Source organism: Pecten maximus, chromosome 8 (genome assembly GCF_902652985.1).
Source record: "Pecten maximus chromosome 8, xPecMax1.1, whole genome shotgun sequence".
NCBI classification, from domain to species: Eukaryota; Metazoa; Mollusca; class Bivalvia; order Pectinida; family Pectinidae; genus Pecten; species Pecten maximus.
The window spans coordinates 1,719,960-1,829,924 of NC_047022.1; the positions used below are offsets into that span (position 1 = coordinate 1,719,960).

At 38.3% G+C, this 109,965-nt stretch overlaps 5 protein-coding genes across 7 annotated transcripts in view; 2 read left to right on the plus strand and 3 right to left on the minus strand.

Moving 5' to 3' along the window:
• Positions 1 to 16,312: 16,312 nt before the first annotated feature.
• On the minus strand, positions 16,313 to 65,368 carry LOC117333489 (clathrin heavy chain 1). 3 transcript variants are annotated; one of them, XM_033892801.1, is made up of 33 exons: positions 65,184 to 65,368; positions 55,561 to 55,768; positions 54,325 to 54,474; positions 54,037 to 54,155; positions 51,190 to 51,207; positions 47,185 to 47,202; positions 43,895 to 44,056; positions 43,102 to 43,215; positions 42,448 to 42,621; positions 41,676 to 41,873; positions 41,264 to 41,464; positions 40,285 to 40,377; positions 39,570 to 39,752; positions 38,970 to 39,107; positions 38,527 to 38,619; positions 38,010 to 38,081; positions 36,800 to 36,980; positions 36,373 to 36,536; positions 34,808 to 35,076; positions 32,167 to 32,289; positions 31,238 to 31,349; positions 30,357 to 30,479; positions 29,716 to 29,861; positions 28,763 to 28,946; positions 28,067 to 28,259; positions 25,587 to 25,744; positions 23,635 to 23,799; positions 23,266 to 23,422; positions 22,457 to 22,575; positions 21,216 to 21,779; positions 20,231 to 20,452; positions 18,894 to 18,969; positions 16,313 to 18,304 (listed from the first exon to the last, which is right to left on the minus strand). In XM_033892801.1, exons 1-33 carry the CDS (start codon positions 65,223 to 65,225, stop codon positions 18,141 to 18,143), a joined length of 5,103 nt encoding a protein of 1,700 aa, XP_033748692.1. In that variant the 5' UTR covers positions 65,226 to 65,368; the 3' UTR covers positions 16,313 to 18,140. The 3 variants fall into 3 exon arrangements, with proteins under 3 accessions (XP_033748692.1, XP_033748693.1, XP_033748694.1); XM_033892802.1 differs by lacking the exon at positions 47,185 to 47,202 and having other exon boundaries at positions 65,184 to 65,225; XM_033892803.1 differs by lacking the exons at positions 47,185 to 47,202; positions 51,190 to 51,207 and having other exon boundaries at positions 65,184 to 65,225.
• Positions 65,369 to 83,548: 18,180 nt separating this feature from the next.
• LOC117332776 (mediator of RNA polymerase II transcription subunit 21-like) lies at positions 83,549 to 89,410 on the minus strand. Its single transcript, XM_033891808.1, has 4 exons — positions 89,294 to 89,410; positions 86,495 to 86,606; positions 86,251 to 86,351; positions 83,549 to 84,857 (listed from the first exon to the last, which is right to left on the minus strand). Exons 1-4 carry the CDS (start codon positions 89,333 to 89,335, stop codon positions 84,696 to 84,698), a joined length of 417 nt encoding a protein of 138 aa, XP_033747699.1. The 5' UTR covers positions 89,336 to 89,410; the 3' UTR covers positions 83,549 to 84,695.
• Positions 89,411 to 89,542: 132 nt separating this feature from the next.
• On the plus strand, positions 89,543 to 93,294 carry LOC117332777 (60S acidic ribosomal protein P2-like). Its single transcript, XM_033891809.1, has 4 exons — positions 89,543 to 89,669; positions 91,377 to 91,549; positions 92,520 to 92,606; positions 93,171 to 93,294. Exons 2-4 carry the CDS (start codon positions 91,378 to 91,380, stop codon positions 93,239 to 93,241), a joined length of 330 nt encoding a protein of 109 aa, XP_033747700.1. The 5' UTR covers positions 89,543 to 89,669; position 91,377; the 3' UTR covers positions 93,242 to 93,294.
• Positions 93,295 to 100,324: 7,030 nt separating this feature from the next.
• Positions 100,325 to 106,539, minus strand: LOC117332780 (endoplasmic reticulum resident protein 29-like). Its single transcript, XM_033891811.1, has 4 exons — positions 106,376 to 106,539; positions 105,467 to 105,605; positions 102,584 to 102,751; positions 100,325 to 101,800 (listed from the first exon to the last, which is right to left on the minus strand). The coding sequence occupies exons 1-4, from the start codon at positions 106,493 to 106,495 to the stop codon at positions 101,469 to 101,471; spliced, it is 759 nt and encodes a 252-aa protein (XP_033747702.1). The 5' UTR covers positions 106,496 to 106,539; the 3' UTR covers positions 100,325 to 101,468.
• Positions 106,540 to 106,633: 94 nt separating this feature from the next.
• LOC117332778 (TBCC domain-containing protein 1-like) overlaps positions 106,634 to 109,965 on the plus strand; it is a gene marked incomplete in the record, with an annotated part of 26,734 nt that continues 23,402 nt past the window's right edge. Inside the window, 2 exon segments of the mRNA XM_033891810.1 lie at positions 106,634 to 106,736; positions 109,841 to 109,962. Coding sequence (XP_033747701.1) covers positions 109,904 to 109,962 — 59 coding nt within the window.

The window sequence follows — 109,965 nt, forward strand, 5'->3', positions numbered from 1 at the left end:
CTGAACGTACTATGTCCCCTTGCACAATGCTACGTTATCGCGACGTACAGAGGATACTCTCAACGTTCATCATAACTATAAAACTCATTCCCCCTTGAAATGCTACTTATGCGACGTGAAATTACCATTCATATCCCATTTAAACGTTACGAGTCATGCTGTTTGGTTTTAGTATGAATTAAATACTAGGAAGTAAGTAATATACTGGGTCTGTGGCTCTCGCTCCAACTCATTGAGAAAAAGATCGCGTTTTACTGTCTAAACCTTTCTGTATCTTTATTCCCGGAGTAAATGTATATAAGTAATATAAAACTTATCAAATGAATTTCACAAAGAACACACGAGATATTTAAGCATTTTCCGGCACATATTGAGAGTTTGGTACAGTGAAGCTAAAATGAAGTAAACTGCATCAAACAGATACCTGGGAGACGGAGAAAACTAAAATAGTTTATGGAAATTCATGTATAGATATACAGTGTAACCTCGTTAAGTCGAACTCGGAAAACTCGAATACCCCGCTTAACTCGAAGTACTTCGTCAGTCCCGGTCGAATTCTCTCTTTATCCTAGTAAAAAAAACTTGGAAAACTCGAAAAATTCGGATAATACGAAGTGAAAATTTGGTCCAAACAATAAAAATCCTACTTGAAATGATCGAATAAATCGAAGTGTCGTGTTTGATGTTGTTTGAAATCTCATTGGCGTAGCTAGCATGTATGCTTGTATGTCAAAGCATACACATTTTATTCCGAAAAAAAATGAGTAAAGAAAAATGACGTCTGTTCTAGAACTTCGTCATGTAGGTTTTTTATTTACTAGAGATCCCAGAGAGTTCTTGGCGCCCAACATTGAATGGCCTTTATTGGATCTCTGTAAGCCTGATATTTTCTCTACTTTTCTTCCTCTTAATCTTTTGAAAACAAGCTAAACCTACATACAAAATATGAGAAAGATCCATTGAGAACTCTCTATTATATAGGGTTAATATACTCAACTAATATAAGCTGAATCTAATCAAAATTCTAGGAAATATCCATGAATGACTTTCTGAGAATTTTAACTGAAAAAATTCAAAATGGCTGACTTTGGCCATCTAATTTACACAACTGGGGATAAAGGGGAGCCTATGTGTGAATTAGATAAAGATCCCTGAAGAACTCTCTGAATTAAAAAGATAACAAACTTAAACAATCAATATTTGAAATGGCTGCATGTCGACCATCTTGATTTCCAACAAAATGGAAGATGAACAAATACAGATCAAGGATATCTACAGGTGAAATTTGAGAAAGATCTGTGGAAAACATTCTCACAGATAGTACTTACATGGTTTAACTGTCAAAATTCAAAATGGTCACCTGTCGGACATCTTGTTTTCTGGTAAGTCTCAAATGGAACATGCACAACTAGTGACCAAGAGGAACCTACATATGGAATTTGAGAAAGACCCATGAGGAAGGAGCGATTTGATTCGCCCACCATCTAAATAAGTAGTCAAAAGTGAATTCAACTGCTGTACACAGCTGTTCGTCCTTGTAAGGCTCGCTGATGATGCTAGGGTCATCATACAGCTATTTCGTTCTTGTAGGACTTGCTGGTGATGTTAGGGACATCATACAGCTGTTTCGTCCTTCTAAGACTCGCTGGTGATGCTAGGGTCATCATACAACTGATTCGTCCTTCTAAGGCTCACCGGTGATGCTATGGACATCATACAACTGTTTCGTCCTTCTAGGACTCGCTGGTGATGCTAGGATCATCATACAGCTGTTTCGTCCTTGTAGGACTCGCTGGTGATGCTATGGACATCATACAACTGTTTCGTTCTTGTAGGACTCGCTGGTGATGTTAGGGACATCATACAGCTGATTCGTCCTTCTAAGGCTCGCCGGTGATGCTATGGACATCATACAACTGTTTCGTCCTTCTAGGACTCGCTGGTGATGCTAGGGTCATCATACAGCTGTTTCGTTCTTGTAGGACTCGCTGGTGATGTTAGGGACATCATACAGCTGATTCGTCCTTCTAAGACTCGCTGGTGATGTTAGGGACATCATACAGCTGATTCGTCCTTCTAAGACTCGCCGGCGATGCCAGGGACATCATACAGCTGTTTCGTCCTTGTGGGGCTCGCCGGTTATGCTAGGGACATCATGCAGCTGTTTCGTCCTTCTATTCTAAGGCTCGCCGATGATGCTATAGACATCATACAGCTGTTTCGTCCCTCTAGGGCTCACCGGCGATGCCAAGGACATCATAAATCTGTTCCGTCCTTCTAAGGGCTCACCGTCGATGTTAGGGACATCATACAGCTGTTTCGTCCTTGTGGGGCTCGCCGGTGATGCCAGGGACATCATACAGCTGTTTCGTCCCTCTAGGGCTCGCCGGCGATGCCAAGGACATCATACAGCTGTTTCGTCCCTCTAGGGCTCGCCGGCGATGCCAGGGACATCATACAGCTGTTTCGTCCTTGTGGGGCTCGCCAGTTATGCTAGGGACATCATGCAGCTGTTTCGTCCTTCTATTCTAAGGCTCGCCGATGATGCTATAGACATCATACAGCTGTTTCGTCCCTCTAGGGCTCACCGGCGATGCCAAGGACATCATAAATCTGTTCCGTCCTTCTAAGGGCTCACCGTCGATGTTAGGGACATCATACAGCTGTTTCGTCCTTGTGGGGCTCGCCGGTTATGCTAGGGACATCATGCAGCTGTTTCGTCCTTCTATTCTAAGGCTCGCCGATGATGCTATAGACATCATACAGCTGTTTCGTCCCTCTAGGGCTCACCGGCGATGCCAAGGACATCATAAATCTGTTCCGTCCTTCTAAGGGCTCACCGTCGATGTTAGGGACATCATACAGCTGTTTCGTCCTTGTGGGGCTCGCCGGTTATGCTAGGGACATCATGCAGCTGTTTCGTCCTTCTATTCTAAGGCTCGCCGATGATGCTATAGACATCATACAGCTGTTTCGTCCCTCTAGGGCTCACCGGCGATGCCAAGGACATCATAAATCTGTTCCGTCCTTCTAAGGGCTCACCGTCGATGTTAGGGACATCATACAGCTGTTTCGTCCTTGTGGGGCTCGCCGGTTATGCTAGGGACATCATGCAGCTGTTTCGTCCTTCTATTCTAAGGCTCGCCGATGATGCTATAGACATCATACAGCTGTTTCGTCCCTCTAGGGCTCGCCGGCGATGCCAGGGACATCATACAGCTGTTTCGTCCCTCTAGGGCTCGCCGGCGATGCCAAGGACATCATAAATCTGTTCCGTCCTTCTAAGGGCTCACAGTCGATGCCAGGGACATCATACAGCTGTTTCGTCCTTCTAAGACTCGCCGGTGATGCCAGGGACATCATACAGCTGTTTCGTCCTTGTAGGGATCGCCGGTGATGCTTGTGGTCTTACGTGTTGCTATTGATACCCAAGAGGCGATATTAAATATTTTACATACATAATAAAACCTCATCATTATCGGGATACCCGTAGTGCGGGCGTGACACGTGACCCTTTTCAAGATGGCGATGGATGTTTAAGTTACTATACACTGTTTCTGTTACGAGGTATTTGCACCTGGTGTTGATAATAACCCCAAAACAGTAGCGCTCAGAAAATATTATGTTTCAAAGTTGAAGTTCAATTACCCCCGTTCTTACGGTATGTCACTCTCAGCATACACAAAGCATGCAGTCTTGCCCGCACGTGTTGGATGGACAAGTTGTTGGGCGGGACATCGTATGTCCGAGTCGGGCCACTGACCACATCAATCTCTCGACAACAACTCAGTGTCTGTAACCCAATATACCTGGCACCCTAGGGCTGATTAAATCGGACTATTAGGGTGAATGTGAAATAAATAACACGGACACCATATCTTTCACCAAGTATCGTCAGATCACGCGAGATGAGAAATACACCTGGAGATAGGTTTGACTAATGGTTTATTTATAGGTACGAGATACACAGTCCTGTCAGTGCCGGACGATACAATCAGGTTTTCAATTACAAAATGTATAGCTCTCTCGTTTTGGTTTAGACAGGGTATTGAACAAGACGGCTCACATCTTTTGATATTGTTTAGGACACAAAACAAACACACGTAGCAATATTCTGATTGGACCATGACAGGATTTCGTTTTGGCTCCTTGTATATAATGGCCGGTTTGCCGTCGTTCAATATTCCCGATAGACTAGCGACTTCTGAGAGCCAAGAATTTCCAGAACTAAACATTTTCCACAGAAATTATTACAGAATTTAATGAAAGTTCCTTAATTAAGATCTGTTTCCCCCTTAAATTGAATAATGTAATTCAATAGAAAAGTTAAAGTTATGGAATGTCCTTAAAGCGACTAGATTTCGTACTCATTCAACGATAATTTCATCTTATAATTAGTGAAATGAGTTTAAGATATAGCAATACACGAGCCTACACCGAGAAGATTTTCCATAAATATTTCTGTTCACGGTTTTAAAACAATGCTTACCTCGTTTGATGAATGTAAACAATACCGAATGGAGTCACGTGGGTCCATGTGACATGTCCGTACAGCGCTTTTAATCTACCAAATGGTAATGTTACTATTTTCCCGCTAATTTAGGTGTTTAAAAAAAATGGTTGCGGCCACTTCTAATTTTCGTTGCTAAGGGAAAGTCGAAGTTTCATGGTATAATCAAAAAGAAATAGTACGCCTTATGAAATTTTTCCAACGATGATTGTTACTGGTAGGTCTATAGTCTCTTTAAGTGATGGAGCTGGGCAATGTTACTGGTAGGCCTACAGTCTCTTTAAGTGATGGAGCTGGGCAATGTTACTGGTAGGTCTATAGTCTCTTTAAGTGATGGAGCTGGGCAATGTTACTGGTAGGCCTAGTCTCTTTAAGTGATGGAGCTGGGCAATGTTACTGGTAGGTCTATAGTCCCTTTAAGTGATGGAGCTGGGCAATGTTACTGGTAGGTCTATAGTCTCTTTAAGTGATGGAGCTGGGCAATGTTACTGGTAGGTCTATAGTCCCTTTAAGTGATGGAGCTGGGCAATGTTACTGGTAGGTCTATAGTCTCTTTAAGTGATGGAGCTGGGCAATGTTACTGGTAGGTCTATAGTCCCTTTAAGTGATGGAGCTGGGCAATGTTACTGGTAGGTCTATAGTCTCTTTAAGTGATGGAGCTGGGCAATGTTACTGGTAGGTCTATAGTCTCTTTAAGTGATGGAGCTGGGCAATGTTACTGGTAGGTCTATAGTCCCTTTAAGTGATGGAGCTGGGCAATGTTACTGGTAGGCCTACAGTCTCTTTAAGTGATGGAGCTGGGCAATGTTACTGGTAGGTCTATAGTCTCTTTAAGTGATGGAGCTGGGCAATGTTACTGGTAGGTCTATAGTCCCTTTATGTGATGGAGCTGGGCAATGTTACTGGTAGGTCTATAGTCCCTTTAAGTGATGGAGCTGGGCAATGTTACTGGTAGGCCTACAGTCCCTTTAAGTGATGGAGCTGGGCAATGTTACTGGTAGGTCTATAGTCTCTTTAAGTGATGGAGCTGGGTAATGTTACTGGTAGGTCTATAGTCTCTTTAAGTGATGGAGCTGGGCAATGTTACTGGTAGGCCTATAGTCTCTTTAAGTGATGGAGCTGGGTAATGTTACTGGTAGGTCTATAGTCTCTTTAAGTGATGGAGCTGGGCAACACTGTTTTAACACGGTATAACCCGGTTCTATGGTGTTGCGTTAGGGCCAAATTTCCAATATCGCTCCTTCGCTCCTTCGACCTAAACGCGAAGAAGCGAAAACACGATGGCGAAGGAGCGAAGAAGCGAAAATACGATGGCAAAGGAGCGAAGAAGCGAAGGAGCGAGGAGGCGAAGAAGCGAAAATACGATGGCGAAGGAGCATTGTTGGAAATTTGGCCCTGACGGAACACCATACGATTCACTTTTATCAACACCAACCCAAAATAAACCGTGGAAATTCGGATGTCTTCAGACTGACGATTCCATCTTTTTATGTCCAGTCGGTTAATATTATCTTTCGGGGAGCAAACAGAAATAATAAACAAAACGTGTCTCTGTATCCTTGTTTATCAACAACCGCTATCTACGTCAGTGTGCCGTGGTACTGCTCTCTAAGTAGCTAGAGGTTGGTTCCCACACAGACGACTGTGGTGTATGTACAAATGTATGTGTGTCTGTGTGGAGACGAGTATATCATTGTACCAACATCCAAAGTCACTGGAGTATACATGTAGTTTTGTTGTCCCGACAGACAAGTTTTCATCACAGGGGCCGGACATCATATCAGGGTCCGTGTAATGTGTAATACTGAAACATATACGGGCCTTAAGAAGTGAAAATTTACAATACTAAGATGCGAAATACTGGTAACGATAACATTCGTTTGATTATCTCACAGAGTTAAACAACGATAACATTCGTTTGGTTATCTCACAGACTGAAACAACGATAACCTTCATTTGGTTATCTCACAGAGTAAAACAACGATAACATTCGTTTGGTTATCTCACAGAGTAAAACAACGATAACATTCGTTTGGTTATCTCACAGAGTAAAACAACGATAACCTTCGTTTGGTTATCTCACAGAGTAAAACAACGATAACATTCGTTTGGTTATCTCACAGAGTTAAACAACGATAACATTCGTTTGGTTATCTCACAGAGTAAAACAACGATAACATTCGTTTGATTATCTCACAGAGGTAAACAACAATAAGAAGTTCGTTTGGTTATACTTTGAGCGAAATCAAAGCTTTCGGTGATACAGCGAAGGGGAGGCAACTCTCGGTCTATCACACTACTGATCTGGTTAATATCCGTGGTGAACTCTACAGGCGTCTATGCCTGTCCCAGTATCGATCATAGCCTAGGTCTGTGTTCGGTGGCCATCTTGAATGTGTCTCCAGTCCTAATTTTAGTTTGGAATCTCAGTGAATAATCTCAAATCAACTGTCTCTTGTTACTATGTAGAGCGTCCCCATACTCCGGCGTGGGTCGGTGTACAGACGTAACTCCTGGAGTACCGAAGATGACCAAAGGGTAGCTACGAGATTTTCAAGATGGCCACGATGGCGAACACTTTGAATATCGATACCGGTCCAAATTTCGGTAAACTATGAACCCACCGTATCACCACCTACACTGACGTATTTTTTTTTTTTATTGTTGTTTGGGTTTAACGGGTCATCGTCGGCGGTGGTCATTGAGGGTAATGGCGGGCCATCGTCGGCTGTGGTCATTGAGGGTAATGGCGGGCCATCGTCGGCTGTGGTCATTGAGGGTAATGGCGGGCCATCGTCGGCTGTGGTCATTGAGGGTAATGGCGGGCCATCGTCGGCTGTGGTCATTGAGGGTAATGGCGGGCCATCGTCGGCTGTGGTCATTGAGGGTCATGGCGGGCCATCGTCGGCTGTGGTCATTGAGGGTCATGGAGATTCCTTTACTGCCTTCTTTATGAACAAACTTGTGGATGACTACGACAAAATCAGATCAAAATATTCATTTTTAAAGCACTGCTCTGACGTAATAATCACAGTGTACCTCTGACGTAATAAACACGCTGTACCTCTGACATAATAATCACGCTGTACATCTGACGTAATAATCACACTTTACCTCTGACGTAATAATCACGCTGTACCTGTGACGTAATAATCACTGTACCTGTGACGTAATAATCACGCTGTACCTCTGACGTAATAATCACGCTGTATCTCTGACGTAATAATCACGCTGTACCTCTGACGTAATAATCACGCTGTACCTCTGACGTAATAATCACGCTGTACCTCTGACGTAATAATCACGCTGTTCCTCTGACGTAATAATCACGCTGTTCCTCTGACGTAATAATCACGCTGTTCCTCTAACGTAATAATCACGCTGTACCTCTGACGTAATAATCACGCTGTTCCTCTAACGTAATAATCACGCTGTACCTCTGACGTAATAATCACGCTGTTCCTCTAACGTAATAATTACGCTGTACCTCTAACGTAATAATCACGCTGTTCCTCTAACGTAATAATCACGCTGTACCTCTAACGTAATAATCACGCTGTACCTCTGACGTAATAATCACGCTGTTCCTCTAACGTAATAATCACGCTGTACCTCTAACGTAATAATCACGCTGTACCTCTGACGTAATACTCACGCTGTACCTCTGACGTAATAATCACGCTGTCCATCAGTTTTGTAATGTTATGTCCGTTTGAGTAATATATAAAGCGGCTGAGAAATGAAAATCGTCACAACAAAAGTCAAGCAATTTTTCATAAATTAATGTATATTTCTGACGTTTTGACCGACAGTCAGACTTACTTAATTAATTTAAAATTCATAAGTGGTTTGAAGTGATATTACAAACAGAGAATAATCAACATTTCTTTGCCGAAACATATATTGTAAGTGAACAAAAAACGATAAAATACATATTGATATAATAACGAAAAATGTATTAAACATCAATATCATCAATTAAAACCGTTGAGTATCTAGCGGTCGAGAGTAAAGTATTTAGAAGTCGAGAGTAAAGTATTTAACGGTCGAGAGTAGAGTATTTAGCGGTCGAGAGTAAAGTATTTAGAAGTCGAGAGTAGAGTATTTAGAGGTCGAGAGTAGAGTATTTAGAGGTCGAGAGTAGAGTATTTAGCGGTCGAGAGTAAAGTATTTAGAAGTCGAGAGTAAAGTATTTAGAGGTCGAGAGTAGAGTATTTAGAGGTCGAGAGTAAAGTATTTAGAGGTCGAGAGTAGAGTATTTAGAGGTCGAGAGTAAAGTATTTAGAGGTCGAGAGTAAAGTATTTAGAGGTCGAGAGTAGAGTATTTAGAGGTCGAGAGTAAAGTATTTAGAGGTCGAGAGTAAAGTATTCTTGCGGTTTCATTTCAATTTTCGTTGTATTTTTCGATTGCTATGGATTCCAAAAGTCCATAAAGAATCAATAAAACAAATCTATTCTGTTGACTCTTGTTGTTTTATGATATGGAACATCTTCTTTCATATATCTGTATTTATGTATGTTTCCAAAGATATCGGTGCTACCACTAAAATAACAATATTCAGAAATAATAGAAGTTATATACCGATTTACGGCCCAAATATTACTTTGTGATAGATTTTTGTTACAATCAACACTTCATTGTGTGGTGATACCAAGATATCTCTACGTAATCGCTGACAGTGAAACAGAAAACGGGGAAAAGGGATATCTCTACAATGACGCTATACATGCTTGTACTTTTGTCTTTGTTTACTAACATACGAACAAACCGGGGGTAAATCTTGAGAAAATCCACTTGTGAACCTCTTTCTTGACGCAAATACTGAATGTTTAGATTTAAGATTATGCAGATACATAAATCGTATTCTAGAAAGTTGCTGTGACAAATTTCAAGGCAATACGACCTCGGAAACAAATGAAATTAACGTTTAACTCTTAATTCATGAGGATGCATGCAAACTTTTACTCCGTCAATTTATATGTTACTCAAACACGCATACATCACAGACGATAAGTGGACGAGTCGAATGTACTCCGTGGAGTATTGAAGTCAGTCCATGGCATCAGGTGGCGAGCATTTCCTGCAGAAAACAGACACGAGTTACAACCATGGGTATGTGTATATCATTGATATTACTTATACTAATGAGACGGAAGTCTCAAATATAACAAGAGTTATGAATGTCCTCTACCGGCTCCCGCTATAAATAGTAACAGTGACCTTGACCTTGACATTAAACCCCTGAAACTCGAACATGATCTGTAGCTACTCAAAGTGAAGTTTCATACCAACATTTCTTGAATGAAGCATGACTGAGAAAAGTGCGGAAACTGAGTGGACGTACAGACAGACAGAGACGGACGAAGAGAGACAGACAAACGGACGGACGGACGGACGGACGGACGGAAACCTGCAGTACCCCCGATTTCAGGGGACTACTAAAAAACTAAACACAGTGGTCAAGTTTCAAAGATCTTCTGTCAACAGAGTAGTCAAGGTTCTTAGATTTTGTGGCTAGAGTGGTCAAGGTTCTTAGATAGTATGGCCAGAGTGGTCAAGGTTCTTAGATGCTGTGTCTCTGTAGTGGTCAAGATTCTTAGATGCTGTGTCCATGTAATGACCAAGGTTCTTAGATGCTGTGTACATGTAGTGGTCAAGATTCTTAGATGCTGTGTCCGTGTAGTGGTCAATGTACTTAGATGCTGTGTCTATTTAGTGGTCAATGTTTTTAGATGCTATGTCCATGTAGTGGTCAAGATTCTTAGATGCTGTGTCCATGAAGTGGTCAATGCTCTTAGATGCTGTGTCTATTTAGTGGTCAATGTTTTTAGATGCTTCGTCAACGTAGTGGTCAATATTCTTAGATGCTGTGTCCATATAGTGGTCAAGGTTCTTAAATATATTATCCACTGCTGTAGCGAAAGATAGTGTTTAACACTTTGGAATGATTTCGGGCAGTACAATAAAAAAAATATGCTAAATGCCTTTTCCCTACAACAATAGCTAGGATACACACAATAAATAAAAATGAGAATTAAACGATTGTGATAAAACAATATAATGACAATATGACGTCACACGTCATATCCAAATCAACTGTACACTACAGTAATGTTTGTTACGGACACATGACTTCGACCGTCTTTTCTTTAGATGAATTTGTTTTGGACACATGACTTCGACCGTCTTTTCTTTAGATAAATTCGTTTCGGACACATGACTTCGACCGTCTTTTCTTTAGATGAATTTGTTTTGGACACATGACTTCGACCGTCTTTTCTTTAGATGAATTTGTTTTGGACACATGACTTCGACCGTCTTTTCTTTAGATGAATTTGTTTTGGACACATGACTTCGACCGTCTTTTCTTTAGATAAATTCGTTTCGGACACATGACTTCGACCGTCTTTTCTTTAGATGAATTTGTTTTGGACACATGACTTCGACCGTCTTTTCTTTAGATAAATTCGTTTCGGACACATGACTTCGACCGTCTTTTCTTTAGATGAATTTGTTTGGGACACATGACACTGACCCTCCTTTCTCTAGATAAATTCGTTTCGGGCACATGACTTTGGCCGTCTTTTTTTCAGATAAATATTTCGGACAAATGATTCGACAGTCTTTTCTTTAGATAAATTTTTTTTGGACACATGACTTTGACAGTCCTTTCTTTAGATAAATTTGTTTTGGACACATGACTTTGACAGTATTTTCTTATATCATAAAAAAACCCAACACCTGTTACTGTAGTACATTACCAATTTACCACTGTGACCTTAGAAGTGTCAAGATCATTCATTTGAGCAAACACAATAATCCTCTCTATCCTGGCGAGCTAATGGCTGACTTATATTAACCAGATCTAATAGGAAGTCATTCAGATTTTTCTTTTTGTCCCTTAAACCTTATTGGTGGTCGTTTCACCTAAGGAAATTATTTTTCACTTTTCATGAAATACAATGTATTATTTTTCTTCCCTATCCATGGTTGCTTCGGACAAAATTTGGTCATTATGCCCCTAGTAGTAAGGATTTATAAAGAAAGCTTTGGACCAGCTGGGTTAGACACCTCTCAGGAAACAGAGATGTCATCGAGATCACATTTATAGACACTTGAAAAGAATCGTGTTTGACACTTTAACACCTGGAACAATGCATCTTTTGACATCTGAAGACGACATGTGACGCCCCCTCTATACCTCTAATGACGACATGTGACGCCCCCTCTATACCTCCAATGACATGTGACGCCTCCTCTATACCTCCAATGACATGTGACGCCTCCTCTATACCTCCAATGACATGTGACGCCCCCTCTATACCTCTAATGACGACATGTGACGCCCCCTCTATACCTCTAATGACGACATGTGACGCCCCCTCTATACCTCCAATGACATGTGACGCCTCCTCTATACCTCCAATGACATGTGACGCCTCCTCTATACCTCCAATGACATGTGACGCCCCCTCTATACCTCTAATGACGACATGTGACGCCCCCTCTATACCTCTAATGACGACATGTGACGCCCCCTCTATACCTCCAATGACATGTGACGCCTCCTCTATACCTCCAATGACATGTGACGCCTCCTCTATACCTCCAATGACATGTGACGCCCCCCTCTATACCTCCAATGACATGTGACGCCCCCTCTATACCTCCAATGACATGTGACGCCCCCTCTATACCTCTAATGACGACATGTGACGCCTCCTCTATACCTCCAATGACATGTGACGCCCCCTCTATACCTCCAATGACATGTGACTCCCCCCTCTATACCTCCAATGACATGTGACTCCCCCCTCTATACCTCCAATGACATGTGACGCCCCCTCTATACCTCCAATGACATGTGACTCCCCCCTCTATACCTCCAATGACATGTGACTCCCCCCTCTATACCTCCAATGACATGTGACGCCCCCTCTATACCTCCAATGACATGTGACGCCTCCTCTATACCTCCAACGACATGTGACGCCTCCTCTATACCTCCAATGACATGTGACGCCCCCTCTATACCTCCAATGACATGTGACGCCTCCTCTATACCTCCAACGACATGTGACGCCTCCTCTATACCTCCAATGACATGTGACTCCCCCCTCTATACCTCCAATGACATGTGACTCCCCCCTCTATACCTCCAATGACATGTGACGCCCCCTCTATACCTCCAATGACATGTGACGCCTCCTCTATACCTCCAACGACATGTGACGCCTCCTCTATACCTCCAATGACATGTGACGCCCCCTCTATACCTCCAATGACATGTGACGCCCCCTCTATACCTCCAATGACATGTGACGCCTCCTCTATACCTCCAATGACATGTGACTCCCCCCTCTATACCTCCAATGACATGTGACTCCCCCCTCTATACCTCCAATGACATGTGACGCCCCCCTCTATACCTCCAATGACATGTGACGCCTCCTCTATACCTCCAATGACATGTGACGCCCCCTCTATACCTCCAATGACATGTGACGCCCCCTCTATACCTCCAATGACATGTGACGCCCCCTCTATACCTCCAATGACATGTGACGCCTCCCTCCTCTATACCTCCAATGACATGTGACGCCTCCCTCCTCTATACCTCCAATGACATGTGACGCCTCCCTCCTCTATACCTCCAATGACATGTGACGCCTCCCTCCTCTATACCTCCAATGACGTGTGACGCCTCCCTCCTCTATACCTCCAATGACATGTGACGCCCCCTCTATACCTCCAATGACATGTGACGCCTCCTCTATACCTCCAATGACATGTGACGCCCCCTCTATACCTCCAATGACATGTGACGCCTCCTCTATACCTCCAACGACATGTGACGCCCCCTCTATACCTCTAATGACATGTGACGCCTCCTCTATATCTCCAATGACATGTGACGCCCCGTCTAGATATCTCCAATGACATGTGACGCCTCCTCTATATCTCCAATGACATGTGACGCCCCCTCTATACCTCCAATGACATGTGACGCCCCCCTCTATACCTCCAATGACATGTGACGCCTCCTCTATACCTCCAATGACATGTGACGCCCCCTCTATATCTCCAATGACATGTGACACCTCCTCTATACCTCCAATGACATGTAACACCCCTCTATACCTCCAATGACATGTAACACCCCTCTATACCTCCAATGACATGTAACACCCCTCTATACCTCCAATGACATGTGACGCCCCCTCTATACCTCCAATGACATGTAACACCCCTCTATACCTCCAATGACATGTGACGCCCCCTCTATACCTCCAATGACATGTAACACCCCTCTATACCTCCAATGACATGTGACGCCTCCTCTATACCTCCAATGACATGTGACGCCCCCTCTATACCTCCAATGACATGTGACGCCTCCTCTATACCTCCAATGACATGTGACGCCTCCTCTATACCTCCAAGGACATGTGACGCCCCCCTCGATACCTCTAATGACATGTGACGCCTCCTCTGTACCTCCAATGACATGTGACGCCTCCTCTATCCCTCCAATGACATGTGACGCCTCCTCTGTACCTCCAATGACATGTGACGCCTCCTCTATCCCTCCAATGACATGTGACGCCTCCTCTATCCCTCCAATGACATGTGACGCCTCCTCTATACCTCCAATGACATGTGACGCCCCCTCTATATCTCCAATGACATGTGACGCCCCTCTATACCTCCAATGACATGTGACGCCTCCTCTATACCTCTCCAATGACATGTGACGCCTCCTCTATACCTCCAATGACATGTGACGCCTCCTCTGTACCTCCAATGACATGTGACGCCTCCTCTATACCTCCAATGACATGTGACGCCTCCTCTATACCTCCAATGACATGTGACGCCCCCCTCGATACCTCTAATGACATGTGACGCCTCCTCTGTACCTCCAATGACATGTGACGCCTCCTCTATCCCTCCAATGACATGTGACGCCTCCTCTATCCCTCCAATGACATGTGACGCCTCCTCTATCCCTCCAATGACATGTGACGCCTCCTCTATACCTCCAATGACATGTGACGCCCCCTCTATATCTCCAATGACATGTGACGCCCCTCTATACCTCCAATGACATGTGACGCCTCCTCTATACCTCTCCAATGACATGTGACGCCTCCTCTATACCTCCAATGACATGTGACGCCCCTCTATATCTCCAATGACATGTGACGCCTCCTCTATACCTCCAATGACATGTGACGCCTCCTCTATACCTCCAATGACATGTGGACGCCCCCTCTATACCTCTCCAATGACATGTGACGCCTCCTCTATACCTCTCTAATGACATGTGACGCCTCCTCTATACCTCTAATGACGACATGTGACGCCTCCTCTATACCTCCAACGACATGTGACGCCCCCTCTATACCTCTCCAATGACATGTGACGCCTCCTCTATACCTCTCCAATGACATGTGACGCCTCCTCTATACCTCTAATGACGACATGTGACGCCTCCTCTATACCTCCAATGACATCTGACGCCTCCTCTATACCTCCAATGACATGTGACGCCCCCTCTATACCTCTAATGACGACATGTGACGCCCCCTCTATATCTCTAATGACGACATGTGTCGCCCCCCTTTATACCTCCAATGACATGTGACGCCCCTCTATACCTCTAATGACGACATGTGACGCCCCCCTTTATACCTCCAATGACATGTGACGCCCCCTCTATATCTCCAATGACATGTGACGCCCCCTCTATACCTCCAATGACATGTGACGCCCCCTCTATACCTCCAATGACATGTGACGCCCCCTCTATACCTCTAATGACATGTGACGCCCCCTCTATACCTCTAATGACATGTAACGCCCCTCTATATCTCCAATGACGACATGTGACGCCCCCCTTTATACCTCCAATGACATGTGACGCCCCCCTCTATACCGCTAATGACATGTGACGCCCCTCTATATCTCCAATAACGACATGTGACGCCCCCCTTTATACCTACAATGACATGTGACGCCCCCTCTATACCTCCAATGACGACATATGACTTTACCTGGACATTTTCATAATCAATTTTCTGCAAGATATTCATCCCTTGGACCATAAATACATCTTTTACGGCGATTTAAAATTAGTAACGATGGAAATTTCAATATGGTTTCATTTTTCGCGGGCTTTACCTCGGTGTAACTGTGTGGAAATAGCAGGGTATCATGTCGTTATTAGGGCTTTGAGTTGAAATATTAAGTTTAGATGACGATGAACACTGCACAATGTAGCAGCCAACGAATGCTTGTGAGAGTGGTTCATTTCTTTACAGGAAGTTATCCATAGTGTTACGATACCAGTGGTTAAAGGGAGACAACCCTTACAGATTGCAAGGTCTCGCACAACTAATTATTTCACTATATGTTATTACCAAGGACTCGATCCCCTTCAATCGCTCATTTGAAGTTCATATGTTGTGAAATTATATCAAATTAAAGGTTGAAGATTTCCCTACCAGAAAAATGATGTAATTGGATAGGTTTAATAGCACATAAGAGCACACTAGTAGTCGGAAGACAGTAACCCTGATATCTACAGTGGACAGGTGAAACCCAAGAAACCCATTTTCTTCAGGGACTTGGTTCAGGTGAAACACCAGCTGATTGGCCGATTTAGTTGTGCGAGACCAGCAACCTTACACGTGTGTATAAGAGAGATGTCATAATAGTTTGTTTACACGCATTTATTGACAAGTGGTTGTTTACAACAAGTGTGTTAGAGAATTCCAGAAAACAATAAGTCAAACAAGTTTTACTGTGGTACATTCATTTTAATTGTTCCTCATGTATGTGTATATATACAATTACACATGACACTAATATTACCTAATATAATGTGTTTTCTTGGCATTTTCATACAACATCATTCTGTCCAATCAAGATGCACGATATATATATATAAAACTTGGGTAATTTGTAATGGGTTGTTTGATTGGCTATACAGCTCTTCCTTTATACACACATATTTCCTCTCATTTCCTCAACAAGAAATAGTTAAAATGGACACATCTGTGGGGTGGAACATTCTACTGATCCCTGGTGATAAGATATGCCCCTCACCACAGTAACATTTTAGTCCTGGTATTTCTAGCTGAACATGATTTACATACCCCGTTCCCCATCCCCTTATCATGCCCCTTTGACCATGGGCTGGTCCAGTTACAGGGGTGACCAGGTGATCAACACTTTCCTAGTTCTGTATTTGTACATTTAATAATGCCAACCTGTCCACCCCTGTAAAATGGACTGACCAGTCCAGTCCACTGGTCCGCGGGGGGAGCAGACTAATGACATATATATACCATACACAACACTTAGAATGTATTATAACCGCTAGTTGACGACAGTCTGACGTCATCTTACATCTTTACACATTAACACACAGAAACATTTAACAATGATTTTTCTCTAATGTTGACCAATGCTGCATCTGGCGTTAGTGCACAGTTGCCAATACACAAATAATACACCGAACTTTGTGTTTGAAGTCGGGCTTTTAACAGCCGCGCCGTGTGACTATAAGGTTGTTGTCGCTATGACAACACGATGTGATGCACAATAAATAGTCCTACTCTACACGCCACTGACGTTATAAATACAATTTGACATTTAAAAATCTCATCAAAACAAACGTGTCTCAAATCAAAATAACAAAAGTATACAATAAAAGAAAGAAAACGAGGATGAACCCCAAAGTCAACTTGCAGCACTTACATACCATTTGATCCCGAGCAAGCACTTGATGAACCTAAGACCTGGCCGAGTTTAACGTCAACACAGACGTACATGCACAGCAGGGTACAGTGACCGAAAAACAAAACAATCTATAAATATATCTCAAAAGACAATAGGAAAAGCTCTGCCATAGAAACTTCTCAAGAAATTCAAACATAATTTTTTGAAATCACATTTAGCTGCGTGGATAGGAGAACCATTTCTTCTGGTCAACTGTGAACACATTCACACAGGGATGGACAAGTCTGTCATCTCCTAGGCGAGGCTGAAGGACAAAACCACTGTCCTGACCATCTCCTAGGAGGAATCACTTGCACGCTTGGAGCAGAAATACCTTAAATGTGACTTGCCGGAGCAGCAATATTGATGATCCTATAAGCGCTTTAACAGTTTAACAGAGGACAACAATAATCATGTATGGGGCTCATACATTCACAGATAACTCCCTCAGGGTAAAACATGGCCGTCAAGACACCTCTATCACAATACGTAAATATCTACACTCACGCATCATCTCAATATTTTAACAAAAAAAATGTAAATCACAGGAGGACAAACACACAGTGCAGTACAGGTATACTAGTCACATGACCATTCAGCTAACCAATCAACAGGCTGGCCTACTAAATTTAACATGTCCCAACATGGATCACAACAGACATTTCTCTCCAGCCAATTGATTGGTCAAAAACAACAGGATGACCAGTAGACTAAAATTAAATGACCAATCGGGTTGACCATGACCTGGTCAGCCTGACCAGTCCCTATCTAGAGTTCTCGGGTCCCTATCAAGTCCAGTCGTGACACGACTCGTCAAGCACACAACAGATGAAGATGATGTTATCACATGCTGTATCCGTATGGAACGTTTCCGGGAGCCATTCCTGGGGCCATGCCCGGCACCATGCCAGGTGGATACTGGCCTCCGTAGCCAGGCTGGGGCGAGGGGGCTTGGGGAGGGGGTATCATAGTGCCTGGTCCAGCAGTCAGCATAAGTTGGTTCTCCGCTAAAACCCAGATATATCGTAATTAACACAAACAAGTTCTCAAATCTTATAGCCAACAAAATCTATTTCAGTTTGAAGATCTAGCATATTCGCAAAAATAAACTTTCTTGCTTCTAACATCAATAATGAAGTATAAGGATAAGTGACTTTGGGCATAAATTCTGAAATCAATTCCTCACATAAAATTTGGAAATAATTCCTCATAAAAATCTAAAAACAATTCCTTTCATGAAATCTGAAAACAATACCTAACACGAAATCTGAAAACAATACCTAACACGAAATCTGAAAACAATACCTAACACGAAATCTGAAATCAATACCTAACATGAAATCTGAAAATAATTCCTAACATGAAATCTGAAAACAATACCTAACACGAAATCTGAAATCAATTTCTAACATGAAATCTGAAAATAATTCCTCACATGAAATCTGACCGAACAGAAGTCCTAAGATGACTGTCCTGATTTTAATTTTTGTTCGTGAAGTTAAGAACTTCTTTTGATGTAATAGAGAGAGGATGTATGTAGAGTATGTTCTATACATGATTCTGATAATTTGGTCAATGAAGTGATGAAGTACCTACCGAATACAATGGGGCGGTCTTCTGCTTTCTGTTCCTCCTCTGACCGCACCGCTTCTGACTGCTCTAGTTTATCAACCTGTAAACATCAACACTTTCAGTAAATCACTGCAAACATGGCCGTCAAAACAAGGATTTCATAAGAATTATAATAAAAGTGTAAAGATTTGTTTCTGTTCCACAAATTTCCCAATAGACCCATTCCTTATATGTATTATATACAGTCACTAAAACCTTAGTTCCTTCAACCTCAAATACATCCCCTCTCTTAGTGTAAAAGTTGATTACCTTCAACCTCAAATACATCCCCTCTCTTAGTGTAAAAGTTGATTACCTTCAACCTCAAATACATCCCCTCTCTTAGTGTAAAAGTTGATTACCTTCAACCTCAAATACATCCCATCTCTTAGTGTAAAAGTTGATTACCTTCAACCTCAAATACATCCCCTCTCTTAGTGTAAAAGTTGATTACCTTCAACCTCAAATTAATCCCCTCTCTTAGTGTAAAAGTTGATTACCTTCAACCTCAAATACATCCCCTCTCTTAGTGTAAAAGTTGATTACCTTCAACCTCAAATACATCCCCTCTCTTAGTGTAAAAGTTGATTACCTTCAACCTCAAATACATCCCCTCTCTTAGTGTAAAAGTTGATTACCTTCAACCTCAAATACATCCCCTCTCTTAGTGTAAAAGTTGATTACCTTCAACCTCAAATTAATCCCCTCTCTTAGTGTAAAAGTTGATTACCTTCAACCTCAAATACATCCCCTCTCTTAGTGTAAAAGTTGATTACCTTCAACCTCAAATACATCCCATCTCTTAGTGTAAAAGTTGATTACCTTCAACCTCAAATACATCCCCTCTCTTAGTGTAAAAGTTTATTACCTTCAACCTCAAATTAATCCCCTCTCTTTGTTTTGGGAGGACTTAATTGTGAGCCATTGCTATCTTACAATTTTACAATTGATGATTCTACAAAAATACCATATTCATTTAAGCTTTCTTACAGAAGTTTGCCACCAAATTTTTTTCATATCACTATGAAGCTAAAAAATAATGCATATAATTAATTTTTGAAAATAATTTTTAATTCAAAACATGTTTTATGTGCAATTTTACTGGTTTTATATAGGATTCTTTCTCTCAAATCAATACGCAACGTCAATTGTCGTATTGTGACGTCCCAGTTTTCGTGCTGTTCTCAGATTTTGTTCATAGTGGTATGAAAAAAAATCTCAACCAATCAGAAAGCCGCATTCTGCATACAAACAATGGAAATTTAATTATTTCAGAATATTGATATCACCCTTATTCAAAAGAGAAAGGCTTGGCTACTGACCTTGGAAATGTACTCTCTCACAACCTGGATCATGTATGGCATGGCGAAATCCATGATGTTGTGTCGCCAGGCTAGCTCCAGGATCACATCCGGTCGTAACAAGTCGTAGCACTGGAACAGGCAGGCAGCGAAACATTCATGGTACTGGTTCTCGAGGAACCAAGCTATCAGGTCCTCCGCTATGTCGATGTTCCTCGACTCACCCGCGTAGCACATGGCATCCTGAAGTTAAAACATCAATTTTATTAGAGCCAGAAGCTTCAGACGAAGAGAATCAAGGACAAGAGGCCCACGGGCCTTAATGGTCACCTGCATTCCGATATATTTTGGTCAATTTGATCCACCTGTCGCCCCTGAGTACATACCATCAAACTGCCATCCCATACTGATAATTCTAACAAAGTTTGAATTATTTCCAATGGCAATCCAATAAATGATGCTCAAAATGGTAAATTACCGATATTAACTATAGAAGTTTACCCCCTCCCCAGGGGCAGACATGCGACTCCAGGGTCATGAAATTCATATTTTGGTAATCTTTGAGGTGTATCTGGGTCATTTGATTCTATCATATCTAGGGGTAGGGACCATATAATTCACAATCAATTTTCGCTTACTTTTGGCTATGGATAGTTTCTGCCAAAGTTTATTGAAATTTGTTCCTGAGAGTTGGAAATAGTTTACCGAAACACGACAGCAGACAAAAGGTGATTAGAAAGGTCACTTAAGACTTTGTCTCAGCGACCTCATCATGCCTACAGAATCCTTAATGAAAAATAATTCCGTGACACAGTTGTAAATCGCCATCCAGATGAAATTTGATATCTTCAATTTCCCCACTTATTAAACAGATTCCTGAACATGTTTTTTTCTGCCGTTTTTTATTGCTACCACTTGAAGGGATTAACAGGGTGCCAACAGAACCTTGATTGGGTTTGACCATACCTTGAAGAGCTTGTCCTTTTTACAGAGGGTTTGACCATACCTTGAAGAGCTTGTCCTTTTTACAGAGGTCCACCGATTGTTTCCAGCGGTTATTGCCTTTGTAGAGGTAAGCAGCAATACGTCTGAACTCAATCAGCTCGTGTTTCTCGAGGCGCTGGGCCAGGGTGATGTTGTCAAAATTATCGTAGGCATCGATGGATGTACGAAGGCCCTGGTAGTCCTCCTCCTCGATCAGAAGGTTGTTCAGTGCTTCATTGGTCGCTTTGTTGTTGTTCTTTTGCACTGCCCTTAGATATGGTTTCACCAGTGGGATTTCGTTGACCTTGGTGAAAAAGTTGACCGCACGTGTGTGGTCAAGGCGAGGAGTTAGAACTAAGAGCAGGTCGTTCAGTAGTAGTGGCTTGAAGTCCAGGTAGAACTGTATTGCTTTGTAGTATAGCTCAATGTTGGCCACCTTAGTTATAATGTCCTTGAATTGACTCTCGCGCCACGCTGCTGTTGGATGGCTCATCATTGTTATCACGGCGTTGTCATACTCTTCATACTTATCATACAAGAACACGAGCTCGGGCCACAAGTGAGCCTGCTCTGCTGCTCGTAAAACCTGCAAGATAATCAGTTACATTTATCGACTTGAACGAGGCAGATTGTAGATGCTTACTGCTAATTCATACCTTGATAGTGGCATCGTGTAGTGCCATAGTTAGTTATGGTAGAAGATCGGTATTGTGTAGTGACATAGTTAGTTATAATAGAAGATTGGCATCGTGTAGTCCCATAGTCACAGTTATGATAGAAGATTGGCATCGTGAAGTGCCAGTTATGATAGAAGATTGGCATCGTGTAGTGCCATAGTTACAGCTATAATAGAAGATTGACATCGTGTAGTGCCAAATTTAGTTATGATAAAAAATTGGCATCGTGTAGTGCCATAGTTACAATTATGGTAGAAGACTGTTTTTCATAGGTTTTCCATATTGATATCTAAATATGTAATCTAATTAAAATATGATTATGTATTCAATTATAAGCACACTGATGTAGGCATTATTTACAATGCGGAATAAACATGAAATTAAATTGGATCCTTTTTCTTACAAAATGACTTAACAGTAAATCAGCAACTTACCTTTGGAATGTTGGCTCTAGACCAGAATAGCAACTTACCTTTGGAATGTTGACTCTAGACCAGAATAGCAACTTACCTTTGGAATGTTGGCTCTAGACCAGAATAGCAACTTACCTTTGGAATGTTGACTCTAGACCAGAATAGCAACTTACCTTTGGAATGTTGACTCTAGACCAGAATAGCTCTAAGTGTTCCCTCATCTTCTCTGGCTTGTATTTAGAGTATAAGATTGCTAGTTCTGTAAACATGCCCATATGGGCTCTTTCTAAACCTGAAAAACAAACATTTAGGAAGATATTATTGCCAATCCAGTCTTTCAACTTCACAAAACAGTTTTTTTTCCCCACAAAATCACTTACAATGACAAAGTGTGAACTTGAATCAGCTGATCAGATGCTTCCACTGTGCCAGGAAACTCATAAAACTTACAAAATCAGTTTACAACAAGGGAAGAGGCCAATTGATACCAGGTTATCTCCCCTTACTCAAACACTATCCACCATTGTGGGGTTTATAACCAGTTATTCCAATCTTCAACTTGAAAGACTACATTAACTTTCAATCATTGCATTGACAGAATACTTAATTAGAAGGTCTTGAAATACTTTCTTTTTTTCTAAAATGTTATTCTTCAGATTCTCGCTGAGGAGTTTAACAAATTTACATCTACATTAAAGCTCACATCTAATATTTATGTATTCTGTTATGTTTGGTATTTACAGGTTTTTTTCTGACAGCTTTTTCAGGCTGTTAATGGGCCCATTCCCAATTGAAATATTTCATATTTAAGCCAAATTCCCAAAATTTGCAGTTTACTTGTGAAAAAATATTTCCAAATCCACCAATTTTTTTGATACAAAAATGCCCCATCCCAAACCAGTGATTAAAAGCTGTGATTTATTTAATATTAAAGTAACTCTAGTAAACTGAACATCCAGTCTGGACTAGAGGGAACACATACCTAATGCTGCCTCAAGTAATGATATGAGTTCCTCGAAGTAGCCGCGGTCCTGGTAATAATTTATTAAATCCTCTAGTTCGTCAGCGTGTACTACTATGTGGAGCCCACACATCTGGGCTAAACGGAACTCTTCATTGTTCACACAGGCAAAGCACACCTGAACACGAGATACAACAACGACATATTATCATATACAGGCCTTAACGGAATGCTAAAATCTGATTGGCAATGACATATTATCATATACAGGTATCTAACGGAATGCTAATATCTGATTGGCAAACGTAGACCAAAGCTTCTGCTTGAATTTTAAAATCAAACTTAGACAAAAGTAAATGTTCTTTTCCTCGGCTTGAATTTGAACTTTACCTCTTTCCATGTCTTTGTACTGTTGGCCTTGCGGGCCCCATCCACAGCCCCCTGGTATTCTCCTAAGTGGACCAGCGTGATGGCTAGGCGTGCATAGTTTGACACGTTGTTGTACAGCAACTTGGCTGCCTCATACATCTGGTCGTCAAAGCAACGGTCAGCCACCTATAGCAACACAGGAATAAACATTAATCATACAGCATGCATAGGATATGGTTGTTTTCTTGATATCACTGGGGGAATTCTATTATACCAAATCAAGTTTTACAAGAAATGTTGTTATACCAAAACACTAATTAAACAGCGGTTATAGGATGTGGTTGTCTCAATATCACTGGGGATTGTTTGTTTGTTTTTGTTTAACGTCCTATTAACAGCCAGGGTCATTTAAGGATGTGTCAGGTTTTGGAGGTTGAGGAAAGCCGGAGTACCCGGAGAAAAACCACCTGCCTACAGTCAGTACCTGGCAACTGCCCCACGTAGGTTTCGAACTCGCAACCCAGAGGTGGAGGGCTAGTGTTAAAGTGTCGGGACACCTTAACCACTCGGCCACCGAGGCCCATCACTGGGGAAAATTTATTATACTGTACAGTGCAACTTCCGAAAACCGAACCTTCTAAAAACCGAACACCTCTGAATACCGAACGAATTGACATTGTACGGAATTGGTCCTTCTTTATTATAGTATTAAAAAACTTCCAAATACTGATCCCTCTGAATTCCGAACACCGGACTGATTTTGTGTCTGGTTCCTGTTAAAATATACCAAAAATTACTTCTGAAAACCGGCCTTATCCTGAGCGATTATGACACGAGGTCAGGCCAGTCAACCGTGAAACAACAACTGTGACGGGTATTGTGTGAAGCCTTATTGTCTCGGGACTTACGTAGGTGATTTGTACAGGTATCCAATATATATCCCAAGGGGGCATTATGACGGATGGCCTAGTGTATAATCAACACGACAATTATGAAACAATGTCACACTTCATTGAAGCGCGTCGGTTCGTTTATCTTCTCAATGCAAGTAGAGCTAGAAGCCTGAGTTTTTCCCATTTAATTTAAATGAGACCCAAAGGGGGTTGTTTTCGTAAATGAAGCCTGTGATGTTTTTTTAGACAACAGCGATGTGGGAAATACGACCAGTATCATCTGATCAATTGTAATTGATATTGGAAAAAAACATCTTCATACCCTTTAATATTAGTCGATATGTAAAATATTCCGTATTGGACTATCGGCCCCATCCACATGACGGAAGCTTCACCGGATGTAACAAAATGTAGGTCGATCGTAAAGTGTAGTTGTACATGTGAAAATACTGTTTAAAACTATAGTTATAGTCATTTGCCTTTCTTATATATTCTGCAATATATACATTGATTAACTTTCATAATATGCATATTATTCAGACAAACCAAATATTGTCTACGTGTGTACGTGCCGGTTTGTAATCGGGTGCATTCTAATAAAACATCATCCGACCAATTATATCTGGAATTCGACCGGTCATTTTTCGATCAACTTCTCCAAACCGAACCCTCTGTAAACCGAACAAATAGTCATGTCCCATGCATGTTCGGTTTATAGAGGTTCCACTGCATATAAAATTTTAGTATGAAATGTTGTTAAACAAATGGTTTCTAAAATCTATCGTACAATATCAAGTTTTACTTGTTAAATGTTGTTATTTATAACTAAGAGTTTCATTGTCCCAACACTTGTTCTATTTTGAATAACACCACTTTGATTTTACCAGAACTGACATGGTCGTGTCGTGTCATCAATGAAGAAGAAAATTCTTACACTCTGGAACACCTGTTCTTATCAACATGTGCTTTTTCAATGCCCTCAAGAAAATCTATTTCATTCATAAATTACCCTGAATCTTTAGTTAGCTTTATCTACACATGCTCAATACTGAGTGAGAAAATAACTGCTAGACAGCTCACCTGTGTAATATTAGCGTGGTTAGGTCCCGAAATAAACTCCTCTAAATCTGCAAGTCTGTTTGTTTTTGCATAGGCATAAATAAGTTCTGTTTCAATAAATGTCTCTCTGGCTTTCTTCCTGGCCATTTGCAGGAATTTCACAAGGTCTTCCCAACTATCTGTAGGTACAAAGGATATCAACACATTAAGTCCCAATGTCAGATCTGTGTTGAGAAATTTCTCATCAATTTTTGTTAATACAACATATATTCAATTAAATTTCAACATAAGGTACACGGGAGACCAATCTATTTGTCTATTATGTTTACAATGCCTAACACTGCAATTTCAGTCTCTGGAAAACCCAAGTTTACTGTGAGAGAGTTGATGTACCGCTTACCATCAGTAGTATGTCTATAATGTCTATAAGTTTACTGTGAGAGAGTCGGTCTATAATGTCTATAAGTTTACTGTGAGAGAGTCGGTCTATAATGTCTATAAGTTTACAGTGAGAGAGTCGGTCTATAATGTCTATAAGTTTACTGTGAGAGAGTCGGTCTATAATGTCTATAAGTTTACAGTGAGAGAGTCGGTCTATAATGTCTATAAGTTTACTGTGAGAGAGTCGGTCTATAATGTCTATAAGTTTACAGTGAGAGAGTCGGTCTATAATGTCTATAAGTTTACTGTGAGAGAGTCGGTCTATAACGTCTATAAGTTTACAGTGAGAGTCGGTCTATAATGTCTATAAGTTTACTGTGAGAGAGTCGGTCTATAATGTCTATAAGTTTACCGAGAGAGTCGGTCTATAATGTCTATAAGTTTACAGTGAGAGAGTCGGTCTATAATGTATATAAGTTTACAGTGAGAGCGTCAGTCTATAATGTCTATAAGTTTACTGTGAGAGAGTCGGTCTATAACGTCTATAAGTTTACTGTGAGAGTCGGTCTATAACGTCTATAAGTTTACAGTGAGAGAGTCGGTCTATAATGTCTATAAGTTTACAGTGAGAGAGTCGGTCTATAATGTCTATAAGTTTACAGTGAGAGAGTCGGTCTATAATGTCTATAAGTTTACAGTGAGAGAGTCGGTCTATAATGTCTATAAGTTTACTTCGAGAGCGTCAGTCTATAATGTCTATAAGTTTACAGTGAGAGAGTCGGTCTATAATGTCTATAAGTTTACTGTGAGAGAGTCGGTCTATAATGTCTATAAGTTTACTGTGAGAGAGTCGGTCTATAACGTCTATAAGTTTACAGTGAGAGTCGGTCTATAATGTCTATAAGTTTACTGTGAGAGAGTCGGTCTATAATGTCTATAAGTTTACCGAGAGAGTCGGTCTATAATGTCTATAAGTTTACAGTGAGAGAGTCGGTCTATAATGTATATAAGTTTACAGTGAGAGCGTCAGTCTATAATGTCTATAAGTTTACTGTGAGAGAGTCGGTCTATAACGTCTATAAGTTTACTGTGAGAGAGTCGGTCTATAACGTCTATAAGTTTACAGTGAGAGAGTCGGTCTATAATGTCTATAAGTTTACAGTGAGAGAGTCGGTCTATAATGTCTATAAGTTTACAGTGATTGAGTCGGTCTATAATGTCTATAAGTTTACAGTGAGAGAGTCGGTCTATAATGTCTATAAATTTACTTCGAGAGCGTCAGTCTATAATGTCTATAAGTTTACAGTGAGAGAGTCGGTCTATAATGTCTATAAGTTTACTGTGAGAGAGTCGGTCTATAATGTCTATAAGTTTACTGTGAGAGAGTCGGTCTATAATGTCTATAAGTTTACTGTGAGAGAGTCGGTCTATAATGTCTATAAGTTTACAGTGAGAGAGTCGGTCTATAATGTCTATAAGTTTACTGTGAGAGAGTCGGTCTATAATGTCTATAAGTTTACTTTGAGAGCGTCGGTCTATAATGTCAATAAGTTTACAGTGAGAGAGTCGGTCTATAATGTCTATAAGTTTACTGTGAGAGAGTCGGTCTATAATGTCTATAAGTTTACTGTGAGAGAGTCGGTCTATAACGTCTATAAGTTTACAGTGAGAGTCGGTCTATAATGTCTATAAGTTTACAGTGAGAGAGTCGGTCTATAATGTCTATAAGTTTACTTCGAGAGCGTCAGTCTATAACGTCTATAAGTTTACTGTGAGAGAGTCGGTCTATAATGTCTATAAGTTTACAGTGAGAGAGTCAGTCTATAATGTCTATAAGTTTACAGTGAGAGAGTCAGTCTATAATGTTTATAAGTTAACAGTGAGAGAGTCGGTCTATAATGTCTATAAGTTTACAGTGAGAGAGTCGGTCTATAATGTCTATAAGTTAACTTCGAGAGCGTCAGTCTATAATGTCTATAAGTTTACTGTGAGAGAGTCGGTCTATAATGTCTATAAGTTTACAGTGAGAGAGTCGGTCTATAATGTCTATAAGTTTACTGTGAGAGAGTCGGTCTATAATGTCTATAAGTTTACCGTGAGAGCGTTGATGTAAAACTCACTGTTGTTACTAGCTACGTTGACTACTTCCATATACTCGGATGGATCATCAGCCTTGATGAAGGAATCGATGGCTTCTTTCACTAGACCCTGGTTCAGTTGTGCTCTACCAAGCTGACTCCACACAGCAGGGTCATTACACCGCTCGGCGAACTCGTACGCTCGGTCCAGGTTGTTAACATGGTCTATCAGCACCTGGAAACACCATCAACATTTACCTTCAAACACTTCCCCACCATCAACATTTACCTTCAAACATCTCCCCACCATCAACATTTACCTAAAAACATCTCCCCAACATCAACATTTACCTTCAAACATCTCCCTACCATCAACATTTACCTTCAAACATCTCCCCACCATCAACATTTACCTTCAAACATCTCCCTACCATCAACATTTACCTCCAAACATCTCCCCACCATCAACATTTACCTTCAAACATCTCCCTACCATCAACATTTACCTTCAAACATCTCCCCACCATCAACATTTACCTTCAAACATCTCCCCACCATCAACATTTACCTTCAAACGTCTCTCTTACCATCAACATTTACCTTCAAACGTCTCTCTTACCATCAACATTTACCTTCAAACGTCTCTCCTACCATCATTTTATCTCATTATTGGGGGTATGGAAGTTTATCTCATTAATTGGGGGTATGGAAGTTTAATCAAGGATTAGAAGTACACACCTGTATAGCTGATGTGTTGACCTCAAATTTCTTGAAGATTGCAAAGGCTTCCTCAAACAGCTCATTACTGATAGCAATGTTTGCAATGTCTGGGGCGTCGTAGTTGTCGAGGCGGTTAATATACTCCATCACTCGAGTGCGGTCAGCCTTTATTGCTGTTAGGATCAACAGGTTCTGTAGATTTCTGTAAATACAAAATCTCTCAATAAACAGGGTTCTTGTTTAACAGCAAAATCTCTCAATAAACAGTTCATTTTTAACTACAAAATCTCTCAATAAACGGTTCTTTTTTAATACAAAATCTCTCAATAAACAGGGTTCTTTTTTAACAACAAAATCTCTCAATAAACGGTTCTTTTTTAATACAAAATCTCTCAATAAACAGGGTTCTTTTTTAACAACAAAATCTCTCAATAAACAGGGTTCATTTTTAACTACAAAATCTCTCAATAAACGGTTCTTTTTTAATACAAAATCTCTCAATAAACAGGGTTCTTTTTTAACAACAAAATCTCTCAATAAATGGTTCTTTTTAACTACAAAATCTCTCAATAAACGGTTCTTTTTTAATACAAAATCTCTCAATAAACAGGGTTCTTTTTTAACAACAAAATCTCTCAATAAACAGGGCTCATTTTTAACTACAAAATCTCTCAATAAACAGGGTTCATTTTTAACAACAGCCTGAGTTATCAACATGGCGTGTTGTCATTAGTTCAATTCTCTACCGCTTGAAATGTCACCAGCCAATGGGATTGGTGACCTGAAATGTCACGGGCCACTAGGATTGGTGACCTGAAATGTCACGGGCCACTGGGATTGGTGACCTGAAATGTCACGGGCCACTGGGATTGGTGACCTGAAATGTCACGGGCCACTGGGATTAGTGACCTGAAATGTCACCGGCCACTGGGATAGGTGATCACCTGAGCATTTACAATATTACTAGTTACCTGTGGTCACTGAAAACGGAATTCTCCAGAACAATCTTCTCCAAAAGTTCAATCAGTTCATTTGGAAGGTCGGAGGTCATGAAAGCTTTGACTGTGACAGAAATGTCCTCTGGGTCCTGTGTCTCCGACAGTGCTGTCTGTACAACCTGTACCACACCAACAAAACACGATTAAGTTCCTGAAAAAACTTTTATCCCAACTGGTTACAGAAATATATCTTCAACAGAGATGATCAGTGTTAGTAATGATCTCTAAATGTTAACAATTATCAGTATAATGGTCTCGACAATTGTCGACTACGTCAGTTATCCTTTATATTATCAGTATAATGGTCTCGACAATTGTCGACTACGTCAGTTATCCTTTATATTATCAGTATAATGGTCTCAACAATTGTCGACTACGTCAGTTATCCCTAATATTCTCAGTATAATGGTCTCGACAATTGTCGACTACGTCAGTTATCCCTAATATTCTCAGTTTAATGGTCTAGACAATTGTCGACTACGTCAGTTATCCCTAATATTCTCAGTTTAATGGTCTCGACAACTGTCGACTACATCAGTTATCCTATTTGATGTGAGGACTATATCAATGTAACAAATTTCTTATCTTTGGTTTTGACTGGCGTCTCAACATACCTGGTCAATCAGCTGGCGTCTGTACTCATTGTCCTCCTGTAACACGACTGCCCACAGATCGGTGTCACGACGACGTACCAGATACCGGGCCTCACTCTTGAACAGCGAGTTCTCATTGCACACCTGGAAAAATAACATTCACAAAACTTTACAAATCGTATGTATTTCGAAACACCAGAACTGACAGACAAAATTTCTGATATAGCAAATACTGGAAATGATGAAGTCAGGATTGTGTCCAGCTAACCACATAGAACAATCGAAAAATTTTCTGAAACAGCCCGTTGATGAACTAGAGATACATATGCCTCCCCTTCTCCCTAACTACCTATTGAATTTTTTGCACTCCATTGATCTTTGACCTTGAGGTCAGGGTAGCAATTATTCAATGCTCGAACACAGTCAGTAGAGTAAATGAAAGTAAACAGCAAATGCCATTGAAGATATCTTTAAATGTTTAAAAACGTTTAAAGGTTATGGCCAGAGAAGCTTTATTGGAACTAGAAAATGTCTGTAAGACATAAATGCCCCCACTGCCACTTTACATCCTGAAACCCAGTTTGGTGAGGATCGCATCAGCGGTTCCTGACATTAGCTAGTTACGTTGCATCGGGACGGAATGGGACGGAATGGGACGGGACAGACATTGGTAACACTACATCCTCCTCCCCATTTCATGGCGGAGGCATAAAAATTTGCACTTTGACCTTGACTTCAGGGTCACAATGATCAAAAAGCAATTTTAGATGGTAAAAGTATGAAAGTATGAAGTCACTGCATGCTCGGTCAACATATCTTTAACATTATGTTAGAAGTAATGGCCCGTACAAGAAATTATAATTATTAACTTATACAATATGTCTCCCTTCGTAATGACTGACCTTAATCAGTTCCATGTCGTTTTGTCCTCTCTCGTAAGCTACACAAGCCAAATGAGGGTCGCGCTTCTCACAATATTTACCCACAACTAAACTGTCATAGAACTGGTTCTCTCTGTAAATACAACGTCAATAAAATTAGTGATACAATAAGTAATAACGAGTAGACCTTTATGATATTATTGATTTATTGATACGATTTATTGATTTTATTTGATTTGATTTTTTCGTTGGTTTGCTCTTGTACAAGAATTCAACTATTTAACATTAACTCCACAATTCTACTTGTCACACAGTTTTATTTCATTTTTCTAAATGTAACTTGTCCCGACGATGTTTTTTACTTGTCCCAGACAATCAGACAAGCAGGTTTGTTGAACCTTGTGGGGAGATCAGCCTCATCATTTGTACAATTTGGAATCCAGATGGATAACTTACCCGAGGAACCTCTCTGCCTTTACTGATATATAACTTACCCGAGGAACCTCTCTGCCTTTACTGATATATAACCTACCTGAGGAACCTCTCTGCCTTTACTGATATATAACTTACCCGAGGAACCTCTCTGCCTTTACTGATATATAACTTACCTGAGGAACCTCTCTGCCTTTACCGATATATAACTTACCTGAGGAACCTCTCTGCCTTTACTGATATATAACTTACCCGAGGAACCTCTCTGCCTTCACTGATATATAACTTACCCGAGGAACCTCTCTGCCTTTACTGATATATAACTTACCTGAGGAACCTCTCTGCCTTTACTGATATATAACTTACCTGAGGAACCTCTCTGCCTTTACCGATATATAACTTACCTGAGGAACCTCTCTGCCTTTACTGATATATAACTTACCTGAGGAACCTCTCTGCCTTCACTGATATATAACTTACCTGAGGAACCTCTCTGCCTTTACTGATATGTAACTTACCTGAGGAACCTCTCTGGGTTGTTGTTACTGTCTATGTTAATTTTAGCCAGAGCATTGTGAGTGGCTGGTTCCTGAACTCCCTCGTGAACACGCATCTCGAGCCACGGCAACAGCAACTTCATCCTGTATCGGCCAATTAAAACACAACAGTTAAGTCCACAATTCGCAGAATTCATCTCTTTTTTTTCTCCTTTTGTTTTTATAACGAAAAAAAAATCAGCAACATCATAAAATTTTTCAGTTACCACATACGAAAGTCAAGAGTCTGACCCTCATAACACAGCTACATATAGCTCCTATTAAAATCTTATCACAGTACTCATAACACAGCTACATATAGCTCCTATTAAAATCTTATCACAGTACTCATAACACAGCTACATATAGCTCCTATTAAAATCTTATCACAGTACTCATAACACAGCTACATATAGCTCCTATTAAAATCTTATCGTAGTACTCATAACACAGCTACATATAGCTCCTATTAAAATCTTATCACAGTACTCATAACACAGCTACATATAGCTCCTATTAAAATCTTATCACAGTACTCATAACACAGCTACATATAGCTCCTATTAAAATCTTATCACAGTACTCATAACACAGCTACATATAGCTCCTATTAAAATCTTATCACAGTACTCATAACACAGCTACATATAGCTCCTATTAAAATCTTATCGTAGTACTCATAACACAGCTACATATAGCTCCTATTAAAATCTTATCACAGTACTCATAACACAGCTACATATAGCTCCTATTAAAATCTTATCGTAGTACTCATAACACAGCTACATATAGCTCCTATTAAAATCTTATCATAGTACTCATAACACAGCTACATATAGCTCCTATTAAAATCTTATCACAGTACTCATAACACAGCTACATATAGCTCCTATTAAAATCTTATCACAGTACTCATAACACAGCTACATATAGCTCCTATTAAAATCTTATCATAGTACTCATAACACAGCTACATATAGCTCCTATTAAAATCTTATCGTAGTACTCATAACACAGCTACATATAGCTCCTATTAAAATCTTATCGTAGTACTCATAACACAGCTACATATAGCTCCTATTAAAATCTTATCGTAGTACTCATAACACAGCTACATATAGCTCCTATTAAAATCTTATCATAGTACTCATAACACAGCTACATATAGCTCCTATTAAAATCTTATCGTAGTACTCATAACACAGCTACATATAGCTCCTATTAAAATCTTATCATAGTACTCATAACACAGCTACATATAGCTCCTATTAAAATCTTATCATAGTACTCATAACACAGCTACATATAGCTCCTATTAAAATCTTATCATAGTACTCATAACACAGCTACATATAGCTCCTATTAAAATCTTATCGTAGTACTCATAACACAGCTACATATAGCTCCTATTAAAATCTTATCGTAGTACTCATAACACAGCTACATATAGCTCCTATTAAAATCTTATCATAGTACTCATAACACAGCTACATATAGCTCCTATTAAAATCTTATCGTAGTACTCATAACACAGCTACATATAGCTCCTATTAAAATCTTATCGTAGTACTCATAACACAGCTACATATAGCTCCTATTAAAATCTTATCACAGTACTCATAACACAGCTACATATAGCTCCTATTAAAATCTTATCATAGTACTCATAACACAGCTACATATAGCTCCTATCAAAATCTTATCGTAGTACTCATAACACAGCTACATATAGCTCCTATTAAAATCTTATCATAGTACTCATAACACAGCTACATATAGCTCCTATTAAAATCTTATCATAGTACTCATAACACAGCTACATATAGCTCCTATTAAAATCTTATCATAGTACTCATAACACAGCTACATATAGCTCCTATTAAAATCTTATCATAGTACTCATAACACAGCTACATATAGCTCCTATTAAAATCTTATCATAGTACTCATAACACAGCTACATATAGCTCCTATTAAAATCTTATCATAGTACTCATAACACAGCTACATATAGCTCCTATTAAAATCTTATCACAGTACTCATAACACAGCTACATATAGCTCCTATTAAAATCTTATCGTAGTACTCATAACACAGCTACATATAGCTCCTATTAAAATCTTATCGTAGTACTCATAACACAGCTACATATAGCTCCTATTAAAATCTTATCGTAGTACTCATAACACAGCTACATATAGCTCCTATTAAAATCCTTACTATTTCTAACAAATTCGTCAGTGGGTTTTTTCTGAACAAGGGCAAATCATTAGAGGCTTAAGACACAATTTCTCTCTAACAGATTATGGTACCAAGACCTCTATATGACACTTAGTTCTCTCGCAGCTCCAGATTAGATTGTCAAACTCCATTTATATCTATTTTCAGGGCTTTTTGGGGCCGTTAATGGGCCTCATTCCCAATTGGAATTATTTCATTTTAAAGCCAAATTCCCAAAATTTGCAGTTTACTCCTGAGAAACTCTTTCCCAATTCACCAATTTTTTTCCCAAAATGAGACAAAAAGGCCCCATCCCAAACCAGTGAGAAAAAGCCCTGATTTTAGTAACAAGACTATCCTTATCGTGCCGTGACCGACTAAGCGCTATCTTTGGGGTCCTACCTGTTGCGTTTCTCGACCTCCTCCACCAGCTCGTCAGTAGAGAACTGACCCTTCACAACAAGGATGAGTTGTTTGATGACATCCTCTCCACAGTCGACATCCAGCAACCCACCGACAACAACGGGAAGTCGGGCAGGATTCACCTTCTGTACGTAAATCTCGATGTACTTCTGTAGGCTGTTGCGGTACAGGTACAGCACCAAGTCGTGGACAAAGTCGAACCGATCGCACACAATTATCAACGGTAACTGGTCAGTAAGCTTGGCCTCCTAGTAATGCAAACATAAACACTGCATCAGAACTTTGTCATCAAAGGATATGAGAAAAATCATCAAAGGCTACGAGAATAATCATCACACAAGCAAACATAAACACTGCATCAGAACTTTATCGTCAAAGGATACGAGAATAATCCTCAAAGGATACGAGAATAATCCTCAAAGGCTATGAGAATAATCATTTAAGGCTATGAGAAAAAACATCCAAGGATATGACAATAATTATCAAAGGATATGAGAAAATTCATCAAAGGATATGAGAATAATAGGTACAAATTTGCAGGACATTCAGTCTATATCACTATAGGCTTCAATATTGGTGACAGTTCACCAACCAGTTACTGTGCTTGTTGTAGAACTATAAATGATAAAGCTTTCTGTAATTATCTCCCCTTGGTTAGATAACGATGTATACCAATAGCCAGCATATGAATGTATTGTAAGTTCTCATACGAAACGTCAGGCCAATGTAAGTCAGCATGAGTTTGTCTGTGGAACTGTTTTATCTAGGGTAACACTGATTTCTACTGACAACCGAGAGTAAATAGCGATTCAGTGTCCCCCGTTTTGTAACAACACTGATTTCTACGGACAATTGAGAGTAAATAGCAGCTAGGAATCATTCGTTCTACATCAACATCAATTTCTACCGACATTCGAGAGTAAATAGTGGATTGATATCATCCATTCTACATCAACATCAATTTCTACTGACAACCAGAGTAAACAGCAGTTTGGAGTCATTCATTCTACATCAACACCAATTTCTACTGACAACCAGAGTAAACAGCAGTTTGGAGTCATTCATTCTACATCAACATCAATTTCTACCGACAACTGAGAGTAAACAGCAGATTGATATCTTCCATTCTACATCAACTCTCGAATGTTTTAAGTTTCTAGGAAATTCTGTTTTCGTGTCACTATATGTTAACATATGATTATCTCCCCTTGATTATACACGGATGTATACGATAAGCCAGTACAGCAGTTCACCCAGTATCAGAACAAAGGAAAAATTATTGTAAGTTCTCATACGAAACGTCAGGCCAATGTTAGTCAGCATGAGTTTGTCTGTGGAACTGTTTTATCTCGGGTAACACTGATTTCTATTGACAACCCAGAGTAAATAGCGGTTCAGTGTCACCCGTGTTGCAACAACACTGATTTCTACTGACAATTGAGAGTAAATAGCGGTTCAGTAGTACCTCGTTTTACGTTAATAGTTCACCATGGTGCTTAACTTACTTTACAGAAGTTTTTCACCCTCTCTGGATCTTAACTTACCTTAAGGAAGTTTTTCACCCTCTCTGGATCGTAACAGTTGCTCTCCCTACAGATTCTCTCGACCTCTTTGATCTGTCCAGTCTTACAAGCAGCCTGAATGTACTTGAAGTGGACATCGGTGTCCTGACTGAAGTTCACGATGGATCCCAGGAAATAGAAGAGACCTGAGAGAACAAGAATTTGGATTTCATAATCTACTGAGAATTATTAATAAATTGTTTACCACATCATTTCCCACTAATCTTCTCCTTTTAATAACTATACAAACTCCTCAGCTTCTCCAATTAATTTGTGTCAGAAACAGCAGACAGCTTGTAGCTATGTTCCGACGCCAAGACTTTGAGAAATGAAGGATTTTCAGCTATTCTTATTCACATTCAAATTAGTTCAAACATCAAACACCTGATGTATAATCATCAAAACTCACCTTCAAAACTTTTGAAGGACTCAAATATTTCGATAAGTGACTGTGTGCCGAGTTGTTCATGGTATTTGGTAGCAATCTGCACACAGACTTGCAGGTTCTGGCGGATGTTTGCCTGCAGCATGGCTTTCAGACATTCTAATGAGTCCTCTATAGACAGGGAACCGAAGTAGTTCACCAGCCACTGAAAGACAAACATATAGACAACTGACTTTCTACAGCATTTCAGTCAAACCTCATTATCTTGAAACCAGGTGAGCAACGGAAAAACTTTGAGGTATCCTTTGTATTCAAGTTAAATAATTATATTTGATATATACTGTGAAACCCGACTCAATTAACACATTGTGGAACCAAGTCAGTATGTTGAATATGAGAGTGTGTCGGTAAAGTCAGTGAGTCAGATAGGATAGTATATCGGTAAAGTCAGTGAGTCAGATACGATAGTATGTCGGTAAAGTCAGTGAGTCGGATAGGATAGTATGTTGGTAAAGTCAGTGAGTCAGATAGGATAGTATGTCGGTAAAGTCAGTGAGTCGGATAGGATAGTATGTCAGTATAGTCGGTGAGTCAGATAGGAGAGTGTGTCGGTAAAGTCAGTGAGTCAGATACGATAGTATGTCGGTAAAGTCAGTGAGTCGGATAGGATAGTATGTCGGTAAAGTCAGTGAGTCGGATAGGATAGTATGTTGGTAAAGTCAGTGAGTCAGATAGGATAGTATGTCGGTAAAGTCAGTGAGTCGGATAGGAGAGTATGTCGGTAAAGTCAGTGAGTCGGATAGGAGAGTATGTCGGTAAAGTCAGTGAGTCGGATAGGATAGTATGTCGGTAAAGTCAGTGAGTCAGATACGATAGTATGTCGGTAAAGTCAGTGAGTCGGATAGGAGAGTATGTTGGTAAAGTCAGTGAGTCGGATAGGAGAGTATGTCGGTAAAGTCAGTGAGTCAGATAGGAAAGTGTGTCGGTAAAGTCAGTGTCAGCAATGACAGCAGAGCTAGTTGCCTTTCTGATGAATATGGTCGATGATACAGGATGACGTTGAGGTCAGTGGTCAGTATAGCCAGGTTTCAGTGTAATCGTTAATGTTAGAACTGAATTTTTACTAACAAAGTTAGACTGTTTTATAACATTGGAACTTGAGAGATATCAACTGCCAAAATAGAGATTATAGCGGTTGAGTAAACACCTGTGACTGGATAGAGTGCAGACTTACCTCTGGGTTGAGTAGGTGGGTGTGTACAACTGCCCGCTTGATGTCATACAGGTCTGTGTAATGTTCTAGTGCCTACAAAATCCATCACAAAGTTTAATTTAAGTATAGCACAACTGTTACACAGTAACATCTAACAACATATTATCTCCAACCAGATACAGAAATAAAAATTTGTTGGCATTAACTGTCTAACCTGTCTAAGTCCATAATTGACAAGATGAGAGAGAACATCATCTTTGAAAGAAATTAAAAGTCCAAAGTGTGATCTAAGACGATTTTACTGACTTGTTTCCCATGATAAATGGCCGTGGATCTAGTAAACGTTACTTCAGCTTTAAAGAAAACAGATTTGTTTGTTCATAACTGAATTGTCTGGATGGAGCCTGGTATTTTCTATCACTGTACCCAAAGGGTCCTGCCTATGAATTCTGGAAAATAATTTTACTCAAAATTTTGTGAACTTTCAGAAAATATATCGGAAATTTTTGAGAGGAGTTGACAGTAAATGTAGACATACTCTTTGTAGAAGTCCGGCCTTCTCACACAGCTGGGCCACATGAGCACGGTCATAGTGGGTAAACATTTGATTGCCGAGAATAGCATCTGCCACCTGTAACATATATATCAAAGACACTTGAAGGTCTCCGACAAAGATGCATTTTGACAGATTGAAAACATGTAAAGACTGTTGTGTATTTTTATATATTTATATACAAAATAAAAAGTTACATACTTTACTCTCCAATCACCCTTCAGAAGTTTTAGCTTGCTTTTTTAGGAATTCAAATTCTGAGTTGATAAATATAGAATACATTGCTGAATGTGGTTTTTATATCCTTGATAAAAGTATTCAATCAACCCTTTCAACCCTAGGAACTTTAAGTGGACTCTGCCATTCTTTCATAAATTGAAGTCCAATATGGTCAGTAGGGATTAAAGGGTTATTTTAACCCAATCTACCTGTGGAGCAGACATAAGGTTCATTTCTAGCAGTCTTGTCTGTAGTGGGGCCTCAGCGGGTCGGTTGTTCTTGAGGGCATCCAACAGGAACGAGGTGCACTGCTGGATCAGGTTAAACTCCATGAACACGTCAACAATCTGTGTAACAAAGTACAAAAGAATGCTGTATAAGGAGATATTTTATGTTATATAAAGACTTAAATCACTAAAAAGATAGGACAGAGGGACTTTGTGTCGCCAAACTGTTTACCGCTTCATTTAAAAAACACGTCCCATATTTACCTCAGGTCAGAGGATGTTCTTTAACTCTATCAATGTTAAGGGCCCTTCTCGTGTTGGAAAACCCTGCACTTTTAAAGTAGACGATAAAAATGCCCCTCTATCATTAATTTTCAAACCAAAGACCAGAATATTTGGCAACAATGTTTTTACCCGATGTTTATCTTTGATATTTACCCGATGTTTAACTTTGATGATTCCTCGATGTTTATCTCTGATGTTTACCCGATGTTTAACTTTGATGTTTACCTGATGTTTATCTTTGATGTTTACCCGATGTTTATCTTTGATGTTTACCCGATGTTCATCTTTGATATTTACCTGGTTTAGATCAGCCAGTGGTTCGTCATCTTGTACCAACATCTGGGCGAACTGTAGGCCCTGCTCGGGGTTCATCCTCATGATGTTACGCAATAGGAATATAAAATCTGGAGTGAAGCCAACTTTCTTGGCATACAGCACAATCTTCTGGAACTGTCCAGTCTCCGCGAAACACTGGATCACCTGTAAATGATGGTCAATACATGTCAAACACAGGAATCCTAAGTAGTGTTGAGAATCACTTTAAAATTCATGATTGATCATTGATCATCACCATTTCTTCAACGGTGGATGATCGATTATTGACCAAACATGAACAGAAAGGGAAATATCTGCAAAAACATCAATAAAAATGGGGGTGGGGGTGGGTGGGTATTTAATGCATTTTAATTTCAATTTATCAATTTTTGAAGTTAATAATAAAACTGTGATCAATCACAAATAAATTATGATTAATTCTAAGTGTATGCTTGTGGGGCCTGAGTTAAGCACACGACCAGTTAATTATTGTACGCCTAAAGACATACAGACAGCCATTTGTAAAACTAAGTTTCAATGTATGGCTGAATTACATTAAAATGTGGACGGGACATTCAGAATTAAAAAAAAAATAAACAGTTTGATGCCTCCATTTACTTAAAAGTTAAAACACAAGTTTTTGTAAAATATCATATTTTATATTTCTAGTAGAGCCAGCTTTGGGGCTTTAACTTACTTTGTTGGGGACATTTGCTCTGAGGTATACAGACAGAGCCAGTGTTGGGTCTGTGGCTTTGACTAGATCACCAAGCTCCTCGCTACATTCCAACTGAAACATAAAAAGAGGGTTTTTTTTACCAATAATTTTTTCTTAATTTGTTTCTCAATCTGACATTATTACTCCAGAAAATTATCTTAAGGATAAATATTTCTAGTAAGGGAGATCATGTTGTAACCAACAAGATCTCATCTGGTCTAGAAGTTAATGTTATATTACGACTTTGATAGGGGGACTGATGTCACGCCCTCGTCTCACGATACTAGATTAACAGTCGATGATAGAATGTCATGCCTTCGTCTCACGATACTAGATAAACAGTCGATGATAGAATGTCACGACCTCGTCTCACGATACTAGATAAACAGTCGATGATAGAATGTCATGCCTTCGTCTCACGATACGAGATAAACAGTTGATGATAGAATGTCATGCCCTCGTCTCACGATACGAGATAAACAGTCGATGATAGAATGTCACGCCCTCGTCTCACGATACTAGATAAACAGTCGATGATAGAATGTCATGCCTTCGTCTCACGATACTATATAAACAGTTGAAGATAGAATGTCATGCCTTCGTCTCACGATACGAGATAAACAGTCAATGATAGAATGTCATGCCTTCGTCTCACGATACTAGATAAACAGTCGATGATAGAATGTCACGCCTTCGTCTCACGATACTAGATTAACAGTCGATGATAGAATGTCACGCCTTCGTCTCACGATACTAGATTAACAGTCGATGATAGAATGTCACGCCTTCGTCTCACGATACTAGATTAACAGTCGATGATAGAATGTCATGCCTTCGTCTCACGATACTAGATTAACAGTTGATGATAGAATGTCACGCCTTCGTCTCACGATACTAGATTAACAGTCAATGATAGAATGTCATGCCTTCGTCTCACGATTAACACAATGACACCCACCTTCTCCTCCTTGAGCCACTTCTCCAGCAGCTGTTTACGGCCTTGTTGTAACACGGGGCGACAAAGCTCCAGGGACTCATACTTGTTGAGCTGACCTTTGTCCAGTAGGATTCCAAAGTACTGGAGCAGTGGAGATGTCTGGCCTGTGGTCGCTGGGACCTGTTGGAAACGCTGTATGGTCTGGGGGGTCCGTAGAATACCCTAGGGACATCAATCCATACAATTAGAGACTGTCCTTTTCTCAGATTACTTTTCTATGACGGCTAATATTTTTCTGATAAATTCTGATTTTAATTCTCCGAAAATGACAGCTGTACAATCATGCAAGGAGACTAGGTATATTCTCAACCAAGCTGCAAAAAATGGTAGGAATAAAAATGGTGATGACACTACAACTCAACGTCTTGGTTACCTTGGGGGCTCCAGCTGCTACTTTGGCAGCCTCTGCATAGTTGCCACTCTGAAACAGGTTGTTGAATTTGCGGACAAAAAGATCCTCAGCGCCCGGCAGGTTGCCACGGGACGCAACCTTGAGAGCAAGGTCAGGGTTCTGTAGCGTGGTGGTCAGGTACTGGACAATATTATCCTCTTCTACACTCACAGACAACACCTACAACAGATTTTCTCCATAACACTCTCTGCCTTTGTGAAATTATACATCAGTTACACATGTCATGTCTATCAATTATACATCAGTTACACATACCATGTCTATCAATAGGAACTTCATCATTTTTAATTATTTTAAAACTTACTTAAGATGTCTTATATTTTAAAATAAAAAAAATAATTTTGAAACTATCTTTTTAATTGAATTACATCATGTGTTTGTGTGAAAACCTTGGTTTATACTTTTGAGTAATTCACAATACAGAGAAACAACTGTCAACAAATTACAACAAATTAGTTTATTAATTCAATTTATTTAATTCAAAACTATATTTAAATGCACATGTTAAGACAGCCATTACCTATGTAAAATGTATTTATGTTAGAAGGCTTTTTGTCATTTCAAGGAAATAAAAATATGTTTAAACCAATTTAAATCAAAATTAAAAACCTGATATGTTTGTGTAGGTTAGACAGGTGACATTCATCTCTAACAGCATCAGAGGTGGTATGACTTTGTATCATTATATCATATCGTAATGACAAAACTAATTAAAGATTACAACACTACTGACCTGCCCTTTCCTGTTGACTCCAATGATTCCTGATGAGGCCTCGTGTGGGGCGGTGACAAAGATGGTGTCCCCACTGATTCGGTTCATGTAGATACAAGTCCCAGTCTCGATGTCGTACATGTGGATGTACCCATACTTAGTGATGAGGAAGGAAACGCTGTGTTTTGGACTCACCTATAGAATTAAAGGTATATGCTTATCAATGAAATATATCTGTCCAGTGCTACATGAGATTTTCTGCATGCAAGCATTTTGTTTTGGAAGCGGTCAAGCGCGACCTGTAACTTTTAACACTGACCAATGACAACCATCGAGTGTAGAACATGAAATAAATCTGTCCAAAGTTTCGAGCTGTTTAATTTCAAAAGTGGCCCAGTGTGACCTTAGACCTTTAACCTTGTCTGATGACCCTCAAAATCAGGTGTGGACCTTAATGGTCTGATGTTATGGTGTGAATATGAACTAAACCAGTCCAGGAGTTTGCGAGATATCTTGTACACAAGATCCTCATGAATGTAAGTTACTAAGTACGGAGTGATGGTTACTTTGTGTGCTCATTTATGAAGTCGTTGATACTTTAATTAAGGGTATATGTCACCTTACAGGACTTGTTTAGGAGGAATCCCATATCTTACACAACACCAAGACAAATACCTGCATAGCAACTGGGAAGTCATTCTGGGCTTCAGGTGGGAAGAAAACATCCACTGCCTTTTTTGTGAAGGGTTGATTCCCTTGGGGTGGCTGACCTACTTCTATCACATGGAGCTGAAAACAAAAACTGTCATCTGAGATTCGATAAACAAAAATTGTCATTTGAGATTCGATAGAAATTTCCACTAAAAATACCTAATGTACATGCTGTATTGATTCTGTTAGTCCCAACATCAGATCAGAATTTAATAAAAATAGATATTGAGTGAGCATTGTTATCAGACACAAAACAAAAGGCCCACTGGTCCTATATCATTCACACGTTCTGCAGATGACTTCAGCAGAGAACATGATTTAGTGAATTTCAACTTTGACCTGTGTCATGGATAAGGATCCTAGATTATTCTTTCTTTTTAGTTAGTACAGATCACTATCATGATTTTATTAATTTTGTATTCAGAAATAAATCCACTAAAGTAATTTGTAGATTTCAGCTGCCCTGGTGACCTAACTACATCAAGGTCAACAGTTTTAATAAACTTGAATGGGCTTTGTCTCAGTATGCTGCTGGTCAAATATCCTGACCCGTAACTTTTTGGATATGGTACATGTGACCTTGAAAGTGTGCAAAGGTCATTCAATAAAGCAAACTTGCCCACTCTTCATCCAGGCAACCTCATGACTAATCATCATTAAACTCGCATATCATTTGACCTGCTCCTACTTACCATATACTTTTCTGCCCTTCTACATACTTTTTAACCATACCATATACCATTGTCCAAATACATACCTTTCCGCCCTGAGCTCCCCTGACAGCAAACATAAATAGTGTGGAAGGGTTTGTGTTGCCCTCCATTTTGAATGTAGCGAAGGCTGCAGCGTGCCCCTCAATAGGCTGACTAACTTTCCTCTCCACAGAGTACAGCTGCATTGCACCCACAACACGATTTTGCTGAAATTAGAAAATACGTCTTGATGAAAAGTCTCCAATGCAATCCCAGATGATTGACCTCTTACTCGAAAACTCTTGTCATGTGAATTTTACACCTCTATATAACCAAACAGAAGCCTTGGTGTCAAGGGGAACCATTCACCTGTGTGGAAAAACCAAATAGAAAAACAAAAAAATTTGCAATTTTGAAAACGGAACTCTGGTGGATAGGCATATGAATATTAGCAAACTTTGAAGGAAGAAATTCAATGATTTCAAAAGTTATCATGCAAAAAAAATTAATAAATAAATAAAAATCTGAAGACAAATATCCTGATTAGCCCTATGAATAGTGTTTATTAGATGTATAGTTCGATAACCGGTTATATATAAATAGCCTGATTATATACATGAATAGCAAGATTAGATCTATTAATAGCATTAGATCTATAAATAGCATGATTAGATCTATCAATTTCTTTGGTCTGGTTTCAGGGTCTGGTCTAAGTTACTGATGCTGATTGGCTGGCCCCTCAACTCGCCCCAAAAACTGTATCATTGTGCTAGGTGGGATGTCTTAAAACGCGAGACAGGATTGGTTGTCGCCCCGGAATACCTCACAATTCTAACCAAACTAACTTACCTTTTTAAAGTTTTTAAAGTTGAAATGTTGCCGTACATGAGGATTTTCCTTACAACAGTTTCAGATTATTTTATCTTTCTGCCATTTTACAAGTTTAAGGTCTGCTTTCAATACAGAATTGAAGATTGCCGAAATTGCAGATTTTGCAAACAGTAAAATAACACATCCAATACATAAAAGATTGACTGTGGGTGAGTCTTAAGTGAATCAAATGTTATTTGCTTTTCTCGGTTTCAATAAATGTCAAAATGGTACAGAAAAGGAACACCTGAAAACACCAGTATCGGTGAGAAGCACACCACAACAATCACGCCCTATACAACTACATGCATGAACTTAAACAAACACCAGGGTACACTTATCCTATTCTCAATACGTGATAGTCTGGCAGCCACAAAAATGGAGCTAAATCCTAAACATTACCCTCTAATTTTGTTTAATTTTTGCTAAAAAAAAGTCAGGAAGTTCAAAGTTCAAGAGTCAAAATTTCAAAAATTTGTTTCCTGAATTTAGCTCCAAAGCATCAAAGCATCAATGTTATACCAAAAAGGGTCCACCATGAAAAAAAAAAGGGAAAAATAACTCAATATATAAAATAATAAATGTGAGCATTCCCTTCCACCAACACATATTGATTAACTGCTAGAACAGAATGGTCAATCAGGCTTATTGGTGTCTTTGACAATTTGGACATTTAATTTAAAAGAAATAAACAAAGGATAACAATCTATTGTAAGGAACTACCACTACAACAATGCTTCTACATAATACACATCAACTTTAAGTGACCAGTAACTTTCCCTATTTAGTATTCCATCAAGCTGACCGGTAACTTTTCCTATTAAGTATTCCATCAAGCTGACCGGTAACTTTTCCTATTAAGCATTTCATTAAGCTGACCGGTAACTTTTCCTATTAAGTATTCCATCAAGCTGACCATTAACTGTCATGATTTAGTATTCCATCAAGCTGACCAGTAACTTTCCCTATTTAGTTTTCGATCAAGCTGACCAGTAACTTTCCCTATTTAGTTTTCGATCAAGCTGACCAGTAACTTTCCCTATTTAGTTTTCCATCAAGCTGACCAGTAACTTTCCCTATTTAGTTTTCGATCAAGCTGACCAGTAACTTTCCCAATTTAGTTTTCGATCAAGCTGACCATTAACTGTCCTGATTTAGTTTTCAATCAAACTATCTTTTTCCATCATACCGGCCAGGCCTTTTTCAAATGACCACCCTTAAATTTCTGTTTCTCATGGACTCATTCAGGTTTCCGAGATTTGCATACTTTGGACAGGGTAAAGGCTTGGTGAGTATAATATTGATTACAACGGTAACCAGAGTGCAGGCAGAAGTGTGTGGGTGATGTACAAGCATTGCTGGGGCCTATAACATCGCAGCCTACATGTTGATGTTGACAGTAAATATTTCACAAGCATAAGGGCCACATCCTTTCATAGCAGTTTTTCCTTTACAGTTATGAACTTTTATATTTTTTTTGTGTACATGACAATATTCACTTTAGCTCAAAATGCCTCCAAAATTATGACTGGTCGCCTAAACTATAGGGGGCGCCACTGATGTTAACATTGAGTCTGAGTGTGTGTAGAGGAATGGTCACCTACACTACAGGGGGAGCCACTGATGTTCACATTGAGTCTGTGTGTGTAGAGGAATGGTCACCTACACTACAGGGGGAGCCACTGATGTTCACATTGAGTCTGTGTGTGTAGAGGAATGGTCACCTACACTACAGGGGGCGCCACTGATGTTCACATTGAGTCTGTGTGTGTGTAGAGGAATGGTCACCTACACTACAGGGGGAGCCACTGATGTTCACATTGAGTCTGTGTGTGTAGAGGAATGGTCACCTACACTACAGGGGGCGCCACTGATGTTCACATTGAGTCTGTGTGTGTGTAGAGGAATGGTCACCTACACTACAGGGGGAGCCACTGATGTTCACATTGAGTCTGTGTGTGTGTAGAGGAATGGTCACCTACACTACAGGGGGAGCCACTGATGTTCACATTGTGTCTGTGTGTAGAGGAATGGTCACCTACACTACAGGGGGCGCCACTGATGTTCACATTGTGTCTGTGTGTGTGTAGAGGAATGGTTAACTACACTACAGGGGGAGCCACTGATGTTCACATTGAGTCTGTGTAGAGGAATGGTCACCTAAACTACAGGTGGCGCTTCTGATGTTCACATTGTCAACGTTCGATATTTTAAGCTCATTAGCCATAAAATAAAGTTAAAACAATTTTTTCTTTCAGATTCAAAGGAAAACAAGGACTAATACACAAAGAAACTTTGAAAATAAATTTTCAATATTTTTTTGTCTCTTTTTTTTTTAACTCTAAAGTTTTTGTCGAAGTCTAACAAGGAAGGTCTGGGTTCTGGGGTCTTGGGTCTGGGGTCTGGGTTCTGGGATTGGGAGTTGAGGACATGTTGACAATGTGAATAGTGAGGCAGCGATGGCCCGGTGTCTGTATATACTTACTGCTGCCTCAGGCCCCGTCTGAAAATGTCAATAAGTGTTATCAGAAAACATAATAGCACAAACTTAAAGAACACCCTTGTCCATAGCACACCATCAAGATGACCAGTAACTTTCCCTATTTAGTATTCCATCAAGCTGACCGGTAACTTTCCCTATTTAGTATTCCATCAAGCTGACCAGTAACTTTCCCTATTTAGTATTCCATCAAGATGACCAGTAACTTTCCCTATTTAGTATTCCATCAAGCTGACCATTAACTTTCCCTATTTGGTATTCCACCAAGCTGACCGGTAACTTTCCTATTTAGTATTCCATCAAGCTGACCAGTAACTTTCCCTATTTAGTATTCCATCAAGCTGACCGGTAACTCTCCCTATTATGTATTCCATCAAGCTGACCGGTAACTCTCCCTATTAAGTATTCCATCAAGCTGACCGGTAACTTTTCCTATTTCGTATTTCATCAAGCTGACTGGTAACTTCTCCTATTTCGTTTTTCATCAAGCTGACCGGTAACTCTCCCTATTAAGTATTTCATCAAGCTGACCAGTAACTTTTCCTATTTAGTATTCCATCAAGCTGACCAGTAACTTTTCCTATTTCGTTTTTCATCAAGCTGACCAGTAACTTTTCCTATTTAGTATTACATCAAGCATATCATACGGACACCCATAAATATTTGCGGATAGTGTTCACTCGTGTATAGTGCGCAGGTACATTTTTGAGGCTCTTTTTAAAAGGAAAAAAAACGAAACATTTTCTTTTTATCTAATGTTTAACTGCACGGTAGATGAATTCTACAACACAACATTTAGATTGGAATCTGTTATCAAAGCTACAATACAACATTTAATTGGAATCACCGGTCAGATTTGACATATTGAATTGACTGGTTGTTAACATTATACTGCGACAGGCCTAGTCAGCTTGCAAATTGGAGCGCTCCCATCTACGATGTTTGTATGGAATTATTAATCCTACCCTCGATTACCTTGTGATTTGCAGGCTAGTATGACCATTTTTGATATTTATACACAAAATATAGAAAGCTAGTTAGGCCCAAATATAACAAGATTGACTGGTAAGCCGAGTACAGTAATAATGTAACACTGGCCGCCATTTTGTATGTTGAAACAATTCTGCTGTCGGTGTGCTGGTCACTGTTTTTATACCAACCAAATGAATATCTCCATCGGATAAATTTCATAGTGCAGACAATGAATTAGAGCAGTTTTCACAGATCATAATTTTAAAGAGCTATTTGGTCAGTGACTGCCGCACGAGAACAAGGCATTAGTGTTATCCTTGCCAAATTGTGCATACATGCTGTTAAAGCTTCCGTAAATAAATAAGGTGAACCTGATCAGTTTCTGGCAAAGCTCTGGATTAATCAGGTGATTTATTTAGAATTATGAATTAACTAAGTACTGATATATCATTTCAAGTTTTGTATGATCTTAATTGAGTCATTCTCATCATTTTAGACCTGAACTTGCTCAAGTGAGACTGCATGTGCACGGAACATGTGTGGCTTACAATCGACTAACAAAAATCCAAATAATTGCTGAAAGATACACAATTTCAAGGAATTAAACATCTACATAACTATTTATTTCTTTGATTATTTGTTCAATATTTACTAACTACATGTTTTTATATATAAGTATTAAATCATAATCCTACTGTCGAAGGAAAGGATTACAGATCTCGCATCACATTCATGGCACCCATGCATCTGACCGGCAACAGCTTGTTCCTGTATATAATATGCAGTGGATTTTTTCACTTCTCAAATTTTGAAAAAAAGTGTGCACTATACGCGAATATTTACGGTAACTTTCAAAATTTAGCATTCCATCAAGCTGACCAGTAACTTTCCCAATTTAGCATTCCATCAAGCTGACCATTAACTGTCCTGGTTTAGTTTTCCATCAAGCTGACCATTAACTGTCCTGGTTTAGTTTTCGATCAAGCTGACCATTAACTGTCCTGATTTAGTTTTCCATCAAACTGACCATTAACTGCCCGATTAAGTTTTCCATCAAGCTGACCATTAACTGTCCTGGTTTAGTTTTCGATCAAGCTGACCATTAACTGTCCTGATTTAGTTTTCCATCAAACTGACCATTAACTGCCCGATTAAGTTTTCCATCAAGCTGACCATTAACTGTCCTGGTTTAGTTTTCGATCAAGCTGACCATTAACTTTCCTGATTTAGTTTTCCATTAAACTAACTTGTATCTTTATTCCATCATACCGGCCAGGCCTTTTTCAAATGACCACCCTTAAGTTTCTCTGATTCTCATGGACTCATTCAGATTTCAGAGATTTGCATACTTTGGACAGGGTAAAGGCTTGGTGAGTATAATTATTGATTACAATGGTAATCAGAGTGCAGGCAGAAGTGTGTGGGTGATGTACAAGCATTGCTGGGGCCTATAACATCGCAGCCTACATGTTGATGTTGACAGTAACTGGGGCCTATAACATCGCAGCCTACATGTTGATGTTGACAGTAAGTATTTCACAAGCATAAGGGTCACATCTTTTCCCAACAGTATTTACTTCAGAGTTTCCAATTTTCTACTCTCTACTCTGTACACAACAACATTAATATCTCCAAAAATAAGACTGGTCGCCTACACTACAGGGGGAGCCACTGATGTTCACATTAAGTTTGTGTGTGTGTAGAGGACTGGTCACCTACACTACAGGGGGAGCCACTGATGTTCACATTGAGTCTGTGTGTGTGTAGAGGAATGGTCACCTACACTACAGGGGGCGCCACTGATGTTCACATTGAGTCTGTGTGTGTGGGGAGGAATGGTCACCTACACTACAGGGGGAGCCACTGATGTTCACATTGAGTCTGTGTGTGTGTAGAGCCACTGATGTTCACATTGAGTCTGTGTGTAGAGGAATGGTCACCTACACTACAGGGGGAGCCACTGATGTTCACATTGAGTCTGTGTGTAGAGGAATGGTCACCTACACTACAGGGGGAGCCACTGATGTTCACATTGAGTCTGTGTGTGTGTGTAGAGGAATGGTCACCTACACTACAGGGGGCGCCACTGATGTTCACATTGAGTCTGTGTTTGTAGAGGAATGGTCACCTACACTACAGGGGGAGCCACTGATGTTCACATTGAGTTTGTGTGTGTAGAGGAATGGTCGCCTACACTACAGGAGGCGCCACTGATGTTCACATTGAGCCTGTGTGTGTGTAGAGGAATGGTCACCTACACTACAGGGGGCGCCACTGATGTTCACATTGAGTCTGTGTGTAGAGGAATGGTCACCTACACTACAGGGGGAGCAACTGATGTTCATATTGAGTCTGTGTGTGTGTAGAGGAAAAGTCGCCTACACTACAGGGGGAGCCACTGATGTTCACATTGAGTCTGGGTGTAGAGGAATGGCCGCCTACACTACAGGGGGCGCCACTGATGTTAACATTGATTCTGTGTGTGTGTAGAGGAATGGTCACCTACACTACAGGGGGAGCCACTGATGTTCACATGGAGTCTGTGTGTGTAGAGGAATGGTCACCTACACTACAGGGGGCGCCACTGATGTTCACATTGAGTCTGTGTGTAGAGGAATGGTCGCCTACACTACAGGGGGAGCCACTGATGTTCACATTGAGTCTATGTGTGTGTGGAGGAATGGTCACCTACACTACAGGGGGAGCCACTGATGTTCACATTGTCAACTCTGCTATTTCAAGCCAACTTAGACGTTAAGAAAAAAATCAAAACAAACAGTTTCTTTTGGATTAACAGTTTAAATAGGACAAATGCATTACTCAAAGTTACTTTACTCAAATTTTTTGACATTTTCATGTCTCTTTTTTTCAACTTTTAAGTTTTTGGGGAAGTCCAACAAGGAAGGTCAGGGTTCTAGGTTCTGGGGTCTGGGGTCTGGGGTCTGGGATTGGGAGTTGAGGACATGTTGACAATGTGAATAGTGAGACAGTGAAGGCCCAGTTTCTGTATATACTTACTGCTGCCTCAGCCCCCGTCTGAAAATGTCAATAAGTGTTATCAGAAAACATAATAGCACAAAGAACACCCTTGTCAATAGCACACCACCATCACTCCATAAGCTAACACACCTGTTGAAAGTAAAATGATTTTGGCAAAATTGGCAGTAAAAAAAAGCTAATGGATTGCTTTTTCCTATTTGAATACCTAAAGTGGGATTCAGCAGTGTGAAAAACAACACGTTACAAGTAAGCTCATCAAATAAAAACATGGAGAATATTTAAATATTGAACATGCACCTCATCAGCCTCTCTTTGACTTAAAGAGAGTTCAACGTAAATTTCTGTAAGAAATTTGTAATTATTTTTGTAACAATTTTACTATAAAATGTCAATGCTGAACATGAAAACTGTTCAGGTATAAACCCAGCATCCTTAACTTTATCACTGACTGAAATGTTTATAAACGAACTAAAATGTTTATAACGGAGCGAAATAAACATAAGTGTGGCGGGGGGAAGTTGACGGTGTGGAGACAGTGTGTTCCTATAGCTATTCCTCTTACTACTGATACTGAGAAAGATTTCCTAAATCATATGGAGGGTCATGTTGATCGTATTAAGTTACAAAGTTAGGTATCAAAGACAAGACAACAGTAAGAGTCGATGAGCATTAGTCCCCAGTACACAGTAAGAGTAGAGTGACACATAGTAGATTATTCAATGTATCGACACACAAGATTAGATATCGGCTAGAAACATCAGGCAGAAAAAAGTTACTTTCAATTATCAATAAAGCATGATCAATTTTCTGTTGGGTAATAACACATCAAACAGAGACTAATTGCTCAGATCACAGAAGAGGTTTTCAGCAAACAACGTAAAAACTGTTACATAAGAGCCTCTAGCAGATGAAGCTTTCGGTTAAATGTGATACAAAAGACGACATCAATGTCACCAATGACCTTGTTGTCGGGAATATTGTTTAAAGATACTATAATGCTGATGAAACATTTGTTGTAGTGACTCGACTATTAACTGAGAAATGCACACTAGCTTAGACTTAAGTGATTACAAACAAAACCACTGCAGGGTAAAACCTAGCATACAGCTACTTACCACACCCCCTGTAATTCAGATACAAGTGTCTCTACCTATCTTAAACTGATGTGCTCCCAGTAAGTCTGACCATATCTGACGTCTGTCCACCCCTCTAAGTCCGATGTCTGCCCACCCCTCTAAGTCTGATGTGTGCCCACCCCTCTTAGTCCGATGTCTGCCCACCCCTCTAAGTCCGATGTCTGCCCACCCCTCTAAGTCTGACGTGTGCCAACCCCTCTTAGTCCGATGTCTGCCCTACCTGCTTAGTCTGACGTGTGCCCACCCCTCTTAGTCCGATGTCTGCCCTACCTGCTTAGTCCGACGTCTGCCAACCCCTCTTAGTCCCATGTCTGCCCACCCCTCTAAGTCTGATGTGTGCCCACCCCTCTTAGTCCGATGTCTGCCCACCCCTCTAAGTCTGTTGTCTGCCCATCCCTCTAAGTCTGACGTCTGTCCACCCCTCTAAGTCTGACGTGTGCCCACCTCTCTAAGTCTGATGTGTGCCCACCCCTCTTAGTCTGACGTGTACCCACCCCTCTAAGTCTGACGTGTACCCACCCCTCTAAGTCTGTTGTCTGCCCATCCCTCTAAGTCTGACGTGTACCCACCCCTCTAAGTCTGATGTGTACCCACCCCTCTAAGTCTGACGTGTACCCACCCCTCTAAGTCTGATGTGTACCCACCCCTCTAAGTCTGACGTCTGCCCACCTCTCTAAGTCTGATGTGTGCCCACCCCTCTTAGTCTGACGTGTACCCACCCCTCTAAGTCTGATGTCTGCCCACCCCTCTAAGTCTGACGTGTGCCCACCCCTCTAAGTCTGACGGGTACCCACCCCTCTAAGTCTGATGTCTGCCCACCCCTCTAAGTCTGACGGGTACCCACCCCTCTAAGTCTGACGTCTGCCCACCCCTCTAAGTCTGACGGGTACCCACCCCTCTAAGTCCGACGTCTGCCCACCCCTCTAAGTCTGACGTGTACCCACCCCTCTAAGTCTGACGTCTGTCCACTCCTCTAAGTCTGACATCTGTCCACCCCTCTAAGTCTGATGTGTGCCCACCCCTCTAAGTCTGACGTGTGTCCACCCCTCTAAGTCTGATGTCTGCCCACCCCTCTAAGTCTGACGTGTACCCACCCCTCTAAGTCTGACGTGTGCCCACCCCTCTAAGTCTGACGGGTACCCACCCCTCTAAGTCTGACGTCTGCCCACCCCTCTAAGTCTGACGTGTACCCACCCCTCTAAGTCTGACGTCTGTCCACTCCTCTAAGTCTGACATCTGTCCACCCCTCTAAGTCTGATGTGTGCCCACCCCTCTAAGTCTGACGTGTGTCCACCCCTCTAAGTCTGATGTCTGCCCACCCCTCTAAGTCTGACGTGTACCCACCCCTCTAAGTCTGACGTGTGCCCACCCCTCTAAGTCTGACGTGTACCCACCCCTCTAAGTCTGACGTCTGCCCACCCCTCTAAGTCTGACGTCTGCCCACCCCTCTAAGTCTGACGTCTGCCCACCCCTCTAAGTCTGACGTCTGCCCACCCCTCTAAGTCTGACGTCTGCCCACCCCTCTAAGTCTGACGTCTGTTCACCCCTCTAAGTCTGACGTCTGCCCACCCCTCTAAGTCTGACGTCTGTCCACCCCTCTAAGTCTGATGTCTGCCCACCCCTCTAAGTCTGACGTCTGCCCACCCCTCTAAGTCTGACGTCTGCCCACCCCTCTCAGTCTGTTGACCCCTGGACTCTCAGTCACACTTGCCCCTGACATGTGCCTCACCTGTGCTGAAATGCCAATGACAAGAAGCCATTGTTGCTTGGCATCAGTCCTGTAGTTGATTATCTGACATCCGGCCAGATTGGTATGTCTGTCAAATATCTTCTGGGGCTGTGAGTCACCTACAAAATAAATCTCAAATAAAATATGTACACTTATAAAGGTCTAACCATGAGCTATTCAGTCTACTTTCAATTGTTTTCTAGTTAAAATTAAACCAAACATACATGTATCGATTTTAATTATTTTAGAACATTTCTGCCCGATTTAAGAGACTACAATAATACCTACCTTCCATACTCCAATGGTAAACACAGGTTTCTGTGACGAGGGCTACAGTGTTTACAGAAATCCACTTCCAGAAAATGACATCATCTGTCATGGTGTGTGACTTCATCTTGCTCTTCATCTCAATATTGAAGATTTGCAGAGTTTTTCCAGCTGCAGAATCAAAGAAATGATCAGATGATGTAGAACCAGGCATGAATTCAAGGTTTAAATACATCAAAGAAATGATCAGATGATGTAGATCCAGGTATGAATTCAAGGTTTAAATACAGTTGTCGGAAATCTTTTTATACTTTTGAAATGAGTATCTAATACCTTAGATGAGAACAATTACATGTTACTATTGCAAGTAGTACAGTACAGTAACCGGAAACCATTATTTACTTGACAAGAAATTGAGCCAAGCACAAAGTATAATCAGTGAATAACAGTCTATACATTATAAAACATTTTCTTCAGGATTGTAAGTAGAGATAAAACTTTTACTTTTAGCCAAAAAAGTTCAAAACAATAATCCATGTATTATTTTGTAGTATTTAATTATAAAATTATCTTCAGTAAATTGCCAGCAATTCAAAAGTAGGCCAGAGTAGTGGCATTGTACGATTCTTAAGCATTTCCTGTTTTTTGGTGTTTTTTTTATAATAATTGTGATTACATAGAATAAATATTGTGATTACATATAGAATTCATATATTAATGATTTTAATTTGTTACAAATTTAAACTGCCTACCTTCTAATAAATCAAACTTTGAAGGTGTAGTTGGAAAAATCACATGGATATACATTCTAAGATATATTGTCACATCTCATTTTTTTACCATTACCTTTCGGCACCTGGGATGTGGGCACCATATGATCCTTGATTAGCTCATAACCGAATTTGTTGTTAATCTTATAGCTAAAACATTTCTTTGTCAAATATAACACCAAATAATTCTTCTCATCTTCAAAACTATAAGTTAACACTGTTTCCAGGGCTTTTTCTAAGGGCTTTCTGGGGCCGTTAATGGGCCCCATTCCCAATCAGAATTACTTCATTTTAAACCAAATTCCCAAAATTTGCAGTTTAATCCTGAAAAAGTCTTTCCCAATTCACCAATTTTCTTCCCAAAATGAGACAAAAAGGACCCTTCCCAAACCAGTGAGAAAAAGCCCTGGTTTCCAATATTATTTAATATTATATATAGGGCAGTGAGATTTTCACCAATTCCCAAGAGAAACAATTTTCTACAAACCTTTGAGAGCAATGACTTTGCTTGCAGGATTCATAATAGCAGAGTCGGCCGAAATAGGACGTCTGATAGGGTTGTTGGTGTCGTTCATGTCTATGATGACAACCTGGGCAGTCTCGCTGACTTTCTCCCTAATACAGATGTATTTATCCGACTCCATGGTGAGGGTGCTGAACCCAATATTAGACGCATTGATTCCAACATTCTGGAGCTGAAACATTAGAACAAATCCTTGTTTATAGTTCTACTGACTATCAAAGTATTTAGTAAATCATTGTTTTATTCAGGGATTTTCCTAGATTTTTCAACTGGGTCCAGGGTCCACTGAATTGGGAATTTCTACATGCAACAAAATGTGACATTGGGGGGGGGGGGGGTGAAATTCATACAAATTTCAGTTTCAGTTGTTCTTTGATGAATATTGCCTTTATATTATTTTGTTATCTGCAGCTGTTTTTTATATTTCAAAATTGCCTTAATATAGGTATTTGTATATAAAACATACTTAATCATTGAAAAGTAACTTCAAAATTGGGATTTTTCACAAGATTTTTTTAGGGGGATGGGTCCTTTTAACGGATCCTTTTTCTATTGTAGGAAAATCACCGTTAATGTTAAACTTGTATATAGCAACTGCTCATCAGGGACCATAGATATTGGCCAATACAGACAGGTAGTCGGTTTATAAAGGTGCCAATACAGACAGGTAGTCGGTTTATAAAGGTGTCAAGCCTGTAGTCCCTACTGATGATTATAGCTGTATCACCTTGTTTACCTTGTTTTGGACTTAAAGGGACATCACGGTAAACCAATTTTTATTTTGTATTTTTTCATATTATTGGGTATATCTTTAAAAAAAATATCCTTATGAACAATTACCATTCGAATTTGATGATATATGTATATAAAAACATCAATTATTAATTATAAAAAGGTTATCACAATTCGTTGATCAATAGTCTGAATATGCAAATTTTGTGACATATACGATAACACGCATGCGCACAACACACTAAAACACCTGAAAACAAAAATGGCTTCCAATGTGAATCGACTGCGGTTGAAAACGATAACAGCTTCCGCAATGAAGAGAATAATTGGAAAATGGGTCAAACACAATCCTAGAATTAAACTGGGGAAGCAGTACAATACAGTTCAAACATGAAAACAGCAGTAATACGGACGCTGCTCGTATTCTGCTTGATTGCTGGATAGTAGGTCATGACAATCTCGGTAATATTTACACAAACTCGGTAATATTTATACAGTCTGTACCAGTACATCGCTACTGTCACTATACTATATGTACGGTGTTTACACTTATTTACACATAAATATATGTGCCGGAATATATACAGAACGTGTTATTTAACATTTAAACCACTGTATAATATCGTTGTCCAACTAATCCAATTCGCCTTGTAAACTATCGTGTGTTTGTGTTGCCTCGATTTCAAAACAGTTACGTGATGATTTAAAAATAGTTTCCCCGCTAAATTTAGAGGGGGATTCCCAACTAAATCAAGTGGTCAAGCTGGAAATGAGGATCGACTGTGAACATTGGGACAGCACAGAAACATAACTGGAAAGGAACAAAACGCGTACATTCATTGAAAATTACAACGTTTTTACCGTGATGTCCCTTTAATCATGAATTGTTAAGTGCAGAGTTTTATTTTACACTTGCCTTTATTTAGAAAAGATTAAAAGGGGAGTTTATTAATTAGGGTGGGGTGTAAAATAGCATTACCTATAAAATACTGATGAAGCATGGAAGAAGACTTAATAAAAAAAAAAAAAAAATTCTTAAGAAATAACAAATCTAGTTTGACCAAAAAACCTGCCAGTCAGCATAAGTTAAAATCATTTGATCATGATATAGATGACCAAGTTACTGGACACCATGGTCAGTCCTGTACAGCTGTATTTCTTGGTAGTAATGATAGTTCTGTAGCTATATATATCCGTTAATGAATCTTCAGTAACACTGACATGACCAAGGATAGTATTTTTTACTCAGAAGATATATATAATTATTGTGACAAATGATACAGATTCTTCTGCTTTTTCATGCAGTTAAATGTTATTTAATTATAAATCATTCAAAAACGTGAATTAGAAACTGTCCAGTAAAGAATTTGCAATGTAACATGAAAGCAACCTTTTGATTTGATAAACTTGATTGATAGTTTAAGAATCGGGCACAATGCGTTTTATTTTGTATTAAAGGAAACACATAAAGCAACGTTACATAGAACCTGTTAAGAATAACCACCACTAGCCAACAAACAAGGAGATTAATGATTATAATTACTGGACACTTTTTCTGAAGAATTCACTTTACATACAAGACATTTTGACAAATTACAGCCCCACCCGATGTGAATTGCTTATATGCCGAGAATGTGTAGAAACTAATTCTACACACTGTATGTTTGACGGACTCACCATTTAGTGGTATTAATGTAAATAAATTCATGAATCAGAAGTTCAAATTCAAGTTTACTCATTCCCCAAATAAGACGTTCCAGTAAAAAATACTGCAGATTAGGCCCAAGAAACATCTTTTTTATGTAGGTCAGTCATAATGTAGGTCAGAGTGACCTACTTTTGGTACATGCCACACTGCTTCAAAAAGGTGAACCTATGTCCAAAGTATGCAGTTGCAGTGATAAGTACTGTATAGGACGGCACAAATTTTTCTTTGATGAGGGTCAAAAGTTAAATATCAGGGACTAATTAAATACAATCTCAGATAAAAATAGAAAAAAAATTCTGACCTTGAAATAATTTGAAGGGTAAGAAAGCTATGTAAAAGTGCAAGGCTCAAAATCAATGCTTCCCCACACAATTGGAACGAAGTTGATCTACTCATGGGTCTGTAGCGAGGCATTGATCTTGGACACTGCTGACTATATATGGACAACATGCTTTAATGGAACAGCTTATAGGGGATCAATATCTGTTCACTACAGACAATGGTAGCAAAACATCAGTGTTTGCATTAATGGGTTATAACACCCAGACCTCGGCCAGTGTTTGTCTGTGTCAATGGGGTAACATCCCAGACCTCGGCCAGTGTTTGTGTCAATGGGGTAACATCCCAGACCTCGGCCAGTGTTTGTGTCAATGGGGTAACATCCCAGACCTCGGCCAGTGTTGTTGTCAATGGGTAACATCCCAGACCTTGGCCTGTGTCTGTGTCAATGGGGTAACATCCCAGACCTCGGCCAGTGTTTGTCTGTGTCAATGGGGTAACATCCCAGACCTTGGCCTGTGTTGTGTCAATGGGGTAACATCCCAGACCTCGGCCAGTGTTTGTCTGTGTCAATGGGGTAACATTCAAGACCTCGGCCAGTGTTTGTGTCAATGGGGTAACATCCCAGACCTCGGCCAGTGTTTGTATCAATGGGGTAACATCCCAGACCTCGGCCAGTGTTTGTCTGTGTCAATGGGGTAACATCCCAGACCTTGGCCAGTGTTTGTGTCAATGGGGTAACATCTCAGACCTCGGCCAGTGTTTGTGTCAATGGGGTAACATCCCAGACCTCGGCCTGTGTTTGTATCAATGGGGTAACATCCCAGACCTCGGCCAGTGTTTGTATCAATGGGTTATAACACCCAGACCTCGGCCAGTGTTTGTATCAATGGGGTAACATCCCAGACCTCTGCCTGTGTCTGTGTCAATGGGGTAACATCCCAGACCTCGGCCTGTGTTTGTGTCAATGGGGTAACATCCCAGACCTCGGCCAGTGTTTGTGTCAATGGGGTAACATCCCAGACCTCGGCCAGTGTTTGTCTGTGTCAATGTGGTAACATCCCAGACCTCGGCCAGTGTTTGTCTGTGTCAATGTGGTAACATCCCAGACCTCGGCCAGTGTTTGTGTCAATGGGGTAACATCCCAGACCTCGGCCAGTGTTTGTCTGTGTCAATGGGGTAACATCCCAGACCTCGGCCAGTGTTTGTCTGTGTCAATGGGGTAACATCCCAGACCTCGGCCAGTGTTTGTCTGTGTCAATGGGTTAACACCCAGACCTTGGCCAGTGTTTGTCTGTGTCAATGGGGTAACATCCCAGACCTCGGCCAGTGTTTGTATCAATGGGGTAACATCCCAACCTCGGCCTGTGTTCGTATCAATGTGGTAACATTCCAGACCTCGGCCTGTGTTTGTGTCAATGTGGTAACATCCCAGACCTCTGCCTGTGTTTGTCTGTGTCAATGGGGTAACATCCCAGACCTCGGCCAGTGTCTGTGTCAATGGGGTAACATCCCAGACCTCGGCCAGTGTTTGTCTGTGTCAATGGGGTAACATCCCAGACCTCGGCCAGTGTTTGTGTCAATGGGGTAACATCCCAGACCTCGGCCAGTGTCTGTGTCAATGGGGTAACATCCCAGACCTCGGCCTGTGTTTGTCTGTGTCAATGGGGTAACATCCCAGACCTCGGCCTGTGTTTGTGTCAATTGGTTAACATCCCAGACCTCGGCCAGTGTTTGTGTCAATGGGGTAACATCCCAGACCTCGGCCAGTGTTTGTCTGTGTCAATGGGGTAACATCCCAAACCTCGGCCTGTGTTTGTTTGTGTCAATGGGGTAACATCCCAGACCTCTGCCTGTGTCTGTGTCAATGGGGTAACATCCCAGACCTCGGCCAGTGTTTGTGTCAATGGGGTAACATCCCAGACCTCGGCCAGTGTTTGTCTGTGTCAATGGGGTAACATCCCAGACCTCGGCCAGTGTTTGTGTCAATGGGGTAACATCCCAGACCTCGGCCAGTGTTTGTGTCAATGGGGTAACATCCCAGACCTCGGCCAGTGTTTGTCTGTGTCAATGGGGTAACATCCCAGACCTTGGCCAGTGTTTGTCTGTGTCAATGGGGTAACATCCCAGACCTTGGCCTGTGTCTGTGTCAATGGGGTAACATCCCAGACCTCGGCCAGTGTTTGTCTGTGTCAATGGGGTAACATCCCAGACCTCGGCCAGTGTTTGTGTCAATGGGGTAACATCCCAGACCTCGGCCAGTGTTTGTATCAATGGGGTAACATCCCAGACCTCGGCCAGTGTTTGTCTGTGTCAATGGGGTAACATCCCAGACCTTGGCCAGTGTTTGTGTCAATGGGGTAACATCCCAGACCTCTGCCTGTGTTTGTATCAATGGGGTAACATCCCAGACCTCGGCCAGTGTTTGTGTCAATGGGGTAACATCCCAGACCTCGGCCAGTGTTTGTGTCAATGGGGTAACATCCCAGACCTCGGCCAGTGTTTGTCTGTGTCAATGGGGTAACATCCCAGACCTCGGCCAGTGTTTGTGTCAATGGGGTAACATCCCAGACCTCGGCCAGTGTTTGTGTCAATGGGGTAACATCCCAGACCTCGGCCTGTGTTTGTATCAATGGGGTAACATCCCAGACCTCGGCCAGTGTTTGTATCAATGGGTTATAACACCCAGACCTCGGCCAGTGTTTGTATCAATGGGGTAACATCCCAGACCTCTGCCTGTGTCTGTGTCAATGGGGTAACATCCCAGACCTCGGCCTGTGTTTGTGTCAATGGGGTAACATCCCAGACCTCGGCCAGTGTTTGTGTCAATGGGGTAACATCCCAGACCTCGGCCAGTGTTTGTCTGTGTCAATGTGGTAACATCCCAGACCTCGGCCAGTGTTTGTCTGTGTCAATGTGGTAACATCCCAGACCTCGGCCAGTGTTTGTGTCAATGGGGTAACATCCCAGACCTCGGCCAGTGTTTGTCTGTGTCAATTGGGGTAACATCCCAGACCTCGGCCAGTGTTTGTCTGTGTCAATGGGGTAACATCCCAGACCTCGGCCAGTGTTTGTCTGTGTCAATGGGTTAACACCCAGACCTTGGCCAGTGTTTGTCTGTGTCAATGGGGTAACATCCCAGACCTCGGCCAGTGTTTGTATCAATGGGGTAACATCCCAACCTCGGCCTGTGTTCGTATCAATGTGGTAACATTCCAGACCTCGGCCTGTGTTTGTGTCAATGTGGTAACATCCCAGACCTCTGCCTGTGTTTGTCTGTGTCAATGGGGTAACATCCCAGACCTCGGCCAGTGTCTGTGTCAATGGGGTAACATCCCAGACCTCGGCCAGTGTTTGTGTCAATGGGGTAACATCCCAGACCTCGGCCAGTGTCTGTGTCAATGGGGTAACATCCCAGACCTCGGCCTGTGTTTGTCTGTGTCAATGGGGTAACATCCCAGACCTCGGCCTGTGTTTGTGTCAATTGGTTAACATCCCAGACCTCGGCCAGTGTTTGTGTCAATGGGGTAACATCCCAGACCTCGGCCAGTGTTTGTCTGTGTCAATGGGGTAACATCCCAGACCTCGGCCTGTGTTTGTTTGTGTCAATGGGGTAACATCCCAGACCTCTGCCTGTGTCTGTGTCAATGGGGTAACATCCCAGACCTCGGCCAGTGTTTGTGTCAATGGGGTAACATCCCAGACCTCGGCCAGTGTTTGTATCAATGGGGTAACATCCCAACCTCGGCCTGTGTTCGTATCAATGTGGTAACATTCCAGACCTCGGCCAGTGTTTGTGTCAATGGGGTAACATCTCAGACCTTGGCCAGTGTTTGTCTGTGTCAATGGGGTAACATCCCAGACCTGGGCCAGTTTTTGTGTCAATTGGTTAACATCCCAGACCTCGGCCAGTGTTTGTCTGTGTCAATGGGTTAACACCACAGACATCAGCCAGTGTTTGTGTCAATGGGGTAAAATCTAAGACCTCTGTCAGGTGCCCCGACTCATGAATACTGTGATGGAGACAGAGGCAAAGTTTGTATTATGAAGTTTTTCCCAATGAAGCCATCAAAATTCTAAATACCTGCCAGATGACAATTCCCCATAAAAGAAGCAAGGAAGAAGTTCAAAATAAAAAAAAAATCAGAGAAAGAAATTTGAATACTTTTCATAAATTCAATCCATTTCAAGCAACAGAATTCAAACTTGATTTGTTTTTATTGAGATTATGTATGTCCATCTATAGCCAGATGTTTATGAACAACATTCAAAATAACCATGTTTATTGCCAGCAGTTTACTGCCTTACTCTGGATGTTCCTGGTATGAATTGTATGTGAAATACTGTAATTTCAATCATAATCATCCAATATATTGCATCGTTGTCAGTGCTTCAGATTGACGGTGTGCCCATGCCAATCCCGCGTGATTTTTCAAAATGACACACGACTTTGTTTGTACAAGGGCCTGCCGGCGCAGTGCAAATATATACTAAAACGAAAGCAGTTAGGTTCGTGAGTTATCCCCGTTTCGTGAGATCACACAACCAAAAGCACATGTTAGGAAAATAACAGTAGAATGACAAGTTTTGTCATAAAAAAAGAGAAGTAAATTCTTTGAATTTAACTCTTTATGTACTCATTTAAATTTTGCGGTCCGGACCGGAAGTGAACGCTGGGTAGACCTTTGGTGTTGGAGAATATGGCTATTACATCAGACGTCAATAAAACAAACTTTGGCTGCTGTATGAAGCTTAATATCAAATGAATTTTATTGTATGAAACGAGTAGAAACTCTTATTCCCTTGGAAATATGACGAAATCTCGAGGAAGAATCGTGGAAATCCACCTGTTGATCGGTGTATTTGTCACACGTGTGTAAGTAATCACGGAGTCAAAACATTTGATTTTTTTCGCTATGCAAACATTTTATATGTTTCTAATTTATTTTGATGATTAAAATTACTCAATTACATATATTCTATCGTTTTTGAGGGCTTTATTGTATTTTACTTGTTAACAATCGCGCAGAGAACGAAAGTAAATTTGAGGCCGCCATTTTGTTACTGTACCTATGTAAACAACCCGGCATAAACCGCTGAATTCTTTGACAATAGACAATCTTAACGAATGGGTATGCTTCTGGTACATTAAATAATTCATCAGTACAATATTTACAATGCTTATTATTTTTTAGATATGTATCTTCGGTGTCAATTCCTACGTATGACTATGCTGAACCAGCGAGTTGGTGTTTATAGTGAAGAATTAAATGACTAATTATGTTATTTTGAATAAAACCAGTTTGTGAAAACAAAGGAAAATATATCTTAATTATATTACAGTATCATAATTAATGTTTGGATTATCAGAATCACAAATATTTAGTTTCAAACTTGTGATAATTTGCCAATATTGGCTTGGCGGCTACGTTTTTGGATCCCTAATAGGGTATACGTACATTTGTACCTGCTGCTTAAATGTTTGATTTTAACATCATTCAGTCAAAAATTAAGGTAGATAGTTGAGTTATGAGACAATCCTATGAATAATGCCACTTAAGTTAAATTCAGTCTGTTGTCCAAAATAAATTCTGGTACACTAGTAAGCGGTCATAAAAATGATGGCCCATGGTTTAGTAAAATGACCCCTACTTTCTGGTCGAGATGGGCCCAATGACCCACGTAAATGCAAAATCACCTGAAGCTCTGCGTTGTATGTCTTTTATCTAGGTCTCCTAGTCAGGGACCATAAATAAATACACTACACATATACTGGTATGAATATAATGCATAACATGTACAACCCACTATTGAATAGTTAAACCGAGATACAAATTGCTGAAAATAGAGTTTTAAAAAGTCCAGAAAAAAAGCAGGGAGGTCAATAAATGTATTTTTGTACAAATTTCAACACATCTAATTTGGCTTGTGGAAATTCAAAGAAATTAGCAAGTATGATGAAGAGATCTATAAAAGTTGAAACATACTGTTAATTATTTGTTTAGCCTTTTAATATTATCTTTTAGAATATATATATTCTGAAAAAAATTATCCAGAAAAAAACAGTAGCATAAGAGCAAGTTATTTCACTGTTGACTATAATAATGCTATTCATTTTTGGACAAAATATATGACCCACTAAAAATCTTTAAAGTCCTGATAATTCCATCAATGCTTGTTTTAACAACAAATTCCAAAACCTAATTCCCTTTCATCAGTAATCTATAACTTTCACCAATTTATGCCACACCCCCAAAACTTTGACCACTTTATCTGACATGAACAACACAATATTTACAACCTAAAGACTAATCAAAACACTGCATAAAGTGCCAACGCGACCGTCAGAAAAAATATTCTTAAAACTGCTGGCATCTAAGCAATGAGTCAGGAGTGATATAAATGGAAATTGCAATGTTGAATGTCAAACTAGCCGATATGGGTCAGTTTAGGGGGGCGTAACGACAGCGTCAACCCGGAAGATATTGAACCTACAGCTAACACCAAGTCGAATTAAAGAATAATTTATTTTAAAAATCGACACAACCAGCATATAACGTTACAAATAAATGAGTTTTTATGGTTCTTCCGGTTTTTAGAAAAGATTGACAAATACTGTTTCCGGTAAAGGGACTGCCAGATCATCGATCTTGAGAGCCGGGTAGACACCGAATTGTGGCTTTATTTATTTATTTCAGACATACATTGCAACCCATGCGTATAACAGTTGATCATTTCTTACCATAACATACAATTAAAGTGCCATGAGAAACTAAAAACAACGCAAACCTGTTTATAAACTTGAAAGTGAGGGGCGTGTTTTCCTTCTGGTAGTGAAACGAGCCGGTGTATCACACAAAAAAATTACCTGCAAATGCTCCTGAAATCGTATGGGGAGCAGTGTTGCCATCTTGGCTGTTCTTTATCCCCTTATGAGTTCTTGCACAAGATGATTTTCAATCCAAATCAAAGATATACCGGTAAAACCGGTGGCTGCGTGTCTGTGGGTTCGTTCGTCTTCTGCCAAGATGGCGGCCACCGGGTGCGAGAGTATTAAAAGTAGTTCTTCAATTCATACGCAAATATATTCAATATATGTTATCGAACTCAGCGAATATAACAAATATTGTGTTGACTGTAAATCATGAAGTATTTACGTTGTGCGTTTTCAGTCTTTTTTCGCGATATGAAAGTTATATATTTCTTCATTAATCTTGACTATGACACCGATCTTATTTTTATAGCGGATGTATTATGGATGTCCGTATCACTGAATGGCGTCAGCGCTAAGTAATTCATTCAGAATTATTTCCGTGTCATATGAAAGGTCACGGTCACTGTTGCGTGTCGATTGTACTCAATTTATTGTCACGTGTCACTGTTATTTACTATACATTGATAAGTAACCGTATGGAAGGTTGTGATAACAGTGTCAGTGTTGTAATTTTATCTTAACCAGATATCAGATCAAACTGGATGTCTCAATCAAACCGTAAAGCTGATGGGTTTGAATAGTGATTTATTTACTCGACGCCATCCAACATGCTAAAATTAATTACCGGTAACAATAACTTATATTATTCTTCACATGTGATATGTATATTGAGTCTCTGTCGGTGATAATAAATTTATGTGAAAAGTGAAATTAAGAATAACGGCAATTTCGTATAAATAACTTAACCGTTGTTTATTTATATAATTGAGCTCTAGGTGATACCGAAACTGCCACGAAATGTATGTAATTGGTTTAAATACAATTAAATATAGACTCTTCAGGGTAAATAAATTACAGATATTTACATTTATTTATATTTCAATTAAAATCGTATCTAGAAAACATATTTCTTAAAATGTTCATATTGATCTTTAATTAAAGAATTATATTCAAAGTGAAACCAAAATATTTAATTATTTAAATCAGAGATGTAGACTATCTCCAGATCTATTTGAAATAGGTATATGCGTGTATTGTTAAATAGGGATATCTGCATTTTAGATAAAGCCCAGGCGCCTGCATCTGGTTAGTATAGAACAAAATATTCAAAATGTCCAGTAATATCATTATTATTAGTAGTATAGAACAAAATATTAGCCCATAGCCCCTCGTACTTATACGTTAAGTTCGTTGATATATTAGAGTAGAGGCTTGTGTGGCTTGGTTTTTTTCTTTCTTCTATAAATACCAGATGCAGATAGAACTGTCTTCGTAATTAGTTGTTCAGGGAATGTAGATATATTTATCTATTTACTTATATAAAAAAGTTTTTCTCCTCCAAAAAGGGGGGGGGGGGGGGGGGGGGGGGGGGGGGTCCCCCACCTTACCCCCTGGATCCGCTAGTATGAGATATCGTAATCATGGACTTTCTTCTTTGTTCGTCGATAAATATTCGTTATCAACGTTGTCATATCTGATTGGTAGACAGCGGTGTTTACAATGTATTACGTATTTACTTTATAACATACATGGAATCACAATCTCCTCGTCCTACAGCGCGATGCTATATATAGATTATGTTTCTGTACTACCAATTCATATTGTTTTTTATTACATTTTTACCAGTGAAATATCGAAAATTCTCCATCTTATAAAAGTGATATTTTTCACCAATATTTAATTTCGTTTTTATCTTTATTGTAAAACGACAATGGGGAAAATTAAAAGCTGACCCAGCATATTTTGCTATCAAATGGTATAAACAGAATATCTAAATTACTACCTCATTTGGTACCCTGTATTTTTTTTTCTCTAAATGGAGATAATTATATTCATGCACGCCTGCTCCTTCTAGTAGATAATATTAAGGTTTATATATGATCAGATCTTTTTTTTTCTCACTCGGATTTCTTTTATTGCTGTGCATCTCAATAATGTAGACTCCTATTGAAGGAAATGGGCTAGTATAAGCTTTCAAGCTTGTTTCCATATCCTGTTTCTGTTTGTTGATACAAAAATATTGACATATGCTCTATCAAAAGTAAATAAATAAATAAATAAATAAAAAAGTTAACATTATCTTCAGTAATATCAAATATATTTCACGAGTGTGGCTAATATTTTGCTATTTTTCACGAGTGAAAAAATATCATAATGTTAGCCGCAAGAGTGAAATATATTCGTTATTACTGAAGACACAGTTCACACATCAATGTGCCCAGAGAATAATACAGAATCCGTATCTGGTTATGACACCGGAAGTAAAGATACTATTCTCATATTTGCATGCTTATTTAAAGTGTTTTATCGGATCATTGACTTCCTTCTTTCGTGGTCCTACGTCGTCCGTCCGTAAACACTCTTTGGTATCGCTGTTTCTTGAGGAGACGCTTATAGTGTTGGAAGAATTAAAAAAAAACACACAAACAAACAAACAAAACTTTAAACGAATAGGTTTCCCCAGTCACTAGTTCTGCTGAAAATACAATAATCGTGCCATTTATGAGTTCATATATGAAAAGGTATGGGGTCACCTGACCGACCACGTGGGTTTTCTCCGGGTACCCCGGTTTCCTCCCACAATAAGACCCCTCGCGCGCTTCCATTCGGGCCAACTAAAGTGCAGTGAGTGATATTAGTTAATATAACTTGTTTCGCAATTGTTTTAAAGCAACTAAAGTTTACTTTTGGTTTATTTGCTGTGTTTACGAAAGCGCTAGTGTTATAGATAGTTCAGATCGTTTGACACCTGTTAATTGGAAATCGTGCAGGTAGGCATTGCTCATTAACAAAGAATGGCAGGTCAGTCAAGTAACTTTCTTTTTATGTTAACCGGCGTGGCTTGTCCTGGTCAAAATGGTTCGCCATGAAAAGGACAAACAGTTTAAAGTCTTGTTAAGTAATCAAGTAAGGGCGGTAAAGCTGACAAATACACGTGTTGGTTAGCACGACGTCAGCATCTCGTTGTCATCTGACTTGATACTTAACTGTCTCGTACACGATTAAAACAATATTCAACAAAACTGATTAACATGTGTATAGATAAATCGATTAAAGTTTATAATTGTTTGTGTTGACAAGTATGAGCCTTCTCCCCGGGGTCGAGATTTCAAAGGCGCTTGTTGGGGAAAAAAATCCCTTGGTACTTCCACAGATACATATTTAGGTCACCTGAGACGGGCTTATTAGTGGGAGCGTGGCCAAAATTAACTTAACTTTCACGAAGCTTCTCTTCAAGACCTGAATAAGGGAAAATCAAAAACTCTCAATAGATGGAAGGGAGGGTGCTTTAACAATTGTGAATTTCATGACCCTGGGGTCTCACGTTTTCCCCTGGGAATAGGGTAAACTTTACTATATTTTGTTAAAGGAAATCACAATTTAGACTATTATTTGTTTGATATTTGTTTGGAATTCATTCTTACTTTGTTAACATTATCAACATAGGATGACAGCTTGATTAATGTATATGCACATGGTGACCTTGACTGACCCCCTTGGCTTAAGGGCGGGGCCAAAAAGGTTAAATTAAATCAACTTAAATATTTCAAAACTTAGATGACCGTTAAGGCCCATGGGCCTCTTGCTTAGATATATATCGTGGTATTTAAATGGCTCTCAGCTAATATTAAATAATGGTACTTGATAAGTCCAGATATACGTATATATCACATATATATATGTAAAATGAAAGGCATAGTCCATTTGAACTACATCAAAATATTGTTCTGGTAGATCTATTTATGTTTATGAAGAAAACAGCCATCACATTAAAGTGTACCCGGAACGAAAAACGATATTCAAATATGTTATTCTTTGTAACCCCCAAAGAAGAATGTCGCAAACTGCATCAAAATCGGTTGGCCTGTCGGTCGACTGCTAATGGAACTCTTCAGTCTATGACGTCAGAGGTTTAACGGAGTAACTGAAATGGTGGTGAGCAGCAGTATAGAGGACAGTGTGAACAGTAGCAGCACAAACATGTCTGAATACGATCTGGACATGAGATTTGAGGTTGATGACTTTGGCGAATATTGCCGACAAGAAGTCGGAATCCAACAATATAAGACTGAGCTTTAACAAGAAATATCTTTAAACAAGAAATATCTTTAAAAAAGATAAACGGCATAGTTTTAATGCTGGTGGTTATAATGTAAAACTACTGGTGAAATAAATTAATGAACTACATTTTAATTAATAAATACGCAGTTTCAGCACGGATAACAAAATTATATCAGTTTGAATCATTTTTGGTGATAATAAGACTGCAAATGTGTCATTTGAATAGATGCATCCACTTATTCAGCTTGCATTCAATTTAAAAGGAACATCACGATAAACGTTGCAATTTTCACTGAATGTAGGCGTGTTGTTCCTTTCCAGTTATGTTTCTGTGCTGTCCCAATGTTCACAGTCAATCCCTATGTCCAGCTTGACCACTCGATTTAGTTGGGAATCCCCCTCTTAATTTAGCGCGGAAATTATTTTTAAATTATTACGTGACTGTTTTGAAATCGTGGCAACACAAACAGACGATAGTTTACAAGGCGATATCTATATTCCGTCTGGGTTAGTTGGATAACGATATTATACAGTGGTTTAAATGTTAAATAACACGTTCTGTATTACGACACACATATTTATGTGTAAATAAGTGTAAACACTGTTCATATAGTATATTGACAGTAGCGATGTACTGGTACAGACTGTATTTGTGTAAATATTACCGAGATTATCATGACCTACTATCAAACAATCAAGCAGAATACGAGCGGCGTCCGTATTACTGCTGTTTTCATGTTTGAACTGTTACAATCTATTGTTCTGCTTCCCAAGTTTAATTCTAGGATTGTGTTTGACCCATTTCCCTATTATTCTCTTCATTGCGGAAGCTGTTATCGTTTCCAACCGCAGTCGATTCACAATGGAAGCCATTTTTGTTTCCATGTGTTTTAGTTTGTTGTGCGCATGCGTTTATCGTATATGTCACAAAATTTGCATATTCAGAGTGATAACCTTTCAATAATTGATAATTGATGTTTTTATGTACATACATCATCAAATTCGAATGGTTATTGTTCAGAAGGTTGTTTTTTTAAAAGATATACCCAATAATATGATAGAAAATACAAAATAAATATTGGTTTACCGTGAGGTCCCTTTAACTTTGTTTCGTTTTTAACTGTATATCTGCATTTTGCATTGACCGCTACATTGACCAATCACGTACTTCATCTTGACAGAAACGCCACCTGTCGCGTCATATCCGGGGCCAAAACAAAATTAGACGGCTATGCCGAAAAAGATAAACGGCATAGTTTTAATGCTGGTAGTTATGTAAAACTGCTGGTGAAATAAATCAACGAACTAATGCGTTTCAGCACGGATAACAAAATTGTATCAGTTTGAATCATTTTTGGTGATAATAAGACTGCATTTGAATCAAGAATATAATCTTATTAATATGTCATTTGAAAAGATACATCCACTTATTCAGCTTGCATTCAATCTTATCTTTGTTTCGTTTTTAACTGCATATCTTCATTTTGCATCTACCGCTACATTGACCAATCACATACTTCATCTTGACCTGTAACGCCACCTGTCTCGCCATATCCGGGGCCAAAAGAAATTTAGACGGCTGTGCCGAAAAAAAAAAAAATAATAGTGAAATTGACTCTGAAAATGACCGCTTGGTTAACACAGACTGGTGTAATAATCGGTCAATCACCAATAAATGTATTTTAGTTATGTGTTTACCATTTCTTACTCGTTACTAAAGAAAGGAACACGGCATCAACATTTTAAAATAAAATAATGTGCCATTTTATTCGCAAATTAATATTCAAATAAACATATTCTGGTTTGTGAGAAAAGACGATACACACGTACAGTAAATTTATGCGTTATATTCTATACAAAAATCGTTTCGAGTCATTAGGACACTTAATTCAGAAAGTAATATATTAGTAATCATTATGATCTACAATAGACTAAATCTTTCCCGTATGAATACCAGTGTTGAAGCCTACAACAAACTTCTACATATACAGATTTTATCCCTTATTTTACATGTCATGGTCTCAGGGATTACGGACGATTAAATGCTTGAGAAAGATATAATTTATATATATACGATCGTTGTCAGTGAAATTATATAAAGTAATTCGCAACAATAATAATATAATTGATTCTTTATGTACAAGTACATACATGTAGCATAGGTACTTATTAAAACCATCATTTTAGCTCCGCTTTTTATGATAAAAAACATACAATTTAGTTCATCGTGAGTAATGTTAATTAATACTAAAACTTATAAACTCGCAATGATTTTCGTGTATGATTTTTTTCAAATTTTATTTATTTATTTTTTGTCATTTTTTTTCTTTTGTAATTGTGTCATTATCGTGAAGTGATCGAGATCCTTGTGGTTTTACTTTCCATTCGTGTGTCGCAAGTCATATCTTCACTTAAAACAGGACTTTAAAAGATGTATAAACATGTTCGGAGAAGTTTGAGTGGGTTTCAATTCAATTCTTTTATTACTTTCGGCCGTACGGCCTATCAGTCACAAAAACATTGTACATGAAATACAAATTACAGCATGGCGTATACAACAGGAAATAACATATAGAGAATGAGACATCATAACATCAATGATTGGTTTAGTAATTATTTCTTAATTTAGTAGCTTCATGTATATATTTTCCTAGAGAACACAGTTCCTTTACATTTTGTACTCTGAATAGCTGGATTAATTTAAAAACAGATGGGTTATTTCAGTAATAACGCTTGATGTACCTTTTCCTTAGATTTCTATAACTTTTATATTAAGAATAAAATGATATTCATCTTCAATTTGTTGTCTATTATTACACATATTGCAAAATCGTCTTAATCTTGGAGTATTATTATATCTACCAGCTTCAATGGCTAAACAATGTGCAGATAGACGTATCTTAGTAAGACAAATTATAAATCTTTTAGGAATATATTTGGTAAGATAAAAAGGTAATGTTACAATGTCCACAAGATGTTTATATATATGATATTTTGAGGATGACTCTAATAAATGGTGTAGATGTTGCTGAGCTTAGTCAAAAATTCTCTGCTTAATAACTGGCAAAATATTGTCGATATAACTTGCATACATTTGCTGGTTTTCCCACACATAACCAAAACCAAGCGAAAAAAGTTCATTTTTAACAAAAGTTACCCAATTGAAACAATTTCTTGTATTACAATTTCTTAAAAATCCATACGCACGATTTAAAATACAATTTAATATACCGCTAAACAATTACCAGGTGTGAAATTACGGTCCACAAGCTCGTCACACCTGTCACTGCACCACAGGTGTCTGTGATTTCTGGTGTTCTAATCGGCACACGCCGATAATTGCGTCTGAGTTCACGTGTTTTGTTTCCATGCACTTCAAAAAAGTCCCGAAGATATGCGTTCACAGGTTGTACGTAAATTGAGCTTGAATTTTGTCAAGAATTGCGTTTACATGTATACTATATGGAATACATGTTCAAGTTGTTGAAATCAAACACATTATGTTTGGAATTCACTTCTTTATTAATCTTGAGAATTACATCTCATCGACATAATATAATTACAAGAATACAAAAATAATACAAGTCAGCTCGGGTAGAGTAATGCACATATGACATTATAGCATGCACATGTTTGTATATATATTATATATGTGTGTGTGACTCAATAAGGAAATGAATAGTATGGATCAAACTACTAGTTACTAGAAGCCAACAGAGTAGAACGTAGTAGCGATGCTTGGTATAAAAACTTGCCCATATTACTTAATTCTTTAACATTACCTGTTGCTTGTAAATTTATTAATTTACAGACAGAGGGACCAACCCGATAATGAGGCTGTATATATTTTATTCTGAGACCGTTAAAGGAGGGACATTTTAAAATGAAATGGTATTCATCTTCTATGTCATTTCTACAGAGAGGACAAAATCTTAAATTGTGAAGAATTTTTCTATGTCGTCCAGTTTCAATTAACAGGTTATGTGAAGACAAACGTATTTTGACAATTGCCTTTTTATATTTAACAGGAAAAGGCTTACTTAATTAAGGTTGCAGACATACATAGTCAATAATATGTTTATACAATGTGCATTTGGACGCGGTTAAAAAGAAAGACTCACAATCTTGCTTAAAAATATCTAATAGCCGTTGTTTTACTAAGGCCAAAAGGTTCTAGTATTAAAATTACACTGCGCCTGCCAGTACTCGGCCAAGCCAATGGCACATAGTTCCTGTTTAACTGAAGCTACCCAATTTTTACAATGTGGATTTGATTCACAGCCTATGTACATATCTTGATAACATGCGCTCAATATACATTTATTGGACCTCAACAATTTACACCATTACTTGAAGATTCGTATTTTACGCAAAATGAGAAGAGGAAATCTACCAAGTTCAGAATAGATCATTGCGTTTACTGTAGATTTACGAACTCCTAAAATATTTTTACAAAAGTCTAAGTGAATTTGTTCGATATCAGGCGCTTTGTGAAAAACCCCACACCTCGCACGCATAGTTGGCTACACTGCCAACGTACGTGTCAAAAAGAGACAGCAAGGTACAGAAATTTAATAACATTTAATTACATGAACTTTTAAGAGAAAGAAGTGTTTTCCTACACTGTGAAGCTAACTGTTTCTGTGTTACATTGAAATCTCCATTGTAGTTAAGTTCAACACCTAAATACGAAAAAGAATTTACACACTCAAGTTTGGCACCATCATGCTGCCATGTTTCGTTTTCCTGTAATACAGAAGATTTTCTGAAAACAACTATTTTAGTTTTTTTTAAAACATTTACTTGAAGCGACCACCTTCTAGTGTATAGCAAATTCAGTGAGTTTCGTTTTCCTTACAAGCGAAAAAAATCGTATCTAAAAGGTTTGTCTGTAAAATAATTAACCTAAGTTACCTCATTACTATACCTACGATGTTGAAAATTTACTCTATGAATCTTGTCTGGGAGTTACTGATCTTTCATGGACAAGTTTTATCAATTTCGGACAATTATCCGAAAATCACAAATAACGGTATCTTCAAATGTACATGTATTTGCAACGTATCCATTGCTGTTTTGGCTAATACAAATTCAAAATGTTCAGCATTTATTCCACATCATGTATGAATTGCATTTAAACTTCTATTACTAGAAGTATTAAAACCGAAATCAATATTGGTATGTAACAAACCGGTCATGCCCTCATAATAAAGGCTATATGATGTAAGTCGTTATAAACGGCCCGTTATTCAAATGTCATACATGTTACAACGACCCGTTAAAATAGAAAATTATTCAAATTTTACATGTTATATACGACCTGTTATAATAGAAAATTAGTAAGATGTTACATGTTGTATTTGGCCCGTTATAATAGAAAATTAGTAAGATGTTACATGTTGTATACGGCCCGTTATAATAGAAAATTAGTAAGATGTTACATGTTGTATTTGGCCCGTTATAATAGAAAATTAGTAAGATGTTACATGTTGTATATGGCTCGTTATGAGAGAAAATTAGTGAGATGCTACATGTTATATATGGCCCGTTATAATAGAAAATCATATGTTCCTGGTTTCGGTAGCACTTGTTATTAACTAATTCACATATATAACTCAAAACGTTTATTCAGCACTTTCATTATTGTTGTATAATTAGCATTAATTGCAGGCACGTGTTCACGTTTGTTTCTATATATTTCCTATATGGCGGCTCTGATCCCATTAAACCTCTGACGTCACAGGTCAGAGGTCACCGAAACGAGGTCACCGAAACGAGGTCAACGGCTTTGGGCTTCAGGTGTGTTTTCGAGAAAATCGCAATTACTCTAAAACTAAAGTCGCTATGAAAGTCGGGACTTTCAGCATTTTTAGTTTCATCCTAAATCACATTTTTAAGCTTAACATAGCAAATCGTTCCGGGTACACTTTAAGAGGCGCAACAGGTTTCTCCGCTCACGGAAATAGACGTGCAGCTCGGAAAACAGATTCATGATCGACTGTCACTCACGACCGTCGGGAGGGTATATAGACGCTAAATCAAATCCCGTTGAAATCCGTTCATATTCGGCGAAGGTATGAGGTAAATATTACTAAATAAACTTTCGGTAATCATCGGGAAAGTCCGCCGATGCGGCTATAACTGACAGCGCGATATCCGTGTATTTACCGTAAACACTACACTGACCCGGTTGTCTTTGTATTGCTATAGTTGTAAGTTTAAAGACATGGCCGGTTCGTCAGTTTTTAGATGTGATAATTCAAACATATATCTTGACGGACCTGCAAATGTTAATACAGGCCATGCAAGACTTTGTCGAACCTCGTCTAAAAACGATATAAAATCACCAGGTCCGTCTTTATTACATAAACCAGAGACTTGTATATCACAATAGATATACAAGTCTCTGCATAAACGAGCAACACCAGTCCAACTGGTCCAACCGTTTGCACTGCAAAAACGAAAACGGTCCAAGCTTCGTTGGCGGAAGTTGTGCAATGGCGGTAATCGTTAATTCAGTTCGTATTACCCATAGCGAACGACCAGACCGCGAGATAGTTGGACCAGGTTCAGTTTTGCATACAATTACAAATAAAGGAGATTCCCTATCAAAACTTTAATTGTCCTTCTCCTTAAACAACCACTTTATCTTCTGTGGTTCAACCAGAGACATATATCTGGTTCAACATTTTATCGTAAATTAACGTTACGCCTATCATAGACGATGTCTCCAAACTTTATGAATACTCGATCGTGGTGCAATATCGATATTTCCGATAGTGGTGCAATATATAGTCACCATAAATAAGCTTTCAATATATCAACGTTTTAAGAACATCGACGGTTTCGGGACCAACACAAGGTATATTTTTCATATTTTATTTTTTTGTAATCTTTTATTTTTTTTCGAGTTTATAACAATGCAAATATGTCTTAACTCTCACACATTTTCATCCATTCAATGAATATTCATTCATAAGTAATTTCAGAATTGATTGTGATTGTTTCAAATTGACCTACTGTTAATTAAATCTCAATTACATATATGAGCATTGTTTAGAAGTGATAGAAACAGAAAAGAAGGTCCTAGAGGTTTTAAATTAGAAAGTGAAACGAGAGAGAGAGAGAGAGAGAGAGAGAGAGAGAGAGGGTGTTATTACGCGATCAAAGCGATACATTTTGCAGCCGTTGTGAGTGTACTTAGGAGTATTGATACGGTAAATATACATAAACTTTGATGACAAATGATTCGAGAGAGATGTGTTTTCTCTTTTTATATTATATATAAATGATTATATCTTAAGACGTACAGTTAATATCAGGAGGTACCGTCCGGTCAATAAGCGCAGGCATATTGAAGCAGAATGAGTGTCCTGTGAAGTTTTTTTTCTGTAATATTCAAACATAGGGGCAAGTAACGTGCCCCTGTGTTCCAAAGGAATCCCTCGGCTAACAACATGCAAAATTTGACTTTGATTGGACAAATGTATATTATGTAAATGCGCCGGAGAAGCTACGACACAGACAGTAAGGTCCATGTAGGGTTTCAAACGTCCGGAATTGGTTAAATGATATCTTTCATTTATTTTTTCTGCAACATATACATGTCGCTAATAACATGCAAAGTTGATTTGGACGAGTGCATATTATGCAAATGTACCGACATTACGGCGCAGACAGGTAAGTGTAAGGTAAGTGTCCAGTGAGATTTTTGCACGCCCCGCAATTCGTTATGTGATATTTTCCAATTATTTTTTCTGTAACACTGGCCTACAGATGAACATCAAACTTAATAACCTACAAAATTTTGACTTTGATTGGACTTAGGCACCTACATGGTGACCGCCTGAAAGTCCGAATGTCCTATTGTCCGAAGGTCCAATAGTCCGAAGGTCCGATAAACGGTATCACCGTTTACAACTTATGTACAAACGGCAGTAAATATATATGAATGGGTTTTATATCGTGGATTTCCTTAAACAAAACAAATAATCCTAAGTGAAATTTAATACTTTTACAGTAGGTCAGATCTAAGTAACACCAGATACGCATATATCACGTGATATGCAATATGAGAGACGTATATATCATGTGAAATGTACATGTGATATAAGAGACGTATACATCACGTGATATGATATCAGAGACGTATACATCACGTGATATGTGATATCAGAGACGTATATATCACGTGATATGATATCAGAGACGTATATATCACGTGATATGTGATATCAGAGACGTATATATCACGTGATATGTGATATGAGAGACGTATACATCACGTGATGTGATATCAGAGACGTATACATCACGTGATGTGATATCAGAGACGTATACATCACGTGATGTGATATCAGAGACGTATATATCACGTGATATGTGATATGAGAGACGTATATATCACGTGATATGTGATATGAGAGACGTATATATCACGTGATATGTGATATGAGAGACGTATATATCACGTGATATGTGATATGAGAGACGTATATATCACGTGATATGTGATATGAGAGACGTATACATCACGTGATGTGATATCAGAGACGTATACATCACGTGATGTGTGATATCAGAGACGTATACATCACGTGATATCAGAGACGTATACATCACGTGATGTGTGATATCAGAGACGTATATATCACGTGATATGTGATATGAGAGACGTATACATCACGTGATGTGATATCAGAGACGTATACATCACGTGATGTGTGATATCAGAGACGTATATATCACGTGATCTGTGATATCAGAGACGTATACATCACGTGATATCAGAGACGTATACATCACGTGATATGTGATATCAGAGACGTATACATCACGTGATATGTGATATGAGAGACGTATACATCACGTGATATGTGATATCAGAGACGTATACATCACGTGATGTGATATCAGAGACGTATACATCACGTGATGTGTGATATCAGAGACGTATACATCACGTGATATCAGAGACGTATACATCACGTGATATGTGATATCAGAGACGTATACATCACGTGATGTGATATCAGAGACGTATACATCACGTGATGTGTGATATCAGAGACGTATACATCACGTGATATCAGAGACGTATACATCACGTGATATGTGATATCAGAGACGTATACATCATGTGATATGTGATATCAGAGACGTATATATCACGTGATATGATATCAGAGACGTATACATCACGTGATGTGATATTAGAGACGTATATATCACGTGATATGTGATGAGAGACGTATACATCACGTGATATGTGATATGAGAGACGTATACATCACGTGATATGTGATATCAGAGACGTATATATCACGTGATATGTGATATCAGAGACGTATATATCACGTGATATGTGATATGAGAGACGTATACATCACGTGATATGATATCAGAGACGTATACATCACGTGATGTGATATCAGAGACGTATATATCACGTGATATGTGATATGAGAGACGTATACATCACGTGATATGTACATGTGATATCAAAGATGTATACATCACTTGATACCAGACATATATTACTTGAAATGTGATATCAGAGACGTATATATCGCGTGATATCAGACGTATATATATCAAGTGATATCAGACATATATATAACGTGATATCAGACATATATATCAAGTGATATCAGACGTATATATCACGTGATATCAGACGTATACATCACGTGATATCAGACGTATATATATAACGTGATATCAGACATATATATCACGTGATATCAGACGTATATATATCACATGATATCAGACGTATATATCGCGTGATATCAGACGTATATATATCACATGATATCAAACGTATATATATCGCGTGATATCAGACGTATATATATCACATGATATCAGACGTATATATCACGCGATATCAGACGTATATATCACGCGATATCAGACGTATATATCACGTGATATCAGACGTATATATCATGTGATATCAGACGTATATTTCACGTGATATCAGACGTATATATCACGTGATATGTGATATCAGAGACGTATATTTCACGTGATATCAGACGTATACGGTAAACCTCCGGTTAGTTCGACCAAAAATTAAATAAATATTGACGAACCAGTTCGAATGATTCGAAATAATGCTTCAGAAAATAAGCGTGAGTTCGAACTATTCGAGTCAATATCGGCGAAAATCCGTAACGTAACAACGGTGGCCTGAACAATGGCACATTTATAAGTAAGTAAAATAATAGAATTTTATTTAATTCAATGTTAAATGTAAAAGATCGAAAATCTAGGTCACCGCCTACCCTCTCTAGGAAATCCCTGTACTCCCTGAAATATGCATTGCTTTACTGCTACAAGCCTTTGTGTCATCGATTCAGAAATTATTTTTCTTCTTAGCTGGCCATCATTTATTAACTGTTGTGCACGCATTACTCGGAAATTGATATCCGAACTCAAATTAAGCTACGATCACAACAACCATTCAGTCTCCCTTTAGAGAAGTGACGACACCACAGCTAGTAATGGCGTTAACACCCGATGCAGTCTGAACCATTATTTTGTAAATAATATCCGCGAAATTTAAATATTAATTTCGGACTCGCGTGGCCTGCTTTACCTATATAGCTAGCGTGAGGTCGCAGGTTTTCAGGTAATACCTTGATTGGCCATACTTAAGAGATGTCCAGTCACAATTAAATAATCATAATGCTAAGTTAACACTAGTTATATGTGAAAATACACGGACGATTTCTTAGTTTGCCATACAGCGCGAATACAAATATCGCATGTTATTTATACATTATCGGGGCCTAAATTTGCAATCAGCTGTCTCGTGCGTGGTGCAATGTAAAAAACTGAAATAACGTTAAAATATGTGGCATATATTAAATCACAGCCGCGTTCTAATGATCACGCATACAATCTTATAACATAAACGTGCTTGCTGATCAAATTGAAATCTTGGCATTTTTTCTGGGCCGGTCATCGGGGCCGAGTCGTCGCGAGCTTTCAATGGAGTTTGCCGAAAATAATCTTACTCTACGTTCTTCATTTGACAAGTTCGAACTATCCGAAATGGTGTCAGTTATAAACAGCCAGAGTTCGCACTATTACTAGCTAAAAAATTATTGTTTTTCTAGGAAAAAATGTGTGTTTGAACTATCCGCGTGTTCGAATTAATTGGAGGTTTACCGTATATAACGTGATATCAGACGTATATATCACGTGATATCAGACGTATATATCACATGATATCAGACGTAGAGATCACGTGATATCAGACGTATATATCACGTGATATCAGACATATATTTCACGTGATATCAGACGTATATATCACGTGATATCAGACGTATATATCACGTGATATCAGACGTATATATATCGCGTGATATCAGACGTATATATCACGTGATATCAGACGTATATATCACGTGATATCAGATGTATATATATATCACGTGATATCAGACGTATATATCACGTGATATCAGACGTATATATCACGTGATATCAGACGTATATATCACGTGATATCAGACGTATGTATCACGTGATATCAGACGTATGTATCACGTGATATCAGACGTTTATATCACGTGATATCAGACGTATATATATCACGTGATATCAGACGTAGAGATCACGTGATATCAGATGTATATATCACGTGATATCAGACGTAGAGATCATGTGATATCAGACGTATGTATCACGTGATATCAGACGTATGTATCACGTGATATCAGACGTATGTATCACGTGATATCAGACGTATATATCACGTGATATCAGACGTATGTATCACGTGATATCAGACGTATGTATCACGTGATATCAGACGTTTGTATCACGTGATATCAGACGTATATATATCACGTGATATCAGACGTAGAGATCACGTGATATCAGATGTATATATCACGTGATATCAGACGTATATATGTAATAGATACATAATGGGTACAAGTGATGTATCGGATATATCACACGAGTGCGTAGCACGAGTGTGATATATGCGATACGTCACGAGTACCCATTTTGTATCTGTTTTATCCAATGACAGCCGAGGTTTTGTCACCCACGTGCCTAGGGGTGGAGCTATAAAATTGATCAGAACCTGTCACTGTGATATGTTTCCCGCCAATTTCTGACACGTTTTGTTTTCTGTCACAGTAGCCCATTCATTTCTAGTGAGACTGTCAACCATGACAGATCAGGTACTGATCACTGATGTCGATGTGTTCACTGACCTCGACGATATAACATTATCACAGGCCGTAGATAAGTATGAGTATGAACTGGAAGATAGTGACACGGTAGCTACTGACATTGGAATATTTGATACCAAGGAATTAACTCAGCCAATTGTTGTAAATGAACTGAATGGTAATGTGAAAAACATGTGAAAGGCTGCAGGATTCGAGGGAAATTACACAAACGGTAACCGCTCCGGAAAGAGGACTTGCGCTACTTCCCTTTACCAAGCAGGTAAGTCTAAAATCATATCGTTTGAACAAATTGTGAAATGAAATATTTTTCGTAAATTTCGACGTTCACAATGTTAAAATCCTTTCAAAATCCGTGAAATTGTTTAAAGAAATCAATGAATCGGTTAATCGGTATTTTTATCCACTCGTCTTGTTATCATTTTCATCACTATTTTGTTTATGATAAGATTTTTTATGCAACGAAAGTATATTGTTACATTTAGCGTAATCTGTATAACCATTTTTTTTAAATGACTGAAATTTTATAAGTAACCATGTAATGTATGCGTTTTTTTACTGACCTGTTAAAATAGATTTTACTTAATAAAATATGAACAGGGTTTTATATTCTGTTTGGTCAGGTTTTGATGAACAACTCATTATGGACAGAACGGTACATCGCAGCAGGGCTGTACGTGCATACAAGGTGAAGAAAGAAGACAGAAAATGTCTAAACGGCACTCGTATTTCATTAAATTTTGTTTGAAATGCATTTCCTGTCTTTGTTCATTTGTCACGCCTACATTTGAAATTGGCCCCGCCTCAAGACTGAGGCATGGACCAATCAGAAATGCCATGTGATATTTCAGATATCACATATGTGATATTTGAAATATCACATAGTATGCAATATATCGCCAACAAAAGATCAAAGAAAAACCGAGGCGTCATTGGATAAAACGTGATATCAGATGTATATATCACGCGATATCAGACGTATATATCACGTGATATCAGACGTATATATATCGCGTGATATCAGACGTATATATATCGCGTGATATCAGACGTATATATCACGTGATATCAGAGACGTATATATCACGTGATATCAGACGTATATATCACGTGATATCAGACGTATATATCACGTGATATCAGACGTATATATCACGTGATATCAGACGTATATATCACGTGATATCAGACGTAGAGATCATGTGATATCAGACGTATATATCACGTGATATCAGACGTATATATCACGTGATATCAGACGTATATATAACGTGATATCAGACGTATATATCACGTGATATCAGAGACGTATATATCACGTGATATCAGACTTATATATCACGTGATATCAGACATAGAGATCACGTGATATCAGACATAGAGATCACGTGATATCAGACGTATATATCACGTGATATGTGATATCAGAGACATATAGACAGATTTTTAGAACTAAGCTCTTGATGCGTTGTTTAGCTAGCGGCATCCCGAAGTAGTGGAGTAAATGACTTGAGCCTACCTCCCAGGGGCCTGAGGGGGTCCAATAGTAGAAATATAGCAAATTCTTCTGTAGGAAGAAAGGAGTTGGTCTATATTTGGTCTGCATGCCCCACATAGGTTTCGAACTCGCAGCCCAGAGGTGGAACCCTAATGATAAAGTGGTGGGATACCTTAACCACTTGGCCATCGGGACCCCAAAAATGAGATGAGTCACACATAACACTATGTATCCTTACATAAGGGAGAAAGCTACTACCTTGCCTACCTCGGGTGCTAATTTTCAAACATCTACGACACTTTAATTCCTTTTTCCATGAGGTGCTTTTATTTCTTGAAGTATTCTACTTTCAACATCTGTAGTAGATAATTGTGCATTCTGTCATCGAATACCAGTTTTACAGCAATTTGACAGATCTCAAGACAAATAAAAGTTTATGCTGGCCGCTGTCCAAGTTCCAACGCAATGTCATGATACTCCAGTCTAATTTGACAAATTATATAAATAAAAAAGTTCCAAATAAAGAAGTTTCTACAAACATTTAATGAATACTAGGTACACTTTGTAAATTAATCACAAGATGGAAAGTTACAGCACTCTTAACATTTAACATTTAAGTTACATAGAATTAATTTTCTACTGACATATACGTATGTAACCTTGAGCACTTGATCGATGTTTTGGACCAGTACAATGTTAACAGGGCCCGTGGATTCAGGTTCCCGCCTGTTGTAATTCCACCCCTGATCTCCCTGAAGTATCTAAACACTGACACACCATTTATTAACAGTTTTCTATCAACTGTCTGTTTTGGCTAAACTCTGGCTCAACAGTTTGATACGGCAGTATTTCATGTTGACATTGTAACTGATGTGGAGGTGTCAAGTTGACATTTTCTTTGACACCAAGATATTGGCTGACATTATAACTGACACCAAATGCCAAGGAATTCAGATAGTTTCTGACACTGAGATATCTGCTGACATTTTATCTGACGATGATGTGGCAAGTTGACATTTTATCAGACGTTGAGGTGTCGAGTTGACATTTTATCAGACGATGAGGTGTCGAGTTGACATTTTATCAGACGATGAGGTGTCAAGATGACATTTTATCTGACGATGAGGTGTCGAGTTGACATTTTATTTGACGATGAGGTGTCAAGTTGACATTTTATCTGACGATGAGGTGTCAAGATGACATTTTATCTGACGATGATGTGTCCAGATGACATTTTATCTGACGCTGATGTGTCGAGTTGACATTTTATCGGACGATGATGTGTCGAGTTGACATCTTATCTGACGATGAGGTGTCAAGATGACATTTTATCTGACGATGATGTGTCAAGATGACATCTTATCTGACGATGATGTGTCAAGTTGACATTTTATCTGACGATGATGTGTCGAGTTGACATTTTATCTGACGATGATGTGTCGAGATGACATTTTATCTGACGATGATGTGGCGAGTTGACATTTTATCTGACGATGAGGTGTCAAGTTGACATTTTATCTGACGATGAGGTGTCAAGTTGACATTTTATCTGACGATGAGGTGTCAAGATGACATTTTATCCGACACTGAGATGTCTAGTGATGTCAGATGATTTCCAACAGTTTAGGTTTTTTAACTGACACTTGTGTTGAGCTGACATTTTCAGTGACATCAGGAGTTGGACTCCATGGCCTGACACTGTAGCTGACACTGGGCGATGTCTCTAAGTGCACTTTGTATTTGCTCCAAAAGTCCTTCTCCTTTACTCACTATATCTTCCAAATTTTTGGCTGTGTCTTGATTTTCCGCTTCTAATAACTTTAAAGTTGCAACCTGAAAGTTCAACAAAGTAATGTTAATAGAAAATATGTTTCTGATAAGAAATCAGACTTGGTCATGACCCCAATTCAAACTTAGCATAATTATATTACAGAAATGAAATTCCAAACCTATCTTTAACCTGGTGTCTTGTTTCTTTAATTTTTCCTTATTTTTTTTTCTGAATAAAAAAAACCAAGAGATCCCAGAGGGATCTTGGTGCCCAGCATTGGAGGGGCAGATACAGTGGACTGCCAATGGTGAAGCCCTTCCTGGTTGATTTTGGGGGCATGTCCCTACAGCCCCTAATCCCAACTTTGAGGAAAGAATTGAATTCTTGATACAGTTTCATGTGGTCTAGTTCATTCTACTAGATATTAGATTTTACACCAAAGAGTTTTTGTATAAAAAGTTTTGAAAATGAAAATATTTAAGTAAACGCAGAAAACTTAAGCTGGACATTATTATTTGGCTAAAAATATCAGAGGGCTGCTAGTTTGGACAATCTAGAAGCCGGACTAGATTCCAGACAGCCCAGGGCTGTCGGGCTAGTGTTAGTGTTGATCCCTGGTAGGTTAAGATACCCTTTATTATCAAAGGTTTTTCGGCATAGCCGTATAATATTCTTTTGGCCCCGGATATGATGCGACAGGTGGCGTTACTGGTCAAGATGAAGTACGTGATTGGTCAATGTAGCGGTAAATGCAAAATGCAGATATGCAGTTAAAAACGAAACAAAGTTAAGATTGAATGCAAGCTGAATAAGTGGGTGTATATTTTCAAATGACACATTAATAAAATTATATTCCTGATTCAAATGCAGTCCTATCATCACCAAAAATGATTCAAACTGTTATGATTTTGTTATCCGTCCTGAAACGCATTTGTTCATTAATTTATTTCACCAGCAGTTTTACATTATAACAATGACGTTTATCTTTTTTAAAGATATTTCTTGTTTTATTTTTTAATATAATTCATGATCAACATCCCATACGGGGTCACATTCTGATGACCTTTGAGAAATGCGTATTTCACTTTCAGGGCGAATTGTCAATTTGTCGATGTATTTCACTTTCAGGGCGAATTGTCAATTTGTCGATGTTATCGAAGCAAACCATTTCGTAACAGCCTGTATATACATGTATCTATATGCTTTCTGGGACGAAACGACTTGAAACAAATTGACAGATTATGCAAGCTATGTACTCTAGTCACGCTAATTCGGACATATAAAATTCACTTCCAAGATTCTGGAAGTAGTCATTTGATTGGCTAATCCAAAAGGTCACCCCGATGTGACCCCTACTGGGATGTTGTTAGATGTTTATGTACCGTAGTGAGAATGACTATCTAGATTTTAAATAGATTGAATATAATTGTGCCAAGTCCTTGTGTTTATGAGTACCTGTAGTTCCAGAGACGAGTCCTCAATAGGCAGCGACTCAATCAGGACATCTATGTCTTTAGCGGTTCTGGCAATAAGTTTGGCAAAAATGGCAGCGTAATCTGGAAACGACAAGATGTGTATACAAACCTCAGTTATCAAAGTCATAAGAGTAACCATTTAACTATTTATTGTCATTTCCAAAACCATACAGAATTCCAAGAATGAGAGGCAAAATAAAAAGCGTTTTTATGCTATATATTACCTTCTTGTGTATCAGTTGGTGACTTTCCAAGTTGTTTCTCAAAACCAGCAAATGTACTAGGTGGCGAACACTGCTGAAGAATTCCTACGCTGTTACAGAATTGATCAGCAAGCTGTGAGATACAAATATAAAGTTCAATGATTAGGCTCTTAAGGTCTGAAATTATAAATATATGATAGAATTACTGTCATTATATTTACAGAGGTAGACATGGGAAATAAATTTAAAGAAATTATATGGTCTAAGATAAAACTTTCTCCCATACTTCATAGGGTTACAGTCCGGCGGTCGCTAGGGAAAAGATAAATCAATTTTACAAAGGGGGGTAAATACAGCCGGCACACGCTATATGACACTGCTCACAATAACGAACGGTCATCATTTTACGTTGAGTAACCAAGACGTAAATGATGACGTCATAAATTTTGACGCACATTCCAAAGAGCATTGATGATGAAGATGGCGCAATGAAAAACTTTCATAAAAACTTATGTTTGGTTGCAAGTTATGTGAGAAAAATTATCAATCACAGGTCTGTTCAGCGAACAGGGATAGATCTCAACCCTCGTGTAAGAGTTTGGCTGACCAGTACTCGGCAAGTCTCGTGCTGACTGGCCGAACTCTTACTGACTCGGGTTGAGATATCCCTGTCCACTGAACAGACCAATGATAGATTCTATTAATATCGAAACAACTGCCTGCTTGTGGGATGTGTATACAGAAGCTCCAAAACAACCGAGGAAAACTCTGAGGAGTTATATTACAAAAGCTAATAAATAAGATCTCGTCCACAAGAATATAGTCACATGCTTATAATGGGAGACTTAATTTACCGAAAACAGATTGGGAGTAATGATCAGGAAAGTGAAAACTTTATAGAATGCTTAAAGGGACAACCACCTTTACCAGCATATTTTAAACTTCACACGATACAGAAAAGGAAATGATCCAAGCATTTTAGATCTTTTAATAACAAATGAAGAGGAAATGATCAGACAGATTCACTACAACAGCCCAATCGGTAACAGTGTTCACCTTGTCTTAAATTTTAACTTCTACTGCCAGGAAATCACTTCAGCAAAAGAAACTCCAATTACTAATGGTACTTAAATGGACAAAAGTAATCGACAACAGTGGAGCTTGATGTTATATATATGGATTTTATGAAGGCCTTTGATAAAGTGCCTTACCAGCATCTTCTAAAAGATATGGAATCAGCATAAAAATAGTTGAATAGATTAAAGATTTCTTGAGTAACAGATGTCAACAAGTAATAGCAAATGGCGAGATGTCAAAGACCTATCCTGTAATTAGTGGCATCCCCTAAGGAAGTGTACTTGGTCCTACCCTATTTGTTATTTATATAAATGATCTTCCGGAAATAACTTTGTCTCCATCCCCAATTTTTGCTGATGACACAAAATTATACAGACAGATTACCAACAGTGAAGATGTTAATGTACTTTAAAATGACTTGGAAATCCTACAAAGTTGGTCAAATAAATGGTTTTTGAAATTCCATCCAAACAAGTGTAAAGTGCTATCAATTAAATCCACCGAAAAAAAGAGAATACTTTATGTCAGAAACTGAAGGAAAAAAACATAAAACTGGAAAATATTACGTCTGAGAAAGATATTGGTGTAACCGTAGATGAAGACTTGAACTTCCGTAAACATATACAGTTAATATAGTTAATTAGGCAAACAACCTTATATATATAGTCAGACTTATAAGGAGGTCTTTTGTGTACTTGGATGCATATCCATTTTTAAATTACTTTTTAAGTTATAAGTACCACCATTGTGACATTTGGAATATTCCGCAAGTGTTTGGAGTCCGTATAAAGCCAAGGATATTGAACTATTGTGTAAAAAGTACAGAGGAGAGCAACCAAGATCATTCTAGGTTTTAAAGACTTTTCATACCCGGAACTTTTGGAGAAATTAAATCTCCCATCACTCTAATATCGAAGGGATAGAGGAGATATGATAAACGTATTCAAAATAGTTAATAATGTAAGTCAGAACTTTTTTCAGATGGACAATTAATGAATTTGATGAGAACCCGGGGTCATTCAAAAAAAATATTTAAACCATGTGCACAGTGTCAGCTAGATATTCGTAAACATTTCTTTAGCCAAGGAATAATAGACTCCCCGAATAGTTTACCAGACAGTGGCGTTAATGCAGATTCTGTATTTAAATTCAAAATCATTTTAGATGAACACTGGGAAAATAATTATAAATAAGCGTTTTATCTAAATGAATTAACAATTCAAATTCTTACATCAAGCCAACTGCACCAAAGTATTTACATTTATGATTATGTTTTGTATTATTATACCTATGTGCACATGATATGGGTATAAAGGCTTTCAGCCTGCGTCCATCATTATATGCTATTGGATTATCTTCATCTTAAAATGTCTTGATATTGTCAGCTAGTGTAAAAGTGAAGAGTAAAGACCACATTAATTACTGTCAGGAAAGCTGAAATTTTCCTTTAACCTAGTTGTAGGATGTTCGGCTTGAGAGCGAGATGTCGATCCCCAGAGCAGACAGGGTATTTTTCATTACTCCTTCCTGTCATACTTTTGTATTCTAATGGGCCTACTGTACTTCTACTTCAGTTTTGATCCATACACCATGATCATACAGTTATCATTTCTTGTTTAGATTTATAGCGAAAAGCACCAGGCTTATGTATATATGGACCATCGTTTCCCCATTTTGAACCTATTTGTAACGAAAAGTTCAGCACTTACGTTGGTAACTATATACAAAATATTGACAACAAACCTGATTCACAGCATCTTGCAGCTGTGTGAGTCTGTCAGCCATTTTAACAAAGTAAGCGTCTTAATCATTTGAGCGTTTGAATGCAAGGTAAATATAAGTGCATTAATATGAGCGTCATCGAATTTACAGTAACGACCATGACCTTTAACTACATACATGCAAATTTATAACTAGATTTGATTCACTTATATTAAAGTTATTTTATTTTATTTTTACCCATAAAATACGAAGAAGTTAAGGTTTCAGTCAATATATAGAAATTTCGAATCTGTTTACGAATCCAGTATTTCCCAGAATTCCTCGCAGTAGCTTCCTTTCGACATCGTTGAACATTGATTGTGGTTGGTCCTACGTTTCGTGTCAAACAGACTTAAATGTAAGATTAAGTAAAGATCAGAATTATATCTTACCATGGCTAAGCAATTCTTTGTAGTTCATACCATCGATAAGAAATTAAATTTTGGCCAGATAAAATTGTATTAAAACAGTTTGAACCGTTTCTGATACCATTCGTCACAACCACGTGGTCAGACCATGTGCACTTCAGTTGTGCGTAGCAGTTCATATCGATATTAGATTTTAACTCCGGATATAAATTACTAAATACGAGTACCTATGGTCAGGCGATGGCTGCACTAATGTTACATTTCCTTTTGGCCACAGAGGTTCGTTAGAAATGATAATTCAGTCCACCTTGCGTATAATGCTCGAATTCACGTATTATACGCCAGTCCGAGTATGAATTTGTTGCTAAAAATAGTCAAAATGGATTAAACAGTAAATTTAGAAATATATTTCTTAATGAAGATTCAATTAACGACAAGGTCGATAATATTTTACTAAAATATATTGTCTACCTGGAAACTTAATGTGCTACCTGAAGTACAAAATGTATTGCATCAATTTTGGGAGGTTTGGTACTTATAACGTGCAAATTATTTTTATTTTTGTATTTGTATGGTGTTTCATGTGTGACTTATAATGCAACTTGGATGATTTGTTTTTTAAAGTTAACTTTAGAGTAATTTTGGCTATTTTTAGTAACAATACTATACCTCAATTGCAGGGATTTTGCCCCATATTTTCCAAAATGATCCACCAAAACTCGCAAAACACAATCTTCAATTTTCTATGTTTTGGCCCATATAATTTTTGAAATCTTATCAAAGTGGCCCATGATTTTTGGGTCCAGGGTGAACCCTGTCATTTTTACAAAGCCACACAGATGAATATTACACTATTTTTGCTTAATATGTCATGATTATATGTCATCTGATTGTAGGGAAAAGTGTGGAGAATGATAACCATATTGATAGTGTATAGATTTTTTTAAAACAATTTATTCACGGTTTAATATTTTGGCTAAGAAATAAACATAAACTGTGATTGTAATTGGGATGTTTTATGACAAGTTACGGAACACGCCCAGTTTTCATGTTTCTTTCCTTTTATCAGTCCAATATATAAGACTTGATAGGTTCATATTGTGATTTTAAACGTTAATCATCAGCTATTTACAGAAATAACAAACATTGAAGTCTTGGTTTAATATCAATAGTTGCCAAAAAATGTGCAGCAAATCCCTGCAGATATCTATCTGTTGGGGAATTTTTGTGGTCGATATTTCAAATACACACTTTCAGAGAGTAAAAATTTGTATGATTCTGTCGAACTTGAAGAGAAATGTTTTATGAATGAAAACAATTTAACTAATCATAAGAAGGGAATTTATGGACTACATGTGGTACATGGTCATCCTCCTCGCTATTGTATTATGAAATGTTCCTCCAGTTCAGGACTGTACACTCGGAACTTCTTGCAGCAGTGTAAGAAATAAATTCTATAAGAAGTTGAAACAAAACTGTGCTGTCATGTTAACCACTGGCAATTTTGGTGGGTTTGGTTGATTTGTACAATACATTGATCAGGATTGCTATATATATATAGAAATGTATTTAAAGAATTTTACAAAAAATCCACCACTTATTTATGGCTTAAATCCACATTGATGCTCTTTTTGTACAGTTTCAGCCATCTGAAGTATATTTTAGACTTTGAATTTATGGATGGTATATACTTTCAGCATGCGTTACGTAGCAGCCTATTTGCTTGCAAGTCTTGGAGGAAATGCAAACCCCTCCGCAGCAGACCTTGAGAAGATCATTGGGTCTGTTGGCATTGAGGCTGAGGCCGACAAGATCAAAAAAATTATATCTGAGCTGAAGGGAAAGAACATTGAAGAGCTCATCACTGCAGGTAAAAATATGTCTTTGTTAGATCTATTTGTGTTTATTTTTGGTTGGAAGAAAAGAAAACCTGAAAAACAGATTTTTTATAGCAATTATTTATGATTAAAGGGGAGCTTATAATGGCACTTTGGCATCAGCATTGGTTTCTAAATGTTGTGTTTTTGGTGCAAGTGTGTAAACTCCGTTATAATTGTACTAGAGTCTGTTCTTTTTTAAAGACTTTGGACTTAGTTTTTATATCAATTATCTAATGTTAAGTTTTTATATCAATTATCTAATGTTAAGTTTTAATATCAATTATCTAATGTTCAGTTTTTGGTGCAAGTATTGAAAGGCATCAGCAATTGTATATGGTACTAATATTTGATTTGAGGGCTGCTTTTACCCTCAGGAGTCCAACATGTTTCATAATAATGATAATTTCAATGTTTACTATAATGCAAAACCTGATGTATGCTATGTCTATTTGACCTTTAGATATTTCAATTTTTTTTTTGAATGTTGGTATATTGCAATATGTAGATTCTAACTGGTGAACTCGCCCTCTAATGGTAGTGTGAAGTATAGTGATAAAACTCTTATTTTTGGATTCTTCTTTGTCACTTTTTTTTCAATTTTGACGAAATCTGAAGTGACCTATTCTAGTTACCTTTTGCAGTTGTCAGTCCATAATAGTAGTATTGGCAACTTTTTCAGTATCGTGAAATAATTTATCCAATATTCAGTTTTCCATGATCCTAGTGTCTTGTATTTTCCCCTGGAGTTGGAGGTAAACTTTAGTAAACTTTACTATGGTTTATAAAGTAGAAAAATATTTGAAATTAACTTATTTTGCAATAATTATCGAAATATCCAGGTGATTGATGCATGCCCTCTAGGCCTCTTGTATTGGAAATTTTTGAGCATGTTTTGTTTAGTTGCTGTTATGATAATATAATGTATTCTAAGAGTGTTCCATTATTGTTCTCGTGCTTCAGGAACTGCAAAGCTTGCTTCAGTACCATCTGGTGGTGGAGCTGCCGCCGGAGGTGGAGCTGCCCCTGCTGCTGAGGAGAAGAAGGAAGGTTGGTATCAATTTTAAATGACACCCAAATTAGTGATTAAAACAGTGGTCATGTTTAACACACCAAAGCTTTGGTTTAGACACCTGTTTTCTAGAAATCAAGATGAAAACTACTGTCTGATGGTCCGGTACCCATTACATTGGTAGTTTAATGAACACACAGGCTCTACATGAGAACTTATCACCAAGAACTTCTACATTTGTGGGTACAACTGTCATTTCGCTCATTGTTATCGAGAAAATCGACTTTTAACTGTAATATTATGTGAAAAATGGAATTTTTAGATGCTGTTAATCGGTAGGTACGTGAAAAATGGATTTTTTGAATGTAGTAAATCGGTAGGTACGATAATATTGAGTTGGCACAAAACAATAGATATCTCCTTAGTAATGATGATGACAATGAAAACAATAGAAAGTATTTTTAGATTCATTCAGTCACCTTGATAGTTGTTTCCATGAAAACAATGCCTATATTTTTCACATGAATATTGTAGATCCTATTGAATGATTAGTTTGTATTTATATATCTTTTAAAATTTCTCTTTAATTTTTGTATTTTCAGAGAAAAAGGAAGAAAAGAAAGAAGAATCCGAGGAGTCGGATGATGACATGGGCTTCGGTCTCTTTGACTAACTTTTTTTATTTCCCTCCAAAATGAGGTCTTAATAAAAGCAAAAAAAGCCCAGTATCCTATTTGTGTTTTATATGTGGAATTCATTTAAAAGAAAAAAGAAGAAGTCTAGTAAAAACACTTCACTGTGGCTTCTTTCTATTGAGAAAGATGATGTGGTGGAATCAATGGCTACACATTACAGATGATGTGGTGGAATCAATGGCTACACATTACAGATGAAGAATGACTCGACACATCACAAAGATCGGGCATTACTGACGATGAATGACTCGACACATCACAAAGATTGGGCATTACTGATGATGAACGACTTGACACGTCACAAAGGTCAGGCATTACTGACGATGAATGACTTGACACGTCACAAAGATCGGGCATTACTGATGATGAATGAATTGACACGTCACAAAGATCGGGCATTACAGATGAAAAATGACTTGACACATCGCTAAGATCTGTTATTACTGACGAAGAATGACTTGACACGTCACAAAGATCGGGTCTTACTGATGAAGAATTACTTTACACATCACAAAGATCTGGCATTACTGTTGATGAATGACTTGACACGTCACAAAGATCTGTTATTACTGATGAAGAATTACTTTACACGTCACAAAGATCTGGCATTACTGTTGATGAATGACTTGACACGTCGCAAAGATCTGTTATTACTGACGAAGAATGACTTGACATGTCACAAAGATCGGGTCTTACTGACGAAGAATGACTTGACACATCACAAAGATTTTTTATTACTGATGATGAATGACTTGACACGTCACAAAGATCTGTTATTACTGACGATGAATGAATCACAAAGATCGGGCATTACAGATGAAAAATGACTTGACACATCGCTAAGATCTGTTATTACTGACGAAGAATGACTTGACACGTCACAAAGATCGGGTCTTACTGATGAAGAATTACTTTACACGTCACAAAGATCGGGCATTACAGATGAAAAATTACTTTACACATCGCTAATATCTGTTATTACTGTTGATGAATGACTTGACACGTCGCAAAGATCTGTTATTACTGTTGATGAATGACTTGACAGGTCGCAAAGATCTGTTATTACTGACGAAGAATGACTTGAAACGTCGCAAAGATCTGTTATTACTGACGAAGAATGACTTGACATGTCACAAAGATCGGGTCTTACTGACGAAGAATGACTTGACACATCACAAAGATTTTTTATTACTGATGATGAATGACTTGACACGTCACAAAGATCTGTTATTACTGACGATGAATGAATCACAAAGATCGGGCATTACAGATGAAAAATGACTTGACACATCGCTAAGATCTGTTATTACTGACGAAGAATGACTTGACACGTCACAAAGATCGGGTCTTACTGATGAAGAATTACTTTACACGTCACAAAGATCGGGCATTACAGATGAAAAATTACTTTACACATCGCTAATATCTGTTATTACTGTTGATGAATGACTTGACACGTCGCAAAGATCTGTTATTACTGTTGATGAATGACTTGACAGGTCGCAAAGATCTGTTATTACTGACGAAGAATGACTTGAAACGTCGCAAAGATCTGTTATTACTGATGAAGAATGACTTGACACATCACAAAGATTGGGCATTACTGACGAACGACTTGACACATCACAAAGATCGGACATTACTGACGATGAATGTCTTGACACGTCACAAAGATCGGGCATTACTGACGATGAATGTCTTGACACGTCACAAAGATCGGGCATTACTGACGATGAATGACTTGACACATGGCTAAGATCTGGCATTACTGTTGATGAATGACTAGACACGTCACAAAGATCGGGTCTTACTGACGATGATTGACTTGACACGTCACAAAGATCTGTTATTACTGATGATGAATGACTTGACACGTCACGAAGATCGGGTCTTGCTGACGATGAATGACTTGACACATGGCTAAGATCTGGCATTACTGTTGATGAATGACTAGACACGTCACAAAAATCTGGCATTACTGTTGATGAATGACTTGACACGTCACAAAGATCGGGTCTTACTGACGATGATTGACTTGACACGTCACAAAGATCTGTTATTACTGATGAAGAATGACTTGACACATCACAAAGATCGGGCATTACTGACGATGAATGTCTTGACACGTCACAAAGATCGGGCATTACTGACGATGAATGACTTGACACATCGCAAAGATCTGTTATTACTAATGAAGAATGACTTGACATGTCACAAAGATCTGTTATTACTAATGAAGAATGACTTGACACGTCACAAAGATCGGGTCTTACTGACGAAGAACGACTTGACACAACACAAAGATCGGGCATTACTGACGATGAATGTCTTGACACATCACAAAGATCGGGCATTACTGACGATGAATAACTCGACGCATCACAAAGATTTCACACATTGATACATTCTTCTGCCAGTCCTTATTTCATTGACTTAATTGGACAGGCTACATTGTAGTATCCAGCTTGATGAAGAAAAAAATTTCGTATGGATAGCCCCGTCTACAGGCTATATTTGATGAAGATGAAATCAAGGCTACAACACTTGTACATAACATTGGTTTGGGTAAATGTTGTGCACCTATCCTGGGAAAGATCCCAGTACATGGCCTGACCTTTATTTTCATTTCAACATCTTGATCAAATGTTTTAGAAAGTTTGATTGGGGGGATACTGTCTTTGTCATGGGGATTTTCTCTTTTCGTGACAGAATTTGTTGCTCTTTTCTTTCAAGCATGTTTTCGTTTGGCCATTTTTGGCTCCGAATGACCAAGGTGAGCTTATGCCATTCTGTGGCATCCGTCTGCCCCAGCCAGGCATCTTTACATCAACAGTTTCTTCAAACAACCACTGATTTGAACTTGGTTCAACGGCGATTCAAAACTGTATGAATGGTGGAGGCCAAAAATGGGCAATTTGGCTTTATTGCTATTATAAATCAACATCTGTCATAGGACTAAGCAATGGATATTCCTCGTACATTTGTTCATGTATTTGATTTGGTAGCAACCCAGGGGTCTGAAGTGTATAGCCCAATAGAGGAATATTGCAAATTTTACAAAAATCCTGTCTAAATTTGGTTGGAACCATCCTTTGGTTAATTTCTTATACGTGGGTCTGGGACTCCTGTGGGGTGTGAAATAAAGCTTATTCTTTAAAATCTTTACTTTACAGGAATGATAGGATTTTGAATTAATATAAGGACCCTATATTGGATACGGATGTCATTAGCAATCGATCACTGTCCATCCATCCACAAATTTAGTTCCCTGTTGTTAACTTCAGCATTTATTGACCCCTTTACATGAAATTTGGTCTTCAGATGAAATGTTCAGTTCACAAAAATACAATACCTAGATAAAAAAAAATTGATAAAGGTCAAAGGTGAAGGCCATTACGCCAACAGGAAAGATTAAATTTTGTATATTTTCATGGATGAATATTTTAATTGTTGATCAGCATTAAAAAAGGAGCCAACTTACCAAAGATAAATGTCAAATCCCAATTGGGTAAATTTAAGACAATTCCTGAAAAAAAAGACCACTGTAAGAATGAAAGGATTTTGTCTTAAGTTTGGCCTGAAGCATTCTTTGGTGAAGTGGAACTAATTTTGTGTAAATTTTGTTATGCAGGCTCCATCTGGGTTAGAGGGCCCAGATGGGAGAAACCCAGAGGATCAGTATCATTGTTGAATACTGTTCAACTTGATCTGCTTTTAATCTTTGGTACGAGAAATTTATATGTTTTTTACTAGTAAAGATGACTGCAAGGTATTGTACAGAATGGCAGATCCTAAAATGGGAAAAACAGTATTTTTTAATTTATGGATTAGATGGGAGGGTTTTGCCACAATCATTGAATTATCCAGGTGAGTGATACAGGCACTCTGGGTATTTTATTGTTTACATCGGAACACCAGCTTTTTACATCGGAACACCAGCTTTATAACAATATAATATCGGATACACCCATCCTCATATGACCCTTACTGTTGGTGTCTCCTTGACACCTGTCCTCACTCACATATGACCCGACTGTTGGTGTCTCCTTGACACCCATCCTCATATGACCCTGACTATTGCATGGACTTTAAACCCCTAAAATCAAACAAAAATGATAGGAACCTGTGTATGTCGCTGCAACAGACAACAAATCAAATGAAGATATAATAATTTTTTTTTTATTACGAAACAAGCACAATACTGTCCATGCCACGCAAGTGGCGTGAAATGCACCCATAACGATTTGTAGAAGACTTGACTAGTGAATTTTGACAGTTTAGCTTTTTTGTACCAGGTTCTACATATACATCCATATCAAGTAACCCCATGGACATTATTATGTTCTTAATATATACATCCCTTATAAAAATAAACAGAAACTACTTCAGCTTTCCAATGTAATTGCTTTATCAAGCAATTTTGAGATTCAGTTCTTTTTCCATTCGCAATGAGCTCTGCTATAACAGAACTCGAGATGTATATCCCTAAATTGTGTTGAATGATTAAAATTTCAAACTTTAGGTTACTGCTGTATAAGCAATGCATTTTGTTAATATAAAGCTTCAATATTTTATATACAAACAAAAACATCACTATAATTCCCTCATAAATAAACCCCACACAAATGTTATATTATTAAACCAAACACCAATGCAATTTAACAAATAGTTGATTAACGAGGCCAAAAAAGGCCTACCAATGCTTTATTAGCTAAATACCAGACAATGCATAGTTACTAGTTGTATACCAGACAACCATAGTTACTAGTTGTATACCAGACAACCATAGTTACTAGTTGTATACCAGACAACCATAGTTACTAGTTGTATACCAGACAACGCATAGTTACTAGTTGACTGCCATTATCCCTCCATGTATCCACACACATAACAGATTAAATATGTTGATCCCCATTCTTAATATGACTATCTAATAATGACATACCGGTATTCTAAATATAAACCTTTTAAAGCATATTATGAAAATACACACGTCATAAAACTGAACAACAATTCGTTTCAAATTAAACATTATCTCAAGTCAGCAATGTATCTAGTAGTGAAGCACCAGGTCTGAGCTATCAAATAAATGCAGGTAAAGAGTAAGTGTTTTCAAAGAAGGCTAAAACCAGGTAAAACAAAGTATTATTTTTGGTCGATTTTGTTTCGACCTGCTGGTAATAGTGAAGGAGACCTGTTCCGTTCTTCATTTAAAGATTTTGAACTTTCAGCACCTAAAGCAAGACTTTGTTTGCATTCATTCACATCACATTTCATAAATTCTGAAACTTCATTAGGTATTTACTCTGTGGTTATCCAGTCCAGACACTGAGAACTAAAGGCTATCCAGTCCAGACACGGAGAACTAAAGGCTATCCGGTTCAGACATGGAGAACTAAAGGCTATCCAGTCCAGACACGGAGAACTAAAGGCTATCCAGTCCAGACACGGAGAACTAAAGGCTATCCAGTCCAGACACGGAGAACTTTGATATACAGTAGTCGACCTAAATAAAGGCTATCCAGTCCAGACACGGAGAACTAAAGGCTATCCAGTCCAGACACGGAGAACTTTGATATACAGTAGTCGACCTAAATAAAGGCTATCCAGTCCAGACACTGAGAACTAAAGGCTATCCGGTCCAGACACAGATAACTAAAGGCTATCCAGTCCAGACACAGATAACTAAAGGCTATCCAGTCCAGACACGGAGAACTAAAGGCTATCCGGTTCAGACATGGAGAACTAAAGGCTATCCAGTCCAGACACGGAGAACTAAAGGCTATCCAGTCCAGACACGGAGAACTAAAGGCTATCCAGTCCAGACACGGAGAACTTTGATATACAGTAGTCGACCTAAATAAAGGCTATCCAGTCCAGACACGGAGAACTAAAGGCTATCCAGTCCAGACACGGAGAACTTTGATATACAGTAGTCGACCTAAATAAAGGCTATCCAGTCCAGACACGGAGAACTAAAGGCTATCCAGTCCAGACACTGAGAACTTTGATATACAGTAGTCGACCTAAATTAAGGCTATCCAGTCCAGACACTGAGAACTAAAGGCTATCCAGTCCAGACACGGAGAACTAAAGGCTATCCAGTCCAGACACTGAGAACTTTGATATACAGTAGTCGACCTAAATAAAGGCTATCCAGTCCAGACACGGAGAACTAAAGGCTATCCAGTCCAGACACGGAGAACTTTGATATACAGTAGTCGACCTAAATAAAGGCTATCCAGTCCAGACACTGAGAACTAAAGGCTATCCGGTCCAGACACAGATAACTAAAGGCTATCCAGTCCAGACACAGATAACTAAAGGCTATCCAGTCCAGACACTGAGAACTTTGATATACAGTAGTCGACCTAAATAAAGGCTATCCAGTCCAGACACGGAGAACTAAAGGCTATCCAGTCCAGACACAGATAACTAAAAGCTATCCAGTCCAGACACAGAGAACTTTGATATACAGTAGTCGACCTAATAAAGGCTATCCAGTCAAGACACTGAGAACTTTGATATACAGTAGTCAACCTAATAAAGGCTATCCAGTCCAGACACGGAGAACTAAAGGCTATCCAGTCCAGACACTGAGAACTTTGATATACAGTAGTCAACCTAATAAAGGCTATCCAGTCCAGACACTGAGAACTAAAGGCTATCCGGTCCAGACATGGAGAACTAAAGGCTATCCAGTCCAGACACTGAGAACTTTGATATACAGTAGTCGACCTAATAAAGGCTATCCAGTTCAGACACAGAGAACTTTGATATACAGTAGTCGACCTAATAAAGGCTATCCAGTCCAGACACGGAGAACTAAAGGCTATCCAGTCCAGACACAGAGAACTTTGACATACAGTAGTCGACCTAATAAGCACACTGTGCAAAAAATAAAACCATGTAGACTAGAGTGAAAAGTTTCTGTGTGAAATATGTATGGAAAAAATTACATGTAAAACCCCCAAGTCCGATCGTTTATACAAAATTAGTTTTCTTTAATTCTTCCGACCAAGTTTGGTAAAAAAACAAACAACATGACTAGGTAGTGGGGATTTTTAGAAAAAGTCGATAGATGGGCGCCACGCCAGGTAAGCTAGAAATGCTAGTGTGAGGTGAGCACTAGTTTTTATGGAATCGTTGATGTAAACTAGTAATGAAACATGCACCTGGGTTACAACCATCTGTTTAGTTTGGTTTATTTTGTTTAACGTCCTATTAATAGCCAGAGTCATTTAAGGATGTGCAAGGTTTAGAGGTGGAGGAAAGCCGGAGTACCCGAAGAAAAATCACCGGCCTACAGTCAGTACCTGGCAACTGCTCCACGCTGGTTTTGAACTAGCGACCCAAAGGTGGAGGGCTAGTGATAAAGTGTCGGGACACCTTAACCACTTGGCCCCTAAATTGACCATCACATTACCCCTTCTCCAAGCTCTTGTGGGTTCACCCTGGCATCCTAACCATACACAGCTCTCTCTAGTTGTAATAGCAGTGTCGCCTCATGACTGCACCCCTAACAACAACACGATTCCCATGCTGTCTGAGGACACCCTACAGGATACCAGGCCCTTTCACTACAACCAATGTACGTAGCATACACCAGATGAGATGGACTTCAGTAACGACGCCATTGTTCCACCAGTGCATGTTATAGTAAAAACATCAACACAAAAATTTTGGGTTTCATAGGTCAATACTGCCATACATCTTTGTATATTGCCGTTTAAATCTCATATCAAAATAAAATCATACATTGTAGAATCAATATTGCTGTTTATATTACAGCCGGAGTTTCTTCTGGCCCCGACACCAAGGGCCTGTTTGTTTCTGGGGACAAACCGGTTCGTCAGTTTTTAAATGTAATATTTCAAGCATATATCTTGATGGACCTGCAAATGTCTTTGTCAAAGCTCATCTGAAAACAATTTAATATTCATCAGAATCAATGTCATCATCGATTTCTTTTTGGTGAAAATACATGATGACCTCAATCAGAATATAATGATAATGAAGACGAGACAACAGTTAAACTACATGTAGTCCACGTGTTATAATCACTCCAACATTTACAGAATCTCTTTCACTTATATAAAATTAATAAAAAGTATGAAAAGTTCCATTTTACATCAAAATCTCGTTTCACTTTTTGTATGACAAATTTGCAAAAATACAAAGAAAAGAGGAAGACAAAGAAACGTGTTACAGCTCATCCTTCTGAAGTAACTGGAATGAAGTTAAAATATTCAGTCGTTCATTTAATTGTTCTTTCTTTTTATCACTAACTTTTCCATCTTTCAATTTTTCTACCCTTGTAATTTCTGAATCAACAAAATCTGTCCCTTTTTCTACAATCTTTTTCATGGTTTTGACATAAATGTCCGCAGATCTTTTCTTTGAATCATCTGTTTCTTTGGATGCCTCCTCCTCCACACTGGCTAAAATGTCTGGACGTTTATCACCGCTCGCCTTTAAGAATTCTTTTACTCTTTTATCATAGTCTTCCAAGCATGAAGGAAGTCCAAGCCAAAGACCTAAAACACAAAATCATCTGGAGAATGAGAATTTGTAACAACACAGATCCATATATCATAATCACAATACAACACCAGGTGCGCTATGAATAGTGTAGTGAAAATCGGGGGAGTTATCTCCCTTGGTTGGAACTCATTCCGCACGTGAGCTAGTATATAATCCCACGGGGTGTCAGAGAGTGGTCTCTTTGATCCTGAACCCCGCAATGTGAACGTGAAGCCATTAAACGTGAGTACTTGTCTCCAAATTGTTTGGGTTTTGGGATACCGGAGCATTCATTAGTCTTCTAGAGACAGTTTTCTCTACAACATTTTATATTAGTCATCATATTACATGTACTAGTTGAAAAGGATTATTGAATTACTTGATTAACAAAACAATTAAGGGAATTACAGCCCCCATTGGATGTGAAAGTATATGCCAAGAGTGTCCAGATGATAAGTTTGTAATAAGCAAGTGTTCCACAAGATACAGCACCGACAAGCTTTTTTAAAATTTTGATCAAAGATACCTACTTTTGACACATAACAAATCACATCATCTTGGTGAACCCAAGCCACAAGCATGAAGGAGTGCAGGTTATTAAGCCGGGACAAGATAATGTGTGGAAGGAGGGACACAAGGCAAAACTATAGCCCCCCCCCCCCCCCCCCCCCCCCCCCCCCCCCCCCCTAGTTCCCAGTGGGGACAGCCTCAATACATCATTTTTTTGTATACATTGTATATATCGGATATATTTTTGAGATTGCTTTGATATATTTGGATTTCTACTCCTGTCCTACCTGATTCCCTTATAAGGAATTTCTTTACGTCATCAGCATTTTTGGCGTTGCCTAGAAATTTTTTGGGATTTTCTGCATCTCCAGACAAAAACAGGAAATAGACGGGAAAGTCTTCTTTAGTCACACCGAACCTTTCTGCCAAGTCTGCGTTCTCTTTCTCACCATAGTCTGAAACCAAAACATCAGATATTTAGACAGGGATGTCGTCTTTAGTCACACCAAACCTTTCTGCCAAGTCTGTGTTCTCTTTCTCACCATAGTCTGTAACCAAATACATAGTCTAATCTGAAACCAAACATCAGCTATTTAGAAGGGTGGATTTTATATAACTCATCTCATTGAAATATTGTTATCAGTGTTACAACTTACAACACCCATACCGTATATATTACATCAATTATGTTTATAACACCCATATATTACATCAATTATGTTTATAACACCCATATATTACATTGATTATGTTTATAACACCCATATATTACATCGATTATGTTAATAACACCCATATATTACATCAATTATGTTAATAACACCCATATATTACATCGATTATGTTTATAACACCCATATATTACATCAATTATGTTTATAACACCCATATATTACATTGATTATGTTTATAACACCCATATATTACATCGATTATGTTAATAACACCCATATATTACATCAATTATGTTTATAACACCCATATATTACATCAATTATGTTTATAACACCCATATATTACATCGATTATGTTAATAACACCCATATATTACATCAATTATGTTTATAACACCCATATATTACATCAATTATGTTTATAACACCCATATATTACATCAATTATGTTTATAACACCCATATATTACATTGATTATGTTTATAACACCCATATATTACATCAATTGTGTTTATAACACCCATATATTACATCAATTATGTTTATAACACCCATATATTACATCAATTATGTTTATAACACCCATATATTACATCGATTATGTTTATAACACCCATATATTACATCGATTATGTTTATAACACCCATATATTACATCGATTATGTTAATAACACCCATATATAACATCAATTATGTTTATAACACCCATATATTACATCGATTATGTTAATAACACCCATATATTACATCAATTATGTTTATAACACCCATATATTACATCAATTATGTTTATAACACCCATATATTACATCGATTATGTTAATAACACCCATATATTACATCAATTATGTTTATAACACCCATATATTACATCAATTATGATTATAACACCCATATATTACATCGATTATGTTAATAACACCCATATATTGCATCAATTATGTTTATAACACCCATATATTTATATATTATTACATCGATTATGTTAATAACACCCATATATTATATTGATTATGTTTATAACACCCATATATTACATCGATTATGTTAATAACACCCATATATTACATTATGTTAATAACACCCATATATTACATCAATTATGTTAATAACACCCATATATTACATCAATTATGTTTATAACACCCATATATAACATCAATTATGTTTATAATACCCATATATTACATCAATTATGTTTATAACACCCATATATTACATTGATTATGTTTATAACACCCATATATTACATCGATTATGTTAATAACACCCATATATTACATTATGTTAATAACACCCATATATTACATCAATTATGTTAATAACACCCATATATTACATCAATTATGTTTATAACACCCATATATTACATCAATTATGTTTATGATACCCATATATTACATCAATTATGTTTATAACACCCATATATTTATATATTATTACATCGATTATGTTAATAACACCCATATATTATATTGATTATGTTTATAACACCCATATATTACATCAATTATGTTTATAACACCCATATATTACATTGATTATGTTTATAACACCCATATATTACATCAATTGTGTTTATAACACCAATATATTACATCAATTATGTTTATAACACCCATATATTACATCGATTATGTTTATAACACCCATATATTACATCGATTATGTTTATAACACCCATATATTACATCGATTATGTTTATAACACCCATATATTACATCAATTATGTTTATAACACCTATATATTACATCAATTATGTTTATAACACCCATATATTACATCAATTATGTTTATAACATTTACTAATCAGAGAAGGTCTTAGTATTTCTTACATGATGCTTTCAATGAAAGTAAAAGTTATCTTCTCATATTCAGATCTATCCTCACTCAGATCTCCTTTGTTACAAAGATGCTCAAATATCAAAATCTAACCAGGTGTAAAGATTTGATGATACTAACATTTGTAGATACCACCTGTCAGAACCTTAAAAAGTTTCCATAGAATGACTCCCTGTTCACCTATATCTATATGTTCTGAGCCCCACTTGATTTGCACTCTTCCCTTTCTAGATTATAACTTTTGGTCACTCAATTTGTAGCTCTTCTGCTTCTGGAAGATCTTCTACCTCTTCCATCTCGAAGCTGGAAGATTTATCTTCCAAGATGGCGGCGACCATGTATGTGTTTCACTAGATAAAGATTTATGACACATACATGCACATGTTTGTGTCGGTTTACTCGATTTACATATAACGGAATGCAATCTTCTTAGAAGGCTTCTCTTCCAAGAAGAGTGCAAATCAAGTGGGGCATTGTGTTGGAAAAAAACCTCATTGTTATATGATAAATTTTGCTTCATTATGGAAGATGAAAGCCTATGCAGTTAAAATTTCTTAGAAGACGAGAAAAATTGTGAGTATTTCACTGGATTAAGATCTTTCTGTACAAACAACTGAACGATGACTTAATCTAATGGAAGCTGTAGCTACCTTGGACTTGGACCTCTGCCACCAGAACGTCATCTTGTGACAAAGTTGCTGCAGCGACTTCCTTGAAAGCATCCTGCTTTTCCCCATAAGGGTAGGTCTCATCAAATTTCACCAACACAGCCCTGTGTTTCCTCAGTATCTGCACCATAGATATAGATTATGTCTTTATGCATCAACTCAAATGATTAAAAAAAGTAATTTTTTCCCAGTATTATATGCATACAATATAGTTTGAACAAATATTTCTACCCTGCCTACACTACTCTCCGGCACCAACTGTCAGAAATTGTCCGACCGTCGTCCAGAGCTACGTTATCGCAGCTAACAATACAGTAAGATTTGACATAATTATTGTTATTTCATTTTCTATCAAATTATTGCAAATTATGAATATTCAATGCTCAGTCTTCTTAACAATTTATTGTACAACAAAAGCAGTGGGATTTTTTTTTTTTAAGTATTTCACTGATTTAAAGAAGATATAACAAAAATTAATACTATGACTGCTGGGCCATTAATGTTATGTATATATAAAGTGGAACAAGATGTTTTTAAAAACTTTATCAGTAAAATTATTTTTCTTTGTATGTAATTTTTCACTGTAGCTTCAATGTTTTTTCTTTGTTTTTATTTATCATTCCTATTATCAAATTATCTAAATATATTTTTAAATAATCTTTTTCAAGAACATAATATATATCCGTGATTTTCTTAATTATTGTGATTGATGCAATATAGGCCTATAAAAAAATGTTGATAATTTCATGTGGACCATATGTCGCACGAAAACGCAACTTGTCAACATATGATACAGTAACACTAACAGCTGAAGTTATATGTAGCAGATCTCGAAACATGCATTACAAAGACATTGTCATCTTAAAATTAGCTTGACAAGAATCTACTTACTTTCTCGAAGACTCCTGAATTCAGTTGAATCGATCCTTTAACGCCGTCAGCGTTAATTGTTTGGAAAAACGCAAAAACCACTGCCAGACCGGCAACAATCATGCTTTTCGTCGCCATCATTGTCTCAATGATGAGGTGGCCCAATCAAAAATCATGTTATATATACTACGGGAAATAAATTACAAATGCGCCACGATTGTTTTATCTCGATGTTTGATTGGTCAAAATAGACAGCCATTCGGTTCTCTCTGGTTTTAACCATTCAAAGTATACATTGTTTACATACATGCTGTTGCTTGTGCTGTGTCGGTGAGAGACTGCCAGTTGAATAACAATAAACATATAGATTCACGTGGGAAAGGTAAGACTGACAATTAAGACAACAGGAGCCACGTGGCACGAGTAACGATACCAACTGTTAGGTCTACAGTCATATATCGTAGCCGTGTCATAATCTGCTGGTTGGAATAAATAACTTGTGTGATGATATCCCCAAATGTCAACTCCCTCAAACTTCACTCCCTCCTAAATCGGTGGTCATACACAGGATGTTGTAACTATATTTCCTTTATAGTTAATTGGTTGATCATGTTGATATGATATTGTTTTTGTCAGAGCACAGTGACATGTATAGTATCACTATTATATATTAAAAAATAGTAATAAATACCTGAAATAATATATATATAGGTATTTATAACTATCTTTTAAATATAAAACTAGACATGGTGGTCAGAGTGAACAATTGTATACTGTAGATTACTGCCATTATTCTGTGAGACAGAGGAGACAATAACTTTGATAATGTGTACATATATATTATAATGTTATAATGATTGAATTGGATACATTTATATAGGTTTTATTTCTCCTGCTTAACATGGTTGATATATAGCAGACTGAACTTGACTGGATGGTGGTCGGGGTATAACCTGGAGTCCCAGCCAGCAGTCTGGCCATTGCTAAATACCCACATGATAGTGTACGTACGATTCAAGTATCATGTGCCTCTTCCGAGTCTATATTGAAAGTGAAAGGAATGTATTGGAACTGGATTCAATGAATTAGGTTGAATATGCTGTTGGCCAGCTTGGTAAGCTCAAACGGTTAAAGCCTAAAGTCTAAAGTTTAGATGTCCTACATATTTTCTCTCAGAGGCAGTGTTCGAAAGTAAAGGTGGTCCGATGGCCAGAGGCTATAGAAAACCTGGTCGGTCTATGTAAAATTTCTAAGTGTTGGCCCGATTGGCTATGAAAAGTTTGAGTCCTGACATACATTTCAATTCATGCAAACAACATTAACATTCCTATATTTTCTGACAAACGATCATATGAAATCAGAGCTTACAATCGAGGTGTTTTTACTGAGAATAGTGCGTTATTGGCTTCAAACATTTGAGTGAGTATGAACTGGATGATGCAAGCTTTTGCATGATGCAGTTATGCTACTTTAAACAGTTGGTCTATGGAAAAATGACTTAGGCTATGGGATTTCAATTTTCTGTAGACCAATTGTCTAAGGAATTTTCATACTTTCATACACTGCAGAGGGCGCCTTTTATATAAACATAGGAATCATCACTTTCTACATTGTTATTGATGTCGTCATCAATGGCACTAAAATACTCAGTGTGATGGTACTTGAGTTTCACTGCAGACAATTTGTCCAAAAATATATAACACATGCACCCATAATATTGTAGTGAAAATTTATATTAAATTATACCGTCGATATATGACCTCAGCTAGTGAGCTATCATACACCAGTTTTCTCTACAGTTATACCGTCGATATATGACCTCAGATGTTGCATGGGTTTTGATCAGCTCTAAAATTAAATTTGTCCACAACATTTAAATTGTTGTCTCTAGCTAGCATGCAATTGAAAACTAAAGCACAGGTTTGGGCAATAGTGAATCACGATTTATTATATGATAATGCATAATAGGCAAAAAGCAATATGTTTACAAAATATAATATGAAATATATAACAGCAAGAAAGATATATGTAATATAATATTATGGTCCTCATGAAAACGAATACAGTTCTGATACTATGGAAACAGATCTAACTTAGTGTTTTGTAATGAACATTGGTGCATGCATCCTTAAACATTTTCGTAAGTTTTGCTACACTAGGTGCTTATACGTAAATCATTTCTGGCTCGATGCAGAAACAACGTGTTTTGGAGAAGGCTCTCCTCTGGATTACAGGTCCATGGTGGGAGCTTATAAACTATATTCAAAGAAGGACATATATTTTCAGAAACCCTGTGTGATATTATATTTGATACATTTAGTGTTTATGTAAAACATTGTTTCTTAAAGTTCAACTTTAAGACTAAATCGGGAAAGTTGGCAAGTATGAAGTTGTATCAATCAAAATCATTTCAGCAGTAGATTACGTAGATGTTATTCAGGTTATCAACACAATACTGTACATCATAGTAAGTTTTGTTTTTAAATGTTGTTGTAGGATTTTACCCTCTCTGGAGGTCTGTCTGAATGAAAAAGCTCTAACAGCACACATAGGTCAGAGGTCAGACGTTAGGGTGGGAGGGTCAGGAAGAACAGGAAAAGAACACCTGCACACAGATAATATCTGAATCAGCAAGATAACTTCTAAGCCAATGATTGGTCAGCTCTGGGGCTAGTAAATAATATCTGATTGGAGGACGGTGAAAAAGGTGCAAGATAGCTCTGCAGGGTCCTATATATGAGGCCCTCAGCTTCCTGGTCTTGACCTTGTCAGCTGAAAGGCCGCAAGGCCGTAGTAGGGGACGTAAAACCCGTTAAATAAATAAATAAAATCCTGGTCTGAGGGTCGTGACCCCCTCACAAATGGTGGTCATCCTATAGATAACCTATGTCCTGACCTGTCAGTAAGGGGTCATTGGTTTATTCTTCTGACACTGGCATGAGTAATGTCAGTCATGCACTGTAAATCGGCTCTCTCGCCTCCAAATTAATAAACAATTAATACATAATTCAATACGAAAGCATAATTACGCTTTTAAGATACTGACCGTAAAATTTCCCCAAATAATGTCCTATCACAGTTCTCCTATTAGACTGACCACCAGACCCTAAGTTGTTTTGTTTAGAATTGCCAAGCTAAATTCTAATACTAGATTATCTGCCCCTAGTTTGAAACTTAGGATCAGACAATCCTAGGGACCAAAGTCATAAAGCTCAATTTTGTTTATAATTTTGATATTCTAGAGACAGGGGGTCAGTCTCCGATTGGATAAAGACATATATTCCGAGATTAACTAAATAAAGAATGAAGTGTAGTAAGGGGCAATAACTCTGTTATTTATTAGGCATTTATTTCATTTATGTTTTGAAAAAATGTCTTCTTGTCCTGAAATTGAAAGTGATCCTGATCACAGGACTATATGCTTTGTGATAAAAAAAATGACTTTGTAACTTAAGGATGGCGGTTGTGTGTTTTTGTTCATTTCAGTACATCCATCTGAAGACATTGCGCCATGTATTGATTGAGTCTGCCGGATCTGTACTGTTCATCATGACTGAGCATTCGGTTTGTCTGTGGGTGAAGGCAGAACCTTTCAGCTATGGAGCATTCCC

Excerpts from the sequence above, each read along its gene's own strand:
- LOC117333489 (XM_033892801.1), bottom strand. The coding sequence starts at position 65,225 with ATGGCAACACTGCTCCCCATACGATTTCAGGAGCATTTGCAG. Across the intron at positions 54,475-55,560 it reads CAAAGTCATTGCTCTCAAAG|CTGGAAAAACTCTGCAAATC; the intron begins GTTTGTAGAAAA and ends TTGATTCTGCAG. Across the intron at positions 36,537-36,799 it reads GTCCTTCAAAAGTTTTGAAG|GTCTCTTCTATTTCCTGGGA; the intron begins GTGAGTTTTGAT and ends TTGTTCTCTCAG.
- LOC117332776 (XM_033891808.1), bottom strand. The coding sequence starts at position 89,335 with ATGGCTGACAGACTCACACAGCTGCAAGATGCTGTGAATCAG. Across the intron at positions 86,607-89,293 it reads TGCAAGATGCTGTGAATCAG|CTTGCTGATCAATTCTGTAA; the intron begins GTTTGTTGTCAA and ends TGTATCTCACAG. Across the intron at positions 84,858-86,250 it reads ACTCGTCTCTGGAACTACAG|GTTGCAACTTTAAAGTTATT; the intron begins GTACTCATAAAC and ends TTGAACTTTCAG.
- LOC117332777 (XM_033891809.1), top strand. The coding sequence starts at position 91,378 with ATGCGTTACGTAGCAGCCTATTTGCTTGCAAGTCTTGGAGGAAATGCA. Across the intron at positions 91,550-92,519 it reads TGAAGAGCTCATCACTGCAG|GAACTGCAAAGCTTGCTTCA; the intron begins GTAAAAATATGT and ends CTCGTGCTTCAG. Across the intron at positions 92,607-93,170 it reads TGCTGAGGAGAAGAAGGAAG|AGAAAAAGGAAGAAAAGAAA; the intron begins GTTGGTATCAAT and ends TTGTATTTTCAG.
- LOC117332780 (XM_033891811.1), bottom strand. The coding sequence starts at position 106,495 with ATGATGGCGACGAAAAGCATGATTGTTGCCGGTCTGGCAGTGGTTTTT. Across the intron at positions 105,606-106,375 it reads ATTCAGGAGTCTTCGAGAAA|ATACTGAGGAAACACAGGGC; the intron begins GTAAGTAGATTC and ends TCTATGGTGCAG. Across the intron at positions 102,752-105,466 it reads GGCAGAGGTCCAAGTCCAAG|ACTATGGTGAGAAAGAGAAC; the intron begins GTAGCTACAGCT and ends TTTTGGTTTCAG.